The sequence below is a fragment of the Phacochoerus africanus genome, chromosome 15 (assembly GCF_016906955.1).
Source record: "Phacochoerus africanus isolate WHEZ1 chromosome 15, ROS_Pafr_v1, whole genome shotgun sequence".
Classification (NCBI taxonomy): domain Eukaryota; kingdom Metazoa; phylum Chordata; class Mammalia; order Artiodactyla; family Suidae; genus Phacochoerus; species Phacochoerus africanus.
The window spans coordinates 63,162,856-63,307,034 of NC_062558.1; positions in this window are offsets into that span (position 1 = coordinate 63,162,856).

Below are 144,179 nucleotides of genomic sequence, written 5' to 3' on the forward strand. Positions count from 1 at the left end.
GATCTGGGGCAAAGAATGTAACTTATTTGAAGCTGATTTTCTTCATGTGTAAAATATTTAGCTCACACTATTGTTCTAAGAATTGGATGACACACGTGTAGCCATGCCTGGAACATAGTATGGAGTTAATAAATGTTTAATGTATAAATGATTGCTTTAAATTTTTCAAAAGGCTTTCAGATACATTTATTCTTCTAATTCTCCAATGAGATAGGGTAATGAGGGAAGAACCAAGATTAGAACGCAGGACTTCTGACTTCCCAGGAGTATATCTGGAGTTTACCGATGGTGTAAATGTAAAGGGAATAATGGAATAGCACTTCCTTCTACTTAATTACTTAGGAAATTAAAGAGCTGGATTGAAACAGAGGGGAAATGGACTTGCCATTTGAATAAAATAATCAGTTGTCTCTCCTTATTTGGTAAATAAATTCATTTGCTCCCAGGTACTGGGTTGCATCTTACCACTGTTTAATCTGGGGATCTCATTTTAGGAGCCTGAGCACAGTATGTCTCCCCCATATAATTCCAAGAGGCCAAATGAAAAATCTCAGCAGTACAGCTTGTCAGGATCCTCTGGGGCAGTTGACACAAAGAGCAACTTAGTCATTGCCAGGTCATCTTTATCGAGTCACAGGCTTTTCTCAAAACCCAGGATGGATTTTTTTTTTTTTTTTGCAGTTATTGTGCCTTTGGAACAGTTCTTTTGAAGGGATGCTAGTATTCTTCCTCAATCCAGGAGATTCAGAGAGGTATACTCGCCTGGCTCCAACCTGAACTGCTTTCTTTGCTAGAAATGGTTATTCTTCTCAAATGCCAGGGTGAGGAGCCAGAAATAACACTTCTCTATTTGGGATATCTGATAAGTGAGAACTGTGCCTGTCCTAGGAGAAGTTCTCTTCTATCTTAAAATTATAAGAATTTACATGAGTTCATGTGAGCATATGGGCATTAATTAATGTGCCTATGAGTCCAACTTTTGGAATATTTAGTTAATTGGAAATGAGGATTTTTCAGTTAATTCCAGAGTAGCATCTCAAAAAAAGGGTAGTTTAGGTTTCAGAAGATGTATATATTTTAAAGGCTATCTAGCAAAAATTTCAACATAAACTTTTGTTTTTCTCTTTGAAATGGCTTTCAATAGTGCCAAAAGTGTTTGACTTGTTTCGAAGATGCTAATTTGAGCTTCAGACAGCTGCAGTGGTTATTAATATGAGCACAATGGCTGACAATTTGACAACAGCATCTAGTTTTCACTTACGGCTTTCATACTAAATGTCCCTTTTGTGCACAGAGTGTAAAATCCATGGTCAGATGACTGAATTGGGAGACACGCCTGTAGATTGACCAGCATCTGAGAGCCTTTTCTTTTTAAGAAAGCGATACCATTCTAATAGGGAAATTGGTACATCTTACACTAGATTATAAATCTTTAACGCATTATTGGTCTTTCCACAGTGCAGTGTAAACTCAAGGAGAAGAAACTTGTAATAAAATTAGTGAGGAGTGATGTGTTCTTAATGCATATTTACTGTAGATAAATTGACCTATAAAAGTGTCACGGGACATTGGCCTAGCATTGGAAAAAATAAGCAGCTCTTTGTCATTCAGATGGAATGTGATTTAGAGATGAACATTTTAAATCTAAGTTATATTTTGCCTGCTTATTCTTTGTAATTTTCAAAAGTAATGCTATCTAAATGAAATAACTAAAAACATCCACAGATAAATATCCGATGGCATTTTCTTCTCCTAGTTGCATTTTATGAGTCTGAGCCAGATAGATGTGTGTATGTGGTCTGTGGGTTTTTTTTTTCCTACAGAGCACCATTTTCCTTGGTTGAACTTTGTTTTGTAAATGCACAAAGGCTTAAATAATCCTGTGGGCATCCCTGCATGTATCACATTCACCAGACAACTTGTCCAACTCTGTGAATGTGTTTCTTTTGAGGGACTCAGCTGATCCATTGTTTGAATAAAAGCAAATAACCAGCTATATACTGAACGATGTACAATTTAACATCTCTGACCCAGGCTGAGCCAAAGGCAAAATTATAAAAATACAAGCATTTTTTTTTCTACAAGAAGTGTATGATTTCACAATTAAACTTGTTATCTTAAAAAGTTCCTACAAAGAGATTGATTAATTAGGAAATACAAATTAACATCATGTAGCCTGTTTTCCCAGCTAGAAGATAAGTACTATAAGGCCAGAGGAAGTGTTTTTTCCCTGTATCTATTTTGGTGTATGTCACACGAGTGAGTGAATGAACAAATGAATTCTTATAGGACTTGAATATTTATATAAGATATGAATGTAAGTTGTTTAATTCTCACTACCCATATGGAATGTAGGTGTTCTTATTATCTCATTTTACAGGGAAAGAATTTTAAATTCAGGTTGCAATGATTTGTCCAGTGTTACACAGCTAGGAGAGTAGAGGTAAAACTTTAATCCCACCTTTTTTAATTATTGAGTATAGTATATCAAATCCCTGTCCTTAGAATTTACTTCTTTATCCTTTATGTGTCAGCAGTCTTTCTGTGAAGGACCAGAGCGTAAATATTTAGGCTTTTGTGGTCCATTTGATCTCTTTCACATACCTCCTCAATTCTGCCACTATAGTACAAAAGCAGCCATATCAACAAATGAGCATGTATGTGTTTTAATAAAACTTGATTTAAAAAACATAGTGGGGGCATTTTTGAGGATGGGATTAAGATGGTGGAATAGAAGGCCTGGAGCTCAACTTCTCTCATAAAAACAACAAAATTAAAACCAAACGCTGAGCAACCTTCAACCAAATGGACTGGAAACTTTCAAAAAGATATCCTATTCCAGAAGACAAAAAGGAGGCCACATTGAGAGGTAGGAGGGGTGATTATGCAACATAAGCAACCCCATACCTCCCGGGTGGGAAGCCCCACAGACTGGAAACTAACTGGTTCACAGAGACTCACATACAGGAGTGAGAGTTCTGAGCCACACTTTAAATCCCCATGCTTGGGGATCTGGCACTGGGAGAAAGAGCCCCCAGAGCATCTGGCACTGAAGGTCAGTGGGGCTTGTGCGCAGGAGCTCCATGGGACTAGAGGAAACAGAGACCCCATTCTTGAAAGGTGCACACAGACTTTCATCTGCACTGGGTCCCAGGGCAAAACAAAGTCTCCATAGGAATCTGGGTCAAACCTGACGGCAGTTCTTGGAGGACCTCTTGGGAAAGCAGGGGGTGACTGTGGCTTGTTGTGGGGGAAGGGCATTGGAGGCAAAGCTCTTGGGAATATTCAGCAGCACATGTTTCTCTGGAGGTGGCCATTGTGGGAAAATCTGGCCCCACCCATCAGCACGGAGAACTCCAGGTCAAATAATAATCTAGGCGGAATAACAGCCCCACCTATCAGTAAACAGGCTGCCTAAAGACCCCACCCCCACCCCCTGGCACACAGCCACCTCTAATCTCACCCAGAGACAAAGCCCCACCCACCAGAGGAATAGGAATCAGCCCCAACTACCAGTGGACCAGTCCCTCCTATCAGGAAGCCTACAGCAAGCCCCATACCAACTTCAGCCACAAGGGGGGCAGACACCAGAAGTAAGAGAGGCTACGACACTATGGTCTGCAAAAAGGACACCACACCCAAAACCTATAAAAATGAAAAGGCAGAGAACTATAACTCAGATAAGGGAGAAAGAAAAAACCCCAGAAAAACAGCTAAGTGATCAGGAGATTATCAGCCTCCAGGAAAAAGACCTTAGACTATTGATGCTGAAGTTGATGCAAGATATTGGAAATAAATTAGAGGCAAAGATGGATAATTTACAGGAAACAGTGAGCAAAGAAATACAAGATTTAAAACTTAAGCAAGCAGAGATGCAAAATACAATAACTGAAATAAAAAATTCACTAGAAACAGCCAACAGCAGAATACAGGAGGCAGAAGAACGAATAAGTGAGGTGGAGGACAGATTAGTGGAAATTATGGATGCAGAACAGAAAAGAGAAAAAAGACTGAAAAGAAATGAAGAGAGTCTCAGAGAACTCTGGGACAACGTTAAATGCACCAACATCCATATTATAGGGGTGCCAGAAGGAGAAGAGAGAGAGAAAGGGACAGAAAGAATATTAGAAGAGATAATAGCCGAAAACTTCCCTAACATGGGAAAGGAACCACTCACTCAAATCCAGAAAGCACGAGTACCATATAAAATAAACCCAAGGAGGAACACCCCAAGACACATATTAATCAAACTGACCAAAATGAAAGACAAAGAGAAAATCTTGAAAGCAGCTAGGGAAAAGAAACAAATAACATACAAGGGAACCCCGATAAGGCTATCAGCAGATTTTTCAGCAGAAACTCTGCAGGCCAGAAGGGAGTGGCATGATATACTTAACGTGATGAAAGGAAAAAACCTCCAACCAAGATTACTTCACCCAGCAAGGCTCTCATTTAGATTTGAAGGAGAAATCAAAAGCTTTACAGATAAGCAAAAGCTAAGAGAATTTAGCAGCACTTAACCAGCTTAACAACAAATACTAAAGGAACTTCTTTAGGCAGAAAAGAAAAGGCTGCAACAGGAAACAAAAATACCACAAATGACAAGGCTCACCAGTAAAGGCACATATACAGTAAAGATATGAAATCATCCATGCACAATTATGCTATCAAAATCAGAAATTGTGAGAAGAGGAGGGTACTAATGCAGGACACTGGAGATGCACTTGCAATTAAGAGATCACAACCTAAAACAATCTTGTATATATATAGACTCCTATATCAAAACTTCAGGGTAACTGCAAACCAAAGATCTATAATTGATACACAAACAAATAAGAAAAATAAACTCAAATACAACACCAAAGATAGTCATCAAACCAGAATAGGAGAGAACAAGTGAAGAAGGGAAGAAAAAAGAGCAACAAAAACAAATCGAAAACAGTTAATAAAATGGCAGTAAGAATATACATATCAATAATTACCTTAAATGTTAATGGACTAAATGCCCCAACCAAAAGGGGCATTGGCTGAATGGGTACAAAAACAAGACCCATATATATGCTGTCTTCAAGAGACACACTTCACTTCTAGGGACACATACAAATTGAAAGTGAGAGGATGGAAGAAAATATTCCATGCAAACAGGAATCAAAAGAAAGCTGGATGAACAATACTTATATCAGACAAAACATACCTTACAATGAAGAATATTTTATGAGACAAGGAAAGACACTACATAATGATCAAAATATCAACCCAAGAAGAAGATATAACAATTATATATATATATGCACCCAACATAGGGTGTACAATTAAAAGGATTGTACATCATGATCAAGTGGGATTTATCCCAGGGATGCAAGGATTCTTCAACATCCACAAATTAGTCATTGCGATATACCACATTAACAAACTGAAGAATAAAAACCATATGATCCTCTCAATAGATGCAGAAAAATCTTTTGACAAAATCCAACATCCATTTCTGATAAAAACCCTTCAGAAAGTGGGCATAACGGGAACCTACCTCAACATAATAAAGGCCATAGGTGACAAACCCACAGCTAACATCATTCTCAATGGTGAAAAGCTGAAAGAATTCCCACTGAGATCAGACACAAGACAAGGATGTCTGCTGTCACTACTACTCTTCAACATAGTCCTAGCCATGACAAACAAAGAAGTCAAAGAAATAAAAGGAATCCAAATTGGAAAGAAAGAAGTAAAACTATCACTATTTGCAGATGACATGATACTATATCTAGAAAATCCTAAAGACTCTACCAGAAGACTGTTAGAGCTTATCAGTGAATTTGGCAAAGTCACAGGATACAAAATTAATACACAGAAATTGACTGCATTTCTATATACTGACAATGAAAGATCAGAAGGAGAAATTAGGGAAGCAATCCCATTTACCATCACATTGAAAAGAATAAAATACTTAGGAATAAACCTACCTAAAGAAACAAATGACCTGTGCTCTGAAAACTACAAGCCACTGATGAAAGAAATCAAAGATGACACAAACAGATGGAAAGGCATACCATGCTCTTGGATTGGAAGAGTTAATATTATCAAAATGACTATACTACCCAAGGAAATCTACAGATTCAATGCAATCCCTATTACCAAAGACATTTTTCACAGAACTCGAACAAAATATTTTGAAGATTGTTTGGAAGCATGAAATATCCAGAATAGCCAAAGACATCCTGAAAAAGAAAAATGGAGCTGGGGAATCAGGCTTCCGGAGTTCAGACTATACTACAAAGCTACAGTCATTAAAACCATATGGTACTGTCACAAAGACAGAAATATAGATCAGTGGAATAGGATAGAAAGCCCAAAATTAAACCCACACACATACAGTCAACTGATCTATGACAAAAGAGGCAAGAATATACAATGGATAAAGGCAGCTGTTCAATAAGTGGTGCTGGGAAAACTGGACAGCCACATGGAAAAGAAGGAAATTAGAACACTTCCTAACACCATACACAAAAATAAACTCAAAATGGATTAAAGACCTAGATATAAGACCAGACACTATTAAACTCTTAGAGGAAAACAGGTCAAACACTCTCTGACATAAACAACAGCAACATCTTCTCAGATCCATCACTTAGAGTAATGACAATAAACAAAAACAAACAAATGGGGCTTAATTAAACTTAAAAATTTATTCACAGCAAATGAAACCCTAAACAAAATGAAAAGACAACTTTCAGAATGGGAGAAAATATTTGCAAATGAAATGACTGACTAGGGATTAATCTCCAAAATTTATAAACACCTCCTATAGCTCAATACCAAAAAAAACAAACAACTCCATCAAAAAATGGGCAGAAGTTCTAAACAGACAATTCTCCAAGGAAGACATACAGATGGCCAAAAAACACATTAAAAGATGTTCAACATCACTCATTATTTGAGAAATGCAAATCAAAACCACTAAGAGGTACCACCCTGCACCGGCCAGAATGGCCATCATCAAAAAGTCTACAAACAATAAAGGCTGGAGAAGGTGTGGAGAAAAAGGAACACTGCTACACTGTTGGTTGGAATGTAAACTGGTGCCATAACTGGAAAACAGTATGGAGATTCCTCAGAGAACTAAAAATAGAATTCCCATTTGATACAGCAATCTCGCTCCTGGGCACCTATTCAGAGAAAATCATGACTTGAAAAGACCCATATACTCCAATGTTCATTGCAGCACTACATACAATAGCCAAGACATGGAAACAACCTAAATGTCCATTGACAGAGGAGTGGATAAAGAAGATGTGGTACATACACACAATGGAATATCACTCAGCCATTAAATAGAAAGAAATAATGGCATTTGCAGCAACAGGGATGGCACAGAAATTATCATGCTAAGTGAAGTCAGTGAGACATCAACATCAAATGCTATCACTTACACGTGGAATCTAAAAAAAGGACACAATGAACTTCTTTGCAGAACAGATACTGACTCACAGACTTTGAAAAACTTATGGTTTCCAAAGGAGACAGGTTTGGGGGGTGGGGGTATGCACTGAGGATTTGGGATGGAAATGCTATTAAGTTTGGTTGTGATGACTGTTGTACACCTATTAATGTAATAAAGTTCATTAAGTAATTTAAAAAATACCTCGAATAATAAATTAAAAGTTAAAAAATAAAAAACATAGTGGATCATATTTGGCGCATGGGCTTTAATTTGCAGTCCTCTAGTATAATATAACAGAGGACTATAGTTAGAGAACATCAGAGGGTCAAAGTCCTAGTCCAGGTTGTAGTATGAGAAATGGAAATAGTAAGACAATAAAAATAACAACAGCACATTTATTAAGCAATTCGGGAAACGTGTGCTTCATCCAATTTATTTCATTGCATAAACCTATGTACAGAAAAGAGTTATACCATTCATTCAAGGTCATCGAGCTATTATTTGTAGAAATGGGTTTAAACCAGGTCTGCTTACTTCCGCTTCCCCTTAAGGCTTTCAAACTAGAGTAGGGAGCGCCAGCTCTCACTAAGCTCAAAAATCCATACATCAGAATCTGAAAGGAGTCCATCATCTTTGGTAACATAAAATTCAAAGAGAAATGATGCTTTGTGTTCCCACAGGCTGGAGCATGGGGATGCTGGATGCCTAGCATGAGCCCATTGGCTGTGTTTGACAAGTCCACTGTGACACAGGACTCTGGAGAGAGCAGGCTCTGTGGGATGTCTGCTGCTCATCTTGGAATTTACTGACTATTCTCTCTGAGCTCTGATTCCTTTTTAGTACATCAATGTAAATATTTTCCTTTCTCTGAATTTCTAATAAATATCTCATTTAAGTAGAATTATGCAAAGATTGTATAAGACACAGTTACTGTTCCAGATTCAAAATTGTGTGAGCCTGCACTCCAAGCTATATTGCCTTCTCACTGTCTCATCTTCATGGAACACATATCTGGTACCAGGGACAGACAACCTCACCCCATGGGCATGGCCATCAGGCAGATCTCCTAGGCTGAGCATGTACATATTACTCTTATGGAGATTTGGAAGGGTAGCATTATTACTGAGGCTGCAGTGCTGGAATCCTGGCCACATGTGTATGGTTGGGTGGGAAACTGAGAATTCTGGACAGGCACAAATGATTTTTTCAATGCAATAATAGTCAATATAGAGAGCTCCCCTTAATGCAGACAAAATGTGCAGGTAAATTTCTAGCATTATAAGAATCAAGTAGTCTTCTTTGATTTCCTTTCACTGGCAATCCATTCTTTCTTGCTTGATTCACAGACTCCATAGGGAATGTAACATCCTGAATCCTCAGGTCAGTTTCCTCACTATTGGGATAGACCAGAGCAGCAAAAAGTATACAGGGCCATGAGAAGGTGGAGAAAGTGGAAGAAAGGTAAAAAAAGAGAAAAAGATGAGCAAAATACTGCCTTTGATTAACTGGTTAAAAGAAATTGGGGGAGCTACGGGTAGATAGTACTCAATGGATATAGAGTTTCACTTTCGCAAGATAAAAAGTTCTAATATATGTCTTGGGGTGTTCCTCCTTGGGTTTATTCTATATGGTATTTGTTGTGCTTCCTGGATTTGAGTGAGTGATTTCTTTCCCATGCTAGGGACGTTTTTGGATATTATCTCTTCAAATATTTTCTCACCCCTTTCTCTCTCTCTTCTGTTTTTTGCACAACAAAGAAAAGCATAAACAAAATGAAAAGGTAATCCACAGAATGGGAGAAAATATTTGCAAATGAATCAACTGACAAGGGATTAATCTCCAAAATATACAAACAAGCTCAATAGCTCGATATCAAAAAAGCAAATAAACCAATCAAAAAATGGGTAGAAGGTCTAAATAGACATTTCTCCAAAGACAGATGGCCAAAAAACACATGAAAAGATGAAGATGCTTAACGTCACTAATTATTAGAGAAATAAGAATCAAAACTACTATGAGATGCTACCTCACACCTGCCAGAATGGCCATCATCAAAAAAGTCTACAAACAATAAATTCTGGAGAGGGTGTGGAAAAAGGGAACCCTAATACACTGTTGATGGGAATGTAAATTGGTATAACCACTATGGAAAACAGTATGGAGGTAGCTTAGAAAACTAATATAGAACTATCATATGATCCAGAAATCCCACTCTTGGTCATCCATCTGGAGAAAACCATAATTCAAAAAGATACATGCACCTCAAAGTTCACTGCAGCATCATCTATAATAGCCAAGACATAGAAACAACCTAATTTACAAGGAATTGATAAAGAAGATGTGGTACATACAGACTATGGGATATTACATATCCATAAAAATGAAATAATGCCATTTGTAGCAACATGGATGAGCCTAGAAATTAGTGAAAGAGAAACAGTGAAAGAGAAACAACATGTGGTATCACTTCTATGCAGAATCTTAAAAAAGGATACACATTAACTTATTTACAGAACAGAAACAGACTCACAGAGTTAGAAAACAAACTTTCGGTTACCAAAGGGAGAGGTGGAGGGTAGGGACTGACTGGGGTTTGGGATTGGCATATGCACATTGTGGTATATGAAATGACTGGCCAACAGGGATCTGCTGTATAGTACAGGGAAATCTACCCAATATTCTGTGATAATTTATATGGGAAAAGAGTCTAAAAGAGAATGATGTGTGTACGTGTATAACTGAATCACTTTGTGGTACAACAGAAATGATCACAACATTGTAAATCAACTGCACCTCAATAAAACTTTAAAAAATGGGGGGAAAAGTTCCAGAGATCTGTTTCTAATAGTGTTGATATATTTTTTTACCATAATTAAAATTTATTTAAATGCAGAAAAAGTTATTCAAAAACCTAGCTCCATGACTAGCTGTGTGAATCTGAGAAAGCCTAGGAGCCTTGTTTTCTTCATTGTTAAAATCTGGGTTAGAACTCTGACCTCATTTGGTTGATGACGTTAAATGAGATAACACCCATGAAGTACCAAGTGTAATACTTCACACCAGTAGCATCTCAGTAAAAGCTAGCATTCTTTTCCCACTTCTATCACTTTCCCCTGGCAATTCCTTTCCTCATTGTTTTGGTATCAGATTTTGTCTTCCTATGGACTATTTTTCCAGGGAGGTAAAAACATTGCCCACTTAATTTAGCTTGCTTCTCTTGCCCCTCACACTTGGTGTACATATATGTTGTGGTCTACCTAGTGCAGTGAATAATAAACTAACAGTTACTTCTATTCAGCATTAACTCTTGAGGCCATTAAATTGCAAACTATGAACTCAAGGGATGTGAGATGAAATGAGGTCAACAAGTATTTCCCAAGTGTCCCAAGAAAGAATGTGGGTTGTTGAATGGAAGTAAATGTCTAGGCATGACAAGATTAAGGAAAGTTAAATATAGAATGTGAATCAAGAAATATAATGCTAATGGATTGTCAGATGTCCCCTCAAGGACAGCGTGGAAGCTGGGGACCAAGTGGGTAAGAGCTATCAGTAGTCTTTACTAAGAGTTTATATTTCGCTTGATGCTTTCTAGAGGCAAGGTAATTTACTTTAGTCTCCTTTACAATAGCCTCAGATTTAGTTTGACATTGGTCGTTCTGTTGCAGAGACAGGCATGATACAGTTTTATAAAACCTAATTTTTTTCAGTGGCTCTTGGCTTTTTGCATAAATCTGTACCTAGAACCTATTCTGGACCTACCCTAATGCTGGAAGCTGAGAGGAATAGTGAGAGAATGCCGAGAGCCCCTATGTGGTCTCCTGGGTGAGGAGGCAAGAATGAAAGTGTGAGCACATATACAAACACACACAGCCACTTGTGTCAGCACAGTGCAGGGCAGTATGTTAATAATTACCAAACCCAAAGCCTTGATCAGTCAGAGCCTCGGTCAGTCAGTGCCTGATTTCTCACAGAAGTGAGAAATCAGGGTAAAGTGGATGATTAGTGCTTCTCAAAATTTAATATGCAATCAACACCCCCACCTCTGGATTTGTTAGAACACAGATCATGATTTGGTAGATCCGGGGTGGGACGCAAGATTATGCCTAACAGCCTTCCGGTCCACTTTGTTTATTCATGCATTTGTTTATTATCGAATATGCCATGCATCATGCACTATGCTATAAACTAGGGATAAAATAATGGCTAAAATATAGGCTTTCCCTCAAGAAGAGGACGGGTAAGGCAAAGAATTTAACTTCATAATTGACAGAACTATTCCCAAGGTTCTTTCTGAGCCCAGAGGTATGAAATGCAGGCTGATTTATGAGGGATGGATAAGAGTTTCCTTGATAAATAAGTTGTTATATGTTGTGAAGAATGAAGGGTTGGGGCAGTTCAGGCAGGAGAAACAGTAAGTGTGATGGCCCCGAGGGGTTCGACAGCATCCTCAAGGTTGTCTTAGGCCTTGTGATATGGTCAAAGCAAAGGCTCTGTGTGGCAGCATGGAGAAAAGAAGGGCTAAACAGTGGTCAGGTGGCAGGTCTGGAGGGCCTTGTGTGTCAAGACAAGATGTAGGCACTGCATCCGAAGGCTAAAGTAAAGTGTGGAGGGGAATCGAGAGACAGCCAGAGGTCCCCTATCAAAGTGGTGTGTCCCTCCCCTTGCTTTTCTCGCTTGTAGAGGAGAAAACAACTGAGGGCAACTCCTCTCTGGGATGTCAGCCCTTGTATATATGTTATCTGATTGGATGCCCACTCCCCACCCCTACCCAAACACTCAAGCTCTGCTGCTCCAGTTTCTGCTGTTCCAATGATTTTCTTTAAAAGAGGACATAATGCCCAGAGTGGGGTCTCTCAGAGGTTAAGAGAAGCGCCAGCAGATTCCAATATCTGGGCTTCCTCATTTATTTAAAAAATAAACCCAAGTCAAAATAAGGTGACAAGGTTTACAATATATTTTTAATATTCCCTTGAATAATTAAAACCTTTACCATAACAAGTATGCCACAAGTGTATGCTATTTTAGAGATAATTACAGTTTTATAAACATTTAAGTACATTAGAAGCAGAATGGGGCATAAGATTAATGCCTGCTTTCAATTCTATATCTCCATGGTTGTATATATAATCTAATTTATAGGCAAGAAGTGAAAATATGAGGATTTTTGTAAATGTGAGTCTAGGGCAAATTGCCACCCCATCCCCTGCCCTCCCTACCCATCCATCCTCATAAGACCTGATCTAGGAGCTTTGGAAATTCTATTTTCTTGTTTAATTACTGGAGAAACAAAGCACTAGACCTCATAGGAAAAAGCAGCATGCAGACTGAAGGGTATGCAAAGTCAATAACCAAACATCAGTGACCTTCAAAAGCCACCTTGAGGGCCAACCAAAGAACCCATTGTATGGCTCCAACCTAATGCCAACATTGGCACTTGCAGCAAAATGACAAAAACCACTGAAGGGGAAACAGGCATGTCAACTGGTGAAAGACAGCCTAGCCGATCCTCTGTCATCACCACCACTTTCTTTTCTTTTCTTTTTTTTTCAGCTTAGTGGAAGATTTCCTGATTTGAAGAGACAGGTTTATTTTGGAGACAGTGAAACACAAATGAATGCACAAACAAGATGTGTTATCTGGCAGCATAGAAAGCAGTTTGAAGTTTAAAACACAATGACACAAACCAAATTTAGCTCTCATTCCCCAAACCAGCCGAAAAAGCTGCCACTGCATGTGCCCAGCAAGCCACATCCATGACGATCCATCTCTGGTGCATTTGCTGGCCCTGTACATGGGGATTGCAGATATTCATAGAAATTGTTCCTGCGTTTTAACAATGTTTTTAAGAAAAATAAAACAAGATTTTGATCCCTACAGAGTCCTATCACAGAGCTTACTGAGAAAAAGAACTGTATCTTAAGTTATGAAGAGCAAAGGGGAACCCAGTGAGGAAAATAAATTAAACTATTGTTTAGTCACTTTGATAAATGAACATTGTCTAGCCTGAGCAAAGACCTGACTGTCCAGAGTTAATTCTGGAGTGATATTTTATGGTTTTGTCTTTTAAAAGCCATGTAAATTGGCAAGCATAAAGCTGACAGGACCTGCAGGCTTCAAAGAGAACACACTGTCCCTCTCATTTATTTAAGAGAATGCTGCCCCTGCTCAAAGGCATGCAGTGAGCTATGCCAGTGTGTTTTGTTTGGGCCATGAGTGCTTGATGCAGGCTGGCAGGAGGGTGAGGTGGCAGAGAAAGCATTCAAATGAGGAAGGATTCTGCTCTGCAGAGACAAAGGAGCCACAGAGCCATGGACACTGGACCTGGAGGATTCACCATCTGCTGCCTTTCCCAACGTAGCAAGAGGATTTCTGGCATGGCTGAGAACTTAAACTTTCCCCTGAGCATTCTGAACTCTTGTTTTTGGTGTTATGTTTTCAGGGCCTGACAAAACTGTCATGATCAAAGTAGGTTAAAAATGGGTCACTTAGATCCACCCTGGGGATACAGAGATGAGGGTCTGGTCCAGAAGATGAAGAGGAGGTCAGAAACCATGGTTGAAGTTGGAACAGGAAGGTTCACAGACTATGAGGATGTCAAAGCAGAAGGGGTTTTAGAGATAATCTGACCATAAGCCCCCATTTATACAAATAAAGTAACAGAGAGAGACCCCAAGTAAACTGCTGTTGTTGGAGTAGAGTATTGGCACCAAGTGGAATGTCTAGTTCATGTGATTCAGCATATTTATTGGAAAAGTGGCTCCAATTCTTCCCTGCTCTGTATTCCCCACTGTAACCAAAGAAACACTCATCCAGGCCTGACCAAGATCAGAAGCAGCAGCAAGCTATCTGAGGATTTGTGACCAATAATAATGGATACTGTTCTAAGTTCATCAGTTTTGGGCTGGTTTGTTTGCAGCATTCTTGTGACATGTAGTTGGTGGCACTATAATGAGAGGTCACTGAGATGAGAAAGAAGGAGCAGGATAATCCCCCATGAAATCCTGCAGTTTCTATCATCTGGGAAGAGTGACCAATTTGGAGGATGAGAATATGTGCTGGAAATGGAATTCTGCAAGAATCTTCTCAGAGCCACTGTGGTCTTGTGCTCCCCCAATGCCAGACGGTTCTGAAGCATTTGTGTCATCACACAGGGGAGTGGAAACGAGGCTGGAAATCTTCCAGCCTGATTTTACAAGATATGGAAACAGATGCTAGGCAGTGCTAAGGCAGAATAGATCTCATAATTTGAAGGACCCAGTGCAAAATGAAAGATGTGATGTCCCTTGTTAGAAGTTCAGAATTTCGGAGACTGTGACAGCAGAGCACTAAACCCAGGGCCCTTCAAGAGTGGGTCCTTCTATAACTTGTGGAATGGGCTTCAGGTCTAAAGCCAGCCTGGAACTAAGCAATTGGTTTAAAGATGCCCTATTCACAAGTCCAAAACTTTTAACTTATTTGCTAACAGCAATTTCAACGTGTAAGGCAAGAATCTAAGGCTGCTACGTCCTACTCTATAGTGATTTTTTGACAGACTGATAGAAAATCTGAACCAGAAACAGCGAGGCTGGCTTAGGGTCTGACTCAGAGGGAAGAATTTATAATTCTTCATAGGACGTGTGAAGCATGGGAATTTGGATTCATGCAAGGAAAGTCTGAAATTAGAATTCTTACATTGAATATTTGCTGCATCCAATTATATCTTTATGATATTTTCTTTGTTGAAGTTGATTGCTATTCATAAATTGCTTGAATTGTCTGTCTCTTTATTTAGATATTTCTTTTCTTGCCTCTGCTTTATGTTTCTTTTTTTTTCTATTTTTTTCTTTGTAAGTAAGAAATTCTCAGGTATTAAATAACAAGGATTTAAACTTTTTAAAATTTCTCCTAAGTTTTGCCTTACTTATGACAGTAATAATTTCCCAACAGCTTTGAACTCCTCTCTTTCCTTTGGAGCTCTGGCAAGATGATAGCCTTGTACATGCATTACCCTATCCTTAACCAACTCTGTCACTATTGTGAACGCTTTCTTCTCTTTGACTTATACAAGATACTACAATTAAGTATAATTGGAATCTTTGTTTCTGTGGTAAACTGGTGTTCATTATTTTATTTATAATTAATTAAAATGAAAATGGAGCTCTGGGCTTTCCTTAAGGCTAAGTTTTTTTCTCATTGTCTTATCAGAGGGAATTCAGAGAGGCCTGTTAGGTAACAGAGATGAATTTGTGAATTTAAAAAAATTCTTTTAGAAAAGACAAGGTTTCTGTGACCTCCTTTTTTTTTTTTTTTTAAGGCAATGAAAGTGACAAGACAAAATCTTAGATGATAAAGTTAAAGGCATCACTAAAGGCACAAGTCAGAGATGAGAGATGAGAAACAACTGTGAGAACACAGGTAAAAAGCTAGTGGCGATGTCATGAGGAACAGAGCTCAGTTTTGCATCAAAGGTTAAACTAATGGAACACTGATGCTTGAATCCAGGCACAGTTCTTGTTGCGTACAGGCTGGTTGCTTTCTTTCCTTTTTTCTTTTTTTTTAGCATTTTATTTTATTTTATTTTTATTTTTTATTTTTTTTAATAATTTTTTTTATATTCCCACTGTATAGCAAGGAGGTCAGATTATCCTTACATGTATACATTACAATTACATTTTTTCCCCCACCCTTTCTTCTGTTGCAACATGAGTATCTAGACAAAGTTCTCAAAGCTATTCAGCAGGATCTCCTTGTAAATCTATTCTAAGTTGTGTCTGATAAACCCAAGCTCCCGATCCCTCCCACTCCCTCCCCCTCCCATCAGGCAGCCACAAGCTTTCTGATTAAGACAAGTTCTTCTTGCTTTAAGGATTCCTTGATAACTCACCGAAGACACATTTCAGCCCTGTTATCTACATCCCCTTGTCAAGGCTCCCATCCACCTGGCTTTGTCTATGCAGCAACAAAGAAGGAAGGTGAGATTCTCAGGGCATTTGTCCCCCTCCTCACTTTTTTCCTTCAAAAATCACCATCATGGGCTTATATTTAGCTGATGACATTTACCTGGATTAGTGAAATGCGCAATTTATTTTATTTATTTATTTTTTCAACAGACCCCATGGTGTAATGGTTAGCACTCTGGACCCTGAAATGTTCAATTTAGTTTCATACAGTGAACCTCAATTCTGTTTTGGCTTGTTTAGGTTTTTATTGAATCAGAGTACATTTTCATAATGGACATGCTAACTTTCTCCATCAAAGTGGCAAAAGACTTCCATGATCAAAGAGGTGAAACCAGTTTCTAGAGGAGGTCCCACAGTGGTTAGAATTGATGAGAGAACTATGCGTTGTAGTAATCACAACCTGCTCTGGTTATTATCGTTCAGGCATGGTTTCTCTTTCTGCTACCTGCTGTTTCTACCCAGTCTATTTCCTACCTTTCTCCTTGTTTTCTCCCCTGTATTTCACCCTAAATGCCAAATCTGTGCACTTTCTTTATGTTTGCCAAGGTCACAAGGGCACAGAAATTTTTCTGCAGGTTTCCCTAGAGGACAAAAATCAAACTGACGCTTTTTGCCCTTATGCTAAAAGCTGTATAAGCTTCTAGCTACATCTGTTTGGCTTTTATTTTCTCTTCCTCTTTTACTCACTCTTTCCTCTCTTCTCCCAAATAGCAGGTACTCCAGATTCTTTTCTCTGTCTCTCTCCTGCTTTCTTTCATTTGACCCTGAAAGACAAAATGCTGATAAGCTCCCTTTCTTTGCCTCATTAAAAAATTGCCATAAAATTTATAGCTGGCTTAGGCCAGTCATCACTGATCTTCTTGATTTAGTTACTGCCAAAAAGTGTTTTATGATTATCCACTGACTTATTTACAACAAACACCACAAAGTCCTTGGTGTTAGGAACCTATACAGACCTTCTGATTTGTTTGGAAAATAGAGTGGGCACTTGAAGTTCTCTTTGTAGAATGGGGTGGTTTGGGTTGTTTGACTTGTACATTTTTACATGGGAAGATAAAATCCCCAAGCCTTAACATGTAATAGCATCAAATCATTTTTCTGTGTAGAAAATCCATACAGCCCTGAGACAACACAGGAAACTTTCCAATACTTCCCCACGCATCAATTTCAGGAGGCCATTAAGGAGGCTGGTAATTAAAAACAAATTGTATTGGTGATGTTAAAATTGGGTAGTGGTGGAAACTGTTTGAATATCTAAATGTGATGAGGTTAATTGATTATACAAGAGTGATTTAGAGGCTGATGTAATAACCACCAGTCTTAAGCCTGCCTTTTGAAGGATGAGTCAGAGCAGGAATGATTTAAATGTTTGAAACATTTGAATTGTGTTGATTATTCCAATAAATGTTTGAAATACATGAAAGTGATCTCTTCCTCCTGTAACCCCTGGTATCATATTCATTACTATGTGAGTTTAAGGTGTTCAGTAGTACTCAAAGCTCTCTAATGGGTGGTGTTTTGTTCTGAGCAAAACAGTATAATTACCTGCAACAGATCCATAAAAAAGAGTTCTGATGAATGTTTGCAAAGAAAAGTCTTGACTCTATCTTTTGGAAGTTAAGTCATAACTATGTTGCCAGTGATTATCTGAGCACTTCAGGGTCGCGGAAGGAATTGCAGAGGAACAGTTGTATTATTCTTTCTCTCTAGTCACTTTCTTCAACCTGGCTAAGGCTAGGCCACAAAGACTGGGTATCTACAACTGGAATATTGACTCATTTTTTCTTTTGATGGGCCAATGCTGCTACTGCTGGTGGAAAAGAACTTGATGGTGAAGAAGGAAGAATAAAGGCTCACTTCTCTAAGTTTAAGGTGTAGTTCCCCTAATACACACAGAGGTCATGAGGAGGAACAATCATGTTGGAGTAAACCTGCCACAGTACTGTTAGAGAAGTGCCACATGATAACTCAGGAAATGGAGTGGCATGAACCATGTAAAAACTGGGGCCCCACATGGCCAGATCTCTGCATGATGCTTCATTAAAAAGCACGGTCCAGAAAGCAAAGTAATTACAACAGAAAGCTAATTGTTACTTTCCTCTCTTAAATATCATGAAAGTAGAATCAATTTATAATCCACACAAAAACACCTTTCAAAACTCCTTTTTCTTCGTTCTCAGTTTCTCAGACTCCAAAGCTATTATGGAGACCCCTAAAATGCTTTTCTCATGTAGCATGTGGGTTTTCATCCCCTACCCCACCTCTTCGGTTGGTTTGTTTTTTCTACTTTTTGTTTTGTTTAATGTGGTTCTGCTTATTCCTAGAAAAAGGAAGGAACTACTTGGCAAAATTCTCTTATAGCATAAGGCAAGGGGAAGGGAAGAGTCCGAGCATATAAAGACAAAGCTCTCTTATTAGCTGGGGTAGGACCAGTAATGTCAAGTTACTTCTAAGGCTACAGGTAAGATACCTTGTCCCCAAGAAAATCTACAATAAGAGCCAACTTTTATTAGTAGTTAACATGTTCTACAGGTTTTGCTAAGTGTTTTCATATTATGTTGTAGTAAGTCTAATATTATTTTACAGATTTGTAATAGCACTGCAAAAATAAGGAAACTGTAGTTTAAGGGGCAAGAGAGTGACATGCCCAAGGTTCCATAGCTGGTTAATGGCAGAATTAGGATTTCTCAGCCTCAGTCTCCTTTCCAAAGCCCCCGCTTTTAAGAGTCCCAAGTTCAGGGATCAGCATTCCCCAGTGGCTGAGGTTATACTGAGAATAAAGCAATCATTTAAATATAATGACACTGGTTTGTACGTAAGAAATATAATTTAACACTCTCTTTTAATTTTTTTCCTTCTTACACATTTTTTTTAGACAAAGGTACCATTTTGGACCCTGATCTGCATTAGCATACTGGTTACTAAATGTTGGACAGTTGTCTACAAGTTAGTACTGGGACTTCCCAACAACAAATGCTAATTATTTGGGGAGGCAACTCAAAATTTAAATTTCTGTTATTATTTTAACTATTTATTTATTTATGCTATTTACTATTTTCCTCCTGAAAGATCAGAGGAAATTCTGTGGCTCAGGGTTATAATCCTTAGTGTTCCCTCTGAGTAGCTCACTTATGTCCACTGGGCCTCCTCTGTGAGGTTGGAGGAAGGACTGAGGATGAAAATTAGGAGCTCAGTGGAGAATAACAATGATGAACGGTACAGCAAGCACATGTAAGGAACTCCAAATGCAGTTGTCACCTCTGCTGTCCAGTCTTCAACCTCCAAAATTATCTTCCATTAAATTTCTACCTTTTGAACAAATTTCCCTTCTGGTACAAATGTTTCTGTACTGCCTTCATCTCCTGATTGAAAGTGAAATGCTATTTCACTTTCTTTGGAAAATAAGTCTTATATCAACATTTCCTATCTTACTGTTTTTGGCAGATGGAGTGAACATTGAGTCAATCACTTTCATTTTCACTGACTAGAATCAATGTTAATTCACCATCTTGGAAGTGATGGTCAATGTCAATACCCTTGGCTGTTGGTCAGTTCTCTCCTGATTGAAATCAGAGTTTAAGTTCAAAGAGACTGGAAACAGAAGGATAGGGGAAGCTGAAGCTTGGACTTTACATTTGGAGGTCTGGACTTCAAAGCTAGAAAAAGAATCATTCTGTCATCTGCCCCCAATTTCTTGACCCTATTAAAGAAAGGGTTTATGGAATTATTATTAGAAATTTCTACATATCCCTATGTTAAATGAATAAATATTACATCTTATGCATATACTATTCATTTTTCACATGTTATAATCAATTATACACATTATTTAATAATATTAATTTTACAAAATTTATTTGGTATTAAGTATTCTTTAGTCAACATATCAATATAGACAAGAGATCCAACCACTATCATGAGACATTTATAACTCTTATGTTTGAAAGAAATTCTCATTTTTAGAACAGTTTAGGAATCACTAATCTAAATAATGGTGGTTCCCATGTGATCAGCAAAATGGGAAGAAACATGAAAGAAGTCAGAAATATGAAGGCATTTCCACAAGAAAAAAGAGCAGGAGGTCCCTACCCAAAGCTATCAATTCCTGTCAGGAAATTGGCTGACACATCCTCGCTTTACCTTGGAGCTATGGAAGGCTGCTGCTTGATTTAGCCCGGGTGTTAAAGTACCCTGTGTCAGCAAACTTACAGAAAAACTTGTCACTTCCACTGGTATTCTGTCTAAGCTTCAAAATGGCACAGAACTCAGGTACCCTCATATATAATAATGTCTTAGACATTTTCCTGAGGAAAAATCATAGATTACAAGTCAACGTACAAAAGGGAGAATAAAAGCTATCCAATTGTGAAACTTCTGCTTCTACTTGATGATCAAAAAGATCATCCAAAGGACATACCAAGTAAGTGGTTTTGTTGATTTTTACACCCCCAATTTAATCTCTCCTGCTTCTGGTAACAGAATCTCTGTTTTCCTCTGGAGGATCTTCCACATCCATTGGTGGCATATGGCTCGGGTCTCAAAACTGCTGCTAGAATTACTAAAAAAGAGGTGAATCCCTATGGATGAAGTTCTGAAGCTGGTTAGAAGTTAGTTTAGTGCTGCTTGTGGTCACTGTTGCTATTACTGGGGAGATCCTACCCAAGAGTAAAGCAACGTAGGAGACAAGTGACCAGCAAGTGGAGAAAGAGTCCAAAAAATTAACATTCAAACATGTGATCCAGGTATTCTGGTTTTGCCTTTTGGGTTATGTGAGCCAATCAAGTTTCCCATATTGCTTACATGTTTGTGTTAGGGTATTGTCACTGGCACCAGATAGAAACCTGATTAATGCAGGGTTGTCTCAGCCTCTGATGGAATTTACCATTTACATTGCATTGTTTTTTTCTGCATTCCAACTCCAAGAAAACCACACCCTCCCACGTCTGGACTGCTACAGCCTTACTCCATTATGGACCCTCTCAATGTGGAGCAGAAAGACTTCTCCTCTAGCTCATCAGCTGACTCTTAGAGACAAGGCATTCACATCCCTGAGAAGGTCCAGGAAAAGTGGTGAGAAGAAGAGACCCTGTAGTTCTCTTGAAACACTTGACTCTCGGGTGGTAGAGAAAAGTCACTTAAAACTAGACTATTCTAAAATGCAAACTGAAGCTTTCTTTCCAACTGGCAATAAACAGGGAGTGAAGCACTGCAGTATACAAAGGTTGCCAATTTTTGGTAGAGCAGCCCAGTAGCTCAGCTGGGGATTCTACTAAGAGGGAAGATTATAATGAGCATTGTTTTATGGAGATGGGGTATTTTGATGCTGACCCTTCAATTTTGCTTCTATTTTTTCTGTTCCTTTTTTCATTCTTGTTTACCCCGCTGTGTTCTTTTCCATTATAAGTCTTTTCTTTGTCTGAACGGATGCACAGAAATGAGCCTATAATAAGGGGACATGAGAGTCCCTATATAGTCTTCATTTTTATTTTCTACCTTATTAATATTTCAGTTTATGAAATATACAGGAGGTATTTTAGCTCCCTGGCCCTTCAACTTAGTCATGCTACTATCTAATCCGTTGCATGGAAAATTTGAATATGCATCACAGCATCTAAAACTGACATTTCTAAATCTGTTTGTGGTACATTATGTAGGAAAACACTTCAATCTCCCAAGTACTTGAAAAACCCTCATCATACATCATTCTGTATTAGAAAAAAAGCAAATGGGGATATTTGTATATTAGGGAAAAGGAGGAACAGCAATATTGCAACCCACTGATAAAGATTAAACTGTATTCCATAGCTTAATTGGACATGGCTTATCTTTGATTTTTTATGTCTCCTTGTATTACTTAATATACAACGAAGTAAGATAGATGTTCTTCAGTGATCTTTGCATAGGAGGAAAACTCTGAGATTTGTCTTTTATAAACATTATAAAGTTTGGTTTTTTTTCCATGAATCTTTCTATGTTACTCCTGAACTAATTCAGCTATTGCATGTGTGTGTGTGTGTGTGTGTGTGTGTGTGTGTGTGTGTATGTGTGTGCATGAATTTGGCTGTAGTGTCTTTTCACTCTAACCCTACATATTAGAACCCCTCACATATGCTGGTGGAGAGTTTATTGCTTTAGTTATTATGTGTTTGATGTCAGGTCTCCCTACTGGATTATAAACTATTTAAGGGCAGGGACTGGGTCTTTTGCTCACCACTAAATCCCCTTCCCCTAGTATAGTACCTAGAACATAGTAAGCACTTAATAAATATTTGTTAAATAATTGAACAAATAAATAAATTAAATAACTCAAGGTAAAGTCATTGTCAGTGAATATTAACATGGATCAATAAATAGGTATCAAACTACATGTGACTAGGTGAAACTAAAAACAACAGTAACAGCAACAGTATCTTTATCCTTGCCCTTGAGGATAAAACAATGTGACGTTAGAGAGGTTAAATGGATCATCCAGGGCCAAATGGTCAATAAATGTCAGAACTAGGGTACTCAAACCAGGTCTGTCTGACTCTGACTGAGGGCTGTGGGTTTTTTTTTTAGGAAATAGCAGGGAACACTCAAAGAAGGGTCCATGGAATTGGTGGGACTTACGGACTTACGGTGTCATTTGAAAGATGGGTGAATTGTATAGAAGCATATCCTCAAATGATATTGCTCACGTTTGAAAGAAGGTGGCATTGGGATCAGCCACATCTGGGTTCAATCCTTGATCTACCACTTGCCAGCTTAGTAATTGTGTGCAATTTTACCTAGCTTCCCTGAGCCTCGGTTTCCTTGGCTTTATGCTACTGGATAATACCAACCTTTCAGAGTTCTTATGAATAATGAGCTACACACAATATATTTTTTAAAAAGTTGTCTGACAAATAGACCTATTCCAACAAATGGAAGCTATTTTTATTAGATAGAATTTGCTTAGAGGGTATGTAAGTTGGAACTTAATCTTTTACCTAAGGCTTAATTAAATTTGTAATTTGTAGGCTTCAATAGATGTAATTTTTAGCCATGTTGACAGCATGGGTAAAATATATTGTATGAATGGGTGTGCTAAGTTTTATCATCAATTATCTTAAGCAGTTCCAAATATAATAGCCATGAGTGACACTGAGACTGCAGCTATTGATTGTACTTTTGGTAGTAGAGTTTGTCCAATATTATCTCTTCCAAGTTACTGGAAATACTGTTTGTCTTTCCAGAGTTAATGTAAAGCACATTCAACTCACCTAGGAGCCATCAGGACCTTACAGTGGACTTCGGACAAGTATTCTAGAGCAACAAACGACAACGAGGTCAACTTGGCAGCATTGTTCATTTCCATCTCAGCTTATTTACCAACTCTGCTGTCTGCTCGTCAGGTCTTGGGGCCAGAGATGAATCAAATACTGGAAATATAGAGTTGGCTTCTATTTGTGTCCCCTTATTATTTCTACCTTTGTGGATTCTTCAATCCAGAGAAAGCCAGATTCACCCTTCTCCATGTTGCCCTCAGTAAGAAAAACTACTAAAACTCACCATGAATGGGTGAAATCGGATACCTGTTAGTGCAAACCAAGAAATTTCTTGCAAATGTGTGTCTGGAAGGGTGAAAACAGTAATATCAACCAAGGTGATCAGGACCTAGATTTGTGAAAACAGAAAGAGAATGTGATTGCAATTTAGAAAATAGAATATAATTGAATTTTTAGAGAAAGGAGAGTCATAACAATTGATTAGTTTTATGAACAGAAGATGGGTAGTCAATCTAAAGTACACAAATTCTGAGGATGATTTAATGCTGTCCAGACAAGAAATGTCTTGTATCTAGTAGATTTAAATTCAGCTGTTCTCTGGGATAACAATGTGAATCACAAAACTTTATCTTATTCCAGATAAAATAGATCCAAATTAGTCACCTTTCTTTATTCTAATTCCCAATCTTTTTTTTTTTTTTTTTTTTTTTTTGCTTTTTAGGGCTGCACCCATGGCATATGGAGATTCCCAGGCTAGGTGTCTAATTGGACCTACAGCTGGTGGCCTATGCCAGAGCCACAGCAACACCAGATCTGAGCCACATGTGCAACCTACACTACAGCTCTCAGCAATGTGGGATCCTTAACCCACTGAGCGAAGGCCCGGGGTCAAACCTGCAACCTCATAGTTCCTAGACGGATTCATTTCTGCTGCGCCACGGTGGGAACTCCCTAATTCCCAATCTTGAGGAAACTTTTTGTTTGCTGATTTTGACTTTTCAGGTAACCTAATTCTGGGAAATAAATGCCCTATGTGGGATATGTGAATATTTTAGATACTTGCAAAAGTCTATTCAATTAATACTCTGTATTATACATCAGTCTCTTTTAAATTTGGTTAACACAAGTCAATTCCTTTGTATCTAATCATTTCTAAAGACCTCAATTTTAAGTTTATGTTTCTTAAGACTGTGAGGACTCGTATTAGTCAAGAATTTTTAGTTTTCAAGTGGCAGAAACACAATGTAAACTTGCTTGAGCAAAAGCAGGAATTTACTGGCCCATTTAACTTATAAGTTCAAGGTGGCACATCCTTCAGAAAAGCTGGATTCCAGAGCTTGAATAATTTGGTTAGGAATATTGCATTCTTCTTGCTAGGCTCTGCTTTACCCTCTATTAGCTCCATTTTTATCCTGCCTTTTCTTTTTTCTTGACAAAATGGTTGTCAACAGATCTAAATCGGTCCTAAATTCTAGTGAGAAAAGAATCTCTATTTCCAACATTTCAACAGTCCCCCATCACCAAATCCTGGACCCATATCTAATTGATTTAACTTGGATCAAGTGGCTAAGCTTGAACTAATCACTAAGGCTAGGGAAACAGAATATGCAATTGCCCCATGATTTGGATTATAGACCCCTTTGGAGGGTGGGATGGCCCCTTCCAATTGGGATAAGAGGAGTTCTCAAATAGAAAGCAGAAGTACTAATACCAGGTGAAGGAAGAATGGAAGCTGGGCAGGTAAAACACAGTAAGTATCCACATGCGCCTCGAAGTTACCATTTGAGGCTTTGGCTGGCTTGTCAACCAAAAATCCATGACTTGTCCTTGTTCTCCATTTCCTTTATCACCTCCCTTCCTCCAAGCAAGGGAGACCAAGGAAGTATGAGTGGGCCATGGTTTGTAAATGTCTTTGAAAACCATTCTGTAAATTAGGAGGTTGAGATTAACATACACATACTAATATATATATATATATATATATATATATATATATATATATTACCAATAAGAACCAGTAGGTTGTTGTCAATATTTGGTAATAATTTATAAGGGAAAATAATTTGAAAAAGAATATATATCTGTATCATTGTGCCATACACCTGAAATTAACACAGTATTGTAAATCAACTACACATCAATAAAAATCACACAATCTATTCTAAATTTAATTTAGGAAGTAAATTAGATATAATGTGCAGCACATATCTTAAGAGTATGACCGTAGTAATTATCCTTCTCTAAATGGGGATCTGCTGAAGTGCAAGAAGATATTCCAAAAGTAAAATAATATTTTTTGAGATATGACCATCCAGTTTGTATTTTCTATTCTTCTCCTTTAGTTTATTGAGACTAACTGTGTTTAGGTTTTTTTTTTTTTCCCCCCTTTGGTCACAAATAAATACATAAAGCCTCCTTAGTAACAATGGATTATCAATTCATTCTGCAACTATTTACTAAGCACTTACTATGTGCTCAAAACTGGTTCTAAAAGAACTAAAAATTCTGTTTATGTGCTTGTGATATGCAGACTCATAATGACTTTGAGGATAATAATACTACCCCCATTTAGGTTTATAGATAAGGAAACTGAGGCATTGAAGCAGTAAGTGCCTTGCAAGGCACTGAATGCTATAATTTGCACCTTGCCTGCAGAGTCAGTGTTCTTACTCATAGTACTATACATTACTTATAGTAACATAATCATCGGTTTTGGCATCTGGTACATAATTGATGCTCAAGAAATCTCAGGGCAATTATCAGCAATAAGTCCAATGATTTGCAGTAATCCAGGCAACAGGCTAGTCGCTGATATTAGGAAGGACTGAAACAAAATCCTAGGTGTTTGGTGAAAATCTAGCTGTTAGGAGAGTTTGCCAGGAGTAAATGTGAGTCCCTATCCTGGAAAACTGCTAAGATTATAGGCATAATGACTATGGCACAGGGGACCAAAATAAGGGCTCCACGTCCTGGAATAGTGTCACAAAGTGGAAATGAATTCAGAAACAAGGCAGAATCCAAGCAACTAAATTGTAGCTCATACTTAGAAATGGGCCAGCAAGGAAGCATGGCATGACTCCTTGTCACTCAGAGAGCTCTGACCACTGTGAAGTCAGCCTGGGGGACACGCAGCTGCGGCCAGGCATCAGGTGCTATGCTAAGAGGAGGGAGAGAAGGGCAAAGGGAGTAGGAATCAGGCAAGTTATCCCAGTCACGTTTACTGATGACAGTAAATTGCTGGTTTAGCAATCCCATGAGAGAAAGAGAGAGAGAGAGAGAGAGAGAGAGAGAGAGTGTGTGTGTGTGTGTGTGTGTGTGTTCACGTTTGTGGTGTTAATCAATCTTCTACTGTGTATGAAGCTATTTTTAGAATGCTCCCTAAGCTTCCTTTGGATTCCTAAAACATTTCGACAGCCACCTTATCAAGATGATTCTTTAGAAAAATAAGCTCATTACTTGCAAGCAAACAACCAGCAACGATAAGAATAAATTTAAAAACCCTCTCTCAACTCAAGCATTACAGTAAAGATAAAAATAAAAAGCTCTTTTTAAAAAAAGGGAGACTAGATTTTCTATCCGAGTAACTATTTTGACATCATCTTTTACAATATGTCGGGTCTTCTTAACCTTTCCTCATAGGAGAAAATAAATGCAGTACCATATAGAGTGACCAACCAAGGGATAGTCTTAGGAAAAGATTGTGAGGAAATCAGCCAGATAACAATAAAGGGCTTTTCTCCACACCATTTTCTTTCTTTTCTTTAAATCCAGAATTTGGAAAGAAAAGCCTGGCCTGGACTTGGGAAAGGAGCACAGGATCCTAGTTCTTCAGGCTGCTTCTTCTATTGGCATCCTTTGAGGGAGAGCTTGGGACTGAGCAGATACCATACTGGTGAAGCACAGCTTCATTTCCATTTAAATTTACATCTGTTTCAAACTCACATCACAGTTAAATGTGTTTCTTAGGTATCTTACTAAAATTGAGGCTCTTTGAGTCTTATGTAAGTTTCCCACAAATTAGTTGTTAAGGAATGAGAAAATCCAAATTCTGGTCTATGAGCTATTTTGGCAAGTACCTTAAATTTTCTGGGCCTGTTAAATTTCCTCTGCAAATCAAACACTTTGACTAAATTCAATTTTTTAAAAATCCTGGCATTTTGGCAACATGGTATTTATATTCATAGGCTAAATATAGACAATATGCCCACATATGGCAAATTATAATGAAACAAGAATTATACCAGTTTGAATCCTATGATCCATGAATTTAAAAAAATCTGCAGAAATGGTTGGGAGACTCCAAAGATAATAGCAACAATGTTAATGAAATACTAAAAATAAGATTGGGGTGGACATTATAATATTTGTCTCCTTGCTTTTCATATCATTCCTTTTCTGAGGCATGTTAAATTAGGCATTAATTTCCCACCTCCAAGTGGCAATGGACAGCAATCTTGCTCAGACACCTGGGCCTACAGTAATAATAATAGCAGACATGTCTCACTATGTGGCAAGTGCTGTCCCAATCAGTGATCTTACTTAATCCTTCACGTCCCCTCCCCTCAACACACATACTGTTTTACAGATGAGGAAACTGAAGTACAGAACTGACAGTACCAGGCTAATGAGTGGCAGCCTGGAGAATGGAGCCTAGTTTTCTTGGCTTCAAGCCTATGTCCCTTGCCCTGTGCCATGCATCTTCAACAGTGGAAAAACAGCAAAAGAAAGGCAAAAACATAATTTGGGAGTTGAAGAGGAGAATGAGGCTGTGAAAAGAACAAGAGCCCTTACACAAATATATGGTTATTAAAGATTTGTAACTTCATGAAAGTGCCAAAAGTCTAAGCCAAAAGCCTAAGCCTTTTTGCAAAACAACTCACAGATCCCTAGTAAGCATCTAAGGGGACTCTGAGCACCATAAAATATTTTGAAAATCCCTAGCAAGATGATCTTTAATTAAAGACTTTTCAGTGTTAAACCTGCATCTATCCTTTGCTGATCTTTAATTATTAATATAGGATAGTTCCTATTTTTAGAAGTTTTCCTTCAAGGGCCCTAACCTTTCAGAGACTTGTCCTCTATTGTGATAATAATATAAACCCAGGTGAAGCAAAAAGAGGAGAGATGAACTACTGGCCAAAGAGTGAAAGAGGGTCACACTAAGTAAATGAGCCTCTCCAACCCAGCCAGTCTCTCTTTGGACAAGGTAACTCTTGTGTGAGGGACTGGCTGGGCCTCAGAAGGGGGTTAGATCCTGCCTGAGCCTCCACGAGGGGCTGCCTGATGGAATACCCAATCCAGGCAGAGATTAATTGCTGGAAATCCCTGAAAAGGAAATTTGCTCTTTCTGAAGTATGGGCCCTGAAGGGTTTACATTCTGTCTGAGACCTAAGAAATGTTTCCTGATCCCATTTTCCTGATTGGCTTTTTAAGTCCTAGCTCCATCATGGGGTAAACCTGACAGAGATTTAGATATTTGGAGATATTTCTGGCACATGTTAAGTATAGACTGTAGCATCCTCAAGGAAATAAGATATGTGGATACATGCATGTATGCACATATATATAATTTATCTCACTGTTTCTTTCTATATACGTGTACACACACATATAGTTTTTTCACTAAGGACCATGAATACCGAGACCAACAGTAAAAAAAGGAAGCAAGAGAAGCCTAGAGGAAACATGGAGTCAAGGCTTCCAGGTTCACTCTGCCACTAATGATGTGTAGCTTTGGGTGAGTCCCTCTGGAAAGAAACCTCATTGTATATGATCAGAAAGACTAGGGGCTGAGAAACTGTAAACCCCAAACTAGAGAACACAAGTTTACAGAGGAGCCACTAAGAGCACAAGCTACATGGGAAGTGGAGGGATGGGAACCTTGACCCCTGACAGCTTTAGTTTTTTTAGGGTCTTGCCACAGGTCTCTTATTTCTGCTTGTCAAATAATCTAAGTCCAAGAAGCATTTTTAAATTTCAAAAGTGCAATTCTATAGGAGGTATCACTAATAGAGATGATCACTGTTAAAATTTTTGTGTTTTTCCCTAATCTTTTCAATGAACGTGTGTGTGTGTATGTGAGAGAGAGAGAGAGAGAGAGAGAGAGAGAGAGAGAGAGAGAGAGAGAGAGAGAGAAACTACCCTCTCTACATAGCTGGAGCCTGTCAGCAGTCTGTGGCTTTTCTCACCCTCATCTTGTATGAAGCATTCCACACAACAAGCAATTTCTATTTTACTGAAAATTTCAAAGAGATGAGAGAAAAGGTTAAAACTGCCTCAGAGAGCACATAACATCTCTTAAAATTCCTATTCTCTATTTAGCTCCTAGATAAATCCTCTCTCTCACTGTATTTTTTCCCATGTAGGCAGTTCTGTTTCTTGTTTCAGCTTACAAATACCACAATCAGGAAAAAAAGACTGGTATCTTGCTGAATAGCTACTATATCATATCCAGGTGAAGGCAAATATGACACCAACGAGTGAGTGTCATGTACATAAATGTATAGACATATATTATTTTCTGAGAATTTTACTCATATTTCATTTCCCTTTTCCACTAATATATTCTGTTCATTTACTTATATCATTAAATACGCTTCAAGAAAACATAATTGTCAAAGGCCTCCCAACAAGAGTATGAACCTTTGATGTAGGAAAAGCAGTGTGGCATGACATAGACTCTAGAAGATGCAAGATAACCCTCACCATTGGCGACTACATGGAAAATCACTTAAAACATGACGTGAAGAAGCTGAGCTTTCCTGGAGGGAGTAAGAAGGAGATAGAGAACCTATTACTGTGCTTTATATACATTATCTTGTTCAGTATTCCAAAAAAGCCTTATGAACAATCACTATCTCATTCCATATATGCATAAACTGAGTCCCAGGGATCAAGTTAGCTAATATAAGAGACCTTGGATTTGAGATCAGAGCTGCCTGAGTCTAGGCCCTAGTTTTTTCTATTTCACTGTACTGTAAGGTAAGTGGGATTTTTAAAGTCAAATAATATAAAATACGTCATAGAAACACATGAAGAAAAATTTTAAACAAATTTTATGAGCAATATACATACTACTATATACAAAATCAATCAATAACAAGGACCTACTACATAGCTTGGGGAAATCTATTCAATACTCTGTGATATGTGGGGAAATAATCTGAAAAATAATGCATATATATGTATATGTATGGCTGATTCACTTTTCTGAAATTAACATTGTAAGTCAGCTATACTTCTATAAAATTTAAATTAAAAAATGTCATGAGCAAGAATAGGACATTTGGTTCCTCAGAATCAGAGGGAAAAATGCAATGTCAATATGCTTCATGTTTAGTTCCCTAAAGCTTGAAATAGGAGTCTCATGGGCCAGGCAGGGAAGCCCCTCTCTCTTGGGTGGTCAGGGATCAGGGGACTGGACAAAGGAATAGCTGCTGGGATGATGTGTAGCTCAGGTTGGGAAAAGTGGAGTCAGCTCAGCTGTATGTGAGCCAAGTGGTGGGGAGGGAATGAGAACCTTTGTAAACCCTTCATCACAGCTAAGGAGTAGATGTGCTGATCTAGCTAGTATTCCAGGAACATAGGGTTAAGGATGTGAAAGCGGGGTTGTCTTTTAATGTATGTCAGCCAAATGTCTGAGCAATATTCAATAACTTGGCAATAAAGTCCTGTACTCTGTAAAATCATGATTTCTTAAGACATTTTTAAAAACTTTATTTTCTCAGTTTATATTTTTCCCTGTTGTCTCTGCTGAGCTACCTTTGCTAGCTGGGCCTGACTCTCTGATACAAGCAAGGAGCAAGACAAGCTTTCAAGTAAGTGAGCTGCCAAGAAGGCCAGCAACCCAAACCATCTGCCAAGAGCAAGAAGGAGAATCAGTCTCCTGTCTTTACTATGGAGTTTCTGACATCCAATGATAGTGACAGGTAGGCAGGAAATTACAGATACCACTATACTTGTGTGGTTCCTTAAGCTCAGGGAGAAACAACAGGCAGGCATGATGCCCAGGACATCTCAAATACATCCTTCCAGGCATCCTTTTATTCACAGCCCAAAATGTTCTCTATCAACTCTCAGTAAGGGAGCCCAAACTCCCTCCAAACCTACCACAACTCTTCAAGTCCTCTTGGTAATTCCTTCTCCTTTAACAAGCCTGTGTACCCAGTACTGGCTGGAAGAGATATGTCTGTATTACTGATGAGCTCATTTTTTGCTGAAAACTACCTCCTTAATCTATTTTATTCTACCAAAAATATAACATACATCATTTCTAATAATGAATAACCACATAAATTATGCCTTTTAGGTATAAAACTTCATAGAACATACATTCTCTTTATATTGTTTAGAGTAACAATCTCTCTATCCCAGGATACAATAAATAGCACCACTGCCATCTGTAGTCATCTTTACCAAGCTAAGGGGAAAGGTCACTATGAGCCAGGGAGATAAGAGATCCCCAGAATGTGCCATGCCAGGTTTGGGATAGGGATAAAACCAGTGGCATGGGGACAATTCCAGAGGTGGGCCTTCAGTACTGATGTGGGTGGGAGGGACAGCTGTGCCAGGAATGTCCTCCCTCTGCCTTTGTGAATTTCCTTAGCTACCCATAGCTGTCTTGCCCCACCAACCCTATCCCAATGGCCCCTTTACTTTTCCCTCAGTGGCTCCTGCTGTTGTAATGGTATTCTTGGCAACTGGCAAGGTCAAGAGACAGTTACACAGGCCCTCTTCACTCCTTTCTGAGTCCTTATATAACCTCGTAGTCTCTTGGGCTGAACAGAACATCCTGCCAAAAGCAGGAGGTATCAGAGAAAAGGAGGCAAAGAAAAGTTACAGGATAGACTCCCTCATTCCCATAAGTCTTGTCACTGACGTCTGTCATCTGGCAATAGCATGAATTCCCTCTTTCCCAGACTGCCTTCCTCCAGAGGTACCCATAGCTCTATGGCCCAGACAGCAATTACAATGAGCTGCTGACATGTGGGCCAAGAAGGATTGACAAGATTAGCCTCATGTCATAAGGACAGCATGTGAGAGAAAGGGCCAAAGGTTTCCTTTATTCCAAAGCAGCATTTTATTTCTACTAAAAGATCAGTTACTCAAAGTCTACACTTAGCCAACCATAGCTGCCTGAAACATTAGAAAACAGGGACTAACACAAATACTTGTAGGTCAGTGTTCATTGCAGCATTATTCATAAGAGTCAAAAGGTAGAAACAACCCAAAAGTCCATCAGAAGATGAATAAACAACATGTGGTGTGTATATACATACAATGGAACATTATTCAGCAATAAAAAGGAATGATATTCTAATATATGCTACAATATGGATAAACCTCAAAAACTTTAAGAGAAATAAGTCAGATACAAAGGATCCACTTATGTGAAATATCTGGAATAGTCAAATTCATAGCAACAGAAAGTAGAGTAGAGGTTTACCAGGGCATGGGGGAGAGGGGAATGGGGAGTTACTGTTTAATCCTTACAGAGTTTCTATTTGGGGTGCTGAATAAGTTTTGGAAAGAGAGGTGATGGTTGCAAGGCATTGTGAATATAATTCATGCCACTGAATTGTACACTTAAAAATGGTTAAAACAGCAACTTTTAGGTCATATATATTTTACCACACAGCAAGCATTCATTTTCCTTGGTATTGAAAAACAGTCTTTTTAAATTCTGCTAAGTTGATGGAAATTTTTTTGATGTCATCAGATTGGCGCTTTTATTTTTTCTCTTTTTGCATTGCCTCATTGTCAGATCCTCTGAACAACTGTTAGTAAAAATAATTACATAACATTTACAGAGTCCCAGGCACCCTTCTGTGAAAAGCACTATCACTATCATCCCTATTTTACAGAAGGAGAAACAGATATCCTTCCCAGTACCACCCAGCAAGTAAGAGCAGAACCAGAATTCGGTCATGGGCAGCCAGCCTCCAAAACTCACATTCTTAACCATTACTCTATGATATCCTTAGAACTCTGCAACGGACACTTTTAGAGAAACTGTGAGATATCAGACTTCCACATGCTAATGGAATCAGAATCTCTGGAGGTGAGGGCAAGGGATCTACAGGTTTAAAAAGATTCACACGTTACAACTTCAAAATTCACTGCCGAGCTATAGCAATCAGTGCCAGTGTGGTACTGGCATAAGGACAGACCTTTAGATTAAAAGAATAGGAATGAAAGTGCTCTACATTCTGGCAGAGTGTAGAAGATGGACTGAACATAGTTAGGGATGGTTATATGTGATTTTGGAAAGAAAAATTCCTAGGAAACTATAGGAAACTATCCAACTGAGAGATGAAGAAGAATGAACAAGGGGTAAGTGAGAGGAACCATTCAAAAATAACTCAGTGGCATCTAGCTTAGGTGACTAGTAATAGAGTAATGTCACTTTCTAAGACAAATATGGGAGAAAGATTAAGGTTTTTTTGAGATGAGGAAGAGTACAATAAATGATTTCAGATTTTTTAAATTTAAGCAGCCCATGAGGCTTTCCAGAATGGCTTGGCAATACCAGTCAAAAGGCATGGGCTAGAGATATAAATTGGGATTCAGGTGCTTGTAGGTATTAACTGAAACTGTGGAGGAGGTGAGATTCTCTAAAAAAGTCAGGGAGATGGATTTAAATGGGTTGAGCACAGAAAATTAGGGAATACCTACATTTAAGGAGCAGACAGAATAGGAGGCACAATTAATTGAAGTTGAGAAATAGATGGGGAAGTAGGAGAAGAACTAAAAGAGACTGCAAGACAGACATTTCTAGGAGAATGTGCACCTATCAATAGAGTACTAATTATTACGCTTTTGATAAGTTGCAAGTGGCAGCAGTAGAAGAGAAGACTTTAATAACAGGAATCAGGAGTGTTTCACTCGATCTAAAGGCAGACCATGTGGCCAGGCCTCATAGGTGGCTAGAATCAGGAGCTGGACAGCTGTCAGGAACCAAGGGAGATAATTGCTCTGTCCTCTAAACAACTGTTTCTTTTACCTCTCTGCAGACTGTCTCTGCTTTTGCCCACCTCAGAGTGCCTAATTTATATACTGAGTAGTTCTCTAAATCCCAATTCCAAGTCATTTGAAAAAGAATCTGATTGGCCCAAGTTGAGCCATGTGTTCACCTATGATCCAATTAACCATGGCCATGGTGGGGATAAGGAAGATACACAAAACTAACATGATTCACTTCTGTAAATAAAGGGAATAGTTCTCAGAGATGAACCACTCTGAATTTGGCAGCTGCTCCCAAAGATACCTACTTCAACCTTAATTGAAATGACTACACAAAGATTTGGTTGCCCATTCATGGAGGCATTAATTACAAAGGAAGTTGTAAGAACCATGACTCTTTTTCTTTCTTCTCTATTCCCGTTTCCTCTGTTAGCCCAGAGGGAAAGTTGCATTAATGTCTGTGTGGATCTCTCCATAAAAGAGACAAGAATAAAAGAAATTGCTTGTGAAATGCCTTGATGTCCTTAGGTCAAAGGATCTAAACAAATACAAAGGATTTTTTAATTTTTTTTTCTAGGGAGAATTAGAGCTTTCCTGTTGTTTTTGCCTTCAGCTGGGTCTCATTGATTTCCCAAATTGTTCTAGCTGCTTTCTGGCTTTCATTAATCAAACTGCCACCTGTGATAGACTGCTGGTCCCTCATCTTATTTTGATTAATTCCATTCTCACATTCATCTTTCCACCACAGTTTGCAGTGGATGATTTGTTAAGGGCAGAGTGTGATAGGGGATGACTAGAGATTTGGAGTAGTGAAGGCTTCTGAATCTGACTGAGTCTGTTAACAGAAATATTTTTCCCCCTCATTCCTTCCAGCTCTAAGAATAGTAATAGCAGCTGTACTTGCCTGAGCCATATCTAAATTAATAAAATAAAGTGGGATTATTGACATCTTCTTGCTTCAACTAGCAAATGTGCATCTTTGAATTTTTATCAACTAAAATGCTCTTATAGTAGAACATTCACAGAAACGGGTTTGACATAAAAATGATAATGCGCATTTTACTCATGCTAATTATGCATTTGTATTCCTCTTACTTATGTTGCTCTTTTATCTGTTTTGCTTTTTACAAATTAGTTTTAAACTAAGGCAGTTAAAGGAAAGCTGTGTAAGTTAGGAAAGAGGATTTGTGGTCAGACTTGTGTCTTATTCCCCTGGCTGACCTGATGGAAATGTTTAACCTTTCTGAGCCTTCCTTTTCATATCTCCACTATCATGCTCTTTTTGAGGTTTAAATGTACATGTAAAGAATATACATTTAGCCCAACTAGTGTCTGACACATAGCAAAGGCTAATTAATGTTAGTTCAAAAAAAAAAAAAAAAGGTGTTTCAGTATGGAGAGAGTGATTTTTCAGCCACTCTGTTCAGAATATTTGTTTCAGATGCTGAGATAGAAGAGTTTAATGTGTGGGGATAAACCCAAGAGAGATCCAGGAGACTGGTTTAGCAGGGGAGAGTAGTGGACTTTTTGCTGGTGGAAATGGGGTTATGCTCTCTTTTCCATCACATAGGTGAATGTAACAGAATTAACAATTTGAGAACCTGCACATTCTTTACACTTAGGATTGAGCACATCTGAAGGTATCTGGGGCTGGTCCTCCACTGCCTATTTGTGTGAAGGACTGAGGAGGCTCCTGGACAAGAACTCTTCCAGGCTTGAGTGATGGGAGGCTGCAAGCCAGGCTCAGTAAGGAGGGTGACAATGAATACATGTGCTGCTCAAACAGCTGGTGGTTCAGACTATGGGTCTCATGCCTAAACTAAGATTAAAAGATAAATGACCATTTATATCTTTCTAGGACATTCAGAGCACAAGGCCACAAGGCTTTGTAACCAGCTTAATATGAAAAATCAGGGTGAACTAAACTTTTCCCCTTTGAGAATAATTTCTAGAAATTAAACAAGTCAAGGACACAGTAGACTGAGTAGCACACCTGATCACCCAGAAAATGAAACAGCAAAAACAGAAACTGGTGAGGGTCCTTGGCAACTGGGAGGACTAGTTCAAAAATATAGGCAGGACCCAGGGGCAGGAGTTGCGGTGGTTGGGGAATGGGCAGAGTGAAGGGAATACCATTTGCAGCTGTTGCTGTGATGCTAATTTTACCCTCATAAGGTGTCGCCTGGGAAATATCAGCACCGAACAAATGTTTATGGAATACATTTCTATTAATTAAGCAATTTATATGCATCATACTCTATATTGTCCTTTTTATTTATTTTGCTTCTAGGGATTAACATTAAAGAGTTCAAAGGAGTCTGTGTGGTGTAAACATGAGCTTTGGCATCTGAGAGGGACTTGGGCAAGTTACTTCATGTTTCCATTCCTTTTATTTCTTCTATAAAATAGGATTATTGGGAGATTTAATTGGATGATGTGTGAATATGTGCCTGACCATAATAATGGAGTTTTCTGCATAGCAATAATCAGCCAGAAACTGCTTAGCAAGAATTCATGTATACAATTTCGTTTCCCTATTCTCATAGTTGAAGATAGAAACGTAAAAAGAATTCAAAATTAATGTAAAATTAATGAGGAAAGATGTCTGCAATGAGAGGAGCAATTTGATTCATTCGTGTTATAAATTATAATCATTTAATTATAAAGAAAGTGTCTTTTTTCCAAAGTTTTTAGCAGCTCTAGGTTGATTTAGGTAGGTGCTCAGTAAATACATATTAATATATTTTTGGGGTGTCCCTCACAATCTCAAATAATAATAATTCAGCAGGAAAGCCACTGGACTAGGAGTCAGGAGACTTGGGTCAAGGCCTAGTTTTGCCACTAATTAGCCATGTAACCTTGGATAAGCCTTCAGGCCTTAGCATATTATTCCTTAAAGAGTTTCCTCTAAATTCTTTCTAGCTTGAATATTCTATATTTTTACACAGGCTCTGAAGACCTAGGAGAGTGTTTTTATGAGGCACAAAAGGAACATAAAATAACACATAGGAGGACCCCAATATGAAACTTCACAGTATCAAGAGCACTAACACTATGTGAGAATCAGAGAAATAATAACAGCATGAACAACCACTTGAGTGCCTATCAAGCTGTATTTTGTTTTGTTTGTTTGATTTTTGTCTTTTTAGGGCTGCACCCACAGCACATGGAGGTTCCCAGGGTAGGGGTCTAATTGGAGCTATGCCATAGCTGCAGCAATGCCAGATCTGAGCTGCGTCTGCGACCTAACCACAGCCCACGGCAATGCTGGATCCTTAACCCACTGAGCGAGGCCAGGAATCGATCCCGCAACCTCATGGTTCCTAGCTGGGTTTGTTTCTGCTGTGCCATGAAGGGAACTCCTGCTCTCTATTTTGGTCTCATGCTCGACCCCTGCCTGACTTCTCCGAGCTTTGTCCTCACTCTTCCCAACCCTGGGTATACACGTTTGCATGGCTCTACTAAATAAATTTGAAAATGTAAAAATAGGATGAATTCCTGATGTGATCCAATGACTGTCATTCATCTTGGCTCAGATCTACTCCTTTAAAAGCATTACTTAAAGGAGAGCCTTCTGGTCAGGAAGTGCTGAGAGTTTTAGAAGCAAGAACACACAACCAGTATGATAGGCGTGTCTTTGTGGGGTTTTACAGAGTATGCCACTTGTCCTTCCCAAATACCTTAATAAGCAAAACGAAGGTAGCTAGGGTGATGTTGGGGTTACATAAATTCGCTGTTTAATAATTTTATTAGTGTTATAGCATTCTTGGGCTCTCCAGCGGAATTTTTATACCTCTTAACCTATTTATAAAATGCTTTCATAGATCTTACTTGTTTTTGTCAGTGCTTGCTTTTCCATTTAGGTTCTTTAAAACATAACCAATGAACACTTACTCTGTGACAAGCACTGTGCTTTCTGTGGTGGGCCATGAAAATAAATAGAAGATTTGCCCCTGTAACAGTTGGTGTTTCAGTTGTCAGCCACAGAAAAACTAACTTGTTTGCAAGGCTATCAGGTTGTTCAAAGAAAACCTAGAATAGCAGGCTTCACTAGAAGAGGATCTGGTAGATCTAGGGGGCCAAGTTAGCAGAAGATAGACAGCTTGACCACCACACCACCACTAGAATAAATCACTGTTTTTCCTTATGTTTGTAACACTTTGTTCAAGTTTCAAGGCCCTGGGAGAGAATTCCAACTAGCTCTTGAATCACTTATTTACCCTTAAGGAAAGGAAGAGCAGAAAGCTTTGATGGACTGTCCCATCCAGACTGAATGCAATGGAAAAGAAATAATTTCCCCAAAGAGAAAGAAGATAGTGTTTCTAAAGTAGGAAAATGGATACTGATAGCCAAAAAACTACACATGACTATTACAACTGGTTTCCCTTAAGATTTTACAGCTGGACTTGAAGGTATCATATATGTCCACGAAGGTGTCATATATGTCATATAAGGGTTGATATGTCAAACAAATCAACCACACAAATGCCTCAAAGTAATGGTATGATTAAATCTCATATAGACAGTCATAATGAAGATAAAACCTATGAATTTAGAGAAAAATAAATGAGTAGGGAAAATCAGGCAGTTCTCACAGAGAAGGAACAATTGAAGCTGGGCATGGAAGGATAGGTAGAATTTGATTAGGTGGGCTGTTGTGCATCATGCATTCACTCCTGGGCAGATTTAAAGTAAAAGGTCCAAGGTGTGCCTGGATTAGAAAAGTTCCTGGAGTTAAGTGCAAAAACTAATTATTTAATAGCAAAAGACATACAGCATTCTTAGAATAGAGTCTTTCCCATCGTAAATGCTTAATAAATGTTAACCATTGTTAGTAGCATTATTATCATCATTATTAAAAATTTAAAACTATTCTTCCCATTATATATCACATTAATTTTTATATGTCTCCAAAAGAGTATATATCTTTGCCTTATATGTTACAGAGTCTGATAGGAACACCTGCCAAAGACTGTGTCCCTGAACTGATTGAAAATTGATCTCTGGGACTCAGATTTAAAAGGTTAGCCAGGGCAGCCATAACTAGATTTTCACTTAAATTAGCCAGGATATTTTTAGATGCACCCAGACTGATATAACCATACCCTCTCTAGCGTGCTATTCTAGTGTCATCATTCTCCCTGACAAGACATTCTTATTTATGTCAAATCAAGTTATTTTGCTCTAATATTTACATGTGCTAACCCCTATAGAAATGGAAAACAACTTGCCAGCCTCCTCTCATAACAATTCTTACACTTGAATGCTATTGTCACTTTTTGGCTTCCTCCTCTCCAAGCTAAAAACACCCTAGCTCCTTTCATCTTTCTTTTTAGCTTCCCAGCTTTTAAAAATGACAATGTTGTTGCTTTATTTCAGGATCACTTTCAGTTTCTCCACATCTCCTTTTATACTTTCTAGAACAAAATTATACAGAGTATATGATCAGAGGGAGTTCCCAGGATTAGGGCCAAGAGATCTCAGGAAATAATAATGAACAATTGTGGAGTGCTTATTATGTCCCAGGTACTGTGCTGAGCAATTTATATATAGTCTTCAATAATCAAAATACTTCTATGAATTAACTATAATTATCCATGTTTCACAAAGTTTCAGAGCTAGTAAATGCATAGATAGGACAGTAATAAGGTCTGTTCAATATCAAAGCCTGTGCTTTTAACTTCCATGCTATATTGTTGAGTTTGGGATCATGGTAACAAACAGATGATTGGATGATCAAGGCCCCAGAATACTCTACCTTAAAGCAGTGCTTCTCCAGTTTTTCCCACCCTAGTATTGAGAAGAAATGGGGAGAATAACAATGTAGTCTACCAGAAGTGGGAGAGATTTTTGGAAACTCATCTTTGCTCTTAAAAATTCTTGTTATGTTTTGCATTCCATTTAACAATGTATTCACATTAACTCAAATTTTATAAAAAGTAAAAATTACAAACACAATAGTAAAATTGAATCTCTAAAATTGTACATCATTATTTATGGACACTTTGAGTTCTCTGGGACTATGGGGAGCCCCAACTAAGAATTAGAGCCGTAGCACTGGCTACAATGACTTTAGCATGGGAAATATCTCAAAGGAGTGGTAATTCTTTTCCCTAGAAACCCCTCCCCAAATCATATTAGCAAAGCACTGTAAGAGATCAAGCATCACTCAGAATTATATCATTAGGTGCTCTCTAATATATATGGTTTGCAAAATATCTCTTAATATAACTCAGTGTTATGGTATGAGGTTATTTAGAATAATCTAGGCAAAATTTTGGGCAAAATGATTATTCTCATTTTAAAATGACTGGTCTGCTGCTTTTCATTCTGGTAATAAATATTATGTAAGAAACAACTGTTTGTTAAGCTCATTTTGAGTTTGTAAGAATAGTGTGAAGTTAAAAGAGAAGGAAAATGGAGTTCTCTTTGTGGCTCAGTGGTAATGAACCTGACTAGTATCCATGAGGATGAGGGTTCAATCCCTGGCCTTGCTCAGGTTAAGGATCTGGTGTTGCTGTGAGCTGTACTGTAGGGTGCAGACATGGCTCAGATCTTGAGTTGCTATGGCTGTGGTGTAGGCTGGCAGCTGCAGCTCTGATTCAACCCCTAGCCTGGGAACCTCGATATGTCATGGACGTGCCCCTAAAAAAATAAATATATATATATATATAGAGAAGGAAAATATCTTCTGCTTTATCAACTTAACTTTCATGGCACTATTAGTGGTATCAGTAGCTCTATATGAATTGTTGGAGCTGGGAGGGAAATCTGTACTGAGTTCCTAACGTTTGGCCCCAAACCAGGGGCATCTTATAATTTATCATTCTAACTGGGGCACTCTGGAGAAAGAAAGGGGGCAGTATTAATAATTAGGCTGGGACAACAGCCTAATAAACTGGGACTGTTCTGGGCAAACTGGGACACACTGTCACCCTACCCACAACCAATTCCTCACATGAAGTTAAAGACGAAGGATGGCTGACTATACTAAAAAACCTAATTTTATTCTATCTAATTTCAAGTTGCTTTTTTTGGTGATACTTGTGACTAATTTTTAGATAAGAGTAAGAGCTGTAGGCTCTCAAATTTTAGAAAGCCCTCTCTCCCACCCATGCAAATTCCTATGCCAATGTGACTTTCTTTTTCCCATACCTTAGTGTTAGTGTGTATGTCTATTTACCAAGAACTACATCTAAATTAGCAACATCACTATTTTCATATCAAATTTTTGTTCCAGTTTAACCATGAGATTATTTTTGTAGCAATAAAGTGGTTAGTTACTTTCTCATCATATATCTCAGTATGCGTGTTTGCTCCTAAGTGTATTATGTGTAAATATTGAATTTCCATTTCACTTTTGAAGGATTTTTGTTCATAAACAATTTACAGTAAATTTGATTCCTGTCTTTGAAAGTGTTGGTAACCCTTGTCAACTTAAGCTAGATGCCATCTTAAATTAACAGTTGTTGATATCAATCACAGGACTGCTTAGTGTGACACCAATGAAAAAGTCTTCCAAGGTCATTCTAATTGCCATAACAGATAAACTCTCAAATCTCAGTGATTTAACAAAATAGAAGTTGTTTTTTACTCATAACTAAAATGGCTATTCCTAACCAGAAGGTTGACTCTCCTCTGAGCAGCAATTGAAAAATCTCGATTTTATTTCATCTCCTTGTTCTTAGGCGAGGCACAGAGATGGTACATATCACATCCAGCCCACCTTCAACTGGCCAGAATTTAATTATATATAACCACACCTACCGAAAGAAGTTTTGGAAACGTAGTCTAGCTGTAGTCCAAGAAGGAAGAGGAAATAGGTTTGGTGAATACCTAGGCATTCTATGCCACAGAAGTGATTTTTGGCACATTGAGCAAGAATTGTACAGTAAGTCCAGAACCTAGTCTACACCATATATCCTTAGTGTGCAAATAGCATAGATCCTAAAGTTTTATCAAAGTCCTTGCAGAGGGAATAGATCAAACAGAGTCGGGTATGACCTTGAGTAATTCACTTAATCTCTATAAGCCTCAATTTTCTCAACTGAAAAATATAGGCAAAAGTACATAATATCATTCCTAGCACATAGAAATCTCTGGTAATAAAGATTATTTCCTATGGTTTCACAAGGGAATGTACTATATATATATCCTCATATTTGAATCATGTAATTTTTGTTTTGTTTTGTTTTTGTAGTAGCTTTCCTAATGGGAAGCTAAATTAACCAGTATCTAATGGACATATCCACATTAAGGCATGACATTACCTTTCCAAGTACCCAGGGCTTCCTTAAATTCTCCAAGAGTTATCAAGCAATAACTGACTGCCCTAATACCACCTTATGCCTATAAGGTCCTGTTGATAATCTATCTAGTATCTCAATTCATGGTTCAATTATTTCTTTATTTTTTATTTTATTTATTTTTTGTCTTTTGTCTTTTCAGGGTCACACCCACAGCATATGGAGGTTCCCAGGCTATGGGTCTAATTGGAGCTACAGCTGCCAGCCTATGCAAGAGCCACAGCAATGCCAGATCCGAGCCGCATCTGCAAACTACACCAGAGCTCAAGGCAATGCCGGATCCTTAACCCACTGAGCGAGGCCAGGGATTGAACCCACAACCTCACGGTTCCTAGTCGGATTCGTTTCCACTAGGCCACAATGGGAACTCCCTTATTTCTTTATTTTAATCAGGCTTTACATCTTCTTTTATTAAAAGCAGTTGATTCTGGGATATCTCAAGAGTCGCTTGATCAGATACTTTTATAGGATACACTGATACCAGTTCAAGAATTACTGGCATTAACGATTGTAAATTGTTCAAAACCAAGAATTTTCTTCAGGCCAGATTCCTATTAGACACTTTTCTGGCAGTATATACACTGTAATTTTTATTTTTACATTTCCCTTTAAGAAAGAGAATGTCATGGGCTTACACATATAGTAGAAGAGAGAGGGTAAAAAGCACAATAATAGGTACTTACCTACATTAACTCACTGTTTTTATCTAGTTTTATTGATATATAATTGATATATAACACTGTATTAGTTTAAGGTATATAACATAGCGATTTGATATATTTATATATTATGAAATGAACATTAAGTTATTTTCTTCTCATGTTTACAATCCTATTAGGTTTGACACCCTCTTTTTAATAAAGTGAGTAAGTAAAAATTCAGAGATATCAGTTGACTTGTCTAGTTTTGGGGAAAGCTTTAAGCTTCACAGAAGACACCTGCTCCTTTCTAACCAGTTTCTCAAGGTGTGGTCCAGGTACTATTGACTTCAGAATCATCAGAGCCTCGAGCAATATCTACAGGGAGGTCTCAGAAATCTGCACTTTAAACACTCATCACAGGTAATGTTGGTGCCACAGTACCAACCATCTGATCTCCACCACTGTTATGCCTGCTATCCTACTGCTCCACAGAAATCAGTCTAGCTGACATATGCTATGACCTGCTGGTATTAACTCCAGTGGACATTTTCACTCCTAATCTTAGAACCTCTCACCTTTATTTGATGTTATTGATCATTCCCTTCTCAAGAATTTTACTGCCTTACCTACCAGAAGGAGCAATTCTTGCACATGATTCTACATGCTCTCTGTTTCTTTTCTATCCTCTACATGAGTCTTTCTTCTGCCTACAGTTTAAATGCTGATATCCTCCAGAGTTATATCTAAGACCTATTGCTCCCCTCATTCATATTATCTTCCCAAAGGATTGCTAAAATCTCTTATCTGCTGTTTGTTTTTCCTGCCGGAGATTCAGACACTCTTACCCAGTGATCCATTAGTATCTGTCTACTTCAGTATTCAACACACCCCAAACAGAACTACTCATTCACATACATTTATTACTCCAGTTTTTAAAGGAATCTATTAAATTGTTAATTAAAACATAACACATATCCTGAAAAAAGAATAAGTCATAAGCTTGGATCACAGATGGACGAATTTCCAGAAGTGAACATACCCTTGTAAGCAGCACCCATATCAAAAAATACGCCAATACTTGTAGCCCTCCTTGTGACCTCTTCTAATCACTATCCTCCCCACTTTAAAAGTATCTCTATACTGACTTCTAACACCAGAGGTTAATTTTGTTTGTTTTTGCATATTATATAAACAGAATCATATAGTACCATCCCTTTGTTCCTGGCTTCTTTAGCTCAATAGTATGAGTTTTCATCAATAGTATGAGTTTATGAGATTCGCCCATGTTGTATGTAGCTGTAGCATGTTTACATAATTATGTGATACTCTATTGTATTAATAAACCACAACTTATTTTTCCACTCCACTAATGATGGACATTTTTGTTATTTCAAGATTGGGGCTACTAGGACAAATGAAGCTACAAAATTGCATATGACTTTCAGGAAACATATGCACACATTTCTGTTAGGTATATATCTAGAGGTGGGATTTCTGACTTGAGGATACAGTAAGTTTGATCTTAGTGGATATTTCCAAACACTTTTCCAGAGGACTGTGCCAATTTATGCTACTACCAACAGTATATGAGAGTTCCAATTTCCTCATCCTCATCAACACTTGGTATTGCTTGTCTTCTCATTTTAGCCATTATGGTGGGTATGAATTTAATCTGGCGTTTTCCTGAAGACAAATCAATAATCATTTTTGCCAGTTCTGTTTCATTAGATTGGTGCCACCATCTACTCAATCACAAACTAGAAATCTGGGCCTCATCCATGCCTTTACTATCACATGCTAATTTTACCACATAAATATTTGCTCACTTCTATAAATTAATTCCAAACCCTTCACTGGGAGCCTCACTATGCAATTTGCTTACTTCCATGGCCTCCTAAGTGGTTTCCCTTCTTTTTGTCCTCAAATAAATTATCCATAAATCCATCAGAATGATCTACTCCAAGCTCAAATATGCCATGTTTCCATCATGTTTAACAATTCCTATGGCTCCCTGCCTCCTCTAAAAGGAAGTCTAAGCCTCTGAAAATAACAAATAAGATCCATCAGCACCTGGCTTTTGTCCTCCCATTTGGCCTCATTGCTCAGTATTTTCTGCCACTAGCTCCACACTGCAACAATGCCAAGGTTTCTTCCAAGTGTCTCTTTTCCTCAAGAGATGCTATGTCTTCACTTTCTCATTCCAAAATCCATCTCATATGTCCTGCTCTGCTCCTAGAAAAGTTTTAGTTTACATTAAGTAAAATAAATGGTTGTTGAACTTTGAGATATCTCCTCTTCATAGGGTGTTTACATTTTAATGGAGGCTGAAAGACTAGTCTCTAACTGTGGGAATTTCTAGCTTTAGTGTGCATGTGTAAGAAACGCAAAATTACACCATGAAGCTTGCAGCCTATGTATTAAAAACAGCCCTTTGAAATAACAATTCTTAAGTATATTTGGGAAAGAATAATCTGTAGTCTTATATAAATCATAACACTAAATTCCAAATGGATCAAAGGTTTAAATATAAAAAAGCAACCAGAAGAATGTTAAAAGAAAGTATCCTTTAAGATAATCTGATGATAGGGAAAACCTTTCCAACATATCATAAAAAAGAAATTATGAAAAAATGGATAAATTTGATTCTGTGGGGAAAAGAGCAAAACATGAATGTAAAAAATATGAGTATAAATATGACTGAAAGACAATGGTTATCCAGGTGTGGAGCACTAGATTTTCTATGCATAGTTGTATCCTCCTGTAATTAGTACAGTCTTTGTGGAGAACACTGTGGCACTTTGTGCCAAAAAGTAAAATGTTCATTCACTGAGTAATATCAGTTTGGAGCCATTAATATGATGATATATATTGACAGGATGTTTATGGCTTATTAGTGAATGGAGAAATAAGTAGATTATAGATTGATTTTAAAGCAATTTCATTTGTGTGTAATTATTAAAATTATATATATATATATATATATATATATATATACACACACACAATTAATTTACAGAGAGATGGAGATCTTCAAGGACTATTAGATTCTAGGGCATGAGAACAGAAACACTATTCTCTCTTGCACACACTTCTGAAAGTGCCAGTCACAGTCTCCCCATAGCTGTTCCTTGTCAGTATTAACTTGACCCATGGGATTTGCTTTGCTGATCTAAAGTTGTCTTCTTCCTTCCTCTCTCCCTGCCCCTCCCCTAATAACCTCTTTGCAGTTTTTCCCTCAGTCACTGATTTCCATCTTTTAGGTATCCTAAGCACATGATCCAGTTCTAGTTTCTACAACAGACAAAAAGAAAAATGTCTGCCTGCCAGGAGAGGAAACAGGATGCTAAAAAAGAGCCTGGCTGCCCCACATAAAGTGTTTCTGTCTGGATCTTCTCCCAGAATTCTTAGGAGAAGAGGCTGCCGCCAGTGGGGTATGTCTTTTCAGATGGGTTTTGGCAAGTCAGAGATAGTCTCACTTCCCTCTGTGCCGTGGGAACATTCAGGCCAGGTTACAGGAATGTGGTCTCTTTAGGGCTTGCCCTTGAGAAGCTGAGGCCGGTGCTCTGGTGTGTTATCTGCCCAGGGCTCGAGACAGCCAGGCTCCAGTGAGCTCAGTTAGGAAACTCAGCACTTGTTTGCAAAGGTCTTTCCAACCTGACCCCTAATGTTGACAGAGCCCACTTATTTCTTTCAAAATGAACAGCAGCCAAGTTTAGTTTCAGGGCACTTTTTCAAGCAACTGGTCTTTAGCCTAGGGAATGAATGCACTTTGACTTGATATCTTAATTTATATTTTCAATACTTATTTCTGTATTGGTCAGTGTTTTTTGGAAACAAGAAACTTTCTTCTCCATCACCCTTAAACTGAATTTTAAATTTCATTTTAATTTCTTAGCCCTGAGTCCCTCCCTGCTTGGTGTTTTGGAGTTACAACTGTAGTTTTATTTGCTTCTTGTGCAGCTGGTAGTAGCTTAAAGAAATGACTGGGTGTATCCTCACAATAACTGTTAATATTTTTGTTTGTTTCTAGAGTTCTCTTTCCAAGAATGTCATTTTTTTCCCATAGTTATTCTTTTGACATGGAACTTTTGGACAGGGATTTATTAAGACATATGAGGGCTTTAGGTAAAGCCCCACTTTCCATGCATGGCTGGGACCTGTGGGCATTTCCAGCAGAGGAGGCTGAAAGAGGATCTCATCACTGGTCAGTGAGACTCATTTTTGTCCCTGCCAAAAATGGATTCAAAGTAGTTCAAGAAATTAGAAGGATTGGGGGAGGGGCTTAGGGTGTGACACAGAGTAGGAAAAAAATCTCTGAAGATCCAAGTTTTAGGAAGGGGGAACCAGGGCAGCTTTGAAGACCTCTCAGTCTAGAAGGAGGGCATGAAAAGCTGTCATGTTCTTTCTCTCAGTGGCTCATGTTTCTGCTTCTCTGTGTGTGCACAAAACTGTATATTCTCTTCTAGACAAAAATGATTTCATTTACCAGGTAGGGGAATGTCCTCTGGCAGCATAACCCTGTGTTTTGAGCTTTCTCAGAATGCCTCCTCCAAGCCTGCCTGTGTTACTATTCAGCAAGCCTCTGGCCAGTCACAGAGTTGGGGAGTGAGGTCCTGTGATTGGTGCATTGGTTCATTGCTGGTCTTCACCTCCAGACCAATCACTGGGACCAAGGAGGCGGGGTCATGATGTCTGGTGAGAAGATGGCTGCTCTCATTCAGAGGGCTTGTTAAAGCAGTTCCCTGGGAGTGGGGTAGGTGCTGGGTGGACTCAAAAAGTCCTCTGTAGTGCTCCTACAGAAGATCCTTCAGTGATTCCTCACTCTACAGAATGTTCCTCTGAGCACACTCATCTTCCTCTGGATCTACCTTTGTAGTTTCATGCCTTCCTCTAAGGTTCCAAAAGAATTTTAGTTCCTTAATCAAGCAATTCTGTTCCCCTCTGCATTCCTCTGTCTCATGAATTTAGCAAATTCCTGTTTAACTTTCAAGAGTCCATTCCAATGTAACTTCCTTGGAAAGAAATTCCTGCATCATGATCTTTCCCCAGGCAATTTCTTCATCCTGTCATCATAATTTATTGTTCACATTACTGTAGTTCTTAGGACTCATAACCATTCGTTGATATGTTTTATTGTCTCTCTTCCTCCAGACCATGGGATACATTGAGCTCTATTCATCTTTGTACTCAGGGTCTAACACAGTTGCTTGCACTTCCTAGACGTTTGCAGAATGTGCATGTGAATAAATTAATGGAAGGTAAATAAGTCTGGAAGAAGGAAATCTGACCAGGTTTGTAAGTACTTTAGAAAAGAATTTATAGAAGGTTTTATAATTCCAAAGTCTATATCATCAAAGCAATTTGTATTGGAACTGTTTGTAAACTGGAAGATGGTACTTGTAGAGCAATCCCCAACATTGTATATAAATTAATTAAACTACACCTAGCAGCTGGTGAGCTGGGGTGGGGGGCAGGAGAAGCAGCTTGGAACAGCTGAGAGATATAACTGAGTATAAGACAATCACAGGATTTCAGACAGAGGAACGCATATGTTTTACATTTTACAGGGCAATTCAAATTTTAAATATTCTGTCCCATAATCTCCTTAAACCCACTAGTTTCTATTAGATTGTTGTTCAGATATCTGGGTAGGAAAATACGGCAACAACATGTAAAATTAATCTCTGTCTAGTTTCTAAAAAAGAAAGAGAGGCACGAAAGTGAAGGTACAAAGGGACTGAAGGGAATGATACAATTTTTTCCTCATTTGAATCTTTCAGCCTAGTGGAATAGTCTGTGGATATAAGGCAGAGAAAAGCAAATCTACAGAAATTATTAAACATCCAATGTTGTCATTTAAAGATAAAGCATCAGCGTATCACATTTTACTGAGGTACTTGCCATTGTAAATAAATGCTAATTTTCACAAAGAAAAAGCCTATTATTTCCTTCTGCTTTTGCCGCTTATTAGAAGCCTGACCCCCAAATCAAAGAATTCCTTCATGTCGACAATGATGGGTTTCTTTCTTTTTCTTTTCTTTCGCTCTCTCTCTCTCTTTCTTTCTTTCTCTTTCTTTCTCTCTCTCTCTCTTTCTTTCTTTCTTTCCTTCCTTCCTTCCCTCCTTTTTTTCTTTTTTTTTTGTCACTTCAGGGCATATGGAGTTCCTAGGCCAGGGATCAGATTCGAATCTCAGTTGTGACCTACGCCACAGCTGCAGCAACTCTTGATCTTTTAACCCACTGTGCCAGGCTGGGGATTGAACATGCGTCCTGGTGCTGCAGAGATGCCACCAATCCTGTTGAGCCAAAGCGGGAACTCCTGATTTTTAATTTTAGGGGAAAATAAAATTTAAAATGGTGGTTTCCAATCCTAGATGATCTTTTAAGTCTACTGAAGAGATATTCTACCAGTCTCTTATCTCCTGTCCTCTTGCTAGTTTCTGGTTTTTAGATACCTCTGGAGTAGACCCTATGTGAAGGCTTTTGAGAAAAGCTTCCCAGAAGGCTCCAACCTAGAAGATTGAGTTTATAAACTACAGTTTCTTAGGATACAGTCCTGATTTCACCCTGAGTTGTCTGAGTGTGTAAGACAAAGCTGATTCTCAGGTCCTGTCTTGGATCTACATGAATCAGAGCTTTGGGATGGAAAGGTCAAGAATCTGCATTTAAGATATATTCCCCAGAAAAATCTCATGCACCCTATGAGAATGCATGGGTTTGGGACTAACAACTAATAGGTTTTTGTCTAGAATCAATAAATACTAATGACTTCTGATATTTACCTAGTGTATATATGCATTCTTGATTAACAAGAATGCTCAGAGAATTGGTAATTCTAGTAAATTTAATTTTGTGGCAAGTTCATCTTAAACTAAACAAGGAGAGCGCCCATCTTCTGTGCCTAATCATAAATTCTGAAATTTCTAAAATTTCTGGAATCCCCTACCATGCTTTTCTTTACAAGCAGAACTCATGAGCCTCCTGGGAAAGACCACACTAAGGGAAGAGAAGCTGAAGAACCCATACCTGGTACAAAGGCAATGGGCTGATGCCAGGAGGGAGGGCAAACAGAGAGAGGGAGGAGGCAAAAATAAGAACTTTATTCACAAAAATGAAAACCAGTACAACCGGTTGATTTTCAGTGTTGATGTGGCTGGGTAAATGCACACAATAGCACAAAGAGAATGGTGGCTTCTGCTTGTCCAGTTTTCACTAAGTTGGTAAAGTGGGAGGGGACCCATACATATGAACACTGAGAAAGTCAGAAGAAAGTCCACTATGGCAAGACTTTGAAGGGAAGAACAGGGTGAACCTTGTGAGACGCTAAAAAGATAACACTCTTCCTAGCACATGAGATCATCCAAGTGCTGGGGACTTCTTGAAATCATTGAGGGAGAGTTTGGGGGTGGGTGGTTTTCGTGTAAATAGCAGACGTGCATCAAACTAGGAAAGCAGTCCTTTGTCACTGTTCTCATGAGATTCATAATGATAAAGAAATGGGATTGTATGGTTTACTTGTTGGAAATCATTCTAAAATGCTATGTTCCTTCCATATTACTATGGAATAAAGGTCAACTTGTAGTTATAAGAAAGAGAACTAGACTGGACATCAAGAGGCCCAGTATTCTAATTCTGCACTCTAATCCTGGGATTCACTTTTCTGCTATGCAGCTCTGAGCAATCTTTAGTGTCCTTCGTGATCTACCACCTAGGGTTCTGCTATGATTAAATAAATAATAAATGGGAAAGTGTTATGAAAATGTAAGGTGGAATGATTATAATTGAATTTGCTCTTGACTGAGAAGCCTTGGTGATTAGTGAACAGGTCTCTAGAGCAGCTGTTCTAGGGATTGTACTTAAATGCCTATAAGACTTTAAAAAATATAAATTATTCCTTGGACTTGACCCTGGATATTATGAGATACAGAGGGAAGGTATATACATATATATTTACAATTCTACAGGTAAATCTTAGGGACATCAGAGGCTGAGAGCCACTTAGTGTGCAGGTGGATGGTGAGTGTAGAGGACCCTGGCAACCCGAATCCTTGCTCTGCACCAACAAATCTTTCTGTGCTATGGAAGGAAACTTGGCAGGATCTTGAAAAGGTCACTAAACTCTTCATGCTTCATTTTTCCTATTTGTAAAATGCAAAACTGGACCAACAAGTGATTGTCTACCTTTTAAGGCCACAAACTTCTTTATTCAATGAGAATTTTCCTTCAACATGTAAAATAGAGAAAGAGCAGCTCTGCTTTGATTTCTGCTCAGCGGCACCCCACAGGATTTCAGAAACCATTGGCCCGGATGGTCGATAATGTCCCTTCTACCACTAGAATTCTATTCAAGGCAAAGAAAATTTTAACAAATTTTTACTGACTATTTGGGAGGCTGGAAGTTTCATTATATATATATATATATATACACACACACACACATATATACATATATATGTATACATATATACATACACACACACACACACACACACACACACATATATATATATATATATATAGAGAGAGAGAGAGAGAGAGAGAGAACTATGAATTAAGGTAAGTAGGCAGACATAACTGGACTTTTATCTCCTTGCTGTCTTATCTTTACCTGCCTTGCTGTTTTTCAGATGCACTTGCCTTGCCAATTGGCTGACAGCTACTTTTGGCCAAAAGGATATACTGGCAGGAGACTGGAGGAGAGGGGAAAATGGAAATCAGAATATTTTAACCCTCTTTCTCTGTGTTTGGTGATGTCTCTGGAAGAAAAAGGCTGTCTCTTCCCTCATTCTAGGGGCAGCTAGTTGGGGAAAAGAATGCCCACAGGTACCCCTCGACTCTAATAACACACTTCTTTCCACTGTCCCTCCATCCCCAGTTGGGTGGTGGTAACATCTATCTCTCTCTGTGTGCTAACATCTCTGTTGCCTAATCACCACCCCCTTTAATCTTTCAATTCCTTCAACACCCGTGTAAAAAGTTTCCTGTATAATTTTACATCTCTTGAATTACCTGGTAAGGATTCTCTTCCTGGCTAGATCTTGACTGAGTGGGGGTGTTGAAATGACATGATAGGACCCTGAAAAGCATGCTAAGGAATTTGCATTTAATGTCTTAATGTTGGGAACCTCATGTTTAAGGAAAATGAGTGGTCCCATTGTGGACATTGGCCTAGAAAAACAAATGAGAGGACATGGGAAACATGTTACCATAATACAATGGACCTCTTTCAGTATTCAATTTTTTGGTAAAATGTTTTATCCATTTCTAACTATGTTCTTTTTTTTTTTCAGGGAAAATGTATTTCTAGAGCCCTGGGGAAATTCTGCCCCCAAATATTTCTTGGCTACCTGAGCTGTCTTCTTTTATCAGTTTGACTTTCAAAAGAAGGAGTCAGCTGGCACATAGAGTGATTTGGGTCACCATGTTAAAGGAATTCCATGGTAAAGGAGATGAGGGTAATTCAAGAAAAACAATTTCATGTCTAGGTATATACCCAAGAGAAATTAAAACATATATCCTCACAAAGACTTGCATGCTAGTTTCTTAATAACATTATTCATAGTGGCCCCAACTGGAAGCAACCTGCAGAGCCATCATCTGGTGAGTGGATGAACAAAATGTGTATATACTCACAGTGGAATACTGTTGAGAAATAATAAGGATTGGATTGCTGATATATCCCATAATGTTGATGAACTTCAAAAACAAAAAGTCACCAGACACAATAGACCACATACTGTTAAGGCCCTATTTATATGAAACGTCCAGAAAAGGCAAATCTATAGAGATAGGAAGTAGATTAGTGATTGTCTGGGGTAGGATGGGGATGAAGAATGGTGGGAGAGAAATTAACCTGTAAAATGGCATGAGCAATCTTATTGGGTTTAGAGAAGCGTTCTAAAATTGATTTATGATGGTTTTCCAACTTGGGAAATGTACTAAGAAATTATTGAGCTGTACATTTGATGTGAGTAAATTTTGTGATTTGTAAAATATGCTAATAAAGTAATTTTTTAAAAGGAGAAAGGTAATAGGCATCAGCACTGTTGTTAATCTAGGCCTTTATAGAAACAAATTTGTTACTATGCCACTTTCAGCTACATTATCCACGTATCTATGTCGTTTTCATGGACTTTCATCCCAAAACAGTGTTGAGAGCTTCTCTGAAGTCTAAATAGATTAGCATTAGTCTGGTACTCTTACCCACCCATTTGGTTCCATCAAAAGAAACAATATAATTTGATATGGTTTAGGCACTTATAAATGTGTGCTGATTTTTTTTGAAAGGATCATTTTCTTGGAGGTTCAGAAATTTAAACTCCCACCACCATCTAACCCCCAAACGGTTCAGAAGTTAGTAGTTTAATATCAATTCATACAGAGGTTTGGGGAAATATTAACTGGTGCCGGATAGTCTGCACTCAGAGGTCTGGAAGAGAATGCTTGCCTTTGTTCTCTGCACCCAATAGCAGAGAGATAGGTGATAAACAAATTCTTTGAAAAATAATTTTTACCTAACATGGTAATAGCTTTAATTCCTATGATCTGAAAAATGAGAAGCCCTGTTTATATTACTGTGTTGTAGCAATAAATTGCTTGCTGTGAAAGTCTGCTGCTCATGACAAAGGTCAATGACTCACATAATAATCTATTGATTCTTCCCACACTGGGTTTGTCATTACCCTCAGATTAAAGCCCCCTTTCCTGACTTCACTGTTCACAGATCTGCCATCAACAGCCTAGTGAGTATTGGACTATAATCTTTGAAATGACTGAGCTGGATATTTAGTTTCTTACATTTATTATTCTTTCATGCTTTCTCTCTGAGAGGGAAAATAATAGGGCCCCCTCCACTGCACATTCCAAGCCTGTTCCTTCCAAGCATGGCTAGAAGAGAGGAGATTTCTCTCAGCCATAGTTCTGCCATCATTAATTGAGGGACCTCAGGAAAATTATTGGACCTTAGATTCTTCATCTACAAAACAGACTTCTTACCATGCCTGTCTCCCTTAAGCATGGTTGTGAAGAAGAATGTAATAGATGTAAACATTTTTTTAAAAAAATACTTACAGAAGGAAAGATTCAGAGATATTTTGGTTCTGAGTTGAAATCAAGCTGAGTTTCAGAACTTCATGGAGGATGCAGGAGGGAATATGACTACAGAATTAATCTGAAATTTTTCAAGTGCTGTGTCACTTTCAGATTTTAAAAGCTCTGCTTGGTGCTTACTTGAACTGGGATCTTCGCAGCTGACTGGAGTAAGGAGGGATGGCTACAGGTCCTTTGATAATTGAATCTTAAAAGGACTGATGATATATGCTACTGCATCCACCCCCAGCTACACATAGTGAGGTTTCTATGCCCAATCAAAATCCTGTTCTCTGCACTTCTCTCCATTGCATCTACTCTGCTCCGCCACATCCAATCTTCTTTTCATCTCCCTTTAAAAGATGCCTAAATGCTTGACATGTGACAGCAATGTCTGTTCCCATGGAGTTGCTGCTTCCAAGAAAGCTCACAACAGACAAAGCAGAAAATGGCCTCCTTGCTGGAGATGAAAAGAAGCTGTCCCTATGAGGAAATAGGTTCCCAGGGCTTGTCGCTAAAATCCTCCTCTTCTGCCTCTGCTTTTTTTTTTTTTTTTTTTTTTACTGTGCACCCCCAAAAGCAACTGTCATAAGGCAACACACACAATAGAGGAGATATTGATTCTATAACCCAATTTTGATAAACACAACCAAAGTGGGGAAGATGATCTACACAAAGGCAGGGGCTTCTGATTACTTTAAAATTTCATCTCCTGTTGAGCCTTTATGTTCCTGGGAGACCTCTAAAGGTCTAACTTAGACTTTATAGTATTTGGGAGGAAAAAAAATTGCTTTTATATTGGTTTGTGCAGGTGTATAATACACCTGCAGCTGTGTCATTATCAGTTTATTAGAATCAATGCATTTTAAAGTACCTCACACAAGTCTGGTACAATGCTGGAGACTGAGGAAGCAAAGATGGTTGGGTCCCCGCCTTCCAGGAGCTCACATGTGAGAAAGCTAGGCCTACAAATAAGTGTCTATAGAACATTGTGCTAAGTTATTTAGAAAGTACAACAGGACTGGAGATGAGGTAGCAGATAGCTTTAGTGAAGAGAGAGTTTGAGAGAAAACCATAGGAGAAATGACATTTTTGTGGGGCTTCAAAAGGTGAACTGAAATTTTCCTGGTTGGAGTAGGATGGAAAGGACATTTCAGCAGAGGCAAACTGAATAAGGTCTCAAGACATAGAAGTATGTGGTATATACAAAGAATCTACAAACCTGAAGGGCTAGAGCCCTGGGTAATATTTCACAAAGTGTAGACATCAGCATCGCCATCATTTGCAATATTTGTTTAATGTTTCAGCTTCTTGAGCCTCAGCCCAAACCAAGTGAGTCACAATATCTGAAAGTGGGAACTAGGAATCTGAATTTTAGAAGTGCCCTCCCCCTCCCCAGCCTAAGAGTGTGATGAGTAAAAGTTAAGGACCATCTGATTTAGGCTGTTCCAGATAGGGAAGGGAATTCAGGGAAGGACACATTGATTTATGACTTCAATTTTTACTTTGGTTATTGCCTAGATAGTGTCAGATTGGTCAATTCAGTCCCAAATCTGTTCAATAAAATAAATATAATTCACTGCTTATAAATACTATTATTATAAGTTGTAAAAAATTATGTAAATGGAAGCCCACTTATTGTAAATTGAAAGAGTCCAAAGGCAAATATCCAGCTTAGCCTGTTTGAAAATGGGAAATGTCTTTCCAGACTGTTCTTAGCTCAAAAGAGTATCTTCTCATATAACACCGAGGATCTTGATTAAAAACTCTCCCTGCTCAGCAGCACAGACCTCTCTCCAGTAGTCTCAAAAGAGATTCAGCTCAGAGTTGCTCACCTCAGTCCTTCCATCCTCAAGTTTAGCTGTATCTCTATACAGCCTTGTGTGATAGTAGAGCCACTGCAGGAAGGGCAGAGAACAAGCTGAGAAGTTGAAGGATTCCTTGTCTGAGGCACAGAGCCTGGACCAGAAGGACTAGATGCCTCAGAGAGAGATGGTTCTCTTTTCAGTGGGTGCATTAGCATCGGGGCAAATTGATGATGCCACATAAAAAGTGGACAATGTGAATCAGGCAGAATAGCACAAGAAAGCCAGAAGGAGAGAAAGCCACTCAGAGCTATGTGTTTCCCCAACCTGTTCTCAGAGTGACTTGCTGATTTCCAAGCCATATGGTAGTCCAAGCTACCTATCCTCTCAATAAGGGCACACACAAATAACTGCAATTAAGTTACATTGGCTTAAAATGGATACAAAACCTAGCTGGTGTTGATTCATTGGGTCACAACAAAAGTCCCTTTCCCCAAGGTAATATTTCTCATATAATGGCCAGAGGATTCTTCCCCATGAGCTCTTACTTAAGCTTATTCAAATGCAGAGACTTGGCCTTCAGAATCAGACTTTCTGAGGTCAGGGTCCAGGAATATGCATGTTCACAAGCCCACACAGGTAATTCTTATGCACATGAAAGTTGAAGAACTTTTATTCTCAAGCACCTGCTTAAATAGCCTTCTTCAGGTGCTGCTGAATTAGCATAATTAACCTAGGAACCCACCCTGGCTTCAGTCTGATGGGGCAGACCTGGTATGAAAGTTGAATAGAATTGGCCCCTAACCAGGTGCAGATTCATTCAGGAAATGAACAGAAGAGGCCAGCTGGTGAAAATAACTGAATATTTGCTTAAATGAATACCAAGAATCAAGTAATTTTGATATTGTGAAAACAGTCAAAATTCAGCTCTTTATAAAAGCCCTTGCATCACTGGAGCTGAGTGTTTTGGGGAGACTAGTAAATCAAACATGGCCCATAAAGACTAAGAAGGAAGCATAAAATATAGAGCTGGAAGAGGCCTTAGAGATGGCCTAGTCTGGTGTTTTATTTTAAAATGAAGAAACCAGAGTGGAGAGGCCTTCTGACCAAGGTCATATAGCTCAATAGTGGCTGAAAACCAGTGTCCAGACTTCTGGTCTAGGGTTCTTTCTATGATGCCTCCTTTGAGATGAGAATAGATTTCCACTACTAAAAAGGTAAAATGATACTTTTTTTTTAACCTTAACAAGTAGCCTCATCTTCTCTTTGAAAAAGACACTAAAATAAAAAAAAAATGTAAGAACAATGCTGACTCAAGGACCAAAAGGAAACTTAAATGATTTGATGATCCCAGGCTGAAATAGTCATTGAATCATTTATTTACTTATTTATTTATTTATTCACTCATTTATTAACTACGGTGGAATAGTAGTTCTCCTCATACCTAGAGAGAGCAGAAAATGCCCTCAAGAGAGAGGCAGTGGCATCTTGGGAAGATGACACTGCAGAAAGCCTGCTGTTTGGCTCACAAGGCCTCCCTCACCTGTCTTCACCTGTCCCATTCAACCTGCTCTCTTACTTTTTCTCAGATTGAACTGTCCGCTGAAGGAGGCTAGGCCCCATCTCCCTCTTTACCTTTCCCCCTGCTATGCTCCAACCTGCTATGCTTCCACATCTCTCTTTGGGTCTCTACATTGCGTCATTCAAATACCAAGCTTGAAAGTCTTCCTTTCCTTTAAAACTAGTCTCTCTTCTTGGATATCAAGACCTTCTCTTCAGCTAATTCCCATTATAGTTGGTACTGAATAACATACCAGTATTTTTGTTTTCCATCAGTTAAATTTTGCTAGTGTGGCTTTGGTGGATGATAGGATGAGGTTGTAAGAGCACAGGGATTTTAGCCTACACCATTACCTAAGTGCCTAGGTTCCCTGTGGCATGTCTCATAGGAACACTCCTCTCAGGATCTCTACCACCCTCAATCCACATAATCCCCTGCAACAAACCTGCTCCTCTTTTTTATTTTCCTTTTCTTTTCCTTTTTTTTTTTTTTGCTTTTTAGGGCTGCACTGTGGCACATGGAAGTTCCCAGGCTAGGAGTCAAATTGGAGCTACAGCTGCTGGCCTATGCCACAGCCACAGAAACGCTAGATCCGAGCTGCGTCTGTGACCTACACCACAGCTCAAGGCAATGCCAGATCCTCAACCCACTGAGCAAGGCCAGGTTTTGAACCTGCAACCTCATGGTTACCTAGTTGGATTCGTTAACCATTGAGCCATGATGGGAACTCCAAAAATGAACTAAAATATTTTAAAGCCTCTAGCAAAGTATCTGAAATAAAGGAATACGTGGTGAATGTCAGTTACTTTCCCTTTCATCACTCTAATAGTTAAAATCTTCTCAGGGCAAGGACCTGACTTTCATCTTCTTTGTGCTCCTTCTCAGCACCAAGACCAATACAGCAAACACCATTGTGGCTCCTCAACCCCCACATTTTCCAGCTTCCCTGGCATTTAGAGTTGGGGTCTTGTTCTAGATCTGATTGGTATGCTATGGATAGAAGTGATTATTAGCCCAATCATCCTTCTTAACCCTCCAGGGACTCCTTCCCATGCCATGGCAACCTTGGGGGTCCACAGACTAAGTCAGATACGAGATGGAGACGTAGGAACTTGACTCAATTTGCATAAGATTCTACATGAATGGGAAATAAACTTTTACTACATTAACTACTGAGATTTTGGGGGTGGTGGTGTATTTATGACCATCACAAAGCCTAGCCTATCTTGATTAATATACAAAGCAACATGGACACATGGGAGGTACTAAGAAATCCCTGTTGGTTGGCTAATTAAATCATCACAACAAATAAAAATATCAGAGTTCTGACTGAATAAAGACTATTTGAGAAATACAGCCATCTTTATGTTTCCTCTTGGCATGGCTTGCTGGTTTTAAAACGTGTCTGGAGCTTGAATGTTTTGATTGAGCTGCCTAGCCAAGACAGCTGCCATAGTGAGGCTATTTTGCCTTGATACTCAACTAGTCTGTGTGCCTGGGTTTTTAAAAAAAGTTAGTTCAGTAGGACCAAACTTAATTGTGTGCTGCTTGCTTTGATGTCCTACTCTCTCTGCAGGTGAAAGGGGTATAATTTTTTTTTATCATCAAGCATATCTTTGTAAGAAAGTATTGTTATGCTGCAGCTCATGCCATACAGTTAAGGATAGTTAATTAAGACCTTTAAGTCTAAGCTACAATAATTATCTGGAAGTAAAGTAAATGTCTAGTAAGCTGCAAAACAGAGCATCATCAATAAAAGACACAAATTGAGCAGACATTCTCTAGCAACACAATTAAAACTTCATAATGTAAACCAGATAGTCACTTGTTAATAAAATGTGAATCTAAAGGTTTATTGCACAGAAACATAAACTGCAGAATATTTGGGCAAAAGGTACAGGACCTAATTGGTGAATTGGATTCACTTTGCTTGACTGTGCATTGGGTGTTCCTGGGATGACAAAGTACCTACTGACCACAGTGTTCACTAATGCCCAGAGAGTCATCAGCAGTCATTTATTATGACTGACTCATGAAAGGCAAATATAAGTGTATCCTGCTAAGACTTCTCACTTTTAGAACCAGGACTGTAGTGATGCTCATTAATCCAACTATTTTCCTCTTGTCCATTCTCTCTTCATACACATAGATGACTATTCTCTACTTTTTTCTCTCTCTTTAGCCTCCAACACCTCCTTTCCAACTTCACTCTTGCTAATAGCAATGCTTCTGATTTCACTGAGGAAACAAAAGCAATGGCAAGACAATGTCCACACATTCCCACAACCACTAATTCACCTACCTGCATCAGTTCCCATTTATTCTGCTTTTCTTCTACTACGATGAAAGAAATATCTGAGACTCTATATTTGTGCACTAGATTCCAGCCCCTCTTACCTACTCCAAGCCTTACTTTAGAAATTCTCCCTTCTCTCTTCTCCATCAATGGCATTTTTTGTCTTTACTGATTTGTTCTTACCAATACACAAATGTCACAAACTATAAAAATTGTCAGGTTTTACCAACTTTTTTGCTACCATTTCTTCACTGCTGGCAGAAACCATGTGACTCTTGGGTCAGAGACAAGAGATTTTTACTGCTGATAGCAACAACAGTATCCAGAGGATCAGCATTTTATTTTGCTAGTTCCCTGAGACCCAATCCCTATATAGATGCATAAAGAGCCAGCTGACCCCTGCACATACAGTGAATTGCATTACCAGAGAGGGACACTGAGCTTAGGAAACTTGAATTATTTTATTATACTGTACAGTGAACATGGCTGCTCTTTGTTCTGGAGGGAGACACCCTCTTTGTCTTCAAAAGCTATTCATGGAGTTCCCGTGATGGCGCAGTGGTTAACGAATCCGACTAGGAACCATGAGGTTGCGGGTTCGGTCCCTGCCCTTGCTCAGTGGGTTCACGATCTGGCGTTACCGTGAGCTGTGGTGTAGGTTGCAGACGCGGCTCGGATCCCGCATTGCTGTGGCTCTGGTGTAGGCCAGTGGCTACAGCTCCGATTCGACCCCTAGCCTGGGAACCTCCATATGCCACGGGAGCGGCCCAAGAAATAGCAAAAAGACAAAAAAAAAAAAGCTATTCATTTACACAGATATCCTTAAAAAGAATGTTCAGAAGAGAAGCAACAGTATCTCTGCTCATAGGACATAAAGAAATGCAAGAGTCTCATGGAAATTTGCCTTCCAACCATAGCATGCTTTAATTTTCCCCATCATTAATAAAAACATCTTTCTTGACCCTCATCTCCTCTCTACCTACCACTCCATTTCTCTGCTCCTCTTTACAGCTGTAATCCTCCAAATACTTGTGCATGATTGCTGACTCAGATTTATCTCCTATTCTCTCTTGAACACACTACTATAAGGCTTTCATCCCTGCACTGCTTTGTCAAGGCCACTTATGATGTTTTTGTGCTAAGTCCAAATCTCAATTCTCTTTTCCTATTTCTTGACTCATTTGCAGAATTCGACACCGTAAATCACTCCCTCCTCCATGAAACGCATTCTTCCCTGAAATTCCTGGACAACATTATTGTCCTGTTCTTGCCTTCTAGCTCACCTACTGTACCTTTCTCAGTTTTCTTAGCTGTTTTTTTTCCCCACATTTTCCATCATGCTGGAGTTTCTAAAACCTTTTCTATTTTCTATCTGTTAAGATATGTCTAATATTCAGCATATATAACCAGGAATGAATATTCATTAACCCTTGAATATCCAGAATTATGGCTTTAAAACCATCAATGAGAGGATAACTCTCCAGTCTGGGCCTGTCCTCAGAAATCCAGGCTAATATATCTAACAGCTTATTCCACATTTCCTTTCGAGTGTCTCTTAGAATCCCAAATCTAATGGGTACAATATAGAACTCCAACTATCCTACCCTTAAACCTGCCCTTTTCACAACCTAGCTCATCTCATCAAATGGCAATTCTATGATTCCAGTTTCTTAGACCAAAATCCTTGGCACTATTCTTGTTTCTTCTCTTTTATATTTCACATGTTATCAGCACCAAATCCTGTTGACTGTCTTCAAAATATGGCCAGAATTCATCCCATCACTCTTAAGTATCTCCACTCTTACCACCCTGGATGAAGCCACCATCACTTCTTCCCTGAAAGAGTACATGAGCCTCCTAAGTGGGTACCTGCTTCCACTCTTGTTTTCTTCAATCTATGTTCAATAAGAGGATACTGTTAAAAATGCAAGTCAGTTTGTGTCATTCTCTTCATTCAAAACTCTCCAATGGCTTCCCACTAGATTCAGAGAAAATTCCAGCCTTTACAGGATCTTCTTTCCATCAAGTCCTCAACATTAGCTTCTAGAACCTTCCCCTTTGCTCCCCTGGCCTCCCACTCTTCCCCCTCCCCAGCCATGTTCCTGCCTATGGCCTCTGTGGTTCCACTTCTCTCTATTATGTTCTTTCTCTCAGATGTTCTGATAGGTTCTTCTGTCATCTCTTTTACATCTTTGCTCAAATGTCACCTGAACATATAATTGTAGATGGAAAGCACACCCCCACTCCAAGCACTTCCTATACAACTCACAACCACATTTTTAAAATCCATAACATTAACATTAAAATCTGATCTAATATATACAGTTTTTCAAGGTCACAATTATGTCACTCTGGACACTGAATTAGCAAATACTAAATCCCTGGTTTTTTTTTTTTTTTTGTCTTTCTGCCATTTCTTGGGCTGCTCCTGCAGCATATGGAGATTCCCAGGCTAGGGGCCGAATAGGAGCTGTAGCCATCGGCCTACGCCAGAGCCACAGCAACGTGGGATCCGAGCCATGTCTGCAACCTACGCCACAGCTCACGGCAACGCCGGATCCTTAACCCACTGAGCAAGGCCAGGTTTTGAACCTGCAACCTCATGGTTCCTAATTGGATTCATTAACCACTGAGCCACGACAGGAACTCCCCAAATCCCTGTTCTTACTATGAGCCTCAGTCACAATATTTTCTTCATTGTCACTTTCTTTATGGTCACTTTACTTAATATATATTGTAGATTCATTAACTTCAAAGTTACAATTTATGCCTGAACAAAGCTTGTCTAACACACGTATTTTCTCTGTAAGGGTTATCACAGACTTTTTGCACTAGGAAACAGTAGACAGCACCTCAGTGCTATGATTGTGGGACCATTTTAAACAGTGAAATTACTAAGAACACAAAAATGAGAAAAATGGTGCTAAGTACACTAAGAAAAGTATACTTGTTAGTTTGAGACTGTTGAAAATGGAACTAAGAAGGGAGAGTGTTGCCTTGTTTCACCTCATTTAGGAACATGCCTGTCTGGTGATTCAAGTTTTCACTCCTTTGGCATGTTTTGCAAATGACCATGAAGTGCTCTGAGTACTGATTTGGGAATTACAAATAATTTTACCAAGAGGATTTGCACTCATAGAATCCTTGAATAATGGGAATAGACTATGTTTACCACATATAATAGTGACATGTTTGTGTATATAATGATTATACATTTATTGTACTTCCTCCTACAAAAAAACCAGCAACAACAACAAAAAAACTAGAAGCACTGGGAGTTTGTCTGTTTATGTCACTAATGTATTTCAGAATCTAGAATATTACCTGTCACACTCAATACTGTTGAATGAATAAATGAAGGTGCCTTTCTCTACAGGTTGGGAAATGCAGTCTACTAAAGACTCTGAGATCCAGGACAGTTGATGTTGAAAGCCAGAGCTCCAGGGACGCTAAAGCCATGGGAGCATTCACATCCAAATGTCCAAGAGAAATATGATGTTGTTATGCTCAAGAAAGAAATTCAGTTGGGTCATCAAGCCCAAATGGGGAGAAACAGATATGGAGAACTTGGGATGGAGCTGGGGAGCTGAGGACCAAAGTACTAATCATGGGGCTGAAAGACAAAATTGGATGGGAGTCAGGAAAATCTCTGAGACTGTAGTTAATATCTTTGCCTGGATATTTCATGACCATGACAGTGTGATTTATGAGAGGGCCAGTTGGATATAAAGACCTAGCAATATGGAATATGTCACTATCTGTGAGCTGCTTAATATCAGAACATGTGTCTGATCTATCTTTGTACTTCCAGCTCTTGGCACTACCTAGCATGCTGTAGGTGCTAAAATACTGTTGATTGCATTGAAAAAACTTCTATTACCTCTTACAATCCTACTGGGCCAAAGAGAGGAAGAAAATTTATGCACATGCTTGGGTCCATGGGTGTTATAAAGATAGCCTCCATTCAGATTAGACACCATGTTAATCAGGGACCTAAGTCAGGGATAAGCTTCTTCCTCCCTGTTCTCAGCCCACTCTAGCTCTCTGAGCCAGACTTCTCTGTACTTCCTTAACCCTGCTGCTGCTATGTCCTGTGGCCCATCAAGACAAAATCAACTGAAGTTGATTGACTCAGTTATCTGTTCCAGCGCAACAGCTCTTAATCTGGCTTATATGAATTGGCCTCATGTCTGTGAACCTCCTGAAATGTAAAATACAAATGTGCATATGTGCCTGTGTGAAAGTTTCTAGGAAGAGGATTCACAGTTTTCACTTAAGGGGACTCATTATTCGGAAAAAAAATGAGAGCAATTCCTTAGGATGATTCTGATGGTTCCTGCAGATCAGGGATAGAATTAAATATGACCAGAGAACTCACCAGAGTATCCATCTTGGCAGTTGACTGTCATTCATTCATATATGGAAAGGTTCTAAAACTTTGACATGTATGGAAATCTCTTGGGGACTCTCATAGAAAAGAGACTTCTGAGACGCCAAAATCCAGATTCAGTAAACCCAGGTTGGGTCCTAGAACTGACCTTTGAATTAAGTTTAAAAGAAGAGTCTTATGTTCCCCAGAGCATACTTCTGACTTTCTAAAATGTTTGGCTAAGTAAAGGCCTGGCTTCCTTCACTTTTTGATCAGCTAGAGAACTTCATTGCTGTATACAATGGTTCCTAAATCTGGCTGGGCACAAGAATTACTCAGTAAGCTGGTGGTTAGTGGTGTTGGTGATTTTAAAATACAGATGCGCAGGCCTCACCCTAGAGACTCATATTCACTAGAGCTGTGGTGGAGGTTGAACATCTATACTGACAAAAATCTCCCAAAGTTATTCTACACATAGCCATGATTAGAACCTTTGCAGCATAGGCCAGGACTGAAAGCAGCCATGTTTAAATAATTCCACACAGTAGGGAAAGCTTTCCTTGTGGATGTGATCCCAGAAACAAAGTGTAAGTTAAATATTACAGCCAAGCTTTGTTGAGAAAACATTTCCATTTTATTAACCTTTGGATTCCTCTTTAAAAGGCAAGTAAACAAGTAACGATATAGTACTTGTTAATGTTTTACTTTCACATAAATCAGTGAAGGGAAACATAACCCACGGACTGGATTTCAAAATGGACTATTAGCCATGTAAAGGCAAAAGAAATATGAATACTGGACTTTCTATGGTATCACCATAGCTCCAAGCAACAATTTGATTAAAATGAAAATGAGTCAATTAAGGAACTAAGTAAAATCCCAACAGGAACAATGGTGCTAGGGACTCAAAAATTTTAGAACACTATGCTCTCCTAACACCCAATAAGAACAATTCAAACGTATAATTAATGCTCAGAATCACCTCCAGTTATAGACAAAGTCTTCAGTAATTACTTCTGTAATTATTACTCTCAAAATAATGAAGAGATGTTAAACATAAATATCTAACAACAAAGAAAAACCACAACTATGTACCATGTATGCAAAGGGCAGGCTAAAACTAGAATCCTGAAGAAAGTTTTAGTAATATTTTACCTGACATTCAGTCTAGTCGAAAGACACTCATTTAGTGCTTATTTACTATAATTCAATAAGATAATTTTTATAGAGCCTTATTATGGTATCCCTTGTGTAGCAAATGTTTAATAAATTAGCCTACATGGGCATACAGACAGGCAGCAACAGAAGGGCCTCCCAGGCTGGCATGCCAGACTACGGATGACCTTGGCATTTCATCAGTTAGAGAGGGAGGGCCATCCCCCAGCCCTACCCTTGCCCAGCTCACTGGCAAGAGCCACCCCACCTATTCTGCCTCACCCATACCTGTGCAGTTCCTTCAGCCCTGGCCAAGCTTTGTGGTTCTGACTGAGCACAGATGCTTACACTTGGGCAGCTCACCCCATCCCTCAGTCTCTGTCCAACTTCTTACCCCACAGAACTGCTCCCCTGGCCCACCTCCCAGCTCTCCCTGCTCCCAGGTCTACTATTTACCTTCCAATCCCAGGCCGAGCAGAGGGGACATGGGTTGGTATGGCCTGGGTGTGGGCAAGTCCATTACCTTTGGCAGCACATGCCCATTGAAGGAGACACAGCACAATGTCCCCCATTTTTTTCCTGGAATATTTGGGGGGTTGAAATTTAAAAAGAAAAAAAATACATATATCTTTTCTCAGGAGGGGAGAAAAACCACTTAGGATTCTGGAATCTTGTAACAAGTCTGATGTACATGAAAGCCCCTAGGTGACTTTGGACTAGACTTTGTGACTGATGTCTGATGTCTAGGCTCATAAATACTACAGTTAAAATTCTCAAACCAAAGAAAGAAGACTGCACTAACCTCTACCTCAGGAAGATGGAGATCTTTTCTAAAGTATCAGAAGGTCAAGGCACACATTCCCTGTCTTAGAACACAGCTCTAATGTTGATGAAAAACGTCCAAGTGGTTTTAGACCATTAATTCCAAGCTTGATATGAAGTACCTGGACAGAAAGAAATATAAACCATAAAAAGCTAGTCAAATACCAAGACCCCTGGTTTTGTCTTAAATATCGTCACGTTTGCAGGGAAAATCTCTGGACCTTTTCATGTCCTACTCCTATTTTCCACCGGAACCCTTCACTGGCTTTTTTTTTTTCCCTACCTGTACCTCCACCCTCCAAGGATTTAATGCTTAAGGCTCTTCTTTGCTTCCTTAATTCTCATCACCTAGGATCCTGCCATGGCCCTGCTCTGAATAAAATGACCCTAGACCTACTGAAGCAGAACCACATTTTATCAAGATTCCCAGATCATGCATATGTGTATTGAAGTTGGAGAAACACTGGATGAGGATACATAATGTAGTTCCCTTTTGCTTCATGATGTTCATGGAGAGCTTTAAATTGCACATTAAGAAGTTTGTGACTACTCAGTTTATAGGGAGTCATGGAAAATTTTTGAACAGCTGAGTAAAAGAATACATGCCTGAAATTTGTTCATCTTAATGACCAATGGTAGTCTTGTTGCACTAAGGTTTCTAACTCACCTTGGCTTGTGAGATAATTTGAGTAGGAGTTGAGAATTTTATACTAGAGCAAATATCACACACCATTTACAAAAATCAACTGGCTTAGAATCTTATCATCAAGAACAGACTACATCTACATTAAGTTATGTGTTCCAGTTAAGCCAGCTTCTACCCCCTGCCAGAGGAAGTATACTCACAATAGCATGTTAATCATTTTCAACCACAACCTGAAGAGGTCATAATAGTTTTTCTGACATGCTTGTGATTTAGTCTTATGAGTCATCCTTTCTTAGCAAAACAGAAATTGGATCTGGAGTCATGGAATTGTACAGAAATAGCTCATGGTTCAGCTCCTCAGACCTCTCATTCTGCTTTGAATTTTGAAAAGCAAACTCTCCTAAAAACACAAAGTCTCTATCCATACCATTTGATCTACATAATATTTTTTCAATGAACTGGCCACTTGATTCAGCAAACAAAAACCAAATCAATCAACAGCAGACAATAGATGATAGGCAGGAACAGTACTTAAAGAGCAATGTGCAGAATAAGAAACAAAAGGTGAAGATTTAAATCATCAGAAGACAAAGAGGAATAAGGACATTCCCAACCCACTCAAAAGTTAGAATAGAGTGGGAAATAGCACAAGCTAAATATCTGAGCCTCCCTAATGTAAAATTAGCAGCTATAATTTGTTGCTTAAGTACCAGACACTTTATATTTTCCTTAATTTCATAACAACCCTGCAAGATGGGCATAGCTCTTCATAGATGAGCACACTGAGACTCAGAGTTTACCTGACCTGCCCAAGTTTATAGACATACCAAGGGGAGAATTAGGATACTACCAGATTTAATTACCTCTGAGGCCCATGACCTGTCCACTGTACCATGACAGTTCTTTGAAGAAAGGGACTCCTTCCATTTTTCTGTATCCTCAATGTGAAGAGGAAGAGTTCCTTGACCTCTTAAGCCAGCATTTCCCAGACTGTGCTGATCTCCATGAAAAAAGTAATCCTAAGACTGGGTAAGTTAGGAAACAGAGTCCCAATACCCATTTAAGAAGGCCTTAAGAATTTATTTGACCTTGAAACATCTTTTCTACCTACATTTCATACTTTAAAAAAAGACAAATATCATATAAATTATATGTGTAATATAAAAAATGATACAAAAGAACTTATTTATAAAACAGAAACAAATTCAAAGATTTCAAAATTAAATTTAGGATCACCAAAGGAGAAACCATGGAAGGGGGTTTCTGGGAGATAGAGTTAACATACAAACACTCCTATGTATAAAAGAGATAACTAACAAGGACATACTGTATAGTACAGCGAGGTTTACTCAATGTTCTATAATAACCTATGGGAGGAAAGAATGGATATATGTATATGTATTATATGTGTATGTATAACTGATCCAATTTGCTATAAACATGATGCTAATACAGCAATATAAATCAACTATACTCCAATAAAATTTTTTAAAAGAACACTATAGGAAGTCTTGGCCTAACCTCTTTGATTTACCTATATCTAGGTGCATAATAACAAGATAAAACAAAACACCTTAAGTATTATGGGAAAACCATGGAGCATGACCCTGAGAGTCAGATGAAAGACATGCACTTGTGAAGCATCTTCAAGCTAATAACTAACTTCTGCACCCTTCCCTCTTCCCTCTCTCCCACTTCCTGAATCCACTTGGACTCTAGATTATGATCTTTCTATGCTCCCTCAAATCTCTATTCTTCAACAGGAATAGAGTAACCTTGTTGCCCTTGCTTTGTTTCAGAATCTTTTCTACTACATTTCATCATCCAAACTTTTTCTAATCAGCTTCATTTTCTGTACTTCATCTAGAAATCTTTCTAGAAAATTACATCTTAAAAAACACTTTGCTTGTGCCAAATTTCATTTTAACACCTCTACTCTCTGCTGCTTACTAGATGAAGTTCAACCTTTTAGTTGGCATATGAAAACCTCACACTCTGGTTCCAACAGAAATCTTGATACTCTCTAGTCAAGCTGAGTTCAAGATGACTCTCAGACATTCCAGGTCATTCGTGATTCCTTAGTGCAAGGAACCTGTGCCTAGGATCTTTGTATGGCAAACCCCATTCCTCCTTCACATCCAATTTATTATTATTAATTCATGTATTTGTTTATTTCTATGGCCACACCTTTGGCATATGGAAGTTCCTGGGCTAGGGGTCGAATTGGAGCTGCAGCTGCTGGCCTACACCACACCGAGCCCTGTCTGTGACCTACACCATAGCTTATGGCAACGCCAGATCCTTAATCCACTGAGGAAGGCCAGAAATCAAGCCCGCATCCTCATGAGCCACAATAGGAACTTCTCACATCCAGTTTAATTACTACATCCTTATGAACACCTTTTCAGCTCTCTGAGGTAAAATCTGCTAATTTCTTTTTTATGCTCTTACAGATTTTTGTTCCTCACTCTATAGGTTTACCACATAGCTTTTTAATTAATTGCTTTCTTGTTGTCATCCTCACTAGACCATAAACTCCATGAAAGTAAGAATTCTTATTTACTTTTTCAGTCTTGTTTTTAATAGGTATTCATTAAATGTAGCAAAACCTGAGAGCTTGCTATGAAGCACCCCAGATACAAAGATGTGGATATGGTAACTGCTGTTTTCTCTTTCATGCTCTTTCATTTTGAAGTGAAACTTCATCATACTCCAAATCTCTTCAATTTTTGCGACTTTCCAAGTTTCACAATTATTTCTTTAGGCCTCCTGCCTGAAGTGAGACAGTCCATCATATCACTCCTTTGATCATGTAGAGCCTCTTGAACCAGGCTTACTGCTTCTTGTACAAGTGTTTACGATCTAAACCTTGTTTTAATGTAGAAGAGAAGTTTTTCCTTTTGAGTCATCCAAGCTATTTCTTAAGAACTTGTTAAGTCAGTGAATTGGACAAAGCTCCCCCTTAGTGATACATTTCTCTTTTATTTATCTTGGAGACTCTTGGCATGATAGCAGAGTGTATGTGTAAGACAGCAATTCTCAAACTGTAGCCCGCTGGAGCAGCATTGACAGTATCATTAGGAAACTGGGAAAAATGTAAATTCTCTGGTCCCACTTCTGACCTAAAGAAGCAAAAACTCTAGAAACAGAGCTCTGTATATTGTGTTTCAACAAGCCCTCCAGTGAGTCTGATGGATGCTGACACTGAGAACTACTTCTGAAAGCTTGGGCTTTGGAGTCAGACTACCTGGATTCAAATCCTCATTCTCCTCTCTGTGCCTTGTGTGTTTCTTGGCACCTCATGTGCCCCATCTCATAACCTCTTGGCCTGTGTCGTAACTCCTGCATTTCTTTTCTTTTTCATATATGTTCTTTTTTTCATATTGTCTTCCATCATGTTATACCCCAAGAGATTGGATATAGTTCCCTGTGCTGTACAATAGGACCTCATTGCTCACCCACTCTAAATGTAATAGCTTGTATCTACCAACCCCAAACCCTCTGTCCATCCAATTTCCTCCCCCTTATCTTCACCTCAGCTGCACTCCTCTCTTGCTTTCTCTGTCATTGCCCCCATGGGACACCCGTAAGACCCTGTTCAACATTCCAATGCATGTGTAAACCTGCAAGTGCAGGGGAATTAACTATTTATGGGGAAAACTTCAACCAATGGGAAGATGGGAACTAGTGATTAGACAGTCCCTTCATCTGTGTTGTCAGAAATGGAAGAATTTCATTCATTTTTATGGCTGAATTATACACACACACTACCACATTTTCTTTATCCATTCAACCATTGATGGACATTTAGGTTTTCTTCATATATTTCTTTAATTTTCCATAACTTTTTTGTCTCCATCTGTGGTACCATTTTTATTTATTATAGGTAGGCTCTAGAAATCTTTTTTTTTATTTTGAGGAATACATCAGCTTTGAGAGAAAATTTCATCTTTTTTCTTTTTTTTTTTGTTTCTTAGGAGAACAAAAGTTGAAATGGGAAGATCATAATTTTGGAGTTGGAATGCACTTAATTCAAATATTGGCTGTTCAGAGTAGCTGAAGGAATTTCTGAAATTGTTGTCTCTTCTGCTTCATCTATAGAATTGAGATAATCTTTCCAGGTTGTTATGAGAAGTACATAAGATAATGCATGCAAAGGGCCTGGCACATGATAGACGCTCAATAAATGCTGGTTTGTTCTTCACTTAAAAATGTGCCCTTTTCTTTACATTTTTATTGTCATTATCCTGGTCCAAGACCTTATCACCTCCCTGCCTCATTTTTTTGCTAGATTTTCACAAGAGCTTTTTTTTTGGTTTCTTTTCTTGCTTCTATCTTTATAGCCTTTAATCCATATTGTTTACCCCACAAACCCTTCTAGAAACACTACTGCACTTCTACAGCCTTTGAAAATCTAGTCCTGACTTATTTATGCAATTTTATTTTTCACTACTTCAAATTCTATTTTTCATACATTCTCCATTTCTGATCATACTAGATACCAAAATTTTGTATGCTCACTCCTCCCTGCCCATTCTAATGCTCCTGCCAGACACTTTTCTGACTGTTCTTTCCTCAAGCTCTATTATCTGGAATGTTCTTCCCTTTCTCTCTCAAGCTATAGGGTTCTCATTTCCCAACTGCCACCATCCTCAACTACTCCTCTGTCTCTTCCTCCTATTACTCCTGCTTTTGTCTACAGTCAGGTGCCTAAGCCTCCACAGCTAAAGCCTTTTCTCCCAGGGCTCAGTGACCCTGAGCATTAGGACAGCACCAAGGAACAATGACAAGAGGTCACCAAAGTGTGGGGAAGTTACAGTAACTTACCTTCACTTTCATTTCGATTTTACACAGCCATTCAGTCTAACAGCAAGACTTAAAAGAAGAAATAATTGCTCACTGAAAAAAATCACCTTAAAGAAAGCTGCCCAGGCAGAAGGGCATTCTAGCTATTGTTCTCATTTCACTCCTGTTCATCTTAGAAGCAGTTCTAAATACTGTGAAACTGTCTGTATTCATTTGATTTGAGGAGAAACTAAAGCCATAGTTTTCTATTTTCCTTTGCAGATGGAAAAAAATTTAAGATGAACAATTTCATGGCTCTCTCTTCATGTTCACACTGGGTCACTGGGTCTGAGTACCAGTACCACCCAAAGTACAAAGGATTTGTTCAAGAGGTAAGAGCTGTAGCAGCTTAGTCCTTGTTGGTGCATCTTCATGGTCACTTTATTTTGGTGGTGGGTTAAATGCATGTCTCAGGAATATAACTTATGATTGCTGAAATATATTTATAATTCATGACCATTTATTTATAATTTATAATCTTGAAATAAAAATGAATATATACTCTTACATAGATTTTAAGATAAGTAAGAAAAAACCAACAAGTATCACAAAGAGAAAGGTCCCAAGACTCTAAGGAATTCACTGAGAGAATAAAAGCTGCCTTCATGTGGCACTCCAGATGATTGTCCTAAGAACAATGGCCACTTTGGGGGCCTTGGCTGACTCCTAGCCTCAACCAGATGATCACTCCATAGATGACCCCTTCTTCACACAGGTCATCTGGGAAGTTAGTGGGAATAAGATAAAGAAGTAGAGAATTAAATTAAGGATGAGTATTAACAGGAATTAAGTACTAAGTTAACTCCAAGCTCTTGACACTCAAATGAAGGAAGAAAAAAATGCCTGCTTTCAGAAGAGATGAACTCTGTTTCTGACAGAGTTTTAGAGAAATTAAACATAAAAATGTCATGAAGCCAAATAATGGGATATATCTTCAATAGCAGATCTTCAGAGGATACTTTTTCATGGCCATTTCTCACAGGAATCCACAGTTTTTAAAAATACAATATTAAATTGTGGTTCAATAAAGGCATTTCTATAGAGAGATGTCTAGTACAGACACATTTTGGTGGAACCTTCCAAGTTGTCTTTTGCACATGGAAAATCTAGATAGTCGCTTGGAATAGTTTGAGAGGGAAGGACAGGTTGGTGGGAGCAAGATAGATCAAATTAACAATCTGATGGTCAGCAATTGAGGGAGACACCTAAAAGTAGCTAGTACTTTGTCTCCATTGGCCAGCAAAAAGCTCTAAAAACTGCCCAGGAACAACACCTGGGCAAATTCATTGCTCAGCAAAATTTTTCTCCTGAAATCTGCGGGGTACTCCTTTGGGACAATTTCCCCTCTGGTCCTTATGTTTACTTTGTGCTTCATTTTCTCTACATAGGAATGGAAGTGGGAGTTGGAAAGTGATCATGCAGTGAAATTTTGCCCTTGATCCACACCCTTGTAGAGCTGATTCTGAGTCGCTAAAAGATTAAAACCCTGTATCTCCAAGGACCCACTGTAGTACAGTTGTGAATTTTGAGCCTCTATTTTAGAGGCAATTCATCAGTGCCAGAATTTTCTGCAGGTACCTACAGACTTTGGGGAAGGGAAACAGCTTAGTTAGGATACTCTCAACCTGAGAGTTTTCTAGCTTGGCCAACAGCAGAGAACTAACAATAGAAAAAGTGTTCAAGAACGTGGTGTGTGATTGGGAATAAACAAAGAATTTGGAGTCAAAAGATAAGTAGTAACTACATAATTTATTCTGGCTAAATCATATTACTCCTTTTGACTTAATTTCCTCAATGTTAAAATAAAAGGTTTAAATTATACCGTCTGTAATCCCTAGCTGTATTACAACATGATTGCTTGTAAATTATGGATATGAGTGTGTATGTGGGGGTGGTGGGGATGGTGGATAAGAGAGTGTTTTTATGTGATCATCTTACTCTACTATGTATAGTCTACACTTTCTCCTGTGGTAAAGTCTAAACTCTTTAGATTTGGCTTATAAAACTCTTCATGATCAGATGTGGTTTATGTCTCAATTTCATTCATTGTCACTTACTATATATCTATATATGTATACTATACATGTATACTATATAGATTTTATATTTATTAAGTGTCCAGTTACACAATATCTGATGTGTCTTGCCTTAGACCCTCGTACGCACCATTTCTCTGTCTGACATGATCTCTATCCTTCCTCTGGTTCTCACCTACTCATCCTTCAAGTCCCAAATAATTAAAAGCAATAAAACAGTACTTATAGTATATTAGTGATAACAGCATAACAAAAATAATAGTATCAACTATGTCTTAGCAGAGCATACTATGTCCAGCAACTGTGCCAAGAACTTTACATATATTATCTCATTTAATCTTCACCTCAATTTTATAAGGTAGTATTATTCCTGTTTTAAAGATAAAAAAACAGAGGCTCCAAAAAGTGACTAACCCAAATTTATCTCCTTCTGGAAGGCCTTCTAGGTGTGATTTCTCAAATCTCTATTAGCTGCCCATCGTATGGACTCCCATAGCACCAATAGTAGAAATCAACACACTAGATTATGATACCACAATGCTCCTATAAGGAGGCTTGTTTATGACTATTCACAATGCCTGGCAGAGTACTTGGTTTATATCATACACTTAATAAATATCTACTGAATGGATGAACAAATCAACTCAGAACTCTCTTTATACAAAACTTTGACTTAGGCCATATTAGGTATCATTGCTTCTCTTTGTCCAGTCTTTTTCTCCATCCTCCTTTGCTCTTGTGTTCCTAGTCACCTAGTGGATATTGTTAGCTTTGCTGTTCAGCATGTGAGACTTCTTCAAGATTCAGTGGCAGGTAGGGTCCTATCTCTCATAACAAAAGCCAAAGGCTTTTAAGTGTTACTTTGACCATGGCTAGACACTGGTTGCCATTGCAGATTCATGATGTGGAGCTGCTCCTGGCTCTGCTGCTTTCTGAATTATAATAATCTATGTAATATCACACCCTGAGCTGTGGATGACAGTCATAGAGACATGTAGAAGCTTCCCACATCTTCCAGATCATCCCCCCACCCCCAATGAATAGGACAATATAAGAACTTGAAGATTCTGCTTGCCTTGCCTCTGGAGGGGTCCTGGATGCTGGTCCCTCATCCTGTTTGGAAGAAATGCCACATAGATCAATGTGAATTGTGAGAAGGATACAGTAAAGAAAAAAAGAAAACATGCCAAGATTTGTCCTCACTTGAGGTACTCTTTCTGGCTAATTTGCTTGTACTAGTGTTTGGATTACAGCCAGATCCTTATGTTTCCAAAACTCAGAGATCCCACGACTTGATGGGAAGGTCCTTCCCATTAGTCATTAGAGGCATCAATTAACTGTGGAGTCTTCCAAGGTCAAAAGGAGAGTTGGCAATCTCTGATGAAAGCTAAAACTTCACTTAAACATTTTCTGTTTTGGAAGTACAGGAAGCAACGAAAAAGGGTAGTTCGGTTATATTTTCAGAATCCAGTTTATAAGGCATCATTTCTCTCTGTATGAAGACTCCTTCACTTCTGGTTCATATTATGAAATTAAAGTCAAAAAGTAACTTTGTTAATAAGAAGGTGTAGTGTAATTGGATGGGATCTGAGGTTCTGGATGTTATTCTTGACTATGTTGTGGATCCAATGGTTCCTTAGGAGCGTCAAGGCCCTGACAGTTAGCATCTGTTTCCAGGTTAAGGTAAGCTACAATAATGGTCAAGGGAAACCCCTGAAAGGCAAAAAAAATTTTTTTTTTCAAATAGAGTCTGAGAAGTGTGGAAGGAAGGTAGGCTGCATACTGTGTGGTCACATGCAGGGCCTTCTTAGCAGCATCTGAAGCTCTAGGTGGCCCAAGTCTGGGGTATGTGGAAATGGACCTAATTTTCCATCCCCCAGGGCGGCTCTAAGTAAAAGTCAATCTTGCTGGGAAAGTACTTTGGCAAACTGTCTAAAGTGAGAAAAACACTGGCTTTGTGATACTAAACTTTCCACCCAAACAGAGGATTAAAGACCCCTGAATCCAGGTGTATTACCCACAGGGAGATGTTGGGAAACAGCTGTCCCTTGGATTGATTTGTTTCTTCTAATTTTTATCCAGATGTATGCCAACACCAACAGCTGGAAAGTCACTTTTGCAATCCTCCTTTTTCTCATAGTCTACAAATGCTGGCAGCAAAGTATGGCAAACCATAGCATCAATATGCTTTAAAAAACTGATCAGCATGCTGATGACCTCTAGTCTGCCACATGACATCTTACAGGACAGAGAAGGCCTGGGACACCTTACTCCTCTGAACTTCCTCACTATGGTCAGGAGCTGTTTGGGACATGTAATCTCAACCTCAAAGTTTCTGAGATGCAATCGTCTAGAAGTTCTTGTTAAAGACATATATTCCTAGTTCCTGCCTTTAATATATGGAAATCAGACATTCTGAGCAGGGAGTCTGTGCATTAAACAAGCTCTTAGTATGATTCTTATGTACTCAAAAGTTTGTTTATTTTAGAGTCCAGGCACAGTGTTCCAAGTGTTGTGAATATCTACTCAACTACCTAATCACCATAAGGCAATATTTATTTAAGTTAGAAAATAACCACCAAGTTATTTTCCTGATAGGCTCTCCATTCTGCCAGCTCTTAATTGTAAATTCTAATTGACTATGTATAACTCTCATTCACATGTTGTTCCTGGTTCCTATCCAGGGTTCCAACCTGGTTTCCTGGCTCTGCTTAGTTTCAGGAATGTAAAATCTTAAAATGTCAGAGCTAGAAGGGACTTTAAAGATCACCTCTTCTGACACCCACATTCCATGAAAGTTTGGCTGTGGTGGAGTCCCACTGAATCTTCTCTTGAGAGATTCTACCCTGGGAAAAATCACTACCTACTCAGTCAGACACACATTTTTCTAATTTGAAAAATGGGTACTGGGAGTCCAGCACTGTATTACAGGGCTCAGCTCTGAGAAGCCAGAGCCCTATCAATTCAGAGGCAAGATCATCTAAAGCAAGCTATACATGTATTGTACTCTTTGTACAGTTTTTCTGTTTGTGATTTATTCTCTCTGAGTGCAGGCATTACATTTTAGGAGCATTATGCTCCTAAGTATTTGGCACAGACCTGCACATTAAGGTTTCTGGCAAATATCTATTTAATGGTGGAAAGGAGGGAGACAGGAAGGAAAGGAGGAATTCTCCTTTACAACAGAATTCAGAGCTGCTCTTGACCATGGATCTGAACAGCCACCGGTAGTCTTTTCCTTTAAATTACTTAATGAATTTTATTACATTTATAGGTGTTCAACAATCATCACAAACAAATTTTATAGCATTTCCATCCCAAACCCTCAGTGCATTCCCCCACCCCCAACCTGTCTCATTTGGAAACCATAATTTTTTCAAGGTCTGTGAGTCAGTATCTGTTCCGCAAAGAAGTTCATTCTGTCCTTTTTTCGGATTCCACATGTCAGTGAAATTTGATGTTGGTGTTTCATTGTCTGACTGACTTCACTTAGCATGATAGTTTCTGGGTTATATCCATATTTCTGCAAATGCTGTTATTTCTTTCCATTTAATGGCTGAATAATATTCCATCGTGTATATGTACCACTTCTTCTTGATCCACTCCTCTGCTGATGGACATTTAGGTTGTTTCCATGTCTTGGCTATTGTAATATAGTGCTGTAATGAACACTGGAGTATGTGTGTCTTTTCGAGCCATGGTTTTCTCTAGATAGATGCCCAGGAGTGGGATTGCAGGATTAAAAGGTAATTCTATTTCTAGTTTTCTGAGGAATCTCCATACTGTTTTCCACAGTGGTTGCACTAATTTGCATTCCCACCAACAGTGCAATAGGGTTCCTATTTCTCTGCACCCTCTCCAGCATTTATTGTTTGTAGGCTTTTTGATGATGGCCATTCTGGCTGGTGTAAGGCAGTACCTCAAAGTGGTTTTGATTTGTATTTCTCTAATAATTAGTGATGTTGAACATGTTTTCATGTCGTTTTTTGGCCAACTGGATGTCTTCCTTGGAGAATTGTCTGTTTAGATCTTCTGCCCATTCTTTGAAGGGGTTTTTTGTTCTTTTGGTATGGACCTGCAGAAGGTGTTTATAAATTTTGGAGATTAATACCTTGTCCATCGATTCATTTGCAAATATTTTCTCCCACTCTGTGGGCTGTCTTTTCATTTTGTTTAGGGTTTCCTTTGATGTGCAGAAACTTTTAACTTTAATTAAGTTCCATTTGTTTACTTTTATTTTTTAAGGGGGTCAATATATACATTTTTTATTTTCCCAATACATTATTTGTTTTTCTACTGTACATCATGGTGACCCAGGTACAATCTTTTTTCTCACGTTATCATGCTCCATCATAAGTGACTAGACAGAGTTCCCAGTGCTATGAAGCAGGATCTCATTGCTAATCCATTACAAAAGCAATAGGCTGCATCTATTAACCCCAAGCTCAAAATCCATCCCACTCCCTTCCCCTCCCTCTTGGCAACCACAAGTCTCTTCTCCAAGTCCATGATTTTCTTTTCTATGGGAAAGTTCTTTTGTGCCTTATATTAGATTCCAGATATAAGCGATATCATATGGTATTTGTCTTTCTCTTTCTGACTTACTTCACTCAGTATGAGAGTCTCTAGCTCCATCCATGTTGCTGCAAATGGCATTATTTTGTTCTTTTTATGGCTGAGTAGTATTCCATTGTGTATGTATACCACATCTTCTGTCAATGGACATTTGGGTTGTTTCCATGTCTTGGCTTTTGTGAATAGTGCTGCAATGAACATGTGGGTGCATGTGTCTTTTTTAAAGAAAGTTTTGTCCGGATATGTGCCCAAGAGTGGGATTACTGGGTAATTTGGTATTTCTATGTATAGTTTTCTAAGGTACCTCCATACTGTTCTCCATAGTGGTTGTACCAGCTTACATTCCCACCAACAGTGCAGGAGGGTTCCCTTTTCTCCACAGCCCCTCCAGCACTTGTTCTTTGGGGACTTATTAATGATGGCCATTCTGACTGGTGGGAGGTGGTATCTCATGGAAGTTTTGATTTGCATTTCTCTAATAATCAGGGATGTTGAGCATTTTTTCATGTGCTTGTTGGTCATCTGTACATCTTCCTTGGAGAAATGTCTATTCAGGTCTTTTGCCCATTTTTCCCTTCGGTTATTGGCTTTTTTGCTGTTGAGTTGTATAAGTTACTTGTATATTCTAGAGATTAAGCCCCTGTCTGTTGCATCATTTGAAACTACTTTCTCCCATTCTGTAAGTTGTCTTTTTGTTTTCTTTTTGGTTTCCTTTGCTGTGCAATAGCTTGTCAGTTTGACTAAGTCCCATTGGTTTATTTTTGCTTTTATTTCTATTGCTTTGGGAGACTGACCTGTGAAAATATTTGTAAAGCTGGTGTCAGAGAATGTTTTGCCTATATTCTCTGCCGAGAGTTTGATGGTGTCTTGTCTGATATTTAAGTGTTTCAGCCATTTTGAGTTTATTTTTGTGCATGGTGTGAGGGTGTGTTCTAGTTTCATTGACTTGCATGCAGCTGTCCAAGTTTCCCAGAAAGACTTGCTGAAAAGACTGTTTTTTCCCCACTTTATGTTCTTGTCTCCTTTGTCAAAGATTAACTGACCTTAGCTGTCTGCGTTTATTTCTGGGTTTTCTATTCTGTTCCATTGGTCTGTCTGTCTGTTTTGGTAGCAGTACCACACTGTCTTGATGACTGAAGTCTGGGAGAGTTTTGCCTCCTGCTTGGATTTTGTTCCTTGGCATTGTTTTGGCAATTCTGGGCTTTTTGTGGTTCCATATAAGTGTTTGGATTGTTTGTTCTAGTTCTGTGAAAAATGTCATGGGTAATTGGATAGGGATTGCATTGAATCTGTAGATTGCTTTGGGTAGTATGGCCATTTTTACAATATGAATTTTTCCAATCTAGGAGCATGGAATATCTTTCCATTTCATTACATCTTCTTTAATTTCCTTGATGAATGTTTTATAGTTCTCAGCATATAAGTCTTTCACCTCCTTGGTCAGGTGTATTCCCAGGTATTTGATTTTTTGGGGTGCAATTTTAAGGCACTGTATTTGTGTATTCCTTTTCTAATATTTCATTGTTAGTATATAGAAATGAAACATTTCTGAATCTTAATCTTACATTCTTATACTTTGCTGAATTTGTTGATTTGTTCAAGTGGTTTTTGGGTTGAGTCCTTAGGGTTTTCTATGTATAGTATCATGTCATCTGCATACAGTGACAGTTTTACCTCTTCTCTTCCTATTTGGATGCCTTTTATTTATTTGGTTTTTCTGACTGCTGTGGCTAGGCCTTCCAATACTATGTTGAATAACAGTGGTGAGAGTGGGCATCCTTATCTTATTCCAGATTTTAGTGGGAAGTCTTTCAGCTTTTCTCTATTGAATATTATATTTTCTGTGGATTTGTCATACATGGCTTTTATTATATTAACATATGTTCCCTCCATACCCACTTTGGTAAGAGTTTTGATCATGAATGGATGTTGAACTTTGTCAAATGCTTTTTCTGCATCTGTGGAGATTATCATGTGGTTTTTGACTTTTCTTTTGTTATTGCCATGTGTGACATTTATTGATTTGTGTTTGTTGAACCATCCTTGTGTACCTGGGATGAATCCCACCTGGTCATGGTGTATGATTTTTTTGATATGTTTTTGGATTTGGTTGGCTAAAATTTTGTGGAGAAGTTTTACATCTATATTCATCAAAGGTATTGGCCTGTAGTTTTCTTTTTTGGTGGTATCTTTGTCTGGTTTTGGAATTAGGGTCGATGGTGGCATCATAGAATATCTTTGGGAGTGTTCCTTCTTCTTCAACTTTTTGAAAAAGTTTAAGGAGAATGGTTATCAGTTCCTCCTTGTATGTTTGATAGAATTCACCTGTGAAGCCATCTGGTCCTGGACTTTTATTTGTAGGGAGTGTTTTTATGACCTCTTCAATTTCATTTCTAGTGATCAGTCTGTTCAGTTGATCTATTTCTTCTTGATTGAGTTTTGGCAGGCTGTAAGTCTCCAGAAAGTTGTCCATTTCTTCTAGGTTGTCAAATTTGTTAGCATATAATTGTTGATAGTATTTTCTCTTTTTTTTTTATTTCTGTAGTATCCATTGTGACTTCTCCTTTTTCATTTCTTATTTTGTTTATTTGGGTTTTTTCTCTCCTCTTCTTGGTGAGTCTAGCCAGAGGTTTGTCAATTTTGTTTTCCTTTAAAAGAACCAGCACTTGGTGTTATTGATTTTTTCTATTGTTTTTTTGAATCTCTATTTTATTGATTTCCTCTTTGATCTTTATGATTTCGTTGCTGACTTTAGGTTTTGTTTGTTCTTCTTTTTCTAATTCATTTAGGTGATGGGTTAAGTTGTTGATTTGAGATTTTTCTTCTTTTTTGAGGAAGGCCTGTATTGCTATGAGTTTTTCCATCTGTTTGTGTTATGTTTGATTTCTCTCATCATCATAGTTTTCAGAGTACAGGATTGTACATCATGATCAAGTGGGATTTATTCCAGGGATGCAAGGATTCTTCAATAACTGCAAATCAATCAGTGTGATTTACCACATTAGCAAACTGAAGAATAAAAACCATATGATCCTCTCAATAGATGCAGAAAAAGCCTCTGACAAAATCCAATACCCATTTCTGAAAAAAACCGCTCAGGAAGTTGGCATAGAGGGAACCTACCTCAACATAATAAAGGCCATAGATGACAAGCCCAGAGCTAACCTCATTCTCAATGGTGAAAAGTTGAAAGAATTCCCACTGAGATCTAGAATAAGACAAGGATGTCTGCTATCGCCACTACTATTCAACATAGTTTTGGAAGTCCTAGACACAGCAATCAGGGAACAAAAATAGATAAAAGGAATCCAAATTGGAAAGGAAGAAGTAAAACTATTGCTAGTTGCAGATGACATGATACTACACCTAGAGAATCCTAAAGACGCTACCAGAAAACTGTCAGAGCTCATCCATGAATTTGGCAAAGTTGCAGGATACAAAATTAATACACAAAAATCAACTACATTTCTATATACCAACAATGAAAAATCAGAAAGAGCAATTAGGGAAGCAATCCTGTTTACCATTGCATCAAAAAGAATAAAATACTTAGGAATAAACCTACCTAAAGAGACACAAGACAGACAGTTTTCATGTGGCTAATAGGGCTGGTGTTCATCAATATTCATGTTCTTTTCTTCATGAGTATAGAACCACACTTTCCAAACTCCTCTGTGGATAGATGTGGTCATAGGACTGAATTCTGGTCAAAGAAATGTGAGTGAAAGTGATAGGTAACTTTCCCAGTTTTGGCCCATGAATACCTCCACAAAGGATTTCCCCATCAAGCAGCTAAATGGAGTTGAAAGTCCCTGGAGGAAGGTAGATTGAAAAGACAGATGGGCCTTCAGTCTCTGGCTGAATATGTGGAACAAAAGCCCCATTGGCCTTCACTGAACTGTGGCTGGGGCAAAAAAGAAACTTTTATTGTTTATGTACCTACTCAAATTTTGCATTATTTGGTATATCATTTGTCCCATTCAACAAATCATGCTCAGAAATAATCATGCTTATTCTCACAGGTTTTGCTATTTGCTATGATGCTTCATTAGCCAGGCATTAGTGAAATTATCTGTTTCTGTGAGTCTTAAGTTTCTTGGTTCTAAAGAGTCTATACTTAACAGATCTATGGTCATAGCCACAGAGCCAATATCTTCCTGTATTCCCAAGTTTATTTATAGGTGAATAATACAAAAACGGATCTGGACTAAATAGAGGAAGGTAATATGTTAGGCCAAGTTTCACCATTACCGAAGTGACCCATCATCAAGGCAAAGTTCATTGGAATATGCTTAGATTAATGTTTAGATATTTTCACTTTAAAATTCTAAATACTTTTTGAACAAGGGGCCTTACCATTTTGTACTGGGCTCCACAGATCATTTAGCCTGTTCTGCTCATCATACTTAAGGGAAATGATAAGATGCCCTTAAGGGACATGATGAGATGCCCTTTTACTTATCTTGAATTTCCACCTCCGGATGAATGGTCCCAAGACTTTCTGAACTATAGAAGTTTGGACTCAAAGAGTAGAGCTGGCCAGCAGTTGTCTATGTACACAGTCCCATCTCATATATATCAGACAACATGGCAACTTTCTAAACCCTGACCTGTCTTACTCTTTGGAAGGTATCTAGATGGTAGAGGGGTTGACAGATTTCACTGCAGCTCCTCAGCAAGAAAATGGAAGACCTCATTTATAAAAACTGGCAAGTGGTATGCCACCATCTTAAGGGCTTTCTGTTTCTTGCTTTGCCTTGATACATCTTTCATTCCATCTTTAATGTTTGAATTAGCTCCTATTTTTGTGATTTCTGATTTCTGATTCTTGACCCAGACTATCCTGATTCCTCATTACTGATTAGCAACCTCAATTACCTGCTACCTCAGGTGTATAAGATTCTACTTTATGTGCCAACGTACTTATTCATCTTTAACTGGCTCCTCACAGACATCCTACTGCACTTTCTAACCTACCTTTCATTCAGGTTCTAGAATTTTTCCTCCAGTTCTAGTCTTACTATCAGTTCTTGGTACAAGTTTTTGGACTCAAGTCACACCTCAATTTTGCTATAACTACCAGAGGTATCTCTCCCCTTTAAAAAAATGGCCTTAACCAGTGATGGCTGGTAAATGTTTAGCAATTAGCTCTTTGGAGGGAAAGGGGGATGAAAATCTGATTGGCAGTACTGGACAATTTCTACTGACCAATTTCAAGCTTCTAATGTGATGTCACTGAACTCAGAATTAGGAAGGGATATGTGCAATTGACTCAACTTTCCCAAGGCTATGTGAGGCAGCTCTAGCATACCACTGGCCTAAAATTTACTTTGCCTTTTTCTGAAGAACAATTGCACCTTAAGTCACCAAACTATCCAAGTCAAAATCCTCCTGTCTTCCAGATTTCCCTTGAGGATGAACAACTTATTTTACATGAAAGTCAGGACTACAAAAGGAATTAAACTTGATGGTGAGGGCTATGTTTTAGTTCATCTCCTCATCCTTACATTAACTGCTCACTAAATCATATATATAGCTTATTTCCTTAATAGCTGATAAATTTATGCCATCTTCTCCCATTTCTTCTGACACTGCCATTTTTTTTTGGCTACCGAAACTTTTTTTTTTTTCCTTTTATGGCTGCACCTGAGGCTTATAGAAGTTCCTTGGCTAGGGGTCGAATCAAAGCTGCAGCTGCCAGCCTACAGCACAGCCACAGCAACTCCAGATCCGAGCCGCATCTGTGACCTAACCACAGCTCATGGTTCATGGCCAGATCCTTACCAACTGAGTGAGGCCAGGGATCCAACCTGCATCCTCATGGAGACTACATCAGGTTCTTATCCCACTGAGCCACAGTGGGAACTCTGGCTGCCATATCTTTTACCTGGATTGCTAACTTAATACTTCAGCCTTGCCCCCTTTGAGTTCCTTCTTTATATTACTTTCTAAAATGCAATGAGATCATATTATAACCCAGGTTAAAATCCTTTAATAGTACTCATTGCTCATAGGAAAAAGTCAAACATGATTTTTCTGAACTGGTCCAAATTAGCCCTTAAGTTTCATCTGTCGTCCTTCCATCTCTTATTCTATGCTCTAGCTAAGCTGAGACAGTTGAAGTTCCCCCACAATCTTGTGTTCCTTTTTGCTTCTGAGTATATGCATATGGTATTCCCCTACCTAGAATATTCTCTTCTGTTTTTTTTTTTTCACATTTCTAACTCCCATCAGTTTTTGTATGACCCTTTTTATACTACTTTCTCCAAGAAGTCCACCAGGATGGTTTGATTTATTTTATTCCTCCGATATCATAGCACCGTGTTATCCTTATATTTCAACTGGGAAATGTGAGGAAAGTTTAAGAGAACAATGCTATAGGCAGAGTATATATAAAACATAGTATAGTACCTTGGCGCTGGCAGCATCAAAAAGTATTACCAACATAAGCCAGATGAAGGAAAGGGAGGGAGAAGTTACCACAACTCAGAGAGAATACCTGATGGAGGCAGTTTACCTTGTGAAAGCTGCAGCCCTTAGAAGAAAGGGCAAAGAGGGAGCCCAAGAAATATACCTCAACCTCACAACCTCCAAACTACTGCCTAGCTAAATATAACCAGAAGTTAAATAACAAATAGAGGAAGATAGAGTCTGTATATGTTATCCATAAAGGTCTGCCTCCAAGGTCACAGAACAGGGTTGAAAAAAGTAGAGTGTAGATTGAGGTATAAACAGAATTTATCCAGCACATCCAAAGTCCACTTATTGAACACTCATGTTACTTGACAAATGGTAGTCCTAGTTCATGAAAGTGTTCTACATTGTATATGCATTTATTTTTATTTTATAGGCAATAAAACCGTTTCAGATAGCTTGGCTAGTGAATAGGTGGCAGGGAAAAGATTCAAATTCAGTTTTTCCAGGGTCTCAAGGCTGAGCTCTTTCTCCATATTACCATTATTGTGGAGTTCTCCTATGGTGCAGTGGACTAAGGATCTGCCATTGTCACTGAAGTAGCTTAGGTCACTGTTGTGGTGTGAGTTTGGTCCCTGGACCTGGATCTTCCACATACTGTGGGCACAGCCCCCCCAAAAATATTACCTTATTGCAATATTTTGTCTCATTCACTAACATGTATTCATTGTACTTGAGTACAAGGTTAACGTTTATCTTTCTATTACCAGTGCTTTGTGAAGTGGCTTACCCAGAGTAGTTATAATAGATGATAGATATTAGTGGAATTGATTAACAAAATTAACAGAATAATTTAATAGTTTAATTTATGTGAGTGGGGATCGAGTAATGGGAACATGCCAGGGGATGTTAGTGAATTGTATCTGGCACTAAGCCTCCTGTTTGTAATTGTCCTTTTATAAATAATTGCCTTCCTCTTAGCATCATAGAGAAAACAAGCTTATCTGGTATCTTAACCATAATGGAGTGTAACAAAAACTGACAATAAGTGGGTTCTCTGTATGCTGATCATCTTCTATCTTCCCCCTGACTTGGCTGAGAGCTGGGGGTAACACACAATGGAGCTTGCTCTCCCTAGTCCTTCCTGTATGTCTTTTCTTCTGAGCTTCCATGCCCCTTTCTAATGGTTCATTTCTCTTTCCTTTTCACTTAATGCAGCTTTTATATATCTGTCTATCACTGACTAACTACCAGCTAGGATGGCCTGGTTCTTTTTTAACTTTCAAAGAAAGCTGCCTGCTCTGAATGTGTGATGCTAGGGAATGGATTTGGTAAGACCTTAAGAACAGTTGTTTATATTCCTTCAAAGATTGCCAAGTAATAAATACTTGTTTGAAAGTGAATGGTAGAGTGGTATTGCATCACCCTGTTCTCTGCTGCTCTAGTGATGGCTCAAATCATAAAACACTGTGCTTCAATTTTTGTAGGGAGATCTCATCAGCCCAGTGTTACAGAGTGGGCAGAGACACTTGCTTCCCTACTCAGTACCAAGGGCACTATTCAATTCCAGCACAGTTGGAACTCCACTGGTTGAACCTTTGAAACCCTGAGGCTGATGTGAAGCTTCTAAGCCAACAAAAGAGGCAAAGGGCCTTTATACTTCAACAAGGAAATGTTCCAGTTCTTTTGCACTTTCCTAATGAAAGCTGGCCCAGCAGCCCTAGTGTCCCTGGCACACAGAAGGGGGTTGTAGGGAATAAAAGCAATTTGACTCTTTGGGGTCACTTCTCTCTTCCCAGGGACTTTTTAGAGATGGCTTTCAAGCCACTGAGGGGTTTGCTGCTCATTCAGATATCATAGCTTTGAATCTTGGGAAGAAAAAAAGAAATGCTACTTTGTGAATTGCTGAATTGCATCAAATGTTCCAATCTGTCCCATACGTGTCAAGTCTCATATATATTAGTCCCCATCTAGCTTTTTAAATTTAGGACACCTGACCAGTCTAGTCAGGATTTGAGTTTGCCATCCTAAATTTAATCTATAAATTATAGGGCTATGAAGATGTAAATTGTTCACTATTGTTGTTATTGCTGGATGAAGTTAAAGTGTTTCACAGTGTGAATTCAGGTATTAATTCCAGTACCATGTAATGCCTCAGTAAGCTGAGTGGATTTTTTTCCCCCTCCTGACACAATTTAAAAAGTGTGAGATTTTAAAAAGCCCAGGACCAACATTCCAAATTCCACTGTGACTCGTTATGTTATACAGGGATATGTAAACTGAGGCAAGTAGAAATGCAAACAGCAGGCCTGAAAGGAGCTTTGGGATTTGATCCCCGATCCTTGACTATATACATAAGCTGTGTGGGACTCAGAGTAATTACTAAATATGGATTAGTCCATAAGATGACAACAGTGTCTTGCTGGTCATCAATTAGACCCCAATTTTATACCTATTCCTACCTAAAGTTTCCTATAATTTATTACATCAGAAGACTGAGTTATTTTTATGCAGAGAAAACTGGACTCAAGTAAAAATTATTTTCATCACTTCATCTAATTACAAAGCTGAGCACAGAACCATGACTATTGAAACATGTTATAGATGTAACAGAGTGAAAGCAATGAAAGATGGTCTTGACTAGCTGCCAAGGTAAGCGAAGATAGGGGTAATTATTCTCATGATAGAAGGAGGAAGTAAGGAAGCAGTAATTTCTTTTCAGAATGTTTACACACTTTATTTACTTAGGTATTTTAAGGGTTCATGTTAACTATGATATTGATTGTTCCTTAGTAGCATGTAGCTGATGCCAGTAATGAAATGTGTTTTTATTGCAAGTGACTTTAAGGGATATGGTCTTCCACTGAGCAAATAAAGAGATAGACTTATGTTGAGCCAGGAAATGTGAATTTTAGCAGATAGAGAGTCTAGATTTGGGCTACAGGTCCATATCTGTTTGGGTGACTCTTTCTTTCCTTGGGATAACATAAACCTACATTAGCCTTAAGGATGGAAACATTAGCCTTGATGAGAGAAAATTTAAGCAAAAACAATACCTTGTGTTTAAAAGTGAAGCAAAAGAGAATTTAGCATGATGAGTGAGAGCTCATAAGTCAGTCAACTATTTTGAGATTTTTTTTTTTAAAGCAAAGAACTCTATTTGGTTCAGAGAAAAACTTTAACTTCATCTCTATTCTCAATTACTTCTGGGCAGATTAAATAGATTTATCTTATCTAGTTTCCTTCTAATACATTGTTTCTGAGAAGTAGTCTGAGTACAAGTCTGAGAAACCTGGAACTAAATCTAAACTGTGTAGGTTGGAGCCATGCGACCTTGAGCAAATCATAATCTTGCTAAACCACAATTTCCTCATCCACTAAATAGTATAAATCATGGTTATTTTTAGGGTTGGCATGAGAGGTAAGTGCAAAAATATAAACTTCAGTAAGAGTAGTTTAAATTTTCTGATGAACGGATTGTTGTCTAAGACTCGGCACTGTCAGTACATTTCCATTGTCTCTGGAAGGGACTGGAAAAAGAGTTATTTTCTTATTCAGTTACTCTGCTGCCTAGAGAACAAACAACTTAGCAAAAAAGGAATAGGTACTTAAAATGAGGGTTTGTACTAGCCCAAGATATATTACTTCCCAGAAAACGAAAGAGGCAGAAAGAGGCTGAAGTGAGCAATTTCCGTGCCCCTGTGAGCTAAAAACTGACTGTACTTACGTTTATTATATAAACATAAATGCCAGTGGCCAGTTAGGGAGGTGGTGAAAGGCATCACTCCGTGAGCACGGATATTTTTATTTTGTTTTAAATCCTTATTGTTGAGCATCTACTCTGTATGTATTCAACACACACATAGTGTTTAGGTGCTCTCTATATGCCATTTCACTTAACTCTCACCACTGTTCTATGGAAAAGATATTATCCTCATTTTTCACTTGAGGGAACTAACAGAGAGGTTAACTAATAGTATAAAGCAGAGGCAGGGAGGCCAGTTAGGAGTCCTTTTCAGTACAGTAGTTAAGAGGCGCTGTAGGTCTGTGAGAATGGAGAGAAGCAAATTTTTTTTGAAAGATTCTATGATGTTGTTTTTGTCCCAAGTGGCATATTACAGCAATCTTAAAATTAATCCAGTTAAACAGTAACAACACTTGCAAACTTGTTCTTATGACTCTTCTGGATCATATCTTGTACTTTCTCTTTAATAACTGTGATTTATAAATAAACTAAATGCACTTGAATTCAGAGATAATGTCCAAACCCCTATCTCTTCTCTATTTTAAAGATCTTTAGATAGTGAAATTGAGAAATCTCCTTTTCAAGCTATTAAGCAATCCTGACTGCAAGGACTTGCTTTTGGAAATCTGAATAAAACTAAACCTTTAAAGTTAGGAGTTTGGGATTAACACATTTATACTACTGTTTATAAAATAGATAACTAACTGCTTTCTTTCTCTCTCTCTAAAATGTGTGTGTGTGTGTGTGTGTGTGTGTGTGTGTGTTTGTGTATTTATGGCCACACAGACAGCATATGGAAGTTCCTGGGCAAGGGAATGAATATGAGCTGCAGCTGCAACCTATGCCACAGCTGTGGCAATGCCAGATACTTTAATCCATTGTGCCAGGCTGGGGATTGAACCTGCACCTCTGCAGCAACCCAAGCCACTTCAGGTGTATTCTTAACCTATTGCACCACAGCAGGAACTACGATATTTTATAATAATCTGTAAGGGAAAAGAATCTGAAAAAGAGGAGAGATACACACACACACACACACACACACACACACACACACTTTATTATAAGATTATATATATGTATTATATATCTAACAGAATCACTTTGCTGTACACCTGTAACTAACACAACATTGTAAATTAACTTTAAATTTAAAAAAGAAAAAAATAAATATTGTAGAATTCGACAGCAAAAACAAAAACAATAACCACAACAAAACTGAACCTTTGGTTGGTGAGTATTGTGTTAGCTCTAATGGGATCTCTATCATATCAATAGTTTAGCCTTATCACGAGTGTACTAAATGAAAATAGTCAATACAATCTTGTTTTATTTAGCTGTATCTTTTATACTGCCCCTCCCTTCTCTATATGAACCATGTGTATACATAGCTGTAATAAAGGGATATCTTTAAAATATATATTTCCATGAACTCAATTTTTAATAAATGCATGACATCTATAATTGTATAAGTTACATATTTGGCCACTAAATCTTTTCCTCTAGTAACTTGATACTCAAGTCTTATAGTTTGCCATCAAAGAGGCTTCCAGCATCAAAATGTTAGTTACACTAGAAGGGGTTTCTCAAACTTGACACTCCAATTTTCATTTTGGACTAGACAATTCTTTGTTACAGTGAGTTAGATGTCCTGTGCAGTATAGGGTGTTTAACACCACTTCTGACCTCTCTTCAATAGATGCTGGTTGCAGTTGCCCCTCCTTTTCCCAAATTATGATAATCAAAAATGTCTCTAGACTTTGCCAAATGACAACTGAGGAGGGGAAATTGCCTCCAATTGAGAACCACAGCCTGAGAGACAAGACTATAATATTTTAATTTCAGTTATAGACAAAATGATGTTATTTGTTTTTCCACATGACAAAAACCTGTAAGAATAAACCTCAATAGACAAATTTGTCATGATCATCATCATGAAAAACAAATTTATCTTTGTTAAAGAAAAATTAATATGTTCTCTGCAGATAAAAGCAAATATATAGGTAAAACTATCAGAAAATATTTATTTTCTCATATTGTATATTTCAGAGACAGCCAGCATTATTATTTATGTATTAATCTTCTTGATCAAACTTATCAAAATAAGATTATATTGTACATACTGCTTAGTAATCTGATTTTTAAACTTTTTATTATAGTTGATTTACAGTGTTCTGTCAATTTCTGCTGTACAGCAAAGGGACCCACCAATACATATACAAACATTCTTTTTCTAACATTATCCTTCATCATGTTCCATCACAAGTGATTGGCTATAGTTCCCTATGCTATCAGCATGATCTCATTGCTTATCCACTCCAAATGCTATAGTTTGCATCTACCAATCCCCAACTCTCATTCCATCCTACTCCCTCCCCTCCCCTCTTGGTAACCTCATGTCTGTGAGTTTGTTTCTTTTCTGTAGATAGGTTCATTTGTGTCATTTATTAGATTCCAGATAAAAATTATATCATATGGTATTTGTCTTTCTCTTTTGGACTTCACTTAGTATGAGAATCTCTAGGTCCATCCATTTTGCTGCAAATGGCATTTTTTGTTCTTTTTCATTCCCGAGTAGTATTCCATTGTGTATATATACAACATCTTCTTAATCCATGGACATTTAGGTTGTTTCCATGTCTTGGCTATTGTGAATAGTGCTGCAATGAACATAGGGGTGTATGTATATTTGTCAAGGAAATTTTGTCCAACTATATGCCCAAGAGTGGGATTTCTGTGTCATATAGTAGTTCTATATTTAGTTTTCTGAGGTACCTCTGGCTTTCCACAGTGGTTGTACAAATTTACATTCCCGCCAAAAGTGTAAGGAGGTCCCTTTTCTCCACACCCTCTCCAGCATTTGTTATTTGTAGACTTATTAATGATAGCCATTCTGACTGGTATGAGATGGTACCTCATTATAGTTTTGATTTGCATTGCTCTAATAATTAGTGATGTTGAGCATTTTTTCCATATGCCTGTTGGCCCTCTATATGTCTTCTTTGGATAAATGTTGATTCAGGTCTTCTGTCTGTTTTAAATTGCATTGTTTGTTTTTTTATTGTTGAGCTGTATGAGTTATTTGGAGATTAGGCCCTTGTCAGATGCAGCATTTCCAACTATTTTCTCCCATTCTGTAGGCCTTATTTTTCTTTTTTTTTTTTTATAGTTTCCTTTGCTGTGCAAAAGCTTGTCAGTTTGATTAGGTCCCATTGGTTTATTTTTGTTTCCATTTCTATTGTCTTGGGAAAGTAACCCAAGAAAACATTTGTATGGTTGATGTCAGAGAATGTTTTACCTAAGTTCTCTTCTAGGAGTTTTGTGGTATCTTGTATTATGTATAAGTCTTTAAGCCATTTTGAGTTTATTTTCGTGCATGGTGTGAGGGTGTGTTCTAGTTTCATTGATTTGCATGCAGCTGTCCAGTTTTCCCAGCTCCATTTGCTGAAGAGACATGTCTTCTTCCCATTTTATATTCTTGCCTCCTTTGTCAAAGATTAATTGACTATAGGTGTCTGGGTTTATTTATGGGTTCTCTATTCTGTTGCATTGGTCTGTATGTCTGTTTTGGTAGTAGTACCACACTGTCTTGATGATTTGGCTTTGTAATATTGCCTGAAGTCTGGGAGAGTTATACCTCCTGCTTGGTTTTTGTTCCTCAGGATTACTTTGGCAATTCTGGGTCTTTTATGGTTCTATATGAATTTTTGGATTGTTTGTTCTACTTCTCTGAGAAAAAAATGTCATGGGTAATTTGATAGGATTGCACTGAATCTGTAGATTGCTTTGGGTAGTGTGGCCATTATAATGATATTAATTCTTCCAGTCCAGGAGCATGGAGTATCTTTCCAGTTCTTTGAATCCTCTTTAATTTCCTTGATGAATGTTTTATATTTCTCAGCATATAAGTCTTTCACATCCTTAGTCAGGTTTATTCTTAGGTATTTAATTTTAGGGGATGTGATTTTAAAAGGTATATTTTTATATTACTTTTCTATTATTTCATTGTTAACATACAGAAATGGAACCAATTTCTGAATGTTAATCTTGTATCCTGCTACTTTTTTGAATTCATTGATCAGTTTGAGTAGTTTTTTTTTTTTTGTATTTCTGCAGTATCTGTTGAGATTTCTCCTTTTCCATTTCTTATTTTGTTTGAATTCTTTCTCTCCTAAGGTTGAGTCCTTAGGGTTTTTCTATATATAGTATCATGTCATCTGCATAGAGTGATAATTTTACCGCTTCACTTCAAATTTGGATAACTTTTATTTCTTTTGAATGTCTCATTGCTGTGGCTAGGACTTCCAATACTATGTTGAATAAAAAGTGGTGAGAGTGGGCATCTTTGTCTTGTTCTACATTTTAGCGGGAAGGCTTTCTACTTTTCTCCATTGAATATTATATTGGCTGCGGTTTTGTCAAAAATGGCTATGATTATGTTAAGGTTTTTTCCATCTATACCCACTTTGGTAGGAGTTTTTATCATGAATGGATATTGGATTTTGTCAAATGCTTTTCCCACATCTATTGAGAGGATCATGTGTTTTTTGATTTTTCTTTTGTTAATGTGGTGTATGACGTTGAGCTCTGTATGTTGAACCATTCCTGTGAACTTGGGATGAATTCCTCCTGGTCGTGGTATATCATTGTTTTTATTTTTTTTTATTTTTTTTCCCACTGTACAGCAAGGGGATCAAGTTATCCTTATATGTATACATTACATTTTTTTTGCCCCTACCCTTTGTTCGGTTGCAACATGAGTATCTAGACAAAGTTCTCAATGCTATTCAACAGGATCTCCTTGTAAATCTATTCTAAGTTGTGTCTGATAAGCCCAAGCTCCCCATCCCTCCCACTCCCTCCCTCTCCCATCAGGCAGCCACAAGTCTCTTCTCCAAGTCCATGATTTTCTTTTCTGTGGAAAGGTTCATTTGTGCTGGATATTAGACTCCAGTTATAAGTGATATCATATGGTATTTGTCTTTGTCTTTCTGGCTCATTTCACTCAGGATGAGGTTCTTTAGCTCCATCCATGTTGCTGCAAATGGCATTATGTCATTCTTTTCTATGGCCGAGTAGTATTCCATTGTGTATATATACCCCATCTTCCGAATCCAATCATCTGTCGATGGACATTTGGGTTGTTTCCATGTCCTGGCTATTGTGAATAGTGCTGCAATGAACATGCGGGTGCATGTGTCTCTTTTAAGTAGAGTTTTGTCCGGATATATGCCCAAGAGTGGGATTGTGGGGTCATATGGAAGTTCTATGTATAGATTTCTAAGGTATCTCCAAAATGTTCTCCATAGTGGCTGTACCAGTTTACATTCCCACCAACGGTGCAGGAGGGTTCCCTTTTCTCCACAGCCCCTCCAGCACTTGTTATTTGTGGATTTATTAATAATGGCCATTCTGACTGGTGTGAGGTGGTATCTCATGGTAGTTTTGATTTGCATTTCTCTTATGATCAGCAATGTTGAGCATTTTCTCATGTGTTTGCTGGCCATCTGTATATCTTCCTTGGAGAAATAGTCTATTCAGGTCTTTTGCCCATTTTTCCCTTGGGTTATTGGCTTTTTTGCTGCTGGGTTGTATAAGTTGATTATATATTCTAGAGATTAAGCCCTTGTCGGTTGCATCATTTGAAACTATTTTCTCCCATTCTGTAAGTTGTCTTTTTGTTTTCTTTTTGGTTTCCTTTGCTGTGCAAAAGCTTTTCAGTTTGATGAGGTCCCATGGGTTTATTTTTGCTCTTATTTCGATTGCTTTGGGAGACTGACCTGAGAAAATATTCATGAGGTTGATGTCAGAGAGTGTTTTGCCTATGTTTTCTTCTAGGAGTTTGATGGTGTCCTGTCGTATATTTAAGTCTTTCAGCCATTTGGAGTTTATTTTTGTGCATGGTGTGAGGGTGTGTTCTAATTTCATTGCTTTGCAAGCAGCTGTCCAGGTTTCCCAGCAATGCTTGCTGAAGAGACTTTCTTTTTCCCATTTTATGTTCTTGCCTCCCTTGTCAAAGATTAATTGACCATAGGTGTCCGGGTTTATTTCCGGGTTCTCCATTCTGTTCTCCATTGGTCGGTCTGTCTGTTTTGATACCAGTACCACACTGTTTTGATGACTGTGGCTTTGTAGTATTTCTTGAAGTCTGGGAGAGTTATGCCTCCTGCTTGCTTTTTGTTTCTCAGGATTGCTCTGGCAATTCTGGGTCTTTTGTGGTTCCATATAAATGTTTGGATTGTTTGTTCTAGCTCTGTGAAAAATGTCCTGGGTAATTTGATAGGGATTGCATTGAATCTGTAGATTGCTTTGGGTAGTATGGCCATTTTTACAATATTGATTTTCCCAATCCAGGAACATGGAATATCTTTCCATTTCTTTATATCTTCTTTGATTTCTTTGATTAAAGTTTTATAGTTCTCGGCATATAGGTCCTTTGCCTCTTTGGTCAGGTGTATTCCGAGGTATTTGATTTTGTGTGGTGCAATTTTAAAAGGTATCGCACTTTTTTTTTTGTCTTTTTGCTATTTCTTGGGCCGCTCCCGTGGCATATGGAGGTTCCCAGGCTAGGGGTCCAATCGGAGCTGTAGCCACCGGCCTATGCCAGGGCCATAGCAACGCGGGATCCGAGCCATGTCTGCAACCTACACCACAGCTCACAGCAACGCCGGATCGTTAACCCACTGAGCAAGGGCAGGGACCGAACCCGCAACCTCATGGTTCCTAGTCGGATTCGTTAACCACTGCGCCACGACGGGAACTCCAGGTATCATACTTTTGTATTCCTTTTCTAATATTTCATTGCTGGTATACAGAAATGCAACTGACTTCTAAATGTTCATCTTATATCCTGCTACTTTGCTGAATTTATTAATCACTTCAAGGAGTTTTTGGGTTGAGTCCTTCGGGTTTTCTATGTATAGTATCATGTCGTCTGCATACAGTGACAGTTTGATCTCTTCTCTTCCTATATGGATGCCTTTTATTTCTTTTGTTTGTCTAATTGCTGTGGCTAGGACTTCCAAAACTATGTTGAAGAGCAGTGGTGAGAGTGGGCATCCCTGTCTTGTTCCAGATTGGAGTGAGAAGGCTTTCAGTTTTTCCCCACTGAGTATTATATTTGCTGTGGGTTTATCATAAATGGCTTTGATTATATTCAGGAATGTTCCCTCTGTACCCACTTTGGCGAGGGTCTTGATCATGAATGGATGTTGGACTTTGTCAAATGCTTTTTCTGCATCTATTGAGATGATCATATGATTTTTGACTTTTCTTTTGTTAATGTGGTGTATGATGCTGATTGATTTGCGTATGTTGAACCATCCTTGTGAACCTGGGATGAACCCAACCTGGTCATGGTGTATAATTTTCTTGATATGTTGTTGGATTCGGTTGGCTAAGATTTTGTTGAGAATTTTTGCATCTATATTCATCAAAGATATTGGGCGATAGTTTTCTTTTTTGGTGTTATCTCTGGTTTTGGAATGAGGGTGATGGTGGCATCATAGAATGTCTTTGGGAGTATTCCTTCTTCTTCAACCTTTTGAAAGAGTTTAAGGAGGATGGGCACCAGTTCCTCTTTATATGTTTGATAGAACTCACCTGTGAAGCCATCTGGTCCTGGACTTTTATTTGTAGGGAGTGTTTTTATGACCTCTTCAATTTCATTTCTAGTGATCAGTCTGTTCAGTTGGTCTGTTTCTTCTTGATTCAGTTTTGGCAGGCTGTAACATTATGATTGTTTCTATGTTGTTTGTTTCTGTTGGAAAAAATTCGATTGAGAATTCTTGTGTCTATATTTATCAAAGATACTGACCTGCAATTTTCTTTTTTGGTAGTATCTTTGTCTGGTTTTGGTATTAAGGTAATGGTGGCTTCCCAGAATGTTTTTGGGATTATTCCTTCTTTAACTTTTGGGAAGGATGGGGATAAGGTCTTCTTTCTATGTTTGGCAGAATTTGCCTGTGAAGCTATGTGGTCCTGGACTTTTGTTTGTAGGGAGTGTCAATTTCTAGTGATTGATCTGTTCAATTTCCTTTTCTGCTGCTGCCTTTAAAATCCCCTCCCTATCTTTAACTTTTGCCATTTTTATTATAATTATAATATGTCTTGGTGTGGGTCTGTTTGTACTCAACTTGTTTTGGGCCCTCTGTAGTTCTTATTATCTTAATCTGTTTCCTCTAGATTTGGAAAGTTTTCAGCCAAAATTACTTCATATATATATATATACATATATATATAAATTACTTCATATATATACATATACATATATATATATAAAAAGACATTTTGTCTTTTTGCCTTTTCTAGGGCCACTTCCTGTGGCATATAGAAGTTCCCAGGCTAGGGGTCTAATTGGAGCTGTAGCTGCTGGCCTACGCCAGAGCCACAGCAACGCGGGATCCGAGCCGTGTCTGCAACCTACACCACAGCTCATGGCAACACTGGATCCTTAACCCACTGAGCAAGGCCAGGGATCGAACCTGCAACCTCATGGTTCCTAGTCGGATTCATTAACCACTGCGCCACAACAGGAACTCCTACTTCATATATATTTTAATCCCCTTTTCTTTTCTTCTCTTTCTGGAATCTCTATTACACATAGATTGGCCCACTTTATATCATCTCATAGATCTCATATTGCTTTCATGTTTTTTCAATTGGTTTTCTATCTATTGTCCTGCTTGGGTGATTTCCATTATTTTATCTTCCAAGTCACTTATTCAGTTCCTCTGCATTATCTATTCTGTTCTTCAGTGCCTTTAACTCAGCGTGCATCTCTGCAAATGAATTTTCTAATTTTCCTTGGCTCTTCCTTATATTTTCTAGTTCCTTTATAAAGTAATATGCATTACTGTTCATATCCACTCTTCGTTCATATTTGCTCTTAATTCCTTCATTATCTTCACTACCTTCTTTTTGGACTTGTTGCCTCTTAGACTAGAGAGGTCTGTTTCATTGTTTGTCCTTCAGGGGAATTTTCTTGTTCTTTAAACTGGGAATGGTTCCTGAGCTTCTTCATTTTGCTTATATTTTTCTTATTCTGAGAGTTTAGGTAAAACAACTACTGCAGTCTTGGAGGGCTGTTTATATGCAAGACCACCCCTGGGTATTTTGTGAGGGCTTACTTACTTTCTTTTTTTTTTCTTTCTTTTTTTTTTTTTTTTGATGTGAGGGCTGCTTTTGTTTTGGATGCTTGCTGTCTCTTTCCCCAGTGTGTGCAGGCTGTTATCCTTGTGCTGATATATGGCCTGTGTGTGCTGACAGGTAGATGAGAGGCAGTGGACAGGGCTAGTTTCCAGAGCCTAGTTTCTGGGCCCTTGAAAGTAGTGAGGATCTTAGGAGAGGTGGCACAGGCTGCTCCTGGTTGTAGGGCCCTGGGTAGTGGCAATGATCCTCAGGCAGGTGTAGGTGGCACCCAGAGAATTTGACAGTGGCAGCATCAGGGCATGTACATCCCCAAGGGAGTGAGAGCAACAATGGGTGGTGCTTGGTTTCAGTGCCCTCTGTGCTGATGCCTGAGATGACTGGGGCTGCAGGTGGTACCTGTTCACAGAACCCTAGCGGTGGCAGGCCATGCTCACCTCTGGAGTCTGAGATGTCTGTGGTGGTTTATGCCCACAGCCCACACAAGAGGTGCCCTAAGGTCTGTAGCCCATACAAAAGGCTACCCTGTTGCCCTCAGCCCTCACATGAGGCAGCTGGCAGGCTGTAGCCATGTCAGAGGTGCCCTGCCACTGAGAACATGCATGTGCACAGAAAATATATTCCTACGGTGGTCTACCCCTCCTCCTCTCACTCTCCCCAACAATGGTGCCTTGCTTCTCCTACAGGCCCAGGCCTCCTCCCCAATCCTCTCAGTTGTGGTGTTCTGTTCCCCAGCCTGCAGTATATCTGCTCCCTATCCCCTCAGGATATCTCCATACAGCCAACCCTAGTCCTCTCCCAGGAACTGACGTCCAGAGCCTGAGTTTTATCATCCAGCCCCTGCCTGAGTATCTTAGGCTATGGTGTCCTGGGAGGTGGTACCAATGGTTTGTCTGGCTTTGTCTCTGCTTTGCCTTCCTCCATCCAGCTGCCATGCTTTTCTCTGAGGTTTTTGAGGTCCCTGTGTCTTAGCTGATCTCCCTATCAGTTAGGTGGCTTTCCAGGGTGTGGCTTCCTTTCCTCTTTCACAGATCCCTCTCAGGAGTGGGAGTGCTGGTCCCATCCTGATTCCCCCCCCCCTTTTTTTTATCTTCTCTCTATCTTTTTTCCCCCTTTGTTCTATCCAGTAACGTGGAGGATTTCTTGCCCAGTTTGGTTGTTTAAGGTCTTCTGCTGGCCTTCAGAAGATGTTCTGTGTGAACTGTTCTACATGCAGATTTTTTTTTGATGTGTTTGTGTGAGAAGGTGAGCACCACATCTTACTCATTTGCCATCTTGATCCTGCCTCCTAACCTGATTATTTTGAAATTAATAATATATAAAATTTGATTATTCACCTATAGCATAATTTAAAATAAATAGCAGCCAGCATACAGATTTAATCATGAATAGGCCTCAAACAAAATAAAATTAAAAAGAAAAAAATAAAAAAGAATCACCAAAACCATAAAATGTGGGCAAGGGATGTTAGGAAGTAAATAACCCTTTTTGTTGGTTTGTATGTTTCTCTTCTCAATTTTAATATAGTAATGAAGTGTTTGAACTTACAGGACCATCAGGCTAAAACACACAATTATGGGAAGGGGTTAGCATACTTAAAAAACACGGCAACCACAAGCCAAAACCAAATATTGCATTTGCAAAAAATGAAAAAAAAATACACTCAAGCAGATAATAACAGGAGACCATCCAACCAAAAAAAAAAAAAAAAAAGAAAGAATGGAGAACCATAGAATCAACTGGAACACGAGGTTCAAATGGCAATAAATAATCATCTATCAATTATCACCTTAAATGTCAATGGACTGAATGCCCCAATCAAAAGACACAGAGTGGCTGAGTGGATAAAAAGGCAAAAACCTTCCATATGCTGCCTACAAGAAACTCACCTTAGGACAAAAGATACATATAGATTGAAAGTGAAAGGGTGGGGAAACATATTTCACGCCAATAGACATGACAGAAAAGCAGGAGTCGCAATGCTCATATCAGACAAAATAGACTTTAAAACAAAAGACATAAAGAAAGACAAAGAAGGACACTACTTAATGATTAAGGGATCCATCCAAGGAGAGGATGTTACTATTGTCAACATATATGCCCCAAATACAGGAGCACCCAGATACATACAACAAATATTAACAGACATAAAGGGAGATATTGATGAGAATACAATCATAGTAGGAGACCTTAATACCCCCCTCACATCAATGGACAGATCCTCTAGACAGAAAACCAATAAAGCAATAGAGATCCTAAAGGAAACAATAGAAAAGTTAGACTTCATTGATATCTTCAGGACCCTTCATCCAAAAAAAGCAGAATACACATTCTTCTCAAATGCTCATGGAACATTCTCAAGAATCGACCACATATTGGGACACAAAGCGAATCTCAATAAATTTAGGAGCATAGAAATTATCTCAAGTATCTTCTCTGACCACAATGCCATGAAATTAGAAACCAACCATGGGAAAAGGAAAGAGAAAAAACCTACTACATGGAGACTAAACAACATGCTACTAAAAAACCAATGGGTCAATGAGGAAATCAAGAAGGAAATTAAAAACTACCTTGAAACAAATGATAATGAAGACACAACCGCTCAAAATCTATGGGATGCTGTGAAAGCAGTGCTGAGAGGGAAATTTATAGCAATACAGGCCTTTCTCAAAAAAGAAGAAAGATCCCAAATTGACAACTTAACCTTCCACCTAAATGAATTAGAAAAAGAAGAACAAAAAGTCCTAAAGTCAGCAGAAGGAAGGAAATTATAAAGATCAAAGAAGAAATCAATAAAATAGAGACTCAAAAAACAATAGAGAAAATTAATAAAACCAAGAGCTGGTCCTTTGAAAAGGTAAACAAAATTGACAAACCCCTGGCCAGACTCACTAAAAAGAGGAGAGAAAGAACCTAAATAACCAAAATTATAAATGAAAAAGGAGAAATCACAACGGATACAGCAGAAATACAAAAAACCATAAGAGAATTCTATGAACAACTATATGGCAACAAGTTTGACAATCTGGAAGAAATGGACAATTTTCTAGAATCTTACAGCCTGCCAAAACTGAATCAAGAAGAAACAGACCAACTGAACAGACTGATCACTAGAAATGAAATTGAAGAGGTCATAAAAACACTCCCTACAAATAAAAGTCCAGGACCAGATGGCTTCACAGGTGAGTTCTATCAAACATATAAAGAGGAACTGGTGCCCATCCTCCTTAAACTCTTTCAAAAGGTTGAAGAAGAAGGAATACTCCCAAAGACATTCTATGATGCCACCATCACCCTCATTCCAAAACCAGAGATAACACCAAAAAAGAAAACTATCGCCCAATATCTTTGATGAATATAGATGCAAAAATTCTCAACAAAATCTTAGCCAACCGAATCCAACAACATATCAAGAAAATTATACACCATGACCAGGTTGGGTTCATCCCAGGTTCACAAGGATGGTTCAACATACGCAAATCAATCAGCATCATACACCACATTAACAAAAGAAAAGTCAAAAATCATATGATCATCTCAATAGATGCAGAAAAAGCATTTGACAAAGTCCAACATCCATTCATGATCAAGACCCTCGCCAAAGTGGGTACAGAGGGAACATTCCTGAATATAATCAAAGCCATTTATGATAAACCCACAGCAAATATAATACTCAGTGGGGAAAAACTGAAAGCCTTCTCACTCCAATCTGGAACAAGACAGGGATGCCCACTCTCACCACTGCTCTTCAACATAGTTTTGGAAGTCCTAGCCACAGCAATTAGACAAACAAAAGAAATAAAAGGCATCCATATAGGAAGAGAAGAGATCAAACTGTCACTGTATGCAGACGGCATGATACTATACATAGAAAACCCTAAGGACTCAACCCCAAAACTCCTTGAACTGATTCATAAATTCAGCAAAGTAGCAGGATATAAGATGAACATTTAGAAGTCAGTTGCATTTCTGTATACCAGCAATGAAATATTAGAAAAGGAATACAAAAATATAATACCTTTTAAAATTGCACCACACAAAATCAAATACCTCGGAATACACCTGACCAAGGAGGTAAAGGACCTATATGCCGAGAACTATAAAACTTTAATCAAAGAAGATATAAAGAAATGGAAAGATATTCCATGTTCCTGGATTGGGAAAATCAATATTGTAAAAATGGCCATACTACCCAAAGCAATCTACAGATTCAATGCAATCCCTATCAAATTACCCAGGACATTTTTCACAGAGCTAGAACAAACAATCCAAACATTTATATGGAACCACAAAAGACCCAGAATTGCCAGAGCAATCCTGAGAAACAAAAAGCAAGCAGGAGGCATAACTCTCCCAGACTTCAAGAAATACTACAAAGCCACAGTCATCAAAACAGTGTGGTACTGGTATCAAAACAGACAGACCGACCAATGGAGAACAGAATGGAGAACCCGGAAATAAACCCGGACACCTATGGTCAATTAATCTTTGACAAGGGAGGCAAGAACATAAAATGGGAAAAAGAAAGTCTCTTCAGCAAGCATTGCTGGGAAACCTGGACAGCTGCTTGCAAAGCAATGAAATTAGAACACACCCTCACACCATGCACAAAAATAAACTCCAAATGGCTGAAAGACTTAAATATACGACAGGACACCATCAAACTCCTAGAAGAAAACATAGGCAAAACACTCTCTGACATCAACCTCATGAATATTTTCTCAGGTCAGTCTCCCAAAGCAATCGAAATAAGAGCAAAAATAAACCCATGGGACCTCATCAAACTGAAAAGCTTTTGCACAGCAAAGGAAACCAAAAAGAAAACAAAAAGACAACTTACAGAATGGGAGAAAATAGTTTCAAATGATGCAACCGACAAGGGCTCAATCTCTAGAATATATAATCAACTTATACAACCCAGCAGCAAAAAAGCCAATAACCCAAGGGAAAAATGGGCAAAAGACCTGAATAGACTATTTCTCCAAAGAAGATATACAGATGGCCAACAAACACATGAAAAAATGCTCAACACTGCTGATCATAAGAGAAATGCAAATCAAAACTACCATGAGATACCACCTCACACCAGTCAGAATGGCCATTATTAATAAATCCACAAATAACAAGTGCTGGAGGGGCTGTGGAGAAAAGGGAACCCTCCTGCACCGTTGGTGGGAATGTAAACTGGTACAGCCACTATGGAGAACATTTTGGAGATACCTTAGAAATCTATACATAGAACTTCCATATGACCCCACAATCCCACTCTTGGGCATATATCCGGACAAAACTCTACTTAAAAGAGACACATGCACCCGCATGTTCATTGCAGCACTATTCACAATAGCCAGGACATGGAAACAACCCAAATGTCCATCGACAGATGATTGGATTCGGAAGATGGGGTATATATACACAATGGAACACTTCTCGGCCATAGAAAAGAATGACATAATGCCATTTGCAGCAACATGGATGGAGCTAAAGAACCTCATCCTGAGTGAAATGAGCCAGAAAGACAAAGACAAATACCATATGATATCACTTATAACTGGAATCTAATATCCAGCACAAATGAACCTTTCCACAGAAAAGAAAATCATGGACTTGGAGAAGAGACTTGTGGCTGCCTGATGGGAGGGGGAGGGAGTGGGAGGGATGGGGAGCTTGGGCTTATCAGACACAACTTAGAATAGATTTACAAGGAGATCCTGCTGAATAGCATTGAGAACTTTGTCTAGATACTCATGTTGCAACAGAAGAAAGGCTGGGGGGAAAATGTAACTGTAATGTATACATGTAAGGATAACCTGACCCCCTTGCTGTACAGTGGGAAAAAAAATAATAATAAATAATTTAAAAAAAAGAATAGCATGCCACTATATGGCTTTACAATTGGTGAGTCATTCATTTATTTAATAAATACAGTGAAACTCTACGTGCCAGGCACTGTGCTAAGTGCTAGGGATAAAACATGAAGAAGAAAGATGGGCAAGAAGCTGCCTCACAAAGTTGGAGAGTTCAACAAAGAAAATAAAGAAAGAATAGGCCTAACATGCTCTAGGAAGACAGGCCTTGAGAGATAGCAGAGTTAAATCAAGATAGAACAGAAAAGTGAAAAGTAGCTAGTGGCGTAAACAAGCTGTTTTCCTACTGATCTATGTTTCTCTCCATGCATTGATCATCATCCTGCTTAATAAATGATTGAAGAATTTAAATTTTTATATAAACTTGAACATCTCCAGTCATTCCTAATTCTGGTTTGGTAAACTTTCTGCTACTCTTCCTCCCTCCCAACTCCCCAGGATGTGCAGGCAAAGTCTAGTGTCTTGTAGCTGTTTTCTTAACAGGTATAGATATGCAGAGCAACACTTAGACCCTATTGGAAGCACTTAATAGGTGAAAACTACAATTAAAAAGTATTTGAATTCAAATTGATATCGTGTTTAAGACTATAAAGATTTTCCTGTTTTAGAGTGTTTCTTCCAGGTGTACTAACAGTCCTATTTCCTCTTTGACTAGTGTCAATATTCCTGCTAAGATGGTAATTCCTATTTGTGCCAACAGATCCCTAACAGAAGTAGGCTTGGAAGAAGAAATTCAATGTGGGTCTTGCCATTTCCTCTATAAACTTGCAGAATCCAGAGTTACAGGAGTGGTAAGCAAAATTTCTCTGACTGGGTCAGTAGGAGTGATTGGAAATAGGGAATTGGTACCACTTCTGTTTCTATTTATTGGTTCCTGGACCTATGAATTTTGCTAACTGAAGAAACAGGACTATATAATAGTCACTGATTTAGAGTATATACTGGATTCTCAGAAATGGCATGCCATCCTCATTGGGTATCATTTCTAAGTTGGCACCATAAGCTGACAGACAGGTAGTTCTGTCACTCTTTCAGGCCAGCAGATCCAGGGTGGTACTGTGTGATGGGACTAGTAGATCCAATTGTTATGTGCCCATTGCTACACTTCCTTTGCTTTAAAACAGGTTCCTTGATCTGTGTAATGTTTTGTGGTCAATGGATCAGTTTGTAAGCCTGAATATAGTGGTGCTAGGGACCTATAGGCAAGGAAAGACAAACCCATAACAATAATAGAAGCCTTGAGATGGAATGTGATGTAGAATAATGTGAAAAAAAGAATATATGTATATATAAAAGAATAGCATTCATATATACACACACACACACAATTATATACATTGTGTATATATATACAATTTCTACCATATAGAAAAGTGACCCAGTCTCATATATATACATCTATAAATTTTGTTTTCTTTAACTGTAAAAATGAGGATATTTCATATGTGTCATATAATTTAAGGAGATGCTCAAATTAATATTCCCTGAATACTGAGCACTGAATGCTTTTATGCATTGCATGGGAATGTGAGCTTTATCTCATTTGAACCTACCTCAGCCCTACAAAGAAGGTTATGTTGCTATCAGTGCTTAAGAAAACAAAGACTTGAGGCTTTGAGAAGGTCAACAATTTGTCTAACATCACCTGGCTACTAAACAGCAGGGCTGGGTAGATTGGTTTTGAACCAGAGTACCAGACATCCACGTTATAATGCTCAGTGAATCCTTGGGAGTTTCTTGTCATCAAATGCCTTGATGACATTTGCTTCCTGAGTTCTACAGTTTGCCCTCCAGCTTATTAAGTTGTTTGGAATACCTGCTATATAAACTTAAGTAAGGAAACCTCATCTTTGTTTCATGAATACCTATAAGAAAATGATCTTATTTCTCAATGGGAGTTTAGTAGGTTTATTTGTACTCTGGAGTTTTGCGCATCTATTTTTTTTTTTAATGATTTGTTTTGGACAGCTATGACTTGTGAGGAGCATTAAAATACTGATGTAAGGAGCCTGACTTTTTACAGTAAGGAGCAAGATGATCAAAACTTAATTTAATAATCAAAACTTACCACTCCCCCTTAAAATATTCAAGAAAGGGAACTGCCTCTCCTCCATTTTCTATATTAATCCAGATGGAACTGAAGGGAATTCACAAGCCATCTGGATTTAATTAGACAGTGCACTATGTAGACATGCTGGTAGCAGCATTGCTGAGGGGAATTAGCTTTAATGGTGAGAACCTTAGATTTGGAGTCAGGAACTCTGGTTTCTCTCTGGCCTCTGTCACTAACCTTTCACTCCATGTTTTTCTTTTATCAAAAGAAAAGACTATGTCCTCTGGTACCTCACATAGTTTTATTTTCACTTTGGATATCAGAAAACAAGTTGTTCTGATATTTTTCAAAAAGCACAAACCACTGTAGAATGCTGAAAATTCTTTTGTTATTATTACAGCACTGCAGAATTTAAACCATGTTTGTTAATTTTTTTTTACAAATGCTATGATTATATTGTAATTAACCCTCTTTTTCATTTGTGACTTCTTGGTTGGACCAAAGATGGGGAGCAGAGCATTTTGAAGCTCTAATTTTAGAGTCTAGAATGTCTGTATCACCTTCCTTAGCCATAGAGTCACATGATCATATGAATAGAGTTTGTCTTTATTTGCAGAATACCCCTCCCCTTTTTAGTTCCTTCAGGTTTCAGGAGTTGAAATATTCAGGCACATTTATAGGAAGTCAGAGAGTTATCAGTGATTCCATATTGGGCTGAGGATTCCAAAACAGTTGAAATGAGAGCAAAATAATATACATAGAGCTTGTAATTAGCCAGCTGTGGCTGAGGGAGTGGGGTAGAGAGACCAGCTTCTATTAAGGGAAACATCAGTTGGATTAAATAATAGCATTGTGGGTTTATTTGATTCTGGCCCCAGTTTGGAAATGTAGCGACTGTGCACAGAATTTGCTCTTATAAAGATACTTGTAGTCACTCTCATTTCATGGCCAAATATTTGGGAACTAGGGATATGTAGATTGTTTTTGAAAATATGTCAACTGTTCACAAGGCAGCTCATAGTAGAAGAGGCAAAAAGATTCCATATCTCACTTATGTAAAACTATCAGCACCAGTCTTATTCCTTTGGGAAGTCAGAGGAAGATAAACAGGCAAACCCCAAGTAGATAAAAAAAACCAGCACATGAGGAATGAAAACCTAAAAGCATCAAGATTTTTTTTTTTTTTGCCAAACCCAATCTTCCAGGAGGCTTCTCTGATTTAGCAGCTGAAAAAACAGATTTTCATTAATTTTCTTCCTTAGCATAAAATTTTAATTTTGAACTTTTTGAATTTCTTTTAAAACATTTAAAAATATTATTATAAACATGGTATGTGGTCTGGGTGGAAACATTTTATTTTTATTGATAAATAAAAATGAAATAAGATGAAAAAAGCAATCAACTTGGACAACCAATGGGGTTTATCATCACCCTTACTGATTTTACCTCACTGTATCAATGAAGATTAGATCAGATAAGTGATATGATTGTCTTTTAAAAGGGCAGTTGAATACTGAATAAGAAGAGCCAACTCTCACCGAGAGCATCCTGTGTGCTAGACATAGTTCTGAGCATAGTGCAGGTGTCATTCTGACAATCCCAGAGAGGTACTGTTAACCCCATTATAGAGATGATAAATGTAAGGCACGAAGATGTTTATAACTTCACCCAGGATCAGAAAACTAGTAAGGGACAGAACCTGGATTTGAATCCAGCAGTCTAACTCCATAGCCCATACCCCAAACAAAAAATATCAAATTACTGCCTGGAAGCCAAATCTGGCCCTGCCACTTGTTTTTGTCAATAAAGTTTTAGTGGAACACACACACATACACATACACACATCAATCACAATCTTAAAACTCAGGAATAACCTTGTTGATTATCTGTGGGTATATACATGATTTTCCACCTCTCTCTCTCCCTTTTTTTTTTTTTGATGGGAAATGGAAGAGATGATGATGGCTAAGAATAGAGCATTTGTTAATCTTAATATTTATACCAACTCCAGACATCTACTATTCAAAGGATTTATAAGAAAGAAATATTCTATAGTACCTCAAAGAGAACAGGAGTTCACTAAACCCTTCACAACTAGCTATTAGAAGGGCTAACCCCTCTGACAGATTTTGATAATGTTGTCTTTGATAAGCACTGCTAGCTGTATTGCTGTCATAGCTCACAACTCAAAGTACTGATTTAATGTCTTGACTCTACTTTAAAGTAGGACTCTGAAAATGCTACTAAATTTGAGATCTTGATTTGGAAGTTAAGAATTGTGTGATGCAAACATATTTTTTAAAAATATAAATATCAGTTAATCTTGAAAACAACACAAAAAATCAAAACTCTAAAGGTCAGCAATTAATCAAGTGAACATCAACATATGTTTATTAAACCCTGCTTTGAGAACTATAAAATAGATATTAGAAAGATAACATCTCTATTTTTAAGCATACAGCCTTGCTATAATAAAGTTTGTTCTCTTCGTGAACAGGGGCTCCTTGCCAATATTTATGCATTGTATAAAACACATTTTTCAGGATATTCTGCTCTGTTCTATTGGGACTGTGATTCTTTCACTGCCTTTGAACTATTTTACAACACTTTTAAGTTGTAGATAACTGAAAGCAGTACAAAAGAATTCTTGTCAATAGATATGCAAATAAATTCTGTCCAGTGTAAGTTCAAAGACTTCCCTCCTCCACTGTTGAGGCAGCCAGTTGTGTGTCCATCTGCAAATTCACTTCATCATTCCTGACCTATAATAATGTCGGTTCTTTGGAAAATTTATAAATGGTTATAATATCTTACCAGTTACCTTGTTTGTTTAATAAGTTCAATTAAAATCTTTCACATGTGTTCATTGTATATTTGTTTAAAAACTATCCCTCAACATATACTTAAGCTCTAGAGTCAGTCAGTCATAGATCCCAATCCAATTTTAGCTATTACCAGCTATGTAACATTAGGCAAAAAATTATCCTCTCCATTAATACCTGCCTCACTTAGCAGCTGTGGGATTATGTAACATGTTGCCTCTATTCTGAAACTTAGATGCATTTGATAAAATTCATATTTTAAGGCAAGATAAATTTAAACACAATTTTTTTTTCTCTGCCTGTTTCGGCTTTTCCCCTATCTGTGTGCATTGTGTATCTGCATTATATATTAACCAGACGTCCCTAATGGCAGAAATACCTTCTCAAATGTGAAGATCAATTTTTCATCTTCTGATACCAACCACATAACTCCTTAGACAGTAACATTCTAATCCTGAAAGGGGTCACAGTGGCCCACCACTTGCCTTTATATGCAGTTATCTCTGGTGAATAATGCCAATATACCAGTTCCCTTAAAGATAGTATATGGTATGGAACAGACTGGGACGGATCACCTAGGGATATGCTGGACCACACTTAATGAAAGTTCTTAGCTTAAATACTTTCTTATGACCTTATTAATGTTACTAGCTATATTGCTTACATTCTGCCTATTTTACAAGACTGTTATTTTATGCATTACCAAATATGTGACTGAGCCTCCAGCAAAAATAATGACAACCAGGTGACTTAAAATGATTAACCAAAATATAGTTCTATAAAAATCAATGACTATAATAGTGTAACTCTAAATATGGGAAGAAGCAACATGAGGAAACCATTTTGTGGAACATAAGAGACTAATGTGGACCATAAGGCGGTCCAGAGGCTTTGGGCTACTGTTAACAGGGCCTAGTTCAGTAATAAGACAGTGTGTGGCCTATCAACAAAACTCTGGCACTACCTGGGAATGAGCATTCCTAGTGCCATGGGTCATAAAATGCCTTCCAAATCTTGGTTAAAATTGAGACCAAAAGTGAGGGGATTGTAAAATAAAGAATGCTGCCTACTGTCCAGTTCTATAAGAATCAAGTCATTAGCCACTGCGTTGCTGACCTACAATACACTCTGACAGGAATTCAGGATGAAGATCAGGTTGAGGCACTTCATGCTCTGGGAAAACTGGCAGAGCTAGCCTTCAGATGGTTAAATATTTTCAGGAAAAAATTTTATGAACCCAATTTCTTGCATCTTCCTATTCTTAGGAAGGGACTAAAAACATTAACTAAGACATATGTTTCTCATGAATGTAGTAACCTACCAAAATGTGGGCTTGATTGTATGAAACTTTTTACCAAAATTACACATATACTGGTCTCTCTCCCTACCTCTTCAGAACAGTCTTCAGAACTTTCTAAAAGACTATATCCCAGGTTATAATCCTCAAATTGACCAGAACAGAATTTCTCAGATTGACTATTATTAAGTTTTCATTAACATACTTAACAACAACAAAAAAATTTTTTTTAAGGAATCAGCAGAGCCAGGGTATGAACTGGCTGTTGTGTAATAATAAAGTAGAGGACCCATTCTATCAATATCCAGGAAGTATAATGGATGAGACTTCTCTGTATATATATATATCCCCCTTAAATTCCTACTTTAAGGCTTCTGACTCAATTACCTAAATAGGACAAAATGTTTTCCAAAACCAAATAAATGTAACAGGCTTTTAAATTCCAGTTAGGCATATTTATTATGCAAAGGTTAATCAGTGAGTAAGCTTTGCAATCATGTCTGTACAGGCAGACACCCATAATAGTCAATTTCATGCATTTCCGTCTCTCAATAAGTTTTCTTGAAGTTCTTTCCCTAAATTCTCATTTAATGCACATTAACTATGAGTTATTTTTCAGTGGATTAAGAACCCAGGCTGTCTAAAAAGATGAGTAATCCTTATCCTTAATTTTAGCTCAAATCATGAATGTAATTAATTCTTACCAGAATTATACTTTGCCTTTTATATTTAGAAATATTGAAGCAAGTCTCTTTTGTTTGAAACTGGAGTAAATAATTAAATAATTCCTTAAGTGGTGAAGAGTCAATTGACAAAACTGAATGTATTACTGTGTGATATTACATGCCATTTATGTAAAGCAGCCATTAATTCCAATTTGAGGCCCCTTTCAAAATCCTTCAGAGATTAAAATGATCTCTGGATTTTAGAAGATTTATTACTAATCTTCTTAACTTCTGGAACAAAATGATTCCACCCACCCTATTTCATCATTCTCCACCCATCTAGTATATTGTACACTTACATACATACAAGCAGTATTACCTAAATGAGAAACATGAGAGTCTCAGTAAGCTTGACGTAAAAGTAATCTGGATTATTGCATACAACACCCCTCTTGGAAATTCACAACACTGGATTACTGAAGATTCTAAGAAGGCCTATAGCAAAGAAACCTGTTTAACATCATTAAATCTAGTGTTTCCCAAGTTCCAGGCCTCATTTTACACTACCCTCCTTTTTGCCATCTTCCTCTGGCCACTTTATTTCTGTGCATGTGCTACCATGGAGCCTATAAAAATGTTGCACCCATACTGGATCTCAACCCTGGTTCACATAAAAATCCCAATTTCCAGTCTAAGGGGCATCAAAGATTAGTATTTTGTTAAAGTGCCCCACGTGATTCATGTTTAGCCAATGTTAAGAACTACTGTCCTGGGCTCTAAGCTCCATGAAGGCAGAGCCTGCATCTCATTTTGTTCACCATTATTGTTCACATAGTAAATAATAATGTATTAAGTAAAGAGAAGAATCAATGAATTAATGAATGAACACATTTGTTAAACAAAGGATGAATAAATAATGAATGTGTAGAATCAAAGAATGAATGGTTGAGAGGAACAAATGGGGCTCCTTGGGAAACACTGCCTTGGGGAAACATTTGCTGAGCAACCTTGTTGCTTGGTATACATTTATCTGTTAAGTGGGGAGAGGTGGTTCAATTTTGTCATTTCATGAAGAGCTCAATCCTTTTGGACTTCTTCCTGGTGAGTTGTTCTAGATTACTTAGATTTCAGCTCAAAGTCCAGGGAAAAGCTTGATCTTGGTCATACTCTGGGCCTGAGAGTTGCTGTCAGAGGAGACCGTGGGTGTTTTCAGCAGCCACTGTTATCTCATTTCTTTAGGGGTTTCTAGACCTCTGAGATTCACGTGATGAATTCCCACACCAAGACCTTTATTTACATCTGAAATTATTTCCAAAGCCAACTGAAATTATACTACCATTGTGAATGCTTTCTTTGATTATTATATTTCACACTACTCTCTGATTCCTCTGAACAACCTTTGCCCTTATTTGACCACAAGTTACGTCTCTGAGGGCCAGTGGTGTAGACTTTGGAGTCAAACTCCAAAGGTTTCAATCCTTCCTCTACCTTGTTCTAGCTGCCTAACTTTGTGCAAGTTAATCAACCTTTTCAAATCTCGATTTCTCCATTTGTAAAATGAGGATAATATAAAATGTTCCTGCTTCATAGGGTCAGAAGGATTAAATGAGATCATGAACATGAAGCATCTTGCACCATGCATGGCACATGGTAAGCATCTACTTACTGGTAGCCGTTATTATTTCTCTCTCTTTGTAGTTGTGATTATCTTATTTGCTAGGTTTTATAAATTTATATCTTAATGTCTCTTCTTGAATCACAAACTCATTAAAAGCAGTGTCTTGATATTGTGTATGGTAAATAATTGCTTTTCAAAATATGATTTCAGGTTATTACAGATGGCTCCTTGGCAGGGAACATATTTGTTTTAGGATTCTCTTCTCTCTGTCACATTCCTAAATGGATGGAACTTCTAGAATGTGAAGAAGAGTTACCTAGATTTTTTACAATTGGCCTGGACTCAAGGCAGAGACTCCCTGCTTGCCTCTAAAATCCTTTCCCAAGAGCAATGTAGCCCACCAAAGATTATGCTAATCAAGACTTGAGGTTTAAGGGTACAAGAGAGGTATCCCCTAAGGCCTGTACTACCAAAGACCGTTGATATAGACTGGCATATCTCAGTGTCTTGAGAGATCAATGAGGTGTCAGAGAATTTTTAAAATTGCCAAATAATTTAGCACCTGAGGAGAGCCTATTCTTCCAGCTTAATATGAAAAAGCCCATGGTGTTTTTCCTCTCACCATTTACCATGGTTCTTTCCCCACCCAATTTTATGGAACATCTTTTAAAAGAGAGCATGCTTCAACCCCTGGAGCAGGAATTTCTACATTTAGTGTGTGTAGCAAAACATAAAAAATAAACAGCATGCAGCAGTGGCAGACTAGGACTGCCCACAGAATGTTTAGAAAATACAAATGACCCGATTTAAACTTATCTAAGATAAATTAGAATCTTTAGAGATGAGGTTGGACATTGGAATTGTATGCAATGTTCCCAAGTGAATGTAATGTGTGAGTAGATTTTTGGCATTCACCAACTAAAAGGAGATGGTCAATGGAATATTACTCAGCCATGAAAAATAAAATGCCATTTGCAGCAACATGGATGGGTTTAGAGATTATAATACTAAGCATAGTAAGTCCAGCAGAGAAACACAAATATCATATGATATCACTTGTATGTGAAATCTAATAAAATGATACAAAAGGAGTTTTTATAAAACAGAAACAAACAGATTTAGAAATCGAATGTAAGCTTTTCAAAGGGGAAACCATGGGGGGGAGGGGTAAACTGAAAGGATAAGATTTATGCATACACACTACTACACATAAAACAGATAACAAAATATAGTACAAGGAGTTCTACTCAATATTCTGTAATAACCTATATGGAAAAAAAGAGTGGATTTATGTATTTGTGTGACTGATTCACTTTGCCATAAACCTGAAGGTAACACAACACTATAAATCTACCATATCTCAATTATTTTTTTGGCTGCTCTGCAGCATATGGAGTTCCTGGGATCAGATTTGAGCCACAGTTGAAACCCAAGCTGCTGCTGCAGCAATACCAGATCCTTAACCCCCTGTGCCGAGCTGGGGATCAAACCCACATCCCTGTGCTCCCAAGATGCCACCAATCCCCTTGTGCCACAGCAGTAACCCCAATTTCAAAAAAAAAAAAAGAATCAACAGGCAGTGAATAGACCTTTAGAGCAGGACATTGTTCTAGGTGCCATAGAGGACACAGAAAAACAACCAAAACTTGTCTGTGTACTCAAGGAGCTTTCAGCTACTTGTAGGAGAAAACTTTCACTTGGAACAAAATAAATAGCCACTGGCTACAAGCCGTGGGTGTATGAGTGGGTAGAAACTAAATGATGTAGAAATTTAGAGGTTAGAAGTCAATAGAAAGTAGAAAGGCCAAAGGCTTCATGGCAGAGAAGGGAGATCCCTGGAAGATAGAGAGATACGAAGTTAAGAAATGGCATCCTTAACTTTTTCACATCAACTCTGGGACATAATTTCAGGAGTGTAGGGGCTGCTTGAAATATTCATTTGTGGCCTAGATTTTTAATACACTGCAAAACCTTTGTAAATACAATTTGTTATTTTTTTAAAATTTCAACTTTAAGAACAACTCTTGAAGGAAATGGTATTGTTATTTTCTATTTAAGAGACCGACACTTAGAACAGTTAAGTGACAGCTTTAAGGAAGAATGGTATATGTGTGCTACATATTAGACCTGTGGGAACAAGCATGTAGCCTCTGAGGAACTCATTCAGACTACTTGCCAGTGTTTCTGAGAAAATTTGGTGTTCCTTTTGCTTTTTTGGTCTCTTCCTAGATCACACAAGAAGGACAAACTTTCCCATAAGCAGCTAAGCAAAGCTTTAATGGCCTGATCCCCCATCTAGCAGCCTACAGCCTCTTTCTTTGCATGTGGAATTGCAATTTAGTCCTTGACTAATGTGCTTCTCTTGGTAAGAACCAGTAATTTCACTGCTTCTCATTTCAACAGTTTCTTTGCTATTGGACCCAAGGGTTTTATAGAGAAAAAATAAAATAATTGAAAGTAATGTACATTTTGTCTCCTTGCAAGAGTATCTTTTTTTACACATGGAGTTTGAGGTACCTAAAATTTTCATTTCTGAGAATCACACCTTTGTAACACTTTAGTCAAAAGAAACTCATTAATTTTTCCTAATGGAAAAGTTAGAGGTATCACATGCTTATTTAAAGCTGAAGTTTAATTCTAAGAAGGTTGGCTCAAGATCCTTTGGCAGGGGGTGGTCTGACTGAATGGTGACCCCAATTACTGGCATTTTTTGTGCTTTAGTGCTGCTGTTTCAGAATAAAAAGCAATAACTCAACCCTACAGAGAGGCTTTATAAACTTCCCCAGTGAGTCTGTAGCTCATTCCTCTTTTTTTCATGGTCACTGAATTGATTTTTCCTTGTTGCATTTGCATGGTGTTCAATTATAGTGCATTGGCAGAATCAGATGACAATCAGCTTTCAGAGAAACTGTAGAACTTTAGGGGAAAATACAAATTTTTAAGACTTCTCCATGGATAACATCCCAGTCTTTGGCTCTCTATTATAGAGGGCTTGTCACAATTTTAGGTTGCTCTATCAGGTAGTTTTGTTTTACCTTTTTGTAGAAGATATCAGTTGGCCACTTAAGAGTGATGTGTAAAAGGCAAAAGACGTAGGCGATATGAAGAGAAATGAAATATTAGAAAAGGAATACAAAAATACAATGCCTTTTAAAATTGCACCCCAAAAAATCAAATACCTAAGAATACACCTGACCAAGGAGGTGAAAGACTTATATGCTGAGAACTATAAAACATTCATCAAGGAAATTAAAGAAGATGTAAAGAAATGGAAAGATATTCCATGCTCCTGGGTTGGAAAAATTCATATTGTAAAAATGGCCATACTACCCAAAGCAATCTACAGATTCTATGCAATCCCTATCAAATTACCCAGGACATTTTTCACAGAACTAGAACAAACAATCCAACAATTTATATGGAACCACAAAAGACCCAGAATCGCCAAAACAATGCCAAGGAACAAAATCCAAGCAGGAGGCAAAACTCTCCCAGACTTCAGGCAATATTACAAAGCCACAGTCATCAAAACAGTGTAGTACTGGTACCAAAACAGACAGACAGACCAATGGAACAGAATAGAAATCCCAGAAATAAACCCAGACACCTATGGTCAATTAATCTTTGACAAAGGAGGCAAGAACATAAAATGGGTAAAAGACATGTCTCTTCAGCAAGTCTTGCTGGGAAACCTTGACAGCTGCATGCAAGTCAATGAAACTAGAACACACCCTCATGCCATGCAGGAAAATAAACTCAAAATGGCTGAAAGACTTAAATATCAGATAAGACACCATCAAACTCCTGGAAGAGCATATAGACAAAACATCCTCTGACATCAACCTTACAAATGTTTTCTCAGGTCAGTGTCCCAAAGCAACAGAAATAAGAGCAAGAATAAACCACTGGGACCTCATCAAACTGAAAAGCTTTTGCACAGCAAAGGAAACCAAAAAGAAAATAAAAAGACAATTTACAGAATGGGAGAATGTAGTTCCAAATGATGCAACTGACAAGGGGCTAATCTCTAGAATATACAAGTAACTTATATAACTCAACAGAAAAAGGCCAACAACCCAATTGAAAGATGGGCAAAGGACCTGAATGGACATTTTTCCAAGGAAGACAGAAGGCCAACAAGCACATGACAAAATGCTCAACATCCCTGATTAATAGAGAAATGCAAATCAAAACTACCATGAGATACTACCTCACAACAGTCAGAATAGTCATCATTAATAAGTCCCCAAAGAACAAGTGCTGGAGGGGGTGTGGAGAAAAGGGAATCCTCCTGCACTGTTGGTGGGAATGTAAATTGGTGCAACCACTATGGAGAACACTATGGAGGTACTTTAGCAAACTAAACATAGAACTACCATATAACCCAGAAATCCCACTCTTGAGCATATATCCAGACAAAACTTTCTTTAAAAAATACACATGCAGGAGGGTAGGATTAAGATGGTGGAATAGAAGGACTGGATCTCAACTTCTCTTCTAAAAACAACAAAATTCACAAATAAGGACGGAGCATTCTTCACCCAAATAGACCGGAAACCTTAAAAAAGATATCCTACTCCAGAAGAAAAAGAGGAGGCCACATCAAGAGGTAGGAGGGGCGATTTCATGATATAAACAACCCCACACCTCCTGGGTGGGAAGCCCCAGAGACTTGAAACTACTAGGTTCACAGAGACTCACCTACTGGAGTGAGAGTTCTGAGCCCTACATCAAACTCTCACGTGTGGGGATCTGGAACAGGGAGAAAGAGCCCCTGAAGCATCTGGCATTGAAGGCCAGTGGGGCTTGTGCACAAGAGCTCCATGGGCCTGGGGGAAACGGAGACCCCATTCTTAAAAGGTGCACAGACTTTCACGTGCACTGGGTCCCAGGGCAAAGCAAAGTCTCCATGGGAACCAGGGTCAAACCTGACTGCAGTTCTTGGAGGACATCCTGGGAAAACAGGGGTGAACATAGCTTGTTGTGAGGGAAGGACATTGAAAACAACGCTCTCAGGAATATTCAGCAACCCTGCCTTTCTCTGGAGGTGGCCATTTTGGGAAAATCTGGCCCCACCCATCAGTCAGCTGCTGAGAAGCCCTAGGGCAAACAACAATCCAGGTGGGATCACAGCCCTGCCCCCTCAGTAAACAGGCTACCTAAAGACACCTCAGGCACACAACTGCCTCTAATCCCATCCAGAGACTAAGTCCCACCCAACAGAGGGATTAGAATTGGCTCCACCTACCAGGGGGTAGGCATTAGCCCCTCTCATCAGGATGCCTACACCAAGCCCCCAATACCGACTTCAGCCACAGGGGGGCAGACATCAGAAGTAAGAGAGGCTACAACTCTATTATCTGTAAGAAGGTCACCACACCAAAAACTTATAAACATGAAAAGACAGAGAACTATAACTCAGATGAGGGAGAAAGGAAAAACCCCAGAAAATAAGCTAAGTGATGAGGAGATTCTCAGCCTCCAGGAAAAAGACTTTAGACAGTTGATGCTGAAGATGATGCAAGACATTGGAAATAAACTGGAGGCAAAGATGGATAACTTACAGGAAGCACTGAGCAAAGAGATATGAGATATAAAACTTAAGAATAGATGCAAAATATAACAACTGAAATAAAAAATTCACTAGAAGCAGCTGACAGCAGAATACAGGAGGCAGAAGAACAGATAAGTGAGGTGGAGGACAGATTAGTGGAAATTATGGATGCAGAACAGAAAAGAGAAAAAAGATGGAAAAGAAATGAAGAGAGTCTCAGAGAACTCTGGGACAACGCGAAACGCACCAACATCCATATTATAGGGGTGCCAGAAGGAGAAAAGAGAGAGAAAGGGACAGAAAGAATATTAGAAGAGATAATAGCCAAAAACGTCCCTAACATGGGGAAGGATTCACTCACTCAAATCCAGGAAGCACAACAAGTACCATATAAAATAAATCCAAGGAGGAACACCCCGAGACACATAGTAATCAAACTGACCAAAATGAAAGACAAAGAGAAAATCTTGAAAGCAGCCAGGGAAAAGAAACAAGTAACATACAAGGGAACCCCGATAAGGTTATCAGCAGATTTTTCAGGAGAAACTCTGCAGGCCAGAAGGGAATGGCATGATATACTTAACGTGATGAAAGGAAAAAACCTCCAACCAAGATTACTTCACCCAGCAAGGCTCTCATTCAGATTTGAAGGAGAAATCAAAACCTTCACAGATAAGCAAAAGTTGAGAGAATTCAGCAACACTAAACCAGCCTTACAACAAATACTAAAGGAACTTCTATAGGCAGAAAAGAACAAGAGAAGAAGGAACGGAAAAAGAGCAGCAAAAACAAATCCAAAGTAGTTAATGCAATGGCAGTAAGAACATATATATCAATAATTACCTTAAATGTGAATGGACTAAACGCCCCAACCAAAAGACATAGAATGGCTGAATGGATACAAAAACAAGACCCATATAGATGCTGTCTTCAAGAGACCCACTTCACTTCTAGGGACACATACAAATTGAAAGTGAGAGGATGGAAGAAAATCTTCCATGCAAACAGGGATCAAAAGAAAGCTGGAGTAGCAATACTCATAACAGACAAAATAGACTTTAAAATGAAGAATATTTTCAGGGACAAAGAAGGACATTACATAATGATCAAAGGATCAATCCAAGAAGATGATATAACAATTTTAAATATCTACACACCCAACACAGGTTCACCACAATATATAAGGCAACTGCTAACAACCTTAAAAGGACAAGTCAATAATAACACAATCATAGTGGGGGACTTTAACACCCCACTTACAGCAATGGACAGATCATCCAGACAGAAAATCAATAAGGAAACACAGGCACTGAATGAAGCATTAAACCAGATGGACTTAATAGATATTTATAGGACATTCCATCCAAAAGCAACAGAATATACATTCTTCTCAAGTTCACATGGAACAGTCTCTAAGATTAATCATATCCTGGGCGACAAATCCAACCTCAGTAACTTTAAGAAAACTGAAACCATATCAAGCATCTTTTCCGACCACAACGCTATACGACTAGAAATCAACAACAAGAAAAAAACTGCAAAAAACACAAACACGTGGAGACTCAACAACATGCTACTAAACAACCAATGGATCACTGAAGAAATCAAAGAGGAAATTAAAAAATACCTAGAAGCAAACGACAACGAAGATACGACACTCCAAAACCTATGGGATGCAGCAAAAGCCGTTCTAAGAGGAACCTTTATAGCAATACAAGCCCACCTCAGGAAACAAGAAAAAGCTCAAATAAACAACCCAACTTTGCATCTAAACCAGCTCGAGAGAGAAGAACAGACAAGACCTAAAGTGAGTAGAAGGAAAGAAATCATAAAGATCAGAGCAGAAATCAATGAAATAGAAATAAGGAAAACCATAGAAAAGATCAATGAAACGAAAAGCTGGTTCTCTGAAAAGATCAACAAAATTGATAAACCCTTAGCCAGACTTATCAAGAAAAAAAGAGAGAGGACTCAAATCAATAAAATTAGAAATGAAAAAGGAGAACAACGGACACCACAGAAATACAAAGGTTCACAAGAGACTACTATATGCAACTATACACCGATAAAATGGAAAACCTAGAAGAAATGGACAAATTCTTAGAAAAGTACAATCTTCCAAGACTAAACCAAGATGAAATAGAACAGATGAATGGACCCATCACAAGAACTGAAATTGAAACTGTGATTAAAAAACTTCCAACAAACAAAAGTCCAGGACCAGATGGCTTCACAGGCAAATTCTACCAAACATTTAGAGAAGAGCTAACACCTATCCTTCTGAAACTATTTCAAAAAATTGCAGAGGAAGGGATACTCCCAAACTCATTCTATGAGGCCACCATCACCCTGATACCAAAACCAAAGATACCGCAAAAAAAGAAAACAGGACAATTTCACTGATGAACATTGATGCAAAAATCCTCAACAAAATACTAACAAACCGCATCCAATAATACATTAAAAGGATTGTACATCATGATCAAGAGGGATTTATCCCAGGGATGACTTCAATATCCACAAATCCATCAGTGTGATACACCACATTAACAAACTGAAGAATAAAAGCCATATGAGGAGTTCCCGTCGTGGAGCAGTGGTTAATGAATCCGACTAGGAACCATGAGGTTACGGGTTCGGTCCCTGCCCTTGCTCAGTGGGTTAACGATCCAGCTTTGCCATGAGCTGTGGTGTAGGTTGCAGACACAGCTTGGATCCTGCGTTGCTGTGGCTCTGGCGTAGGCCGGTGGCTACAGCTCCGATTCAACCCCTAGCCTGGGAACCTCCATATGCCGCGGGAGCGGCCCAAGAAATAGCAACAACAATAACAACAACAACAACAACAAAAAGACAAAAGACAAAAAAAAAACCCATATGATCTTCTCAATAGATGTGGAAAAAGCCTTTGACAAAATCCAACACCCATTTCTGATTAAAAACCCTTCAGAAAGTGGGCATAATGGGAACCTACCTCAACATGATAAAGGACATATATGACAAACCCACAACAAACATCATTCTCAATGGTGAAAAGCTGAAAGAATTCCCACTGAGATCTAGAATAAGACAGGGATGCCCGCTCTCACCACTACTCTTCAACATAGTTTTGGAAGTCCTAGACACAGCAACCAGATAAGTAAAAGAAATAAAAGGAATCCAAATTGGAGAGGAAGAAGCAAAATATCGCTATTTGCAGATGACATGATACTACACCTAGAGAATCCTAAAGACTCTACCAGAAAACTGTCAGAGCTCATCCATGAATTTGGCAAAGTCACAGGATACAAAACTAATACACAGAAATCAATGGCATTTCTATATATTAACAACAAAAATCAGAAAGAGAAATTAGGGGAATGATCACGTTTGTCATCACATCCAAAAGAATAAAATACCTAGGAGTAAACCTACCTAAAGAGACAAAAGAACTGTGCTCTGAAAACTATGAGATGCTGATGAAAGAAATCAAAAATGACACAAACAGATGGAAAGATAGACCATGCTCTTGGATTGGAAGAGTTAATATTATCAAAATGACTACACTACCCAAGGCAATCTACAGACTCAATGCAATCCCTATCAAATAACCAAGGACACTTTTCACAGATGTCGAATGAAATATTTTAAAGTTTGTTTGGAAGCACAAAAGACACAGAATAGCCAAAGACATCCTGAAAAAGAAAAATGGAGCTGGGAGAATCACGCTCCCAGACTTCAGACTATACCACAAAGCAATAGTCATCAAAACCATGTGGTACTGGCACAAAGACAGACATATAGATCAGTTGCACAGGATAGAAAGCCCAGAATTAAACCCATGCACCTACAGCCAATTCATCTATGACAAAGGAGGCAAGAATATACAATGGATAAAGGACAGCTTGTTCAATAACTGGTGCTGGGGAAACTGGACAGCCACATGGAAAAGAATGAAATTAGAACACTCCCTAACACCATACACAAAAATAAACTCCAAATGGATTCAAGACCTGGATATAAGACCAGATATTATAAAACTCTTAGAGGAAAACATAGGCCAAACACTCTGACGTAAGCAAGAGCAACATCTTCTCAGATCCACCTCTTAGAGTATTGCAAATAAAGGCAAAAATAAACAAATGGGACCTACTCAAACTTCAAAGTTTCTGCACAGCAAAGGAAACCCTAACAAAATGAAAAGACAGCCCACAGGATGGGAGAAAATATTTGCAAGTGATTCAACTGACAAGGGATTGATCTCCAAAATTTATAAACACCTCCTACCACTCCACACCAAAAAAAACAAACAACCCCATCCAAAAATGGGCAGAAGATCTAAACAGACAATTCTCCAAAGAAGACATACAGATGGCTGAGAAACACATGAAAAGATGTTCAATATCACTCATTATTAGAGAAATGCAAATCAAATCACTATGAGGTATTACCTTACACCAGCCAGAATGGCCATCATCAAAAACTCTACAGACAAGTGCTGGAGAGGGTGTGGAGAAAAAGGAACCATATTACACTGTTGGTGGGACTGTAAATTGGTCCAACCACTGTGGAAAACAGTATGGAGATGCCTCATAAAACTAAACATAGAACTATCATTTGATCCAACAATCCTACTCCTGGGCATCTATCCAGAGAAAACCATGACTTGCAAAGACACATGTACTCCGATGTTCATTGCAGCACTATTTGCAATAGCCAAGATGTGGAAACAACCTAAATGTCCATCAACAGAGGAATGGATCAAGAAGAAGTGGTACACATACACAATGGAATATTACTCAGCCATTAAAAGGAAAGAAATACCAGCATTCTTAGCAACATGGATGGACCTAGAAATTATCATGCTAAATGAAGTCAACCATACAATGAGACACCAACATCAAATGCTTTCACTGACATGTGGAATCTGAAAAAAGGACAGACTGAACTTCTTTGCAGAATAGATGCTGACTTATGGTCTCCGGAGAAGACAGTTTGGGGGGTGGAGGAATGTGCTTGGGCTGTGGGATGGAAATCCTGTGAAATAAGATTGTTATGATCATTATACAACTACAGATGTGATAAATTCATTTGAGTAATTAAAAAAAATAAAGTAGCAAAAAAATGGGTGTGAAATGGTAAAAAAAAAAGAAAAAAAAAAACAAAAAAAACCCCCACATGCACCCACATGTTCATTGCAGCACTATTCACAATAGCCAAGACACTGAAACAACCCAAATGTCCATCAACAGACAATTGGATTAGGAAGATGTGGTATATATACCCAATGGAATACTACTCAGCCATAAAAAAGAATGACATAATGCCATTTACAGCAACATGGATGGTACTAGAGACTCTCATACTGAGTGAAGTAAGTCAGAAAGAGAAAGACAAACACCATATGATATAATTTATATCTGGAATTTAATATATGGCACAAATGAATGTTTCCACAGAAAGGAAAATCATGTACTTGGAGAAGAGACTCGTGGTTGCCAAGCGGGAGGGGGTGGGAGTGGGATGGATTGGGAACTTGGGGTTAATAGATGCAGACTATTACCTTTGGAATGCATTAGTAATGAGATCCTGCTATGTAGCACTGAGAACTATGTCTACTTACTTATGACGGAGCATGATAATGTGAGAAAAAAGATTGTATACATGTATGCGTTTCTGGGTCACCATGCTATACAGTAGAAAATTGACACAACATTGTAAACCAGCTATAATGGAAAAAATAAAAATCATTATGTAAAAAAATTAAAAAAGAGTGATGTATAAATTAGTTTAATTTTCTATTTTGTAGTATATCTAAAATATAAATGGATTAATTGTTTTTTCATGGATCCTTTAGAGTTGATCTTAAAATCAGGTTATTAAAAATGAGCCCCTACGAAAAGAAAAAAAAGTAAAACAAAATCAATTGGTGCAGACACTTGGAAAAGAGTCTCACGGTTTCTCAATAAACTAAAAATATAACTACCATATTACCCAGCGATTCCACTACTGAGTATATGTCCAAAAAACATACCACAAGTATGAAAAACTACATGAACCCCAATGTTCACAGCCGCATTGTTAATAGTTACCAAGATATGAAAACAATCTATGTGTTCATCAACAGATGAATGGATAAAGAAGATGTGGTACATTATACAATGGAATACTACTCACTCATTAAAAAGAACAAAATTCTGCCATTTGCAGCAGTATTCATGGACTTGGAGGGCATTTTGCTAAGTGAAATAATTCATGCAGAGAAAGACAAATACCGTATTATATCATTTATATGTGGAATCTAAAAAATACAACGAAGTAGTAGTGAATATAATAAAAAGAAGGAGACTCACAGATATAGAGAACAAACTAGTAGTTACCAGTGAGAAGGTGTGGGGAGTAAGAGGTACAAATTGTTGGGTATAAAAGAGGCTCAAGGGTGTATTCTACAACACTGGGAATACAGCCAGTATTTCTAAATAACTATAAATGGAAAGTAATTTTCAATTTTATACAAAAAATTAAAAATTACACAAAAGAGTTAGCTTCCTCCACCAAAAGAAGATAGTGTAAAACACAAGAAGCAATGTACTCTGGTAACTGTATGTATAGGATTCAACCTAGTGGGATGATAAAGGTTTCCCTTCCAGAAAACCAGTTCAAAATGAAACAGGAGGGCCAAATTTACTCTAGGAGGAAAGTATAGGGTAAAAAATAGAAGAAATTATCTGATAGGTTGCATTTGTGAGCAATTCTATTGAAATGCTGGCTGCCAGAGGATTGGAAAGACTTGAAGTGTAAACACAGAGAAAACAAAGTGAATTCTTTTAAAAGATACAATGAATAAATCTAGGAAAAATGAAAATCATGTTCAGAGAAAAAAAGTAATATCATGACTTGGCACAGCAGTGAATTATATTTATATAATTACATTAACCTGAAGTTAATTCTTAAAAACCTGAACAAGAATACCACGAGAAACATGTCAGATACCTGAAGGTAGTTAGTTGCCTTTGGAAAGTGGGGTTAACTGTTGCTAGGGGTGGGGGAGCAGCTGTTGTTTTTTAGTTTCTAGTATAAACTACTAGCATTATTTAGCTTTTTAAATTTTGTACCTATACAGTTTTGATTTTAAAATTAAACATTTATAATATGTTTGTATTTAAAACCCATTTTAGCATAAGTACAAACTTGTGGTGCTTTCCTCAATGTTTTTTGGAGCAGTGCTAAAGAAGGGGAGTAGCTTTCTAAGCACATGGATTAGGAAGACTGGTGGGATTAGTAGAGTGGAGGATAGGTTTAAGACTAGGGTTTCTGCCTGGAGGGGTCCTGGTCAAATTTTGTTAATAAACTCCGTTGGCATTGATCCAGCCCTGATGAACAAAGAGAAAAAATTTTATAAACCTCAGAGAGTTGAGTTCTGGGTGTTACTTTGTGCTGCTGAGCTCTTCTTTGCTAGTATTGGCTATCAGCCTAAACATAATTCTCTTTTTGAAAATGCTTTTGGAATGGATTAACAATGAGATCCTGCTGTGTAGTAGTGAGAACTATGTCTAGATACTTACAACGGAGGATGACAATGGGAGAAAAAATTATGTGTACGTGTATGCGTAACTGGGTCCCCATGCTGTACAGTGGGAAAAAATGTGTTGGGGAAATCACAATTAAAAAAAAAAAGAAAATGTTCCTTCAGGCTGCCTGGGTATGCATTGGGCTTGTGTTTATATCTGGGGTGTGTCAAAGCATCTTCCTGGATCTAAGGACTTTGGGTGAATATGGATAGAAGAGGCTGAGGAACTAGAATATGTTTTGAAAAAAAAATGGGCAAGGGTTTACCTTGAACACTTGTCTGTGAGGAGTAATTCTCAGTAACTTCTTATTTATTCTTAAAGCTATTCTCTCAGTTTGCAAAATAGAACCCGTGGCATGGTGGTAAGTTTGGTTTAGTAATGACATTTTTTTTTCATTTGAATAAGTTTCAGAATCTCATATCAGCTGACTTTTGTAGCATGGCTAGTCAAACACATGCACTAATGTTCTCTCATGCCTTGATCATTCAAACACAGCAAAAATGTTTTGGGGACTGGAAACTGGTCATTTGAGTTGAGGTATGTGATTGATTTTTATGACCTGAAACAGTGGAGTTGTTTACATTTAGGTTAGGGATTAAAGGAAAAGCACATTCTAGTTTAGTCTTAGATTAAGAAGGAACATCATATGTGTTTGGGGAAGTAAAATAGCTTTAATTAACCAGCTATTATGTTCCAGGCACTATATATATATTTTATATAATTTCATGAATCCCCACAAAATCTCTGCATTACTCAAAGTCAAGATACAGAAAAATCATGTGACTTTTCTAAGGACTTCTAGCTAGTAAACTGTGGAACTGGAATTTTAACCAAAGTTTTGCTAGAAACTGAAAAAGAAAGAGGTTGAACAATTTTTAACATAAATCCACTTGCAGCAAAATCACTTGTAAAACTTGCTTTAAAAGTAGAAATTGTGAGGCTCCATTCCTGATCTACTAAATCAGAATTTCTGGGAGAGGGGCCAGACATACACCATGACTTTTACATACCCAGAGTTTGAGAACCATTATATCATAATTGTAAACTGTGCTCCAATTATTTTGCAGAATACATGGTTTTAACATACATGCATAGATTTTCTCCCTACCTGTTCTGATGGATCAATGGCTGTGTGCTAGTCATTTTTTATTCTTGCTTTTGTGCCTATGCATAGTTCATGCCTTGGATAGTGTAGAAATTGAGAAGACTGTATGAATGTTTCCAGAATCCCTGGAATGGTTATTATCAGAAATTTAATAAAAAGATAAATATAGACAAAAATCAAGTGCAATGAAAAATTTAAAAAACATAAGAAAGGGGGTGAAAAAATATGAGAGTTTGTACTGGCCCATTTTTTCCCATAAACTCAAATAAAAGGGCCATGCCATAAATACAACAGGACATAAATTACAGGACAAAAAGACATAAGGGCAGTGTATATTCTTCCTACTGTGCCCCTTTCCAAAAGTGGAAAATTGTTGATGTAGAAAGGTGGTAGTTTCAGATTTTGGTACCAGAGCTTTATTTCCCTTTTCTAATAATTCAGTGTACTTTAAAATAGGAAAGTATTATCTGGTATTTGTCTTCCTCTTTCTGACTTATTTCACTCAATATGAAAGTCTCTAGTTGAATCCATGTTGCTGCAAATAGCATTATTTTGTTCTTTTTTGTGGCTGAGTAGTATTCCATTGTGTATATATACCACTTCTTAATCCATTAATCTGTCAGTGGACATTTAGGTTGTTCCCATGTCTTGGCTATCATGAATAGTGCTGCAGTGAACATATGGGTATATGTATCTTTTTCAAGGAAAGTTTTGTCTGGATATACGCCCAAGAATGGGATTTCTGGGTCATAAGGTAGTTCTATATTTAGTTTTCTAAGGAACCTCCACACCATTTTCCATAACAGTAGTTGCACCAATTTACATTCCCACCAACAGTGTAGGAGGGTACCCTTTGTTATCACTTATATCTGGAATCTAATATATAGCACAAATGAAACTTTCCACAGAAAAGAAACTCATGGACTTGGAGAACAGACTTGTGGTTGCCAAGGGGGAGGGGGAGGGAGTGGGATCAACTGGGAGTCTGGGGTTAATAGATGCAAACTATTGCATTTGGAACAGATAAGCAATGAGATCCTGCTCTGTAGCACAGGGCACTATATCTAGTCGCTTGTGATAGAACATGATGGAGGATAATGTGAGAAAAAGAATGTATGTGTGTGTGTGTGTGTGAGAGAGAGAGAGAGACTGGATCACTTTGCTGTACAGTAGAAAATTGACAGAACACTGTAAACCAACTATAATGGAAAAAATAAAAATCATTAAAAAAATAGGAAAGTGTAAGGTCACCAGCTCACTATGGGATATTCATTTAGAATTTAACAAATATTTATTGAATGGCTTCTATATTAAATAAAGTCCTCTGAATTTGGAAATACTGAGCTTCTACTCAGAGAATCAGAACACATGAGTTCTAATCTCAGTTGTGTGACTTCAAAAGGATCACTCATTTCCTTTGACCCTCAATCTCTTTCTCAGTAAAAGCAATTGGGTATTTCTGAGACTCTTTCAAACTCTGTGAGTCTGTGTCTGCTATATGGGAAGTCTGGATATTTTCCTTAGTGGATTAGGAGATTTTGAGTGAGGCTATCATAAGTTTATTTAAACTGATAAAAAATTATAGGAGTTCCTGTCGCGGCTCAGGGGTTAACGAATCCAACTAGGAACCATGAGGTTGAGGGTTCGATCCCTGGCCTTGCTCAGTGGGTTAGGGATCCTGTGATGCCTGAGCTGTGGTGTAAGTTGCAGACACGGCTCAGATCCCACATTGCTGTGGCTCTGGCATAGGCCAGCGGCTGCAGCTCCAATTAGACCCCCAGCCTGGGCACCTCCATATGCCGTGGGAGCGGCTCAAGAAATGGCAAAGAAAGACAAAAAAATAAAATAAATTAAAAAATAAAATAAAATAAAAAATAAAATAAAAAAACACTTAAACCAAAACTTAAAAAAAAAAACTTAAAAAAAATTATAATTGCACCAGAAGATCCTTAAAGCCAACATGATAATCATTATTTTGAGGTAATATATTCAATTAATATGAGTCTAATCAAGGTTCCTAGCCAGCCTCTGTCTGTTTCTGAGATAGTTATCAAGTTAGTTGTTCTGCTGATAAAATAAAATGTTAATGTTGAAGGTGTAAATTTGAGAGGACAAAGTGGCAAAACATTTGCATCCTTATCACTCAAAGGTGAAATCTTCTGTGGATACTACTGTATTCCAGTTGTTTTCAAACAGCTTTATTAAGATATTTATTGATGTACAATGAGCTTTACTGATGTACAATAAACTACATGTATTTAAAGTGTACAGTATCTAAGTTTTGACATATGACATATGTCCACATGTTAAATATGACTTACGATCCATCACTACACTAAAGATATTGAACATGTACAGCCCTCTCAAAAGACCCCCTTTGCTCCTTTGTCATCTCCCTTCCATTCCTGCCTATGACACCCCTTCTGCTCACTCACCTGGCAACCAATGATCTGTTTTCTGTCACGATACATTAGTTTGCATTTCCTAGCACTTTATATAAATAGAATTATACAGTCGTTTGTATTATTTTTTGTCTGGTGTCTTTTAAGCTGAGAAATTGAGATTCATCCATGGTGCTGAATGCATCAAGAATCCATCCATTTTGTTGTTGAATAGTATGTCACTGTATGGATAGAATATATTTTGTTTTTTCCACTTAATGATAGTCATTTGAGTTGATTACAGTTTGGAGCTGTTAACAAATACAGCTATTATGGACATCTGTATATGAGTCTTTATATGAACATATACTTTCATTTATCTTGGGTAAATAAATACCAAGAAGTCAAATGGCTGGGTCATATGACAGGTATATCTTTAACTTTATAAAGAACTTCCGAGTTGTTTTCCAAAGGGATTGTTCCATTTAACATTCCCATCAGTAATGTGTGATCCATTTATCACTTGAAATAAATGATAGTGTTAGTATGGCATATTTTTTTCCACACTTTTAACTTGTGTGTGTCTTTATATTTCAAGTAGGTTTTTTATATGCATCATATACTTGGGACTCAAATTTTTGTTCAATATGATAAACTCTGCTTTTTAGTCAGACACTTAGACTATACTTAATGTACATTATTAATTGGTGAGGTTTAAATCATTATCTTTGTCTTATATGCCCTTTGTTCCCCTTTTCCTTTTTTTCTGCCTTCTTTTGGAAAACCTGAAATGTTATTTATGATTTCATTTTTATCTCCTTTGTTAGTTTATTTGCTAAAAATTCTTATCATTTGTTCTTTTATTTTAGGGGATGCTTTAGCATTTATAGTATACATATTTAATTTATCACAGTTTATCTTCAAGTGATAATATATCATTTCAAATATCATAACAATTTACTTCCATTTTCTCCCTATTAATCTTTGTGCTAGTACTGTCACACATTTTATATCTATATTTTATAAGCTTCACATACCATTATTTCTATTTTTACTTATGCAGTTGATTATCTTTTAGAGATGTTTAAATAATAAAAAAGGAATCTCTATTGCCTTTGTGTATTTCCAAATTTCTAATTGGCATCATTTCTCTTTTGCCTGAAGGGTTTCTTAAAACATTTCTTATGGTATGAGATTATTACTTAAAATTATTTCATGTTGAAAAAGCCTTCATGTAATATTGTTTTGGAAAAATTATTTCACTGGGTAAGGAATTCTAGATGGACAGTTTTTGGCCCTTTCAGACATATTTAAATGTTGCTTTGCTGTATCTCCACTGGAATTTTTTCTGACAAGAAAGCTGCTATCATCCTTATCTGCATTCTTTTGTATATGTATATAATATAACATTTTTCTCTGGCTGCTTATAAAATTTCTCATTATCATTGGTTTTCAGCAATTTGGCTATAATGTACCTTGGGGTAGTATTCTTTTCGTTTCTTATTCTTGGGATTTTTGAGTTTTATGAACATTTATAGTTTTCATGAACTTGAAAATTTTTTATTAACCATTTCTTTTTCTTATTCTCACCTTTCTGGGAATTCTGATTATATATACATTGAGTCATTTGAAGTTGTACCACAGTTTACTGATTATTTATGTTCTTTAAAATTTTTTTAGTCTGTTTTTCTCTCTGTTTAATATTTGATAGTACATATTGCTATATCTTCAAGTTAACTAAACTACAATGTTTATTTTGCCATAATCCCATTAATGTTTTTTTAATCTAGATTTTATTTCTATGATTTACCTTCTGTTTTTGGTCTCTAGAAGTTTATATCTCTATTGAGTATGTTCAAATTTTCCTCTAGATTTTTGAACATATAAAATATAATGATTTTCCAATGCCCTTTGTCAGTTAATTTTAACATCTCTGTATCAGTTCTGGGTCAGTTTTGGCTGATTAGTTTTTCTCCTTACTATAGATTTTCCTGTTTCTTTGCGTACCTGGCAATTTTTGATTGGGTGCAAGATATTGTGTTTTACCTTGTTGGGTGATGGATATTTCTGTATTCCTATAACTATTCTTGGGTTTTGTTCTGGGATACAGTGAATTAATTTGGAAATAGTTTGATTCTTTCTGCCATTGCTTACAAGATTTGTCAGGCAAGACCTGGGCAGTATGTTGTCTAGGTTTAATTATTCTCTGCTACTGAAGCAAGATTATTTTCAGTTCTGTATCTAATAGTTAATGAATTATGACTTTTTCCTCTCCAGGAGGGGATTGGTCTACTTGTATTCTCTGGTTTATCCTGCTAATCCTGGCACCATGCAGGATCTAAGTGTTGTTATCTCTAATCTTTTCAAGTATTTATTTTCCTAGCCTCAAATACTTTCTGCACATGTATGGCCTAATCATTATTTGGCTGAATCCTTGAAGAGGACCCTCTGTTAATTTACAGAGAACTTTCTTTGCAGCCCTCTCCTCTCCAGAACTCTGCCTGCAAACTCTACATGCCTTGGTCTCTCTAGATTCTCAGTTACATCTTCTCAACTCCAGAGTTTTGCAGCCTCTGCCTGTGTTTCTCCTCAGGGTGCAATGGTCTGGAAACTCTCTCAAAACAATACATTTCAGCAATCCTAGGGTTCCCTCATTTGTTTGCCATCTCTTGGAGATCACTATCTTTCACTGCCTGATATCAAACATCTTGAAAATCATTTCCTAATTTATTTTCATTTTTTAGTTGTTTCAGGCAAAGGAATAAATTCAATTCTTACTACTACTTCTTAACCAGAACGAGAAGTCTTATATACTTTTTTTTCTTTTAAAAAAGAGTAATCTGACAACACTAAGTAGTAGTAGAGAGTAAGAGAAGAGAAGTCACTTAAGAAAAAAAATCTACAGCATTTTGGGGGGAAGAAATAACCCTAATGAATCTGATTGAGCCAAAGTTTATTTAGATATATAAATGAAATAGGAGAGGCTTTGAAAATCCATCTTTCAGAAAGGCTCAAGAGTAGCTTCAAGAAATGTATCACTTACAAGCATGTAAATATCATTATTTTTATTTATTCTCAATGCAAAACAGAAAAGAGAAAATAGTATCCCAGGTATAAAAGTCTGGGTAGTTTAAAACCATGTGACTATTTCCTCTGCCCCAACTTGGCTGTACTGATCCATTTACTATGCATTGGGTAACTTGCATCTAAGGGCACTGTAGATGGCAATGAGATTTTGAAAGCATTCACATGAGATCCAAATCTCATCTTTGTAGAATGACGCAAGAGATCATTACTGTTGATGAATTTTAAATAGAACAATCATTTTGATTGCTTAAATCTGACTCAGTAAGCCTGGAAAAGCATTTCTCCTATCGTGCTGAATCCTCAACAAAACTCAAGATTTTACCAGATATTTTCCTAGAAAATTTGAAAAACTCCAGAGTTTCCCACATTACCACCAGGCCAGTATGAATCCTTTTTCTATGTTATGGTTTATGGGCATTAAATGGAAAGACAGCATAGAGTACCAGAGAATATAATCAGGTAGATTAAAATTAAATCTTGAATTTCATAGTTGCTTCTTATACTTCCTCTCTTTTTCATACATTTACTTTCATTTCCCATTCTCTTTTCCAAATTTGTTTTTTAGCTTTTAAAAAGTATTTATGGTACCTCACATTCTTAAGGAAAAGAATGTATAATAGTACATTCAGTGCATGTAAACAGCATTCTAGTCAGTTACAGCAGGTGGCTGACCTGTTTGGAGGGCATACACTTCCTATCTTTGGCAAGTAGAGAATCTGTCAAAGCCTGATGGGATGCTAGAAATGGAAAGACCTTAGTGGTTCGGGGGTCTAGGGATGGCAAGATTCTGGCATAAGGGCCCTTATTCCTCTATCTCATGCTTATGGATAATTTATCACAAGACATTCCCAGTGTGCCAAGTTTCATCTTTGCTGTCTCAACTCAGTAGCTACTACCAATCACTCAAAGTAGGACTGTAAAGTAAATCTTATTTGCAATTCAGCACCTAGTCCATGCTCTTACTGTTATAGATAAGGGAACTGAGGCTTCCAGTCAGCTGCAGGGCTCAGACTGATCCCTAACTATGGGCACAGTCATTCCAGAATGTCTCCACAGTCCTCAAGGGCCAAATATTTTTTGTGTGAATATACAATGACAAAACAGATATGTAGAAACAAGATAACAGAGCTGGCCTGGAAAGAAAGATTAGACTTTCATCCTGTTCTGCTTGTTGCCAGATTGAGCCCAGGTACAAAATGGAAAGTTTTACCAAAAGAATAAAAAGATTTTCAACTGATTTAGAAACTAATCCTGTTTGTCAAGCAACTCAGAAAGAAAAGATAGCATGAGATTTTTTTTTCTTATCCAGTTTTATAAAGAGCCAGAGAAGAATATTCATAAAAAGTATTTCAGAGTCATTTCAGAGAACATCCAAACAAAAAGTATTTCAGAGTGGGTGAAGTCATCCACCTCAAAACCCTTTTCCCATCATCAGTTCTTAATACTTGAAGTTCCGTTAATAGATACATGGCCTACCAGTACTCACTGAATGATTATGCTGAAAAATAAATTCCTGTGGAGAGAAGATATTCTTGATTAAGGTGTCAACAAGTATCAACAGCTTATTTTCTCAGGCAGTTTGTATAAAGAGGGAGAAACGAAAGAAAACACATAGCAAGAGAGATGTGAAAAAGGAGGCTGAAACAACACAGAGTATTTTTTTAAACAATACTAAGAATAAGTGAGGATTAAGTGAATTGCCTAAGGTCTTTCAGGTGAAATTGAATTTTGAATCCTGAATCCCGTGACCTGATACACATTACACTGTGCTGCACTGCATGCAGCCCTGGCAGTTCCCCAGAGACCCTTTTCATGAGCAAAAATTATCACTCAAAACTACAGATAACAATCACTAACATTAAGGTAACATTTAATGTGTGCTAGGCTATACATTTATTGCTTCTCATAAGTATTACCTCAGTACTCATAGAAATAAAAGTTCATTCTTTTATTATCTCTACCTTGCAGATAAAAAAATCAAGTCTTTTGCTTTTTTTTTTTTTTTCTCTTTAGGGCTGTACCCGTGGCAAATGGAGGTTCCCAGGCTAGGAGGCCGAATTGGAGCTATAGCTGCCAGCCTATACCACAGCCATGGCAATGTGGGATCCAAGCCACATCTGCAACCTATACCACACTCATGGGCAATGCTGGATTCCCAACCCACTGAGTGAGGCCAGGGATCAACTCTGCATCCTCATGGATACTAGCTGGATTTGTTTCCACTGTGCCACAACAGAAACTCATGAAAATCAAGTCTTAGAGAAGTTAAACAACTTGCCTAGGGACTTCTGGTTAGAAAATGACAGAGCAGGGAGTTCCCATCGTGGTGCAGTGGTTAACGAATCCGACTAGGAACCATGAGGTTACGGGTTTGGTCCCTGCCCTTGCTCAGTGGGTTAACGATCCGGCGTTGCCGTGAGCTGTGGTGCAGGTCGCAGACGCGGCTCGGATCCCGCGTTGCTGTGGCCCTGGCGTAGGCTGGTGGCTACAGCTCCGATTAGACCCCTAGCCTGGGAAACTCCATATGCCGCGGGAGCGGCCCAAGAAATGGCAAAAAGACAAAAAAAAAATGACAGAGCAGAGATTTGAAGCATAATCTATGTGATTGCAAGCCAAACTTCTAATCACTACATTAATCTGCTTTCAGTCTTTCCAGAGCCAAATAGAAGAATCTTAACCTGGATTTTTATGTTCCTCAGTATTAAGAATGCCATTATGGTATGATATATAGAAATTCAAAAGAATCCATATTCTTTCTTCAGTTTTGCTAAAAATCAACAAAACATGTGAAAGGATATCTGATGTAAGATTGTGAGAGACAACATACTGCAGAAAACAACCACCAAACCAAGGCCCTTGATCAAAACTGGACTCATTATACTTAAAAAAAAAAAAAAAAAAACTCTGATTAATAACACAGTTGGATGTTTCATTTTATATAATTCAGTTCTTGCAAACTTTGTCCTCATATCTGTTTACACACATACCTATTTAAACATACAACTCTGAGGCCAAAAACACTTAACAAACCTTCATAGATCAATGGCTTCCTCACAGAATTGTATGTAAACCTTTCTGGATAGTTGAATAGGCAGAGTTCAGCCTGGGAGCTTTTTTAAAGCTGAGGATGACATGAAGTTAAGCGTATGTTTCATGGAGACTAAAGTCTTTGGGATACTGGTGGTGATTTTCTCTCAAAGGAAGTTCTCAATAGGTCTGTTGTTAGAAGCCAGAGGAAGTCAGAGGAATCGAGATGCAGTGAGGAACAGGGTTTGAAGAGCTGGAACCTACAGCTTCACTGTTAGAACTAGTGTTATTTTCACCTGTCTGAAGGAAATGTCAACAGCTTGGAAAACTGAGGAAGTACAGATGAAAGAAAGCTTTTGAGAAATGTGCCTAGATCGCTACCCAGAAAACTCTTATGGAGGGGATAAATCAGAACATTGCTAATAAACATTAAAATTATCTCTACTGAATTCACACAAGAAGATTCATACAAAAAGTACTATACACACACACACACACTGAGCACAAATATAATAAAAAGTGATATACATTAAATGTCAAAAGTCTAAGCCAATTAATAATAGCCATTCAAGTTCTGAGGAAGAATTGGAGACTGATGAAAGGAGAATGAGCCAAGGAATTTAGCCCATCATTTTATCCAAGAGGAAATTAGACCTAAAAAGAACTTATTTGCCTAAATCTTAAACAGCCTTGGTAGCTTTTCACTGAGCCCCAAACTCCAGAATTCCTGATCCAAGGCATCTACCATTATATAAGGCTGTTAGGGAAAGATTCACGAAGCAGAAAGAATTAAGTTGACATTTGCAGGGAGGGTAGGGATTTTAAGATTTTGTTGTTCTCTTGGGCTTATTTACTAGAGGTATGCTAAATCTTAGACCAACTGTGCAACCTTCAACAGTTAATTGAAAATGAGAATTCTGACCAATGTCTGTTGTTGGACTTGCCTGGATGTAAAATGAGTCATAGATAGTTCATTCATTAAAGCCAGTCATTCAAATGTTATTTATTTGAACATCTACTAAGTTCTGGAAATTATGCTAAGTTTTGAGGATTCAAAGGCAAAAAAATGTGATCAAGAATTTCAGTGCCATAAGTAAGTACAAAACTAAGGGTAATTATTATTGAGTACAAAACTAAGGGTAATTATTATCATGGGAATAAATACACATTGCAGTGCAAGCATCAGAAAAGGGGATCCTGTCTTAGTTCACTGGGGCTTCAATAACAGAATACCATAGACTAGATGGTTTATAAAGAATAAAAATTTTGGAGTTCCCTTTGTGGCCCAGTGGGTTACAAAACCAACTAGAATCCATGAAGATGTGGGTTTGATTCCAAGCCTTGCTCAGTGGATTAAGGATCTGGCACTCCCGTGAGCTGCAGTGTAGGTCACAGACACAGCTCTGAACAGTGTTGCTATGGGCTGTGGCGTAGGCCGGTAGCTGCAAATCCAATTCAACTCCCTAGCCTAGGAATTTCCATATGCCCTAAAAAGCAAGGACCAAAAAAAGAATCAAAATTGATTTCTCACAGTTCTGGAGGCAAGGGGTTCAAGATCTCTGCCTAGATGTGATGGTAAAGACCCACTTCCTATTTTAAAGACAGCTGTCTTCTGTGTCCTAATGTGGTAGAAGGGACACGGGAGCTCTCCAGAACCTCTTTTATAAGGGCACTAATTTCATTTATAAGGGCTCTGTCCTCATGACCTAATCACTCCCTAGAGGCTCCAGCTCCTAATACATCACATTGGGGATCAGGGTTTCAAAACATGAACCTTGAGGAGGAACACAATGATCAGTCTGTAGCCATTCCTAAGTCTTCTAGCAAGCCTGGTAAGGCAAGAAAGAATATCCATAGAAGGCCTAGGAACAAGACATGACTCTGTTTCTCTGTTCTGGACAGTGCTATGCGGAGAATAAAATCATGCAGGGTGGAGGGTGAGGTTTCCACCCAGGAAAAGATACTACCGAGTAACTCGGTAAGTTGGTAAGGACTATTCTTGTCTATGAGGGAAATATTAAGACTCTAAATAAATCTCTAATTACACAGAAGTTTAAATATGTTAAGTTGAATGATCACAGGTCTGTCTCTGTGAATTCATATTAAATCACTTAATATTAATATATTAATCATTTGTTCTAAGCAGCTGCTGCTGCTAAGGCAAGATTTCTAGTTCCTTGCAAGATTCCTCAAAAAGGGGATGGAAAGGGTGGAATTAGACAGTGGTGGAGCTTGCACAACATTATGAATATACTAAAATCACAAGCGTACATTCTAAAATTATTAAAATGGTGAATTTTATATTATGGGAATCTCGATAAAAGAAGTACCTCAAAATATTTTCAAAACTCAAAAGATATTTACAAATGCTTACAAAACCAGTTCAAGACTCTTGTTTGTTTCTGGCTTCTACTATATGTCACTGTTTTTTAAACTTTTACAAATCTATATAATAAAATACTTCAGGAATGCAGAAAAATGCACAGGATATCCATTATCCAAAATCATATCACCAGTGAATCAATAAATACTAACATTTTGCCATTTTCAGATCATTTTCACTTCAGATTTTTTTTCATTAAAACTGAAATGTAACTTACAGTTTAGAATTTTTCCCATCTCATTCTCCTGTCCCCAAAGACAGTGACTTTTCTGAAGCTGTTATGTTTCCCTTCTGTAACACATTTAAAAATATTTACCACGCATATGTTTTTTTTTTTCAGAAATTGTATACAATGTTATTTCAAAAGCTTAAATTTGATCAATAAATGATATCCTACTGCACACAGATTTTTATTTCATACTATATTTTCAAGATTTTTGTTTTAACAGGTAAATGTGTTTAATTTATTTTTAACTGCTGTATACTATTCTATCATATGTATATATAATTATTCATCCATCCCTTATTGATCGACATGTAGGTTGTTTCCAAATATCTGCTCTTACAAACAAGATGGCACTCATCATCTTCGTTATGTCACTCTATGCACATTTCTATGAGTTTCTCAAAAGTGTACGTATGAAATAAAATTTCTAAGATATTACCAAATGCCTCTCCAAAGAAGTTGTTGCTATCTTCTCATATCTTCCCCTACATTTGTTATATTTGCACTCCATATTTTTGCTGTTTCTTGAAAATGAGAAATAGTGTCTCTGATTTATATTTCACTAATTATTAGTGAGTCTGACCATCTTTTCTTAGAGTTTTTGGCCATTTGTGTTTCATCCTCTGCAACTTTGCAGTTCATTCATTTTGCCAGTTTTCTGTCTGTTTTCTGTCTCTCCTACTAATTGTGGAAATTCTTTACATTTTCTGAGTTCTACTCTTTTTGTGGTAGGTCTTTTCCACTTTTAAAAAATTTTAGTGAAGTACAGTTGATTTACAATGTTGTGATAATTTCTGCTGTACAACAAAGTGATTTATTTACATATATACACATATATGTTCTACTCTTTTGATTATACATCTCCAAGTTTGGGACATACAATAAAAAAATTTAAAGGTATATATAATCAAATTATAGTCTCTTTTTTATGGTTTCAACCTTTGCATCTTATTTAAAAACTTCTTTTCTGCCTTGTCACAAAGACACTGTTCTAAATTTTATTAATAATTTACTATTTTTGCTTTTTATATTTATGTATTTGTTCCTTGTGGGGATTTTTTTGGCAATAGACCTATTTTTTCCCCAATGTGAATAGACAATTGCCAGAGAACCTGTTGCCAAATAGTGTGTTTTTTTTCCAATTTAATATAATGTCATTTTTCACATACACCAAGTTCTGTTGCTACATCCTTTTTCTGTTTCATGTATCTATTCATTTATTCTGAAGTCAGTACCATGCTATCTTAAGGACTATAGCCTTATAATAAACAAGTTTTGATATCTGAAAGAGAAAGTCCCCAGTCACTGGTTGGATTCCAGGGGGAAGGAAAATGCTGAGATAAATATTAGCCTGCAGAAGGTTTATTACGGATTCCTCTTGGAATTAAAACCTGTAGAAGGGGAAGGAAGGAAGCTGAATTGGGCAGGAGAAGTTGAGCTGTGATGCAGTCCCACTGAAGGACTCAGCAAATCTCATTGGGGTAGCCATTCACATTTGTCCTGAGGTGGGACTAAGGGCTGGCCTTTTATCCCCTAGCATTGATCAGTAAACCACCCTGGACATGGGCCAAGGCCTTGGGCTGGATGGCTCTTTTCAACTGAGGCATCATCCAAAGGTAGCTAACAACTAAGAAGTGCCTGTTGGCAGCACTTTTAGCACTTGGGGCATGAATTCCTTCATTCCATGTGGCACATCACATCCTCCCTTTCTTTTTCATTCGCAATTATTTCAACTGTTCTTGGCTCTTTACCATTGTTTTGACATGCATGTTACAATTACCTCATAAAATTCCACAAAATCAAAACAACACCTGTTGAGGTATGATTGGAATTTAGAATGCATGAATATTTTGTAAGGAGATGACATTTATGATACTGGGTTTTGCTATTCACTAACTATGGTATTTCTATTTATTTAAGTCTTCTTTTATGTCCTACATTAATATTTTATAATATTTTACATAATGGCCTTGTACATCATTTGCTAGATTTATTCCTCGGTATAAAAGTTTTTATTACTATTTCAACTGTGATTTTTTTATTATTACATTAAAAGAACTGTTTAAAGTGACAAATAAGATTTCAAATAATTCTATCCTGATCAAATACATGGCAACCCTGATGAATTCTTATTATTTCTGTAATAAGAAGTATTCCATCTGTCTGTAAATCCACTTGGAATTTTTAGGTAGAGAAGTGATCCTCAGTGCTTTTTCTTTTTTCTTAGCTAGCTATGACAATAAAGCATATCGAATTAATTCAATAATAGATGGCATTCCTATTCTTTTCCTGACTTTAAAGAGAATGCTAAATAACCATAATGAGATTAAGAAAGTAGTCTTCAAATCCTATTTTTTTCCAAAAGGATTCTTTAGATCAGGGTACATACTAAACAGTTTAATGATATTAACAAGTTAATACTGATGAAACAGCTACTTGATAGGCACTATTATTATCTAATTTTACCAATGAGAAATTTAAGGGGAGTAACTTATTCAAGATCACACAGTTAGTAAATGGTACAACAAGGATCTGAACACAGAAGTCTGTCTTCAGGGTATGTGTTTTTAACTGCACACTTACTGCCTCTCTCTCAAGCTCTCTAGTAAGCTCACTCAACTTCCTTGACATTATTGCCTAGTATTTTTTTACCACCTTATTTTAATTTTGTCCCCCAATTGTTTTTTATTACCCAGAGTCCCAGACTAATGATAAGATCTCTTGCCACTTCCATATACAATTTCACAGAGAGGGAAACCTATGGCACACCATCTTTGAAATACGTGCAAGAACCTCAGTTCCAGCTCAATGCCTTTGACAGGGCCAAGACTACATTTCTGGCCATTAGGATTGTATTTGGGAGCAATACTCCACTGATCAGTCATCAGGGCATTAACACATGCGCTTGGTATCTCGTTTTCATGTTTCTTCTTTATTTTTAACATCTAATATTTTTCTTTTTGATTGCATTTCACTATAAGATTTGTTATATTTTTACTCAGTGTCTCCATGTGTTTGGAACCATGGAAGTGGGAGGGAAAGGAGGGGCTCCTCAGTGTTACATCAGTTCAATTTCCACCACTTGTTTTGCCCCATCTATGCTCTTATTAGCATTTGCCTAGCCTATGCCTCCAGCTACTTTCTTAACCTGGCTCAGTTGCTCCAAATTTACTTGTAGTCCCTGTGATGTTAGGTGCTGGTAGGGGGACAAAGCAACTCCCTGGGCCTAAAGATGGCACTTAGTATTATTTCCCATTTTGGAGCAGGTTCTAGCCTCTACTCTATACTCCAGCCCAATGCTCCTTTCCTACTTTCAGTCCTGGTTTTTTGATGCTCACTGAGCTAGACTTTTCTTACCTAATGATGAATTGGATTACAGTGGCCCTGTCATCCCTTCCAGCCAAGCTGCTGCTGGCGCCCATCCTCTCTCCAGCCAGCATACCCTCCAACCTCCAGAAGACTCAGTAGATGCAAAGAGATACTTGGGCAGTGACAAAGGTAGAGTAGAGAGGGGTGTCCTCCCACTTTGATAGTGGACTTGCCCAGTCGCAGCTCTGGCCCACCAAGACCCACTGCTCTGTACAAAAAACAAAGTGAATCAAATATGTGATTTGAATTTTGAATTTTGTTTTCAAAAAATATGTTAAAATTTTTGTTTCAAATGGACCTGTTTTCTATGCAGCAAGATTTCCTATAAGTTCTTTGTCCGTGAATGATATAAGTAGAATGACAACTGAAGACCTGATTTGGCAGTCTAGATAATGTGTGAATACCCATAATACCCATAATACCCATAATTAAGGAGCTAATCTATGTGGAGACCACTTCTTTTTTTTTTCCATTTTTTCAAGTTTATTGAAGTATAGTTGATTTACAATGTCCGATAATGGGACTACTTCTATTTACTTGGTGAAGACAAATGTCTTCAATATTTATTTATTTATTTATTTATTATTTACATTAAAATTCACCTATTTTTAAGGAGTATAGTTCTCCCACACGTGTTTTAAAACATGCCTAGATCATATAACCATGATCACAAGCAAAACAGACAGTTTCATCACTTCACAGATTTCCTTCTGCTGCCTCTTAAAATCATAACTTTTGCTGACCTATAACCTCCCTCCAGCAGCCACCGATCTGTTTTCTGTCACTAAAGTTCTGCCTTTTCCAGAATGTCATATAAAGCAATCACACAGTCTTAATTTTTTGAGACTAGCTTGTTTCACTTAGCAGAATGCATCTGAAGTTCATCCATGTTGTAACAGGTATCAATAGTTTGCTTCTGCCTAATGCTGAGTAATTGTCCACTGTATGAATTCCCTATAGTTTTTTTAGTCATTCACCTATTGAAGAAAGTTTGGATTGTGTCCAGTTTTTGGTGATCATAAATAATGCTGTTTAAATTTTTCATGTGTGCAGGTTTTTTTTGTGTGAATTTAAATGCTCATTTCTCTATGGTAAATACCCAGGAGTGAGACTGTTGGATGATATAAGTATATATTTAACTTCATAAGAAACCACCAAATCATTTTCTAGAGTGGCAATGCCACAAGCAATGTATGAAAGTCCCAGTAGCTCTACACCCTTGGCAGAACTCAAGAGTTCCAATTTTGGGGTTTTCTGTTATTATTTTTTAACTTAGACATTCTATAATAGATATGCAATAATATGGATAATAAATTAGCATACAAAAAGATGCTGAACATGAGTAGTCATTAGGAAAATACAAGTCAAGTACACTCTCATGAAAAGGGTTTTAGTTTTCATATTGAAGAGACAAGAAATATTTTTTCTAGGAGGTAAACAGTGTAGCAGTGTTGACAGTATGACTCTCAACTAGCTGGCCTATGCATGTGGGAAGAAAAAAAGGAGATTCAATAAAGATTCTGGAAGAATGCCTGGTCCAAAAATAAGAAAATATACTCCACAGTGTCCTGAAAGTCACTTGCCGAGTATCTCTAATCTGTTGTTGGAAGTTGGGTGTAGAATTGATTTTCCAATAATGGATTTTTGACAGTTGTTAAAAAAAAAAAAGAATTACATTTGCAGTTGAAAAGTGTAATTTTTCTGTGCTGTCTGAAAATTCAATGGTCCCTTCACTACAGGAAACAATGTGTTAAATACAGATAAATAGAGGGAAACTGAATTATTGGGCATTAGTCCTACCAAAGGGTTCCATAAAATTGAGAGATCCTTCACAGTTTGTGTAAGTGCCAGAAACTTGAGGTGAATTTATAGTCATAGACTTAATTTCCTGCCAGCAGATCTTGCCCCCATCAGTTATCCTCCCTGCACAAGTTCCAAGAGCCTCTATTCCTGTGGCTTTCTCTAGTTCCCATCAGCACTTTAGAACTGTGAACCTTTTCTTCTGACTTCTTTCTGAGACTTGGACTCTTGTCATCTTTTGTTTCTTATTCTGCCACCAACTCTTTCCAAACCTCAGCCCTAGGCTTCGAACCGGGGCACTTCCCACTCTTTCAGCCAGGCACGCTTTCCAGGATCGAAGGGGCTATTTTTCTCTTTGTGACCTCTGAAGGCCCCAACAGAATCCCTCCAATTCTGCCTTCCTACTCTGATGTTTTCATCTTAATTTGTTGTCATTCCTAAGGACGTTTCTCTACCTCAAGCCCTGGCAGCACTATTAGCTAAACTCCACAAGTCACATTTGAATCTCACCTGAGATACTTTCTTTCCTCCAGATTGCAGTACATTTTCAATTAGTTTCTTCCTAACTTATTTCATACCTTTCTCAGCTTTCTTTGACCACTTCTTTGCCAAGATACACTGTGGATTGTTTATTTAAAGTCATTTTAAGTCCAATCCTAAATTGAAGGCCCCGCTGTTCAATGAATGATTAGTGCAATAAGAATGCTTCCACTTTCCATTTACTTCATTATAGGGTCATTTCTACGGTACATTGCATCAGGAAGTTACTGTGGAATCAATTATTTTGATCTACTCACTCTGGAAATAAGAGATAATATTCTTTAAGAAGAAGGATGGCCTGAGGGAATTTATGACGAAAGCCTGGCACTTTAAGCACAGACAGATTCTAGTCTAGTTGTTGACTCATGATAGGACCTCAAAAAGGCTATTTAGAGGTATGCTTGCCTGTTAAATGAAGATGAGCTGCCTCTCTCAGGTTTTAGCTGAGGAATAAATTGCTAAATTACTTTTCTAACACATTGTGTTCTGCAGCTCATCCATTGTCAGAGACCTGAGCTAAAAAGTAAGGAAATGGCTCTCTGGATATCATTAAGCATCACTCATAGGTGAGTCAGTTCTAGGCAACAGAACACACACATGGAACCTAGAAAAAATTTTAATGAAATCATCAATGAGTCAATTCTTTCAGGTAATGGAACTTACACATAGAACTGTTTTTTAAAAAACTTTATCTAAAATGTGTTAGCCCTAACATCAGTTTAGCATAATTTATGATGCTGCAAAATTGGGTTAATGTAGCCTGGAGCCCACAAGGGAAAAAGAACTTAAGGATGTTTC